At 39.5% G+C, this 121,896-nt stretch overlaps 3 protein-coding genes across 4 annotated transcripts; 2 read left to right on the forward strand and 1 right to left on the reverse strand.

Moving 5' to 3' along the window:
- The first annotated feature begins 16,550 nt into the window (after positions 1-16,550).
- On the forward strand, positions 16,551-78,229 carry LOC119745208. Its single transcript, XM_038221429.1, has 10 exons — positions 16,551-16,595; positions 20,763-20,877; positions 36,210-36,331; positions 63,699-63,764; positions 64,080-64,236; positions 68,395-68,484; positions 69,146-69,235; positions 69,807-72,412; positions 72,748-72,852; positions 76,568-78,229. The coding sequence occupies exons 1-10, from the start codon at positions 16,551-16,553 to the stop codon at positions 76,583-76,585; spliced, it is 3,414 nt and encodes a 1,137-aa protein (XP_038077357.1). The 3' UTR covers positions 76,586-78,229.
- A 268-nt stretch (positions 78,230-78,497) lies between these two features.
- LOC119718787 (WD repeat and HMG-box DNA-binding protein 1-like) lies at positions 78,498-100,612 on the reverse strand. 2 transcript variants are annotated; one of them, XM_038188210.1, is made up of 23 exons: positions 100,517-100,612; positions 98,298-98,515; positions 97,480-97,631; positions 96,986-97,094; positions 96,064-96,161; positions 95,649-95,697; positions 94,963-95,162; positions 94,355-94,496; positions 93,157-93,352; positions 92,276-92,436; positions 90,198-90,382; positions 89,268-89,349; positions 88,303-88,468; positions 87,685-87,805; positions 87,312-87,417; positions 86,816-86,992; positions 85,892-86,023; positions 84,510-84,742; positions 83,508-83,716; positions 82,316-82,459; positions 81,500-81,638; positions 80,387-80,522; positions 78,498-80,058 (listed from the first exon to the last, which is right to left on the reverse strand). In XM_038188210.1, the coding sequence occupies exons 2-23, from the start codon at positions 98,484-98,486 to the stop codon at positions 79,798-79,800; spliced, it is 3,387 nt and encodes a 1,128-aa protein (XP_038044138.1). In that variant the 5' UTR covers positions 98,487-98,515; positions 100,517-100,612; the 3' UTR covers positions 78,498-79,797. The 2 variants fall into 2 exon arrangements, with proteins under 2 accessions (XP_038044138.1, XP_038044137.1); XM_038188209.1 differs by having other exon boundaries at positions 100,448-100,612.
- Positions 100,613-108,700: 8,088 nt separating this feature from the next.
- On the forward strand, positions 108,701-113,756 carry LOC119744379 (suppressor of cytokine signaling 5-like). Its single transcript, XM_038220281.1, has 2 exons — positions 108,701-109,010; positions 111,156-113,756. Exon 2 carries the CDS (start codon positions 111,188-111,190, stop codon positions 113,009-113,011), a length of 1,824 nt encoding a protein of 607 aa, XP_038076209.1. The 5' UTR covers positions 108,701-109,010; positions 111,156-111,187; the 3' UTR covers positions 113,012-113,756.
- The last annotated feature ends 8,140 nt before the right edge of the window (positions 113,757-121,896 follow it).

Here is a 121,896-nt window from a genome sequence, read left to right on the forward strand (position 1 = left end):
AGGCGCGGATCCAGATGGGGGGGTTTGGTGGTAAAAAAAAAACACCCCCAGCTCTGTCATAAAAAAAAAAAAATTATCATACAAATTCCTAAAAAATAAGTCGAACCCCCCTGTGACACCCCCCAAAAATTATATGTCCGCCTGTTCAAAATACAGTACACCATTCTGTAATCTAGTGTTAATAATCGTCGAATTTGAACAGCGCCCCTATTGAAATATGGTACCAGGCCCCCCCCCCCCCCCCCCCCCCCCCCCCAGTTTTTGATTTTACGGAGGCCAAGTGTGCGGAGAAAAAAAAACCCTGTGTACATTTTCAGATTTTTGGGCTGATGAAACCCCCCCCCCCCCCCCTGCGAAAATTCCTGGATCGGCCCCTGCATTGTTCCCAGTGAGTTTACATAAACCAATATTTTGAATAAATAACCCGAGAAAATTTAATTCACTTTGAGCAGAACAAGGAAAACATTTATCTTAAATGGAAAATATCACACCTACACATGCAGAGGTATAAATTAAGTTTCCAGCATTAATTTCTAGGTCCTAGGAATACAGCGCATTTCATTAAGAAAGGTGTGTGGGTTAATTGAACGCTAGGCTGTGGCCATAACTCTAAAGCTCGTCGACACTGGCGCAACAATTGTGATAAATGACTAGAATTAGGTGTGTTCATTCATCTCACTCCCCAACCACTGCTGGGTAGGTGTAAGGTTATTGGGTTGGATACTTTTCAATTAATTAAGATTTCCTTGTCAGAATCAGGTGTCCTGAAAACAAACACAATCCCACACATAGAGTGATACAAGAGAGGATGTACAATGTGCATATATCTCACACGTATCTTGATGTTGGGATTGAAGAACCAGGAAAGCTTTGGGCTAATGCACAGATTGTGTAATTGGAAGTAATGGATCAGAGGGAGAAGTATTTCTACATGAGAAGTGGATTGTGGATAAAAACTGGATTACAAAAGAAAGTTGTTAATTGTAAGGAGGATAATGGATTGTACATTCATGAGTAGTAGATTACAGGAAAAATTGCAATTGAATTGAAAGTTGTTGATTTTACAGATGTACAGTTATTGTTTAACAGTAAATAATAACAAACAATAAAACAAATAAGCAATCAAAGAATGTATACCCTCAAAAAGAAATGTTTTTAGGACTTGCATTTTGTTTCAGAAAACCTGTGTGATAATAAAACTGCAGCACGGTACATGTAATACACGTTGCCTCAAATCCAAGTGACATGTTCATTTCCCGTCTTGTGACCCTAAGACCAAAAAAAAAAAATAGTTCTGCTTCCGATTACATCGCATTTGAAAATAGGGAAGGTAGGTAGGGAATTTTTTTTTGGGGGGGGGGGGGCAATTTTTTGTCTATGATCATATGGAGGTGTCTGCGTATAGTCAAGGGTAAAAGGTACATGTAGTAATTGATGGTTTTCGGTTTTTTTTCTCATTTTTTCCCCAAAAGAAATTAGGGTAGGGGCTGTCAAATATGGTAGGTAGGGTAAAGGGAAGCAGAAGTATTACTTTTTTTGGCCTAAAGTCGTCCTATGTTCACAACTTCACTGCTCCACCATGTGTCTGAGAAAATCTATTCCTGGATTCAAAGTTGCAGATACTTCAGATGTAGGTGACAACTTTGAAAGAATGGGTCATCATTGGTTGGTTGAATAGAAGCTCATCATATTGTGCACACTGTTCATAAGCCCATTGGAAGAACTTGAATATGCTGAGGTGTAAACATCACCTCTGAATGAACCTTGTCCGAGAAAAGTTGACTGCCCTGTATGTTGATAACAACATCAATAAATAATGTGTGTTGACTACTACAATGCACTGCCCTATGTCGATGATAATAGAAATCAGTGGTTTTCTGGTTTCTTGAGGGGTTGAAATTGGATTGTCAATAACACTAAGACCTTCAATCATTTATCAATTACATTATGTAAATGGTGTGGTCATAAGAGAGATTGATTCCATTTAGAAATACTAGTCATGTGTCATCTTTTCATCAGGTTATATACATTGTAACCTCATTTCCGGGAATTTGGTCAGTAATGCTGGAAATGTGCCATGTCTCAGCTCAGGTGAATACTACTTTTGAATTTTGGAAAGATGCTCAACAAGTGTTCATGATGATCTCAATAAAAGTAGGATCCTACTAATCTCAGATCAGTTGGCCAATCACATGTAGTTTGAGTGAGTTTTATTATGGGTAATTTTATGCTGTTGGTTTTGTCGAAAACCTGCAGAACAAGGATTACATGGAATGAGTGCAAAACCATTTCAGCAGTGAGATAGACAATGCAGCGTTGTAGCCGGGTCCATCACAAGTCTATCACTGGCAACACGGGATGAAAGAGAACAAAAGAATTGTCACAGTCCATTTGAATTGTACATGTACCGGTAACTTATGACTTGGCATTCAGGGATTTGAGATTAACATGTGAGGAATAGACTGAAAACATGACTGAGAAGTCGCTTGAACCGTTGAACTATTAAACAGCTTTAACCACTGATCTCATACAAAATTGATGTTGATGTTATTGTTTGTTTTTACTGGCACAATAAATGGATACTGTCAGCCACAATGCATTGTTTCCCATACTCCTATTTTTGACCCACTTTTCTGAGAATTACCAAGCCATTGTTTCCTCTTGTCATATGGTAATAGCTTTATGATAATGGGTGAGTTTATACAAGCTGTATCAGTCAGACGTGGTTTCTGGGTAATTACCAAGGTCCTATATGATTCATTAATTGGTTTCAGGTTCACTGCCCTGAAGAAAAGTGACCTACTCTAGTAATGACATGGTCAGGCATAATTCAGATCCTCAAGATGACGTTTTTTTTCTGTGGGTTTTCTAGGAACTCTTTGTCTGTGGGGTATGGCCGTCATCATAGTCTCTTTGTCTTTAAATTTGGTGGTTTATTGTTAAAAGTTAGGAATATTTGTAGGGTTTTTGGGAGAATCCACTCAGAGTGAAAGGGGAAAGTCTTTATGTAGCATAAGGCAAAGTTTGGAAAATATGTTGACATTAATTACATAGTATGCATCCATCATTTTGTAAATTTGGGATCCTCTGTTTATTCCTGTCCCTGTAACATCCGACATCCATTTTTTTATATTCTGATGCACTCCTTAACCCAGTTGTCCTCAAAGACTGGTCATGAACAACAAACTGTGCTGCAAACTGCTAACAAAAATGTGCATATTCATGAGAAAAAGTGTGATGTCAGTTCGGGCAGAAACCTCAATGTTACAGCTATTTCAGCACCAAAATATGCCTGAATTTGGGATATTTTGCTGTCGTAAATGTTCTTTTCTTTGGTGATTCGTTGCTGTGTCAGTACATGGCAGCAGGCATATGAGCAGAGTTTTCTCACAAATGTTTTCAATGTGCAAACTTTGGGTTCACCATTTGAACAGGAAACCCCTAAACTGAACCAGTGTCTTCCGGAAATGACATCACAGCAACAGCGCCCTCATTTGTCAGGAAAAGGCAGGAAATTATATGTTTTGAAAGAAGTTTCACTATTCCATAAAATTAACCAAAACAGGCATGTCAAATAGTTTTCATACATTTAACAGGAATGGAAAGTTGCACAAAATATGTTCCCAAGTCAAATTCACGCCATGGGCCCTTTAACTCAGTAGCCGCCTTTTCAGTCGTTTCTCCTAGGTACAATATCTGAAATCTGATGACCCTTGTTCCTACAATTGTCCAAGACATGTGTATGTTTAAAAATTACTTCCATGACTATTTGTATTGTTAAGATGTTCATTAATTAATATCACATTTATTCAAATTGACTAATCTGAATATCTTGGAAAAGTTGTATTTTTGCTGAAGATGAAAGAATCTAGAGCTTCCCTGGCACAGTGGTATATTTTTAATTATAGAACAATGCGGTGTAATTATTACCCGTCCAACTTGACATTGACCTTTGTATCACAGGCTGACTTGGACAAGTTTCAGGGGGAAAAATGCAATCGATAACTGGAAACAGTCCAACCGCATAATCATTACCACACGTCAGTACCACGCTGGCAAGGTTGCTCAATCATGGCCATTTGTTTATTGGCACAATAAATGATACTGTCAGTCACAATGCATTCAATTTCCCCAAAACTCCTATTTTTGACCCACTTTTCTAATTACCAAGCCATTGTTTCCTCTTTGCATACGGTAAGGCCCTTTGAGTTATTCATGCATCGATTTCCTTGACTGTGGAACACATTAAATGCATTGAAACATCTGACTGTGTATCCCATTTCTGGATTTTGCAGTCAGTTAAATGTTATTAACCTCAATATCAGCCCATATACCCCAGTAGATGCAGTGGAAATATTGGAGGGGAGGGGCCTGTTTCCTTCCCCCCCCCAACCTGCAAACCCATCCAAACTGCTACATTTATTGTAGGCCTATGTGAATGCAAACTCCAAGTGGGTTGATGCAGGAAGAGCAGTTTTGAAAAAAAGCACAGCTTTTATCATGAGTATTTTTTTTTTAATTTCAAACCATGACTACCGATAGCTATTTTATTATAAAGAATTGACTTTGTAACATATTGTGTATTAAAAATGTGCCAATTGTTAGTTGTTTTTTATTTTTTTTTATTTAGAAAAGCACTGTGATACTGTGCATTCTCCTTTATTAATAAAATTTCCCGTTTGGAATCAGATACATCCAAATTGAACCAAGCCCCAATTAAATACCTACGTCCTGTGTGAAGTGAGAGCACTGATTCTATATTGACACAAGACTGACCCATATATGATGTAAAGTTCATGCATAGCCCATACACACAAGTCATGCAGCAAATTCACTGTCTGCCAGCTTAATGTAGATTAATACTCAGTCCTACATGCTGCAATACACCCACCACCTGTCCACGGTAAACGAGTTAATAACCATAGAGTGCTATCAGACAGGGAACCGGTTGAGAATGTGTGTATCTTTATCGTACAGCACCTGGCACGTGTCGTCATTACAGATCATAAAAGATGAGAACAGGAAACCAAGTTGGTTGTCGTAACTGAAATAAATTGCTATGGAGCGTGTCCTTAGGGTCCCTTTGGCTGCTGCCGCTAGCAAACATTGCCAACGTCCCAACCAGGGCCCATGACTACTTGTCAGCTTTCCAGTGCTGTTTAATTGGTCCTCAACTAATTGTGGCTAGGTCACTTTGAAGTTGGGCCGACCGAAGATTTTGAGCACGTTGTCACTTCCGACTGTTTGCCATTTGTGTTAGTTGGTATCCTGGTTTTCATTTTGTAAATGACTGCTGTGTGATTTGGTTGTGCTTCAAGCTGCTCAGGTAACTGGCCTGAAGGGGTTTGGAAATTAGAATCGTGTCATGATTCATTTCTTGCCAAATGGAGCAATATCTGGTGGGAATATGAGGTGCTTTCAGCAGTGGCATCATACATGTGCCTGATATAACCAAGAAACTCATTTTCAAAAGCAGTGTTGGTGTGAGCATGTATGGATTAAAGCAGTGATTTTTAATCAACATTTGCCTTGGGCTTATGCACAAATAGATTTAGATTTTGGTTCCGTTTTGGTCTTCTTGGTCAAAACCCAATATTACAAATGCTGTACCTATGTTTACTTTTGATAGTTATCTTTCATATTTACTCAGATAAAATTTAAAGAAAAAAAAGAAACTTTGAGTGGACTAATTTGGATCTCTTATAAGTTATTTGATTTAAAGATGAATATTTTGTGCCTCCAATATCACATTTTCTGTACTGGGAGTCTCTGATATTCTGCATAATATCATAATTATTGTCTGCAATTATTGTCTGCTGTAGGAGTCAATGACCATGTGAAGGTATAAAACAATTCATGCTATTGGTAATCAAGGCCTGGCAAATTATTGCTTGTCATCAAATTTCATTACGTGATGCTTTTGAAGCGTGCCGTCTGCGCTTGTACTCTCTGTCCAATTCTTTAAATACGTTTTGCGTTATTCACATCATTTTTGTTGGCACAAAAACTGTCCAGTGTCATCAGGAGTGAGTGTGTTTCCAGGTTGTGCTGATTGAGTCCTCTGAGTGATTCAGAAGGATTGCTCCATCGGCTCGTTTGAAAGTCACAAAGGAACAGGAGTTGTAATTGTGTTTGAACCTTAGCTTGATTTACGGTTATTCCAGTAAAACATTCCTGAGATTTATAGGTTGAGGTGTGATGAAACGATGATTTGATTCAGTCAGCTTCACTTTGGCAATCTCCAAGATGCATTAAGCCTGACGTTTTCTTGCTCCATAGTTTGTAAATAGATGATGCATTACGGAAGATTGAGTCATTTGTTTCAATTTACGAAGTTGGGATCTATTCTCAGAGTTGTACTAGGAAGTTTGTTGGAGAGAAGATTGGTACTAAAGGAAAGTGAATTTGCTTGGGATGAGCATGTTGTCTTGGTTTGGCATGGGTCTGTTATGGATTTGGTAGAACAGTTGGGATGCCCTGGCCAACTGCGTTATGGGGAAGTTCTTTATTATTACGCAAATTAGGACCGAGTTATGGGGACTTTCTGCTGTCCCCACAGCATTTTCGGTCCCCACAAGTACCTCATACAGACGATGTGTATGTCCCAACAACTGTGGAACAAGACATGCTGAGTTTGCTTTGCCTAGGCTGGTTAAGGACATCATTGGTAAGGGTGGAAAATGATGACCTTTTAGATTTGGGTCCCATGAGATGAATCTTGTTGGCTTGGCTCTGTACTGTGTTGATTGGTTTGAAATATGAAATAAGATCATTGTGGATTAGGTTGAAACACACCTCCTTTGTCATCCCAACCTTTTACCATTGATCAGATTGTCCTTGTGTAGAGGCGTCCCTTTTCCCTTAATCACCTTTTTGCAAGTTGTTTTAAAGAGTTTGTTCAAAACGTGTTGTACATTCATTAACTTTGTATACGTACTGTTACCATTAATAGTAAGCAACATTACACATGTACTCATTATTTTATCTGGTTACATATAAAAAAAACCCAGACAATTTGTTAGTATCTTCATCAATTAAATGTACAATATTTGGCTATGATGAACTACATGTACCAGGTACATAGTCATACCGTGACCTACCGGTACATGTAGCATCCCACATTGATCTTTGTATACTCACACTGCATCCAGGTGTAATTTGTAGGTTTTATGAGATGAGAACTGTGTTGTGTTTGTATGGATCCTAGCTCTATGGTAAGCTTATGAAGGCAGGAGTGCACTCAAAATCATGTAGAGTAGGCAGTGCAACCAACTGAACAGCAAAGTACACATTGAAAACTGCTGTGGAGACTACTCAGTGTAGTAATGACTGTGAGTAAGGGCTCAGGAGCCACACAATTACTATCTACCCCTGATGCTAGCAGCCTGTTACATGTACCGTAGGCCTTCACCGCATGCATCCGCTCATCACAACTTTTAACATTGAACTCTTAACCAGCTGGCTTCTTTGCAACCTCATTCCCATGGTGTCGAGCAGTACGCTCCCTCCACTACCTACTCACTCACCCTGGCATTGGATCGTTTGCGTGTTGAAAAATCTTGCACATGTATGCAAATTAGGAATAGTCTGGGGCCTGGTTGTGCTCTAAATCAGTGTTTGTTTTTGTATACAGGGTATTGGTTAAAAACAGAATCAATTTGTTGCAACGTGAGATCAGGAAATACAATTTTCTTCAAAGTTTAAATGTTAGTCTTATCCAGCCAATGTGCAGTATCACATTACATATGATATTATTATAAGCAAAATGGAAAAGGGTCGTTTATGAGGTGGAGTGGACATAATAATTCACATTGAATGTGAAAATGCGTAACATATGTTTGAAATACTGAAAACACCAAGTACCGGTACTCGATATAAATCCATTATTTGCTATTGTATGGAATCAGAATACAGGAAGCAAGTTTACTACCAGGGGTGACTATTGGAAACGAGGTTGGAAATAAAATAACCCCTGGGAAGGAGGTTGGGCTAACGAGGTTGGAAATAAAATAACCCCTGGGAAGGAGGTTGGGCTGTTTGGGTGGTTACACCTCTATGTTCCGACACCCCTATGTTCCGACTGCACATATTCCTATTCCTAACCCTAACCCTAACCCTAACCCTAACCCTAACCGGGAGTAACACAATCTAGTTTGTCGGAACATAGGGGTGTCGGAACATAGAGCAGTCACCGTTTGGGTTCTGCACTCCGGTGAGTTCACTCAATTCATGCACTTGCAATTCATTTCCTGGGGCTTTGTTGAAAGTCAGGAAGCCTAGGGGAATCCGATGAAAGTATGCATTGTAAAAATGTCCAATTTGAGCAGTGCAAAGACATTGAGTTGAACTGTGGGTCTCAGTGAGAAAAGGCATGTTGTCAAGTTACATGGAAGAAAACAATCTGAAATCTGACTCTGCTGCATGTCATTATGCTAAATATTGGAAAAAAAATATGTGTGCTGTGATTGTGTTTTCTCATGCAGTAAATTGAAGCTGTCATATGGTTGCATAACTCATCTGTCATAGACTAGTCACTCAGTAATACAGGACAGGCAAAGGTATTGCCATTGAATCTACAGTTTATCCCTGCTTTTAAAAGTGCAATAAAAGAGTCTTAATTTTCTGTCTGTCTAACTTGGCTGCCTGATAATTTTGTCCTTTTCAAATGACCACACAGTCATCCTGACCTTTTGCGGTGTCTGTTTGGTTCGTCCTTGACTCACTGGACCCTTCATGGATGAGCGTTTACCAATCACCTTAGTGGAGAAAGCAATCGTCAAAATTGAGTCATTTCTGCCTTTGTGGTTTGAGTTCCCAGGTCCCTATAAATGCTGCAAAAGGTCACAAAGGTGAGGCTCCTTCAGTAGGAACACCTGCAACATGTTGGTTTGTCTCTGGCAAGTTATCACAATTCAGACCTTCAACTTTTATGGTTTTTAGTGAAATAGATCAATTGAGTCTGAGCAAACATTAAGTCAGAAATTAGTAAAAATTTGCTAGTCTAATATGATGCATTTAGGCATCCATTCGAGAATTAGTCATGATCCTAATGATGCTAATAATTCAAGATGCTTAATAATCCACTGGGAAATCTAGGTTCCTTGCAAAAATGCCTCCAGAGAGAGTGAGAGAAAGATAATCTAAGGAATTGTGTAACATTTCATGAATTTTAAATGAAGAAATGTTCAAATTATGCACTCTTTGTGTACATACATGTATTTAAGATCTGAAATATTGAGTCAGAGTCCAAGTGATAAGTAATCAAGTCCTACAGTCACAAGTCATGCGATGATTCTAGACACTCTGACCGCAGTTTGAACTCTGTGATTTCTCGCACTTCTAACTGATTGCTGACAGTTCAACAAACGACTCTTTGAAGTCAATACTTTATCAGTTGACATGGAACTCTAATCAAACCAGTGCTCAAAAATTGTTTTTCCTGAACAAATCAAAAATTTGGTTTCGAAAACAATTAGAGTTTGTTTTGCTGTGAGAAGCAATTTGCTGAATGTAATAAAAAGAAATAAAGAGAGACCTGGGATCCCGGGCATTGTTGGGTTGCTGAGACCTTTTCAGTTTATCACACCATCTAGCTATTATGAAAAGATAGCATAAAATTGAAGTGATTCTACTGAACATTCAAGGCCAGTCTGTATGTGTGAAATTGATGAACAGCCATCCTTGAAACTCCAGTAATCCTTACTGGATGGAATACAATGCAGACAGCAACACCTTCCTCACACCTCCCTGAATAATCGGTCACTAACCTCATCCACGGTCAAGCTAACAGCTGGTTACTTATTGGACAAGGTCGTAATTTGTGATAATATTCAACAACATTGTCTGGTTTTAAAATACCAACGAGCGCCTGTACTGTTCTCTTCTTTTGTTCTATCTTTTTCTTGACACGTCCCATAAGTTTTGTACATGTAAAGTACCGAGGACTTGGCTCAGGTCCTCATGGTTAATGTCATCTCAGGTAACCCTTTGTTCCAAGTCCTCTCATGGAAACTACCGAGGACTTGGCTCAGGTCCTCATCATTATTGTCATCTCAGGTAACCCTTTGTTCCAAGTCCTCTCATGGAAACTACCGAGGACTTGGCTCAGGTCCTCATGGTTATTGTCATCTCAGGTACCGGTAACCCTTTGTTCCAAGTCCTCTCATGGAAACTTTCGAGGACCTGGCTCAGGTCCTCATGGTTATTGTCATCTCAGGTAACCCTTTGTTCCAAGTCCTCTCATGAAAACTACCGAGGACTTCGCTCAGGTCCTCATGGTTATTGTCATCTCGGGTAACCCTTTGTTCCAAGTCCTCTCATGGAAACTACCGAGGACTTGGCTCAGGTCCTCATGGCCTTTATTGTCATCTCAGGTAATCCTTTGTTCCAAGTCCTCACATGAAAACTACCGAGGACTTGGCTCAGGTCTTCCTGGTTAATTTTTGTAAGTCACAGTCGTGAAGAATAACCTGTATGTATCATTCCATGTACACCTGTTTGTAGCATCTCCTATTCCCTCTCACATGTTGGGATTGTCTTTAGTCCCCAAGCCCCTGTATATCCTGCTTTAGAGTTTGTTTATACTGTCGATCCAGAGCCTCACACGCTATTATCACTGTCTTCATATGGTATGCTCTTGTGTGAACATCCAAGGGGAATTGAAAGAGCCAACTTGAAACCCAAAACTCAAAAGGTGAATTTGCAAAAAATCCCATCTACTGACAGTTGAGCTATCCTCTTTCATCCAGAGTTAGGCATAATCTCAATGCATCCTCTTAAATCCTTCCTTTTTATAAAAAAATCTCTTTTTTTGTTTTTTTCTATTAACCTTAATAATATGCCGTTCTTCCTGTGATGTTGATAATGTCTTTCCCTCAGATTCAAAAAGTCTGCATTCAGACAACAGTCTGAAAAATCTCATGCCTGAATATGGATTTGATGGTATTAACATTTCCATACAGTATATTCTCAGTATTACTGTGCATTTTAGACCAATCTGGGCATGCTAACAATTCTATCACGAAGGCCCCCTTGAGTGGCAAAATTAAGCCATGTGCTAGCTATAGTTCAGGTAATCCATCAAGGGGTAGTTGCTTTGTACAGGTGGAATGCACAATTGTTTCTCCATTGAAGGGGGCCTCATGTGTGTACAGTGAATTAACACTAGCCCGAATTCATCTATTCTCCCAGTTGAACATCGAAGTATTTGCTCTTTTTAAAATTATGTCCTCATACGCAAATGATTGATCGGGAAGGGGGGGGGGTCCCTCTCTCTCAAAGGCAGGTCTGTACATGTTTGCAAATACATCATGAGATGAATAGTTATACTAACCAAACGATGCACTGCGTACGTGCATAGCCACTCAACCACGCACACACTGTGAGACCTGAAGCAATTATTTATTTACTTTGTTGTCTTGGTGAATAATGAGTGATATGGCTCCCTGGTTACATGGATTGTACCGGTACATGCTTAGTTTAAGGGTTCAACATTTATTAATGTCTGGTGCACATGTACCATTGTACAATGTACATACATGTACATGTAGGTCAGTGAATGGTAATACCAAAAAATTGTGTTGTAATAAAAGGCAAGATTTTCAATTCAAACCTCCCTAATGATTTGTTAACAGATAAACACTGTCAATTCCATATGTAATGTTACATTTGTATGTACAAGGAACGAGTACCAAATGAGTGAAATGAATAATTATGTACACATTGACTTTCAAACGTTATCTGTACAAATGTGCACATGATGGTTGTAATGCTGGAGGTCATGCTCCGGTCACATTGAAGTCAACTAAGTTGAATGCTCTCTCATGGCATCACTGTCTTCCCACATTAGCCTTTCACAGCGAAAGATGAAATATTTCACTCTACAATAACTGTGACGTTCCCCTGAAGGATCACATAGCAAACCAAACTAATCTTCCATCAACAGTCTAATGTTCTTGATCATTCCCTGGGTGAAGCATGACTTGCTCTTATCAACTGGAAGGTCACATTGGTGATGAAAGGAAAGAGAAAAGTACAGAGACACTAATGTGAGTGGTTAAGTGCAGACTCAGTGATAGGGTAGCAGTAATGGGTTTGCAATTCTGTGGGGAAGCTTTTCTGCTGATTTCTTGCAGAGTCAAGATGATGTCGAGTGACTACATGTATGTAACGCATTCAAAATGTGAAAACAGACTTTACAGCATGTATTCACTGTTTTGTTGTAGTCTTTGTGTTGCTGGTGATAAAGTGACTGCCTATTGCATTGTAAATTGCAATTCCATTGCACTCTTATCACCAACATTGGCTGATTAGTTGTAGTTATTTTGCTGTGGTTGGACAGTGCCATAAGGGGAGATTGCAAAGTTGAACAGACAGTACATTTTGTAACTCCAGGTTCACATGGAGGTTATATAAGGTTTTACAGGGCATCTCATGTTCAGTTTTGCATTTTTCCCTAACTGGGGTCCCATTTGTAGGAGGGTATTTGGGCCTTACATTCTGGAGGGGGCACACAATGAGTTTCACTACAGTTTCAAACACCTCCCAATTCTGGGTGGGGGCACAGTCCTCGAGCAGAAAGGGGGGGGGGCTCTTGCCCCCCATGTAGTTCCCAGGCCTACTTTTACGCCTGACATCCCATTATCAATGCCCCACTCGCTTGGTGTGATAAGATCAAGAAGATTGGGAATTTATTAGAAAAGAAAAGTGTTGTGTTCCCAGGGGTATGATGAAATCCTCAATATTAGCCGATTACAAAGCTTCCCAGACCATCCTATTACTCTTACAAAATGTCATTGGAGGCACGCAACCCTGGGCACCCCCCCCCCCCTCCCCTTACCAATGTTCACCAGTGACGTCCACTCACGCTGATATTGCTCAGGTTGGGTTTTTCTAGACCCTGGGCAGTCCAGGGGCCTACCAACCATCTGATTGCAATTTAACAGACAGCGCTTTGTACTTCACTTGATTAGCAAAGCTTCAGCTCTTTAATATCGGGACCCATTACCCTTGAATAGTGGCTAATTCTACCGCATTGGCGTAATCTGCCCGTGGGACTGACGTCATTCCGTGACGCAGTCTGCTTCAGTTTAGCTAACCTACTTTTAGGGAGAATTCTTGTAACCTTGGTTTTTAAGAGTGATTACTTGAGAGTGCCTAGAGAGCTCATCACAACAGTTTGGACAGGGGCTCATTAAAAAACAAACCATTGATGAGCTGGAGTGACTTAAGTTGGTAAGAATATGAAAACAATTACAAATCTTGGCAACTTGCTGTCTATAAAGTGAAAGCTTGCAAAGAATGCCTGAAAATAAATTTGAAGAATGCAGAGATGAAATGAACAGACTGAAAAGATGAAAACAATTGACTGAAACTGGAGCAGACTTTGCTAAGCTGAAACATATTTCATGACATTCTTATACCGGTACTTACAGAATATACACATGTATGTCTCCGTGAAATGAATACAGACTGTAAAATGTGCTGAGGTTTAGCAGGGCCTTAAAATTGTATTTGAGCAGTCTCCCCTGTGAGTATTGTGATATCAGGTTGTACCAGTACATGTACCGGTAGTTTCAGTCATTTTTTTTAGAGAGTTTTTAACCTACAATGTGTACATACCGGTATGTATGCATTTGGGATACTGCGTTTCTGTTTCGCCACTTTTTGACCTGGGATTGTTCAGTACCATCCAAGTATGTACACACAATACATCATAGCCATTGTTAATTATTGAAGCGAGTAGACATTCATTTTGATGAAATTGGAGTCATGCTGCACTTTTTAAGGTCTTGGTCGATGCAAGTGGTAATGCCCTCATGGCTGTGGTAATGCCCTCATTAATTGTTCATTTAACACATTAGCTTTATGATTTAACATGGGTGAATGCATCATTTGTGTGCATTTTGCAGCCTATTACTCAGTTAATCAACACACCTACCTGCATGTAAAGGCTTTTTACATAGAGGGTTATTCTCACAATATTAAAGTGATTGAAATTGTATGAAGTCTTTCTGTTCAGTGCATTTTAATTGAGCTGAAGGCAACACCTCATATCTGTTCATATTGTTTTATGTTATGTGTTGTAGAGGTGACCTTTATCCTTGGTACTTCTTTGGGCTGTGTAGCTCAGGAGTGCTTGTGAGGTGCTTGCGAGGTGCTTGCGAAGTCTTTGCAAGGTGCTGTCAAGGTGCTTGCAAGGTGCTTGCTAGGTGCTTGCTAGATGCTTGCAATATGCTTGTGAAGTGCTTGTGAAGTGCTTGCGAGCTGCTTGGGAGGTGCTTGCAATATTCTTGCGAAGTGCTTGGGAGGTGCTTGTTTGGTGCTTGCAAGGTGCTTGTTACCGGTATGTGCTTGCGAGGTGCTTGTTAGGTGCTTGCGAGGTGCTTGTTAGGTGCTTGCTAGGTGCTTGCTAGGTACTTGTTAGGTGTTTGCGAGGTCTTTATAAGGTGCTTGCAAGGTGCTGCCTGGATGAAGTCTTCACTTGGGTTGACACTGTCTCTATTCAAAACCTTTGTCTTAACACGTTCATAATTTACAATGTACAGATATATTTTGTGTGTGCATGATTACTGAAAATTGTAAGAACTCCCCCTCCTGAAAAGCCCTATGTTCTATTGATGGCCAAGCATAGATTAAGATTACCGGTATTTGTTGCTAAGCACTGTAGTACCTGGAGTATAAGACAACTATTGAAATGCCTTTAATTTAAGAGAAACAAATACAATACAAGATTTGCTCCTGCTCCTCTGTCCCAAAGATTGTGTCCCTGTTATTGTTCAAAAAAATAACAAAATCCTAAAATTCTAAAGGTCACTTGTCAGTCTTGCTTTCTTTAAACAAACAGACTAAGACTAATTCATTTGTGTTCTGAGAATTCATCCAGCTACTCAGCAGCGATTTGTGTCTTACAATAAATTAGCCATGGGAGTGTTTGGTTAAGGCTGTGGTTTGACGTCATTGGAGGTATTGGGGGTCCTAGATGGATCTATGGGTTTATGATTGAACGTGGCCCTACACCAGGGATGAGATGATAAATGGACTGACCTGGGAATCTGGGTGGAGTGGAGGTCTTGTCAGGTGGAATTACTGGATGGATCATTAGTCTAACCTTCATCATTGGAGGGGGGAGGGTGAGATAGGGAGGGGGTAAGATGAAGCTAAGCTAATGTGAAGGCTGTGTGGTATACGGAGGACCATTAGAAGACACTTGGTGGCAGCATGCTGGTATTTCTATCCGCTTCATGCATCAGGGCTTTGTTGAGGGCTTTAATGGCTCTGTCTGTAAGAGCTTTAGACCATGTCACCTATGACATCATGCTGACAGGCAACAGACAGACAAAACAAACATCCCAGCATCTTTCTTATTTTATCTTTCTCTCAAGCAGTGAACATCAAGACACTCAAGAGATACACAAAAAAAGGAACAGTTTGGTGCAAAAGTCAAATCATCCAATTAATGTTATTGTTTGTTTCTTTTGTTTTTGTTAGTGATTTGGTCATTTTCAGTTCTCTTTTATGTCTTTATTATTTTATCATTTGAGAAAAGTGCAGTCAAGCCTGAATATTTTCACTGACAACCTTTAAATCGGACCTGTACAAAATAACGAATCACTAATCTGAGTCGGTGGCATCGTTCTGTGGTTTTGGAAAATGTGACCTCATTAATAAAATAAAATAAGACGTACCATAGTAGTCTGGCAAATGTTTAATATCAGCAACAACAGTGATCAATCTTTAGACCATAAAAATCCAGGTACCCGGTGCCGGTACATGCACTTTTGAACCAAACACAGACCATTGCATGATGCTTGTCCGGCTGGGAATTTGATCTCAGTTGAGTAGGCAATGAAAGATTCTGACCTTAGCGTGAACTTGAAGACAGGGAGCTTGGGCTGTGATGACTGATGAGGACATTTGGGATGTTAGAAAGTAATCTGTGATTGATGAGGTCTGTTTGTCTGTCTCTCTGCATGTCTGCCCTGGGCCTTTCACTAAGAGCAGATGTGTTATGGTGAATGGTGAATGTTAGTGTTAATGATTGGCCTATCACAAACCAAATGATCAAAATTTCAGTGGATGAAGAGAGTTCCATAAATGCAGGCGTAGATTGGTGATTGATATCATACAACAAATTATATATTATAACATGTACAAATGAAGCCATTCTCCAAAACCAGGGCCAAGTTCAGGCAAGGACCATTAGTGGACTAGTGGTTGATTTGTGACATACATGTAATCAGCCTGCGCACTAATAGCAACGTGCGAACGTCTCTAGTCAAATGCTGGCAAAATGTCATCGCAAAACATCTGGATCCTAGCTCCCTGCTGTACGTTATGAATGCACCCGGCTATCGGTTACCAGCAGTGTGACCAGCCGAGTAGGCTGGTTCCAAATAGTTGACTGGCGTAGTCAACCACCGTCGACTAGACAGAGTTCGGGCTAACTTTAGTCGAACTATGGTTAACCAATGGTCAACAATACTGTTAGTTCTTGCGTGAACTTGCCCCAGGCTATAAACCAATCCGGGCACGCCATTAATTCTATCACAATGGCCCACTTCAATGGCGAAAGCATTGTGAAAGCTCTTGCTCAAGTAATCCGTCATAGGGCAGTAGCTTTGCACAATAGCGTAAGCCATACCTTTGTACATCGAAGGGGGCCTCGTGTGAACAATGTACATTTGTACGTATGTGTGCACAATCATTCCAAATTTGATTATCATTTGGGCGATTCCATGGTAACTCGCGTTATATTCACAGAAGGATCGTCCTATCAAGTGCTGCTATTCTATAAAGTCTAAGCGTTTTGGGTGGATTTTTCTCACAGAAGATCCCTTGACATTATTAAGTGACTAAATGACAAAAAAGGCTAACAAAACAAAGTCATGTTGGTTTGGCAATAAGGCTTTTATCAGTAACTCACATTACACAAAAAGGATACGGCAAAAGTGTATATACCTTGCTTTTGAAAGTTTCCTCAAACTGCACTGATGGACAAATCTTTTTAGTGCCCTACATCATTAGGGTGTACAATGTAAGTCATTCTGCCATTACAATCATTAAAACATAATCAATCATAAAATCTCAAGGGGATATGTTTCGGTAACTCATGTTACAGTTTGTCCACCGACCTTTGGTGCACGTTAAAACTATAAGAAACTGATCAACAAAAAAACTCTTTTGGCACGAAATATGAACCGTTTTGTTTTCCTTAATAACAAAAACTCATAACAATACACTTGCATTTTGCATGTACATGTAACAACAAGGTATCAAAATGACTGCCTAAAATCCATAATTTTAGCCAATATACAAGTTTTATTAACAAAAAAATACATGAAACCATATTCCATCTTACTGCCACATCACTCAAAGTTCTTCTAGTGCTCTTTAGTTTAATTTGATACCACATTTGAGATTGTGATGGTTGTCCTGTTGAGGATTTCATAAATTTTTCACTTTCAGGCGTGTTCACTTTCCCATGCCCACTTTCCCACACACTTTCCCACACATGAATGTGTTGTTAAAGATGTGCACATAACAGACAGTACATGTATGTGTGTACATGTCAGTTTGGTATTACATTATACAAGAGCAAGTGGAACACAGAATAATGTACATGTAGTGCATCTGTGTCCCATATGCCACAAGGCTGAAAATCGAGTGGTATGTTGGACGCAGACGAACTACATTATTCCATGTTCCACAAGCACGAGTGGAACAACGAATTTATCTTCAAGCAAACTTGACGCAGAGTTATAAATGGATTGCGCACTGTGCGCTGTAAAATGTACATTGTACAGTGGTTTCCTATCACAAGTGTGTGCAGCAAGAATGGCGCGCATCTTAGAATAGTGCAATACGGGGAGGGAGGTATGGACCAGCTTCATGGGATAATGTAGCATGGTTTGTTGCCATAGATCAACCAATCAGCGTCGTGGATTCAAGCATTCTTGAAGATAATTACACACATCAGGTGTCATGGCTGTTACAAATACATCAATTTTATCTAAACAAATTTACTTGACTCAAGTTTGATCCTTATTGCATGACTCTCCTAGAAATAATATCAAATTTAGAAAAAAAGTGGTCGATGTTTTCTTGTAGAAAAATATCTTCGTTGAGAATATCATTTCAGAGCCTTGTAACGCCTATTTCATCCTGGCATGCCTGCTATCTAAATATGGTGACAGTCTCCCACAAAATGAGGATAAAGCTTCCAAAATCATGATTTACAAATTTTTGTCTTATTGGAGAGAGTACAAAAAGAGCTTTCAAATGGTATGTGAAAGTAATTGTTTCACTTTACTGCAGGTCTTACAAATCCTAGAGAAATAGGGCAGGTTTTAGGAATTCAGTTGAGAGAATTTTGTATTAGGGTTCAATTTACCTACAGACGTGCCCAGGTGACTTGATCCTCATTTTGTCAAAGCACACACACTGATATCCGATAATGCCACCCTGCCATAGGGTTTCAGGGTGTGAGGAGGTTTGTAGTGCTGGCTCATGCTTGATGGAAATGCGTGGGCGTCTAGCGAGTGGGTGTATTGACGCTGTCTGAGGGAGAAAGGGAAGAAAGGCAAATAGGAGACAGAGAGGGGAAAATAGAAGGGTTGGGATTTTATTGAAACCTGTCTGGCTGTTTCATCTCAAGATTACACACGTACCGGTAGGTATGGCGATACAAGTACATGTATGGCTTTGCAGGTTTGATATTTGACAGCAACTGATCTGTAGTTTTGATAGTAGGTATTTTTGGGATGGGTTGCCGATGGAATATAGAACGAGTGTGTTCAACATGAAGAGGTATTGGTGCGTTTGACTAGATGGCTGAAGATGGGCATGTGTAAGTACTGCATTCTATGTACTGTGTGCTATGGTTGTAGCCTAGGCTCTCAATGCACTGTGGTTGTACGCTGCATGTGGAGGAGACCATGGGATATATATTGCTTACATGTAGTTATCTTTAGATGGTAACTGGCAGTACTTGTACATATGTAGATATAAATTGTTATGCTACACTTGTACATAGCATATATGTAACAGTAGACATACAGTATACATGTACATGTAAAAAATGTACTCTATGTTTCTCCGTCATTTCATTTAATATCTGGATGTATTGACTGGCACATTCACCACTGAAATCAGGATGACTAGTGATTTTTCATAATGGATACTTGGCCTGCTATAATAATGTAACAATATGCCTGCCATTGTCATATGTAAAGAGTTTGTGACGTGTTGAATGAATGTTTAAGTTTATTTCATATAATTGAAAATGCAATGAAAATACTCAAATAAAAGCACTGGATCGATACAAATCTGTGTATTGTTGTTTTTCTTTGTGTCCTGTTAAAGAAAAGCTACATGTATACATGTATTGTACAGATATTGTGTCAAATACTAGCATGTACATGAAGTTTGTGGCTCCATTTTCTAAAGTCAGGTTTTATTTTTAAAATAAAGTCCATTAATATTTTTCACAACACTGTTTTTTTTAAACTAACCATGAAACCACAACTATACAAAAATGTTCAAACATAATGCTAACACCTGCCTTGATGAAATTACCAAACGGTAATAAAATTGCTACTTTCTAAGTGCCCAGGTACCAGTTAAAGACAAATATCAAGTAAACCTTGATACAGAGAGCCTCAGTCATTCCTTTTATCAGGCATCCCACTTAACTTTTCCTTTTTTCTCACTTCACCCTCATGCCATTCCAAAAAATAAAACCTAAAAAATGTGTATACATAAAGTCCTGTTCAGTTTGGATTTTTCTCTCTTTTTTCTTTCTTGGGGGGGGGGGGTACTTTCTTGTAGCATGCCTTTTTTGGAAGTGGATTGATAAAATGGTCTTCCATATTCCACAATAGCTTAGCACTAAAGGTTCCAGCTTAGAATATAATGCTGCTTTATGGAATTAAAATGTTGTCACTGTTCTGTACCTCTCCACCATTAACTTTGTTTTAAACAATTAAAACCCTTGACAACAATTCTCCCTCCCTGGCTAGTAAATTCAACAGAGCCATTTCTGCAGTGTAGTTTAGTGTTTCCTGCCTACATTGTGTATAAAGCAGAATTGACTGGCTGTGACTGTCTATGTAACTTGATTCAGCCTCCCCTTGACTTTAGGAGATTGATAAGCCAGCTGAACCTGTACCAGTTACTTGCTTTTGTCTGTTGATGGAATTTGACCAGTCACAGTGCCTACAAGAAATATTATCTGACTGTCTGTTAATAGCCCATTTACATGTACATAGTTATGGGAGGGGAAGTGGATGGAATATCTGACTGTCTGTGGCTGATTAAACAGTAGGAGGGTTATTAAGTTCCTGGAGTATCATCATTATCTGTCATCTTGAAATTATTGTGTCATTTTCTCCTAGAAGCATTCTATAAACTTGTGTCTAACCTCTTGATGGTTAAAACCATTTCAGATGGGCGTTCTAGAGTCACGCCATGTTATTCCTAACATGAAAATGAAGTTTGACATTTGAAACAATGAGGAGCAACTGCAAATGAATGATCAACTGTGGCAGTCATTCAGAATGACTCTGAGTCTAGTCAATGGACAATTAATACATAAAGTCACCCGTCTGAACTCTTATTTGGGTCAACCTGAGTTGCTTCTTACTTGAACCAGTTTCACTTTCCTGCGGGTTACACAATCAGTTAGCGACACCCAAGATTGTCTCATTCCGTCTCCTGTGACTGTAGCTTTTTTGTTCATGTCTTTTCTCTTTTTGTCATTGTAGAAGCTTCAGCTGGTTCGTAAGGTGGCCCTTCGACTTCTTCAAGTCCTGGGATTCTTACGACAGGAAAATGTCATTCATGCTGACCTCAAGCCTGAGAATATACTGTGCCGAACAGGTAAGTTGCTCTATACTTTGTAACACGTTTCTTGTAACGATGATGATTGTTCCCATAGGGAAAGCATATATTAATCAACACCAGTGTTTAAATAACCAACTCACAATGTAACCAATTTCAATAACTTTAGCTTCATCTACTACATGCACACTCCATCAAAGTCACAAAGAAAAGTGGTTGTTCCCCCCCCCCTTACTTTTAGAGAAAACGTTTCTGGTTGTTGACTGCCATTTTTCTGTGAGTTTGTTGCCCCTTCAACCTTTTTGAACTACATGTAAAAGGTTTTTCCTTAAATAGTCTTCAATTGACAGCCAGTATTGCTGTCCATTTGATTGAAGTGTCTGCCTTATATAGTTTAAGTCACTTGTTGACATCCAAATCTGAGAAATACTTACCACACATATTCAAGTGTTTGCCATTGTTCTAAATCCCCCCACAAATCCTAGATCCCTGTGCTAAGTGACTTGTATTTTTAGCTGACCTAGGAATGGGAAGCAAAATCTGTTTGAAAAGGGAATTCATGAAGTGAAAGATCAGACAAAAGTATATATTCAGTAAGTAGCGGATTTGGTCCTAAAGCATTATGTGAAGCAGGGTTAGTGATGGATTTTGGCTGAATTGGTCCAGTACTTAGTAAAAGACACTAGGGAGTTAGGGTTAAAGGGAATGGACATCATTGGCTTTTGCTGTAATTTTCAGAAATGAACTATTTGAGGGGTTAGTATAATAGATCAAATATTGTTACACTGACATGTTTGAAGTTTTGTGTTCGAAAATGCTGGAAAAACCAAGGAAAACACAAATGTTCAAGTAGTCTGGTTCCCTGACTCCACTAAAGATGAAACGGCGGAAAATTGTAAGGGAACCAGTCTAGCTGGCCTGTACCCGTTCATGAACATACCAATAGTAAACAGAATGTAGACTGAAAAACAAATGGTAAATTTGGAGCAATAGTTGAAAAATAGTTAGGTTTTTCCAATGGTGGTTGGCCGACCACCGTTGGAAATTTATACAAAAATACAACTTTTCTTGAAAATGACTTCACACCAGGTGCCATAATTTTACAGGATGCTTTAGACTGGCATTTACCAACATCCTAGTAAGGTATTTCGTAAAAATTTGGTAGTTTTGTTTTGCGATGTTTGCAAATGTTGTATATTCCCTTTAAAATCTAGTACATGTACAATGTATCTGGTAAAAAGGAGAAGAAAGGAGCTGGTTTGATACATGTACACACAGTACATGTATGTACTTACACTATACCTCTTTGTTAATTACATTGTACTTGAACTGGGGCATATGGTGGCTGAAAGTACCGGTAGCTAATAATATATGCATTCACATCTCAGTTTGTTCATATAGAGCATGTGATTGGTGCAAAGTCTGTAAGGGAGACTTGTATCCAATCACAATGCCTCTGCTGTAGTATTAGTATACAGTAACTGTTAAAGAGTGTTGCCCCTCACTGATGTAATTTCAGCAAGTACACTAGCAGTGCTTTCTGGGTGCTTGTAAGACAAAACTGCACAAGTGCACTCTTCATTAGGGCCAGACACGCATGCATGATATTAAAGTTTATGAATATTTATAAGTGAAAATTAGATGTCACTCTTAAGGCAAGATGGAGTACATGTACATGTCGTTCCTTCTGACCTTTTTCCTCAAGGCAGTGTAGCAGTCTCTAAAGGCATACTGTCACCAGACTTAAAACATAGCAAGTTACACATACTTAAGGATTTGGTTTCGCAAACAGATTACTGAGTGAGCTTTAAAGTTGCCATTCATTCGAACAATGAATAAAAAAGGACTTGGCATGTTATATGCTGCTTACAGTATTTGTTGTTTTTGTGACTCGCAGGTACAGTTTGACGAGAAAAGCAAAACAAAACAAACTTATAAGTTAAACAAATCAAGTCTCAACACATGTAGCAATTTTTTTTTACATAAAGGCTTACATGGATACATTGATTACCCTGAATTGTGCTGCACAAACATGCAATAAAAAAGGCAATGACAGACATCTTGCAAGTTTGACGTCCTCCAAAGTTTTCACAAGTTTGTATGTTACTGGGTAATTAAAAGTCAGGTTGGGGTACTGCACTTGTTTATGCCTGTCAGCACTACATGTAGGGGTGTTCTACCTCCATGGTGCGAGGAACTGCACGTAGTCCCTAGAGTTAGAGATATTACAATACAATGGAGTTATTAGCAGATTGTCATCTCATTAGTAGAGTGTGAAGTCAAGGGTGACCATCATATAAACATTAGAATTGTCTATGTCTCTGTCTTGATCAAATGACAGATGACAAATAGACCTAATACACTGCAGGTGTCTCAGAGGGCGTTCTTTGTTTGTAATTTTGTAATTTAGTAACATGAATGCACAAAAGGTTTCATCATGCCTATCCAGGCGATACAAAGCCATTGTCCTCTAACTCAACCTTAAGGTCTATTGTGAAAGACAATTCCAAACTTTTCAACTTTTGAATAATTCACGGTAGACAAGTAAGAGTGACATACTGAATTAGACAGGCTAAATTGAGCGCATTGACACTACATGAGATTGGTTTATTACACGTCTTTGTGTGGATTGCTTGAACGTGGACCTCTCTCACAAAGAGAGGACCTAGGGGGACTACTACATTTCTGAAAGCATTGCCATTGAATGTCATGCACTTGTGCCAAGATGCTACAAATTTGTGACAATTCAGATGAAGATCAATCCTGTGTATACATGTACAGCATTTATGAGCTTGAATGCTGTGCATGCACACAGTGTGTCACACACACAAAGCTCTCATGAATGATTCAAGGCATGCATGTAGGAACTTTTGCAATTACCCGGAAACGTATTGGACGCGTTCGTTTAGATCACCCGGGTCAACATGGGTTAGCCCTGTGCCGTTTAGTTAGCTCTGATGTCATTCTTGGGGGTCACTCTGGTCAGCCACCACAGACCCTGCTTGTGGAGCAGAGCCAGTGGTGGAAATTATGTCACACGCATGCATTGTTCATTCCAAGAAACACACAAATATGGCGGCCGGACAGCAGAAATCTCAAGTGGACTTAAAAAGTAACATTATTTGAAGTCAATAATGAAAGGTTTGCGGAAACACCATGTGGGATTAATTTCTCAACTAAGAGAATGGTTCTGAAAAGAACCAGAGGTATAAACTCGACGTTCCGGTCAGTATGCTCTGACCGTCTTCAGGAGAATGAGCTTGAATGCTGTGCATGCACACAGTGTGTCACACACACAAAGCTCTCCTGAAGATGGTCAGAGCATACTGACCGGAACGTCGAGTTTATACCTCTGGTTCTTTTCAGAACCATTCTCTTAGTTGAGAAATTATTCCCACATGGTGTTTCCGCAAACCTTTCATTATTTATTATCTCCACCATGCAAAGCCTCAAATCTTAATTATTTGAAGTCTGAAGGTAATCATTTATTGAGTTCATTGCGACTTTTGAGGCTATAGACCTAATTCCAACCCAACTTTTTTGAGTTTTGTAATTGACTGAAAAATCAATCCGAAAAGGGCATTTTTGTCAGTGGCTATGGCCATGACGGCCGTTGCTGTTGACGTTACGTGAGGGTCGTGATGGCCCGTGGGTGAGCGTTGGATTAGCCCGGCTGTTGTGGCTAACCTGTCTGCCTTTACCCGATTCGATCCAGGTGAGCTAAACGAACGCACAAAAAGTATGTCCACTGTGCTGAAACTTCAACAAGTTAGTTGTTATGCTCCCTTCTTAAGATTTTGAGTAATTTTGTTGCTTCAAATGAAAAAAAATGCACAAAATGCAAATAATCCTTAGACATGTACATGTACACGTACCTTTAAGAAGCGCCCTCTATTGTCCATCCATTGACTTCTTATTGTGTTGACAATTAACTACCGCATCTACAATTATACTCCGCTGTTATGCAGCTTGCTGCCTTTCTCAGCTGTTCATATGTTGCTGCATTTTGCCAAGTAACAGTACTGTGTACAAACAGGATTGGAGGGGGTTTGTAGCTCACATGATTACATTCCAGATAATATATTACATAGTAATTCCATCACTTATTGATAATAATGTGAGTTGGTCCTTTAGGTGATTGGAATGGAGCATCACATAGAAAAGGCCATTTAAAAAAAAAGATCAGCAACTTGCTTCAACCCATTTATCCCTGTACCCCCGCCCCCCACCCCTTGCCCAACCCCACATCACCCTGCCTGATTCTCCATGCAATGTAGTACTGGCCAAAGCCACCTGAGTACTGTTTTGATGAATTTCAGCATCAGGGAATAAATACAATGTTATGCAACGTAGTACTGGTACATGTGCTAATGGGTTCATCTTAACAGTTAGTCTATCAATGGCAAATTCAAGACATTTTCCCCTTCAACCGAAATTTGACTTGAACCTGTACATAATAAAATAAATGCACTGGTAATCCGGCCAATGTATTGTCTGTCAGTCTTTAGTAGTCCCCAGTCCAAACTAATTCAGACCAGCTTACCTGTAGGCTAAAAGAGTTCTAATCTTCTTTAAGATCACTTTGATTGACTGTTCCTTGAGTCTGTCAAGTCTTGTCCACTATCTGTTTGTCCTGAAGACATCTTCTGTCTTACCTCTTACCTAAAGACACCTAACGACACAGCCTGACCTGCAACCATCTAGGGAGTAAGCTGTACTTTTCTTGCCAGCGGCTATTTTTAAAGTCACTGCACTTTTTCTTCCCTTTAAAGGACATCCTGAGTTGCGCCAATAATAATCTGAACGCTTTTTCAAATTGCATTTCACAATTACCAATAAATCTTGACTCTTTGTGTTGCTCAACGGTTGGGCAACAAACCAGATCTGATGAGCAAGTCTGTCCGTAATTGCTGAAAACATTTGAAATTGGCCCATTAATGTCGGGCAAGAAGAGACAAAAACACAAACCCACTATAGTGTCTCTGTACTTTCAAGATGTTTAGCCTGCGTACTTTGGAGGTCATTGTACTTTTTGATGACTGTCTGATTTGAGCATCTATGCCTAGTCTAAGTGCAGGCCCCCCTCAGCGGATGTCAGATGATCAGTTACCGACCCTTCTTATTCTTGTCGATGGAACATGTCCTTCAGTGTTTTGCAATTTTAATAAGCACTTAAAGGCTCAACCAAGTTGAAGGAAGAATCTTTGATTTATTTATCTTTCGTGAATCAAGTTTATCAGCTTGGTTTGCACTTGACTTACCTGATAACCTCTCATCATCCATTCCCAATATTTTTGCCGTTCTGTGGTAGAAAACTAAGTCGACCTTTGGACAGATGATGGAAAGTATGAAGACAAAGTCTATAGGCTTCTAGATGTTCTCATTGATAATCATCGCGTGCTCTGTTCGATCCTTAAAGGCATTTGTCCTGACTTGATATATTCACTCCAAATGCCAAATACACAAGTTCTTGGATTTTTTTTTATTGCAGCAGACAATTATTTCACCTGTTCCTAGATATGTGCATTCTATAATGTTTTTATTATTTTATATCTCGTAATTAGTGAATTCTTCAAATGTTGCTCTACCACACAAGCATGAAAAAAGCCTGTGCAGAGAAGACAGTGAAGAAATGTGCCCTTCGTGTCAGCCAGTGGGCATTAAGTGCTCTTGTTGGTGAACTGAGCCAACTACATGTACATACATGTAGTGCAACTGACAGAGACTTTTGTGAAGTAACATGTAGCATGCAAAACAGTACCGGTATAAAAAACATAACCCCAAAAAATATCAGTCAATTATACCATAACAAATGTATAGTTATGGCCTGATTTGTCGGTAGGTCTAATTAGAAATGTTGTGATAACATTTGACAGATATGCAAGTGATCTTGACAATGTGTTCTAAAATTTAATATGCCAAGCATATTAACACCAATCCTCCAGAGGGTGTGTGAAAACTCATATTAAAAGTGGAGGATTCGGGACTGTTGGGGTAACTCTTTGGAGGGGAGGAGGGACATCAGTGATTCTGGTGGACATTTTAGTGGGGTAGTAATTAGGCAAAGCTTGTGAGATACTACTCTTATTTCTGGGCCGGGGGTGGGGGGGGGGGGGGGGGGGGGGGGGATAGGGGTCCTCAAATCAGCCGCAGGTGCACTTTTACTTGCAATTGATATTTTAGTTTTATACTCAAAATGTGTATTTGTGCGCTCTCTTTGGAAAAGAATTCTTTGGTTACGCGGGGATAGTTCAACAGGAAATATTTAGCAGATGCTTTACATGCACTACTTTATAGCCTATTTATTAGTTGCCACATCGCACGTCGCGGTATTGTTATTCTGGTCTGCACTGTTGAACATGTAGTGGGGGGGGGGGGGGGTTGCACGTCCTGGTCTAGTCTCCACATGATCTGTCCAAAAGATTAGGAAGGCAATGTAGTGATAGTGCTGTTAGGGTCCACTTTATGGTGTACGGTAGGCCTAAAGGTCCACTTTGTGGTAAAAACGACAACCGCCCCCCTTCCAGGCTGGCTACGGGCATATATTTTGATGTACTTTGATGGGTCTCATACGACACTTGTACGCGATAGGGAATACAGATAGTATCTAAATACAGAGGTGTCAGGAAGTAACTCATGCATGCAATATCTCATCTCTGCAAAGCGCTTGCAAGTTGCCTCAAGGTCGAATCTGAAGGACGACACACCCAAGTTTAATTTCCCCAATGGTACAAGCTGTGATCCATGCTGCACGCTGATTGTTGCCATGTCTAATCACCAATATTGATGTTTGGCAATAGCTTGTGTCTCTAATTCTGGTGACTCCTGCTTGAACAAGTGCATTTTTTTAGGGAGTGTGATCAAACAGTAAGAAATGTGAGAAAAAGCCATAGGCAGCTTCAGTTGCATGTGTTTTTATTACTTGATGAGACTTGTCTTAGCATTAATGCAGTAAAGTGTTCAGTTAGGCCACCTGCATCCTGCTGAACAAGGCAAGGCTAGGAAAGATGTTCTCTCAAGAGAGCTCACATTTTTTTTCAATTGATTCAGAACATGTAGGCCCTATCTGATGGCCAGATCATGGAGCTTCACACAACTCCATGGCCAGATTTAGCCCAGTCATTGACATAATGGGTAATCTTATATGATAGCACTGCCTGCATGGTTAAAACATTTTTTTACTCACTGTGTATAGGCCAGCCGTCTAGGCCACAACCTGTAGAAATCTGACAAGGTGTAATTGCATTGAGTTAGTGAGGAGTCAGCACAAGTATGAAACAACCACTGAGTACTATCATGTAACATGTACCGGTAGTATTCAAGATAGCCAAGATACATGTAAGGCTGTACATTTTCACAAAATTGCTGCTTACAGTTCTTACAGTACCGGTATGTACAGGCAGGGCAGTTTTGGGCGATACTGGGATATAAAAATGGGTTAGCATTGCAAATTTCTACAATTAGTTGACGAGATGACAGTAGATGACATGGTCTGAAGGGCTTTCATACTACGGATTATTTTGGTCACTTGTATTCATTTGTGACTTTATGTGAGCATTCTTCCATTATTCAAATACCGGTACGTACATGTACATGTAACCTGAAAGATTTCCATGTGAATGTTCTGTATGGAAATACATACGTACCACAAACACAAAGAAGTACATACATGTACCTCGCTGCAATACATTGGAACTAAATTGACTTTGAGTCAAACGAATTAGTCATTGTCACATGATCACGTCCATGTCACATGATAATGTTTATGTCACATAGTCAAGTCTATGCCACATGATCATATGAGACGTTAGTCAAGCGGCCAACGACCCAGCATTTATCTAACATGACCAGAAGCCATGAACATCAGACCAAACATCCAGCTACATCTAACCTGAAGCAACTTGAATCTGAATGGAGCTGGTTAGGATGCTAACTCACAAGTAGGCATGATCAGGCATGCCTCCTTACACCTGTCACTATGGGCCAATTAAAGATTGAGTTTAGAGAGAGATGGTGGGAGCAAATGTTCTCAAGTTGCTGAACGTGCCTACCGGTAGGTTAGCAATGATTGTGCTTGCTGATTTACTTTCCTTACTATGCTCTTGTTCCAAGTAGCCTACATACATATGCAGCTGCTTGATGCGGCCAGGGTTTTGGGTTGGTGTCTGGGGGTTTCGCAACACATCCAAATTAGATTGTTGTACAATTATTACTGAATTGCATGATTGAAAGCATCTCCAAATTTTGAAACAAATTTTCAGGTAAATGTACATTTGACCTTGGCAGAGAAGTAGGTCGATTTTTACATCTATTTTTGTTGTTGTAGAAATTACTAATAGTGCATTGGAAATGCTATTTTTAATTGGTTACCAGGGTAACCACTTGTTGAAAGCCTTGCCTAAATTTCATGGCCTATACATGTACATGATTTTGAGTCACCTGATTTTAAAGCAAAAATGCAAATTGTGGATCAATATCAAACTTTTATTCCTCTCAGAAAGCATTTAAATCCAGCCTAGAAAAACCTTCAATGAATTGAATTGCTACATGTAGAATTCTAATGTGATTGGGACTAGAATTTGCAAGGATCATGACACTTCTTACTGTCTGTATTTACATGATATGTCCAAGTATTATAACAGAAACTGACATCTCCTAAAGGGTTTCCTCAAGAGTCATGCAATGTCAGTCAGTCATTGAGAGAGAATATGAGACTTTCCTGACATGACACCTAGTCAACTAGAGTAGAGTTTTGTGCTTCATTTTCTACGTTATTACTGAAAAAAAGTAACGATGATAGCTGGTATTCCTGAGTGAGCGACTAAAAATGTGCTTGACTGGTTTTGAACAAAAATGTACATTTAAAACCGGCTGGGTGCATGGTCTCCATTACCGGCAACCAGAACCCTAGCCGGTTTTACATACCGGTACCTTACATATTTTATACCAACCAAGCACATACATGTGTATTTATTCCCATTCAAAAATACCTTTCGGTTAAAAAGTCAAAACAAGGCGAAGAGGATAAATTTTTAACAAGTTTGTTCAACCATGTTACTTTAATTTTTTGCTAAAAACCCATCTAGCTACCCGGTACAAGTATGTTTAAGGTACATGTACCAATATGGAGACGGGTGTGCGCATTGCGCATTTTGCCTACTGCGCAGAACATAGCAGTAAAGGTGCGCACCGGTCATGTGAATTTAGGTCTTTATGAGTTACGGACTCATGTACATTGTATTATTGCGCATGCCCAAGTGAAGACAATTAGCACAGTGACTGGTCACGTGTGAGGGTTCAACCAATACAAGGGTAAAAGAGACCAGGGGCATAGGAGTCAAAGTTGTATGTGACACCAAAAAAAAGTGTTTAAAACTGGTAAGTATTTAATTAACCGTTTAAAACCACACACGTGACGGGCTCACAACCAATAGGAATGGGTAAACTGTCTTGAGGTATTTATGAATTTTGATGTAAACAGTATTGCACTCCAGTTGCGCTTTTTATAAGGTTACCCCTAGTAGAGTACAGAAGTTATATAATTCCAGTAAGACCAATTCCCGTCCTCTAGCGACTTGGTAAAAAATATACATCGATAGCTCAGCTATAGCTGTCCTTTCCTTGTTTGACATATGAACTAATTAAACCTGGTCTGACATCTTTCCAGTCTCTAAAGATTTCATTAGATATCATCTTCAGCTACTGAAGAGAACTACTCTTTGAGCTGTTAAAGTGAACTCAAGGATATCTATTCCACTAGGGAGGATCCAGCATTCTAGATTTAATGAGAGACGCCTGATTGAGGACTTTCTCATTTGCAATGTAGATCATTTATGTTTGGTGGTCATGCCGCTCACTGCTTGGTCAGTGAACTGCAAGGTGGGTCATACATGTATACTGACCTTTAAAAACTGACCAGATGGGCAGATGTGGATTCTCTGCATGTACGCCCTCAACGTTGACTAGGAGATCATTTGGCAGACGCTTGAACACCAGTTAATATACCAAGAAGACACTTGAGGCAAGCCGGATGATGTGTTCGTGCCGGATGACGGTGCACCCACAAAGGTTTTGCGGTATTCAGAACGGATGACGGATAAACATGCAGGGAACGAGGCCAGCAAATATCTGTCTGAGATTCACTCGCAGTGAGCGAGGCCGGAAATATGAGGGTGCTGCCCAAGGGTAATGGCTTGCTGAATATTTATAGTAAAACACGATCCCAAATATATTTTGCAATAGCTATGGTGCTGAGTATAAACAGGACTTGTGTCAATTCCCCGTACAGAAACCCAGCTGAACTTGCTGTAATATCATTGTGCTAAGTTCAATACAATTATTCCCACAATACAGACAACAAATGAGGATCTGTGAATAATAGTAAAAATTGGGTTTGAGAAGTTTTGTCATTATAGAAAACTTACGAAACTAAGGCCAGGCATGACGTCTTGTACCTTGTCCTCTCCTTCTATTTATGCAGTTTATCAACTTGCTTTGATGGGAAATCTTCCTGCTCAGTTCTGATGTTTGACAGTCTCCAATGATTCATTAACCTTTGCAGGAAATCAGAAGATTCGTTTATTATTTTTATCCGAGATTTGAAAGAAAGTCTAGTTTCTTAATGATGGGGAGGGTCTGATGAAGGACAGACTTGTTAGCAAGTAATTGGATCACGTTCTATGTAGTCGACTATGAGTTCAATAGACTTTAGCGGACAGTGAACCTAGACGTTTTCTGAAGGATACGGCATTGAAACTTATGCTTCAGCAAATAAAGTGATGGAAAGTTTGTCATGTAAATATTAGCGTACATGACTTGACAGAGACAAGATTTGAAAGAATAACTTACTGTACAAGAAGGTTTGTTGGTCATAACCCATAAGCACATGTACTACATTGTATTACATTGTGTTTAGTCCATGATGAAACCATAAACTCATGTGGTGCTGGGCGGTATGGGGTGTATCAGGAGTATATTATAGAAAAATTGGAGGTTGTTGCCGGACTCAGACAATGGATTTAAACTCTTGCTTTTAAGAAGCAAGAGTTGGTAAATAATGCAAATACGAATAATTGCTGTAGGTTCTACATTTGCAGAGCAATAAGCTGTGCATGGAGACATATGACAGATCCTGTTATGATGAGAGTTCTTGAGTTGAACTACCAAACAGCAGTGTGTTTGAAATGAATATTTGTCTTAGACCTTTGCTGCCTCTTGGGTACTTACCCTGCTGTCATCTATGACTCCAACCCTCACTTGGGAAATGAAATGATAACAAATCATCTTGAGTTCCTGTCTTGCATCGCTATTCAGCCTTGGATTGGTTTAAATGAAATGCTGTCTCACAGAAAGTTGAAAGTGGCAGCTTCAAAAGATCAGGGACTAAGAGAATGGGTGATGGTTAAATGCTTGCTGGCTTCATATATGATGTGGGGTGAGGAAGGAGCAATCTTGGGCAATCTTGGGTTGTAGTCTTTTAAGTTGGCATGTTGTTTATGGAATACATGTATGAATGTTTATGATGTGTGTGTTTCCATGATCTTGGTTACTAGAGATTTTTGGGTTGATGTCTTGCTAAGACATTGACTCACATGGCAGTGTCTGTGATGCATGTATCAGAAACGTATTCCAGTCACATTGGATGGTTTGCTGTGAGTGAAAAGTTCTCTGTTCAGTTCAATGTAGTACATGTACCTCCCATGCATTTATTCATCACCAGATGCTTTGTACAAAAGATAACACCATTCAAATGGTTTGTATTTAACTTTCATTACTGGTCAACATCCATGACAACATTAAAGTCTTTTTAACATGTTGATCATTACTGGACTTAACTCGCCAATCATTTATTCTTATGTTTTACTTCTCCATATATGCAAACAAATGGAAAGACACAACAGCTCAAATGTGGCATCACAATTTCATTGTCTCTCTGAACACACTAAAATGTGCAATAAAGAATCTAATAAACGAAATATTCACAGAGGTGTGTGAGCCAAACAAAGTGCAATAGAGCCTAGTTCCGATGTAACCTCATCGTAACCAATAATCCAGCGGAATTGATTGAATTCTAAGATCCTGCAATTAAAGAACTTCATCTCAAAAAACCCCTTTTATGAGACCCAGGGTTGTATTTCAATAGCATCAGGGAACACAACCGGACTTGAAACCGTGCCGCTAGAGACAATTTAACACCTGAGAGAACACGTCGTTGATTGCCCGGTAGTTAGCACGCTGCTTTCCACTATCCAGACCATTCCAGACGATTGAACCCTCTTTTCATACTGTTACGCCAAGCGGTGACACTTTGTTTTTAATAATCCTGCTGAGTTCTGTGAGGGTATTCACCCTACTAGTGCACTAGACAGACACGCTCATCACAGAAGCCAAAGGCTCTAGCAATCTGTGGGAAACTTTCTGACATGAAGGATGTATAGAATCAGGACTATGTACTCAAGTCATTTGATTAAGTCACCACCAGAAATGAGGGTTCTCTGTATTTGGAAATTCAATCTGTCTGGCCTAGTCTGCCGGAGGCAGAGGAGTTCAAGAAAATTACCTGTCCCGCTGCTCAGGTATTTTAGTTGCAATCTAAATCAAATGTTTAAACTGTTAACTTCCCACCGGACTGGGAATTGTTTCTTTCCTTAGAGGTTCCTTTTGTACTTTCAAAAAGTAAGAAGTTTATTGTATTGAAGTTATGGTGCACACAGTCTCAAGTGGTCAACAGTGACCTTTCTATTCATGTGCTTTACTTATGATTGATGCTCTGAGAGGTGTATGTGATGGAAGTGGGATGGCAAGGAGGCATTAACCCCTCCCCCCATTTTGTTGAAGGGGTGAATTTTGCCCTCTTGTTTCTTACAAACTGACAAGTGTACCTAATGATGCACAGATTACATTTTGCAACAGCACCCCGAACACCAACCCCCCCCCCCCCCACCACACTTTCAAAAAAATATAATAAACACTGTGAGGGGGATCACTTGATGTTTAAGAATAGTGTGACACTTTGTATTCCTGAATAGAAACAAGTATCTTAGGAAAATTAATATTTTCTAAACTACCTTTTAGAAGCACTTTTGCTTAGGAACATCTTTATTTTACTAAAATTAAAACCCAGTTCCAATTTACAAATGTATAATCCTTGGTGCAGAAGTGTACGAGACAATCACACTGGGATTTAATTTATATGGAAATAACCATTATTGTGGTCATAACATCGATAATTAAGTCTTAGTCTCCCCCCCCCCCTTCCTCCCCCCTCAAGCAAAAATAAAATCCAGATTATAAATTTAAAACTGAGTATGTTTTTTTTATTCACCGAATCACTCCTTTCCTCTACTCCAGATTTCAATTTTGTAAAAGCTGTTGAAATGCCACTGCTTTCTCTTTATATGGTTGAATTTGTGCCTTTTGAATTGAATCGATATTGATTTATTACAGACAGTGGATGTGGTATCTGTAAAAGTGCACATCTGCAAGAATTATAATTGAATAGGTGAAGCTGAATGGTTGAGATCAATAAGATTTAGGGCATCTAACCCTGGTGTGATTTAGAAGTCACAATGGAATTAAAACGCTTGGTTGGTTTTCAATAGTTGCGACCAAACGTTGAAAAGAAATAAAATGAATATTCTGTGTCAAGTAAACATGTGCACTTACTTGCACATGTACTGCCAAGCGGTCGTTGAACCCTTCAGTTCAATGTTTTGAACTGAAGAGATTTTATTTTATCAAAAATAGAAAACCGATATGAAAATATATGTCTAATTTTATAGCACTTGATAAGAGAGGTCTGGGGTTCGAAGCCAGTCAGTGAACCCTGTATTGTGTGTTATAAAGGAGGGGGGGGGGGTATTGCTTTGTGGATACACGAATGGCAAAATATGACATCATTGACTTCTCCCTGATGCAACATTCCACCACACAAGTCATAACATAAAGAGCTCAAGTCTAACCCAGTCTGTAAAACTCACTGATATTCCTCCAAAATAACAAAGTCAGAAAAGGTAAACAACCAAACAAAAATCTGGGAACAAAGATAGTCCATAAATACTCTCTACATTCATTGACAAGGTTCACTGGCCGTCGGACTGCAATCCAGACTCACTACAGTCAAGTAATTCATTCTTCCACATGAGCAACCACCATATCTTACATTTAGACATTATTCTTGACGAAGCATAGCAGACTGATTAGAGCATGCAGCACAGTGGATGTTGGATCAAACAGACTCCCTAGCTAATTTGATATTAGTTGAAGTTGATTGCACAAGTGTGTATCCAGGTGCCTTATCATGGTTTGTCTGGATAGGCAGGTTCACTATCCTCTCTCTGTCTGGGCATGGAGGTTGGGCTAGTCTTTGTTCAGTGTCTGCAAGTCACTTGTCACTCTGATTGAATGCAATTATCATTCATTCCTTCTACCGTTTTGTTAAGTTTGTAGTACTCTTCAAAACTTGTTTATAAATAATTTAATGAAGCTTTAATAACAAAACCAGTTAGGCAAACTTGAGTTCAAACCAAACGTCACCAATTTGAGATTGAAAAGATGTTGCATCTGGAAGTCTCTTGAAAAGTCTTGAAAAGTCAATAATGCAACCCCCTGGAATAAGAAGATTGTTGAAGGCAAAGTTTTATGTAAATTGAACTTTAATTTAACATTAGAAAATGCCATTAATTAAAGAGCCTCAACTACATGTATGATCATACATGAACAGCACCCAAGCATAAAATAACATCCCCAACCCCTCTTGTTCTTGTTGTTAATTTCTGTACCTTTGGTAATCCTTAGTGAGCATACCGGGTATGATATATATGTGATATATAGAATACAAAGTCGGTCTCTTTGAATGAAAAAAAAAACACTTCAGAAGAATTTCCTATCAGCAGTAAGACTTGTTGCAACTTGTCCTTGGGCTATTAATAAACATCTACATGTACATACATGTAATATTCATCATTTTTATGTAGAAATAGTCCCTACGATGTTTAACAGTGGTCTTTTCAATTCCATCACAAGTCCAGTCAATAGTAAATCACAAGTCATTTCACAGTCCCATCACAAGTAACAGAGGATGAACAGTAACAAAGGAATGTCATTATTACAATACGTTTGAATACCTTGTGACTTGACTTATGACTGGATTACTTGTGATGGACTTGTGATGGACTCAACAACCACAGCACTGCTGTTAAATTCAAACGTTTATCAGGAATTCCCTTTCCAACACCCTCCAGACAACCCTCAGTCAGCTCCGCCTCCCCCTCCCCTACCCCATCCCCTACCCCATCCCCTACCCCATCCCCTACCCCATCCATTCTGATGAGATTGATATCTGACTGACACTATCATCTTTCTCGTCACAGAGGACTTGTCATCAGGTGTCAAGGTGATTGATTTTGGTAACGCTATCCACTGTGTCTATGATGAGCTGTCATTATACTATGATGATTTTGAGCTGCAGACGTTACTGTATCGGGCACCGGAGGTAAGTCAGAGAATTGATTTGGCCACTATCTCTAACTCCCTAACTCCCTCTAGCATTTTTGTCATGGGATCGTTCCTGAATCCTCTCAAATTCACCACTGTACAAGAAACCAACAGCTCATTCTTTGTATCGTAATAGAGCCTCAAATGACAATTCATGTAAAAGTGAGGAGCACCTTCTTCAATCCTACAAAATACCGACCACTTCAAAATCTCTCAGATGATTTTGAAGGATTTTTATTTGTAAGGGGTGTATCAGAGGCGGGAAGGGTTCTTTTGAGGCAGAGTTCATATGAGTTTTTCTCTAAATATTGTCTCAGGTGGTAAGAAGATATCGAAATAAAAAATAAAAAATTGATACAGAATTAAAGAATGAACCATCAATAAGTGAGGATGTAATGCTTTTGTCATTGCCTGGGCATGTTATGAATGTAATTGTTGGTGTTGGTTTGAATACTAATCAGCTACATGTACGTGGTAATGATTACTTCATGTAGTCCTAAGTGAAAACAAAATGTTTGAAGCAGTATAAACTGGGACATGTTCTCTGAGGAAGGTTAGTTTGCTATTATTATAGGATCTCATTTAAGATGACCGTAGGTACATGTTAACTTGTGTATGACGTTGTGTTTCCAACATTCAACATTCAATTTGGTCAAAGATGGAAAAGGAAAAAAGGAAGTCTTTCCTTGACTTAAACAATTCTTATTGAGACATCTCGACACCAGTTTTACACCTGAGTTATGATTTACTATAATTTTAATTGTTTAAAGTCTGAATGTTTCAATGTCATCAAAGCTCAAGTCATCTAGATATGTCAGTTGATAGTCAGGGTGGGTAGAGTTATCTCACGGAGGCAAATGAATCTCCTCTCGCCTCATTAAGCGCTGAGTTGCACGCTCCTTGCATTAAGTTGTGGCGTGAGGATTTATCCAATAACACAGGTGGTTGTGGATCAAGGGCAACTCCAAGGCAACATAGGGGGAATTTTGTATTGACTGTCAAGCTTGACAACATTGACCATGAGATGGTCTGAATATTAACCAATATCGCGCTCCAAATCGGTCAGTTGCGTAATCTAAGGTCGGGCCTCTGGACTGGATGGCTACTTGATTCAATTTACTGACGACCAGTAGCACGGTATTGAGTTTGTTTCTTGGATTAAGGAAGAAGGCAGTTGCTGAAAGCTTGTTTCATTTTCTAAGATTGTTCACTCAGGGCACCTGTACATCATGTACATGTAGCATGAGGCACCCCCTCCTAACCCTACTGTACCTCTGGGAAAATTACAGACAGACTAACTTATTTAAAGTATGCTGGAATTTTGTGCCGAGGAGATGTACATTGTCAATATTTGGTTTTGCCCTTCACTAATATAATTTTACGAGTACTGTGTGTACATGTACATGTGTGTACATGTACATGTATGTACATGTACAAATGCATACTCAGCGCAGTCCAACAGCTTGTTAGGAAAAATCCACAATGAACCCAAGACATCTTGCTTTCTAGTGAAGATGGTTTAACCACTCCACCAGCCAGCTTGCTGCAGTTGGCTGGTCGGATTGAATCTGATACAGCAGTGGGTGCTGCAATCAACTTGTTTTTGTTTTATTTTTGGTATTTTTTCAAATTCGGTTTTTGCAAAATTGCAGACCTTGAGATATAATGTACTGTTGCCACTTGGGTAGCAATTTCAGTAATTGTCTGTTTGTTGTTTAGTAAGTCTTGGTGTTCCCATGGTTTTATAGCCTTGGCAGTTAGCCAGCCACAATCATTCTGAATGCATCATATTATCACTCATTGATTGTCAACGGCGCCATGAGCAGACATCATCATTCACTTCAGATGAGTTTAATCAATTTGGCAGTCATATTTGTTGTTGTGTAACCATGGAACTTGGACCTTAGACATAGAGACATGAAGAATGAACATTTGTCATTCTGTGGAAGCTGACTTGATTACATTTAATATTTGTCCATTATGTATTTGATATCAGACTTCATGTACATGTAAGTGATATAGTACCTCTAGTTGAGAGGAAAACTGGACGACATTAACAGAAATGCTGTTGCCAAACACGTACCTGCAGAATTTTCTGGTAGTGCGTATGTGTAAAAGATATAGTCCATCATTTGTAATTTGCTCATTTTGTTCGTTTGAAGCAACAAAAGTGTTCAAAATCTAATGAAGGATACTGAACAACTAACCTGATGAACTTTCAGCTCAGCTCAGAAAAAACAGCATTCTAGGATCTCAATTTCAAATCAAAAGTTGCTGAATCATGTTTTGAATTGGGCCTGAATTCGTCTGAGACGCGTTCTCACTGAGCCGATTGCAGCTATACGCGATGTCGCGCACTGATCCGACGAATTATAGCAACCGCGCACGCGTGTGCGACGTGCCAATGCTTGCGCGCGCTTCGCCGAATAACAAAACGAACTACTCATTTAAATTTTCCTACGGTGCGTTCTTTCGTTGATTACTTCAAAATGACAGCTTGCCGGAAAGAGTAATTTCACAGGGAGTTTAGTCCCCTTACTATCTTTCAACCAAGTAAAATTTCAACAATAATTTGCCAGTTACTTTTCGGATGGCTGCAAATGATGGACTATAGCTTTAAGCAATTTAAGAAACAAGAGGTTAAGTGCAAAATTATATTGGCATTACGGCCTCCACACATACACATATACATGTACATTACGTGTTCTATGCTAAAAAGAAAGACTGGCACAGAACAAAATAGTAGTTTAATTTTGATCTCACAAAACAATCAATGGAAGGCGGTATTTAACTGCATAATTAACACACTTGTGATTGGAATCTCACTATTTTTGGCCTCGCACTGTCATCATTTGTTACACTGGACGCCTTTTATGTTTGCCGCTGCTTCAAAGATAGAAGAGAGCCGGCTTGGCATCTGTTGTATGGAATCCTTTGGATCAGGTTTTATTGGGTCAGAACCTGTCGATATTTTGCATATTGAACCAACTCTTCAAACAATTGCAGCTGATTCCACACATTTATTATGGAGATCTCCCCCAAATCCCCACAAAGTCAATAACAAATTACACCTCAAATTTGCTATTTTCTCCCCTGCATGCGATATAGGAATGTCATTAATCAACTTTCTGTCCACAAAATGCTGATCTAAGCTTTGATAAATTTGGACATTGCTGCCTGTGAACAGTGCGCATGATTTTTTGTCAGCATGCAAACTTCATATTTATCACCTTGGTAACCAGAGATTGTTGACATTGTATAGAAGCAGTTGTCATGTGGCATGGTCCTTTTTTTAGTGTTCAGGTGTAGTTTATTTAAATCATAACATCATTTTAACCTTGATCAGGCAGCAATCACTAGTTGCACTGAAGACAGGGAGATGTACTCAAGCAACATTTCCTTCCCCTTTGAAATGGTATTGATAGCTCAAAGACACACAATGTATCCGTGATCATCATTTATTGCCTTTACCAAGGCAATTTGGATCATGAATAGTGCAATGGGGGTTTGAATAGGGTTTCAACCCCAACAACACCCCACCCCATCCTACCATGCCCCCCACTACCCCTCCCCCCACTACCCCTCCCCTTGGTAAAGTAAAAAAGTCACCATTTTAATGAGATTTTAACATATACCCGGTACATGTAAGTTGACATTAGAAGCTTCCAAAACAGTGCCAACTACCGGCACTGCCAGATAAACTTTCACATTCCCGATCTTGTCACTGACATAATTGCATAATTTTGTATTACTCTCTGGCAGAGTACAATGCTTTTTTAAATTGGCCAATCCATCTGAATGCCTTTTGTATCCATAATTAATAGATATTGCCAAGAAATGACCAGCTTCCCAGAAATCAACCTTGAAACTTGTGCGCTCTCGATCCGTTCCAGTCATTAATTTTCACCCTAATTGAAAAATCTGCATTGTGTAATATTGGCACGTGCACAAGTTGGCTTAATTTTCACAGAACCATGACCTTGAATTCATGCATTGTGTACTCTCTAGGGCATTCATCGCTACAACGAAAATGGTAAATGCAGTTTCATCAAGGAAAGTCTTTGTCATACGATTGACATCATTTATTATCTCTAGCTTTCCCCACCCAACTCAAGGGCAAGGATGAAAGGAACTGAGAATGGATCATTTTATGGAGAAGAAGGTGCAGATCAACTTGTCGTGATTGAAGAGAGAGAGAGAGACAGAGAGACAGTACAGTCAAATGAAAGTACAGGCCCTGGGCTGAATAGCTTAATTGGTAGCGTGTACACGTATTGGTTTTTCAATTACATTCCGAATCAGTTGATTTTCTTTGCTCAACTACAGCAAACGACATTCAATGAATCGTGTCTTTTCCTCTTGCAGTTTACATAATGGTTTACTTTTCCAATTTTGTTCCAGACAGACCCGAGGTAGCAATAGGGCCTATGATCACTCTGCTAATAGTCCCTGTACCGCCCCAAACCACCCAAGCACTCAATGGTTTGATGGGTTCTTCTGTGAATAAATACAATGTCATACAAATGTACCTGTGCTAATAGGTTAAAAGGGCACAGTAATCGTAAAGCTCATATCACACAGTCGGGCCTGGACACAGATGCTTACAGTACCAGCATCACTGGTCAGTCATTATTCCGTGCCTGGCAGATGTTTATCGGTTCAAAAACCTTTCGTAAGCATTGTGACAAATTTATTGCTCTGACTTTTTTCCCAAGTTTGAACTTTGAAACCACTCGGCTTGCAGATGTCCATCAGGTCTGAATCCAGTGTCAGTATGAACAAATCTCTTGTGAATCCAACCAATTTAAGGGGATTTTTGTTTGGTCAAATTGCTTGAGCCACAGCTATTCATATCCACGGGCCAATTGATGATCCTTTGTCACCTGGGCATTGGCTGCAGGTGCTTCTTGGATAAAGTTGACTTCTTTGTCCCTCAGGCTGGAACTGTATCACCAGTAATTCCTTACAAAGATCTAGAAAAACTAGGAAGAATGGATGTCCAAGACCTGTCCAGCCGCCCTATAACACAGACAGATGCCACGGAGCAATACCTCTTTTTTCTGTTTATCTTTTTTTTTCAATTTCTCCTGGACTCATACAATCTCTGTGCTCCATCTCTCCCTTGTACAGATTTTGTTCTCTGTGGGTCATTATTTATCTTGATGTTGCGTGGTCGTGCGTCCTTTCTTTTCCATGCCAAGCTCTTCCTGAGAACCAGTAGACATGTCTGGACATGTCCACTTGGAATCGTTTCTCATGATTTTTTTTGGTTAGGGTCCTTTTTCTCTGTACAATCTGTCCTTGCTGTTGCCATCACCTGATGGGTCCTATGCATTATTAAATTGCCATTCTTAAGTGTCATCGTTAAGTCAAGCCATAGAGAGACAGATAAGAAGTGTGGATGGGTGGGGGGGGGGGGCATAGGATAGCTCACGTGAGGTTGAAGTCAGATGCTGTGATACAAGGGGTGAGAAGGGGTGGTGGTGCCATAGGCCAAGAGTTTGTTGGACCCATGCCAAAATGAGGTAATGATGACTGGCTGCGTTGCCATGGTAGTGATTTTGATAGAGCTCTGTAGTTTTTTGTGCTCAGTGGAAGAGAAATTATTCTAAGCAGATGACAACTGTTAAGAGGGTTGTTTAGTTGGGTTTTTTTTTTGGAATTGAGCCAAGTGATGTAGCGATGAGTCGGCAGATTTATGCTGAGTTCATTTTCTGGATGAATGGTTTCTCAGAAAGTGGAGGCAGAATGGAACGTTGTTAGATTAAAGGGAGGGTGGGGATAAATTGAGGAATTTATAAATAAGAAATTGGTGGGAAACGAGGGGAAGAAATCACTGAGATATACATGTAAGGGGAAAAGGAAGACTACATAGTACCTGATGGTTCAAAAGAGAACTAATTCAAATAATACAAGGTTAACCCATTAGCACCTGCTCTACAGTGTATTACATTGTGCTTATTCACTGAAGACTCAATCAAACCATAGAGTGCTGGGGCGGTTTTGGGCGCATCAGTGACTAGTGGGCCGGAAGACTTGTTCACGTGCAGTTGACATAAGCAGGTTTGTAAGTGAGGGCTGCACCCGAGCATGGCAGGGTAACAGAAATGGGGCTAAAGCCCCCTCAAGTGTCAGTTACTAGTCCAGCTTTCATCAATGAGGGCACTGTTTGGCATGGAGCTCATCAAGCAGTTTGATTGGTGGATGCAGCTACCTGTGGATTTGTGTGTATTGTTAATCTGTGTCACTTTATTTGGAATTTGGTGCTGATTGTTATAAAAATGAGTTGTCATATAGATCATAGCCAAATGGTGTTGACATTAATGGGCCATTGTTTGAAAGCCTGCATGCATGTATCATGTTTCATTTTTGCTGTTTTCATTTGTACAGAAAACGTTGCATTATTGTTGTCAAGGTCAGGTATCCAAACTTTGCCCTGAAAAGGCCTTGCAAAGTACTTGAATTTCCTCAGCCCATGTTTGTACCAACCCTGAGCTTGCCCCAAGTGGCATAAGGCAACAATTTGTCTTATAGTTAAAACCACACCACTGTTTGCCTGTGTGGTCCTCTTGATAGCCTTACTGCACGGTTACATTCGAATTAAACCAATGCTTGGTGATCCTAACTTGCGTCTGCTTTAGATGACCTGAGTAGACAAATTGGACACAATTTTTACTACAAAATCACTTTAGGGGTTGACATTGATTAGAAAGATAAATGTACAAGTTGTTATTGTATTTGTGACACGTTTTGAAAGTACCGGTATGCTTTCAATTTAATGCTTCCACTTTCGTGTAGTGAGTATGGGTTGAAAAAGTAGCCCTTGCTGCCCTCTATTGACTATAAAACAAAAGATCATGTGACTATTCATGGCAATGTACAAAAAATTGTATGTTACTGACCCTCAGAGAACGAACCAGAAGTAAAAATCAAGAGTGTACATGAATAATCAAAGTTGTGTGACCACATTGCGTGTGCTGACAAAAGGGGGCGCTTTTTAAACACATTTGAGAGCCCCGTCCGCTAAGCATAAATGGTATGCCTATTACGACTATTTTGATTCTGAATGTGCACAAATCCATAGCCTCTTTGCATGAGCATCAGGCGCCGTGAGCAATAAGTTACAATGTCTCTCCCAGTGGTCTCCCCCAACTCTCTCTTTCTGACCGTTGAGGGGGTACTTGTACACAGAAGCCCATATTGTATTGCTGCTAAGGCTAGCTTTATAATTCCTGAGCGATCTGGAACATTGTTTACAAGTTCAGCTTTGCCAAGCTTCGGTGAACTTTAAAGTGTCTGCGAGCAAGCCTGGTTTTGCCATCAGTCGCACTTCATGAAACAATTCCGTGTAAACATGTTATGATTTCATCTGGTTTGGTAAGGTTATTTTCATTACTTCTGTGTATCCAATTAGGAGCCCCAGTAGTCAGTGTAAAATACACAACATTCAGCGTCAAACTTGAAGTGCTCTAGAATCCATCCAACATATGGTGTTTTCATTCCGTAAGGCGCTGTTGCCAACAAATCCATTGAATCATACATGTAAAGTCTCTTGTCTAATGGGAAATAAATCCCACAGAAAGGGAAGATTTTTAAGTAGCAACTCTTGGTACTCCAGTGTGGAGTATCTATCGCCCTCTGTTGTTGCCAAGCTGTGACTGTCAGGCTTGAAGTAATGTGATGGCTGCGATGCGTATCCCTGGCAATCTGGGCCCTATTCCATAGTGTCACTTACAACACGAACCAGTCACAAGTAAAAGACATTGTACTTAGTGTGACATTTTGGCTGGTAACCTGTTTTTGCTCAACCACATGACAGTGCTTCAAAGCTCCATGAATTTGCCAGCAGAATATGATTCAGGTTTCGTTTGTGGATTGCTCCTATTGTGCACTGTCATGATTCAAGTTTCGATATGTTGACAAATGTGTAAGCCCAGGACACAATACTGGTAACCAAAAGTGGGACATGAGAGATCTGAAGCAAGATGAAAGCTTAGTTTTCTCTTAAATTGTTGGGAGAAACATCCTTTTAAGTGAAAAACAACATTGAAAAGATAATTAATAGGCCAAGTATTTTTCACTGCAAGGCAGATTATATTGGTATTTTGAACTGTTAACGTTAGTTACATGGTGTCCACTTTCCACTTGTGCATTCTGCTGCAAGTATCACACAAGGCAATTGTGGGCTTCTTGTAGTCTTGTCAAGGTATCCACTTCTTATTAAAATCAAATTGAGGAAAAAAGAAGTAGGTTTTTCACTAATAAGTGGACACTGTGACTAACGTTAAGTGCATACCGTAACTAACATTAAGTGGACGTAATAACTATCATTACCTATATTTAATTTTCTCCAAAACTGCAGGCAGCTTGATAATATCAATAACATTACTTGACAAGAACTGTTAATTTAGATGTTTCTATTGCCAAATGCTTTTGCTATTTTTTACTCTTTTAAACATTACTTCATGCCAGTTTAACGTTGGTTATGGCGTCCACTTAACGTAAGTAACGTTAACTGTCCAAAAATACCATTATCAGGCATGCAACTTTTCCTCGGATCAGCTGATTTCCTCGTTTTTCACTTCACACTTATGTAAACACTGTACAAAGTCTTGCAAAGATTGGAATTTCCTCGTCCAAGTCCAAGTTGCATGCCTGCATTATAATCTGCCTTGCAGTGAACAATATTGGGCCTATTATCTTTTCAATGTTGTTTTCCACTAAGACGGATGTTTCCCCCAACAATTGAAGAGAAATCTAACAGCATGCAGCTTTCATCTTGCTTCAGATTTTTTAATGTACGTTGCCAGTATTGTGTCCTTACACAAATGCATACGAACGCATTACCCATTGCATGTCACTCTCATTCTAACAGATTTTTTTTATATATTCATTATTCACAGTAACTTGCTGTACCGGAGTTCATTTTATCGTCTGTCAGTGAACTTTGATAGTTCATCAGACAAGTCTAGTTTGTCTGGTGAGCAGACATCTTCAAGTCTGTATGTTTGTGTAGATGACAGTCTCTTCTGTTACCCTGACTCAAATCTGGGACAACTTCTGTTTTAACCATTATAACAGCTAGACAGCCCAGACTTAGATTTAGACACTTTTATCCCCATGTATACTGTTTCAGGAGAGTGTTGACATTTTGCGGATTAAAAAGTACTTTGGTTTGGCTTATATTTTTCATGGTGATCAGAATCTCAGTAGGCCTGTATGTAATTGTGTTTTGAGCTTTCCGTGCGTACAGCTTAATCTCTTAAGTATGCTTCCTAATTTGCTTCATGTTACGAGAGAGGTTTGAATTTTGAATACTGTCTTTTATATGCAAGCCAGTTGGGAATTTGGTAAAACCTCTTTCACACAAGATCTGCTTTATTTCGCTGTGATTTCATATATGAGTGGACTGGTATTCCATGATTGGTAGGGATTAAGTGGGTACATGTATGAGTAAGTACTGGTATGAGTATTGGTCAGTACCCTCTGACCACCAACAATTACAATTCTACTGAATGATGCTGATTGGAGCATCACATCTAACCTGTAGTTTGTTCTATAACCTATTCTAATCTTTAAGAAAGCAACTTATTGGATCCAAGACATTATCAAGCAGTGTCTGCTGCTCTTGAGATCTTTACAATGAATAAGAGTTAACCTGATTAGGATTCAAACCCGGCCAATGAAATGGAAGGGGGGGGGGAAGGTATACTGCACCAACTTTCTATGTGTAGACTTTGTCTGCTCAATTATCTGACGCTCCCCCCCCCCTTGTTTTTGTTTTTTACATCCCTTTAGTGAAGGGAATGCAGAGCAAATTGAAGGCTCAGTTAGTTAGCTGCTCTGGTGATACTCTTGAAGTACCTCACGAAGTCTTTTTGAAATCACATTACGATTAAGTCAACCCCCCCCCCAAAAAAAAAACACCCCCAGAAAAACAATGAAGGAAAATAAAAACACCTCTTCCCCCCCCCCTTCTCCTTCCCCCCAAAAACAAAAACAAAAACGATTGGGCAGTAGCAATCAGTCAACTTAACCATGTTTTAATCTGTGTCTAATGACAAGGGCAAGGTCTCTGGGAATAGTTGGAAGAAAAACACACTCCCGTTTCCATCTGGCCCTCTAGAGTCATGTCAAACTAAATTATTCTGAAGATTAGAATGGAGTGGGATGTTTGAAACAATTAGGAGTGACTACACGCAAAAGATGTACTGAGCTGTTTGAATTGACTCTGGAGGCCAGTCAAAGGAACATTAAGGGTCACTTGTCTGTAACTAAAGTCTAAGTCGGACCAGGGACCCTTCCCCTTTAAAGTGCAAGTCCTCCTTAGGGTCCTTTGTACAGTTCAATTCAATTTCAATTTAAAAACATTAAATACGGTAGTATGCAGTAGGTATAGCCTAAAAAGTTGAAGCTTGTGGTGCATGTGCCCAACAAGACAAGATGAAACAAGACAAAACAAGACTGATTATGAAATTTAGTAGAAATCACAAGTAATTATATCGTTTTTAACATAATGTATCACGTAAGAGTGTTGTCTTAAACTGTGGAGTATTTCATTTGAAACACAAATGTGTTCATACATTGTAAACCTTTGCTTCTGCAGGCTGTTTGAAATGTCATTTCTTATTCATATTCATGTTAGCTCATTCATCAGTTCCCATTATATCTGGAGGGTATAAGTGGACGGCAATCATGTGGTACATTGTCATATGTTACTACCGTACATTACTCTGTTGTGATGCGGAAACATTAAGAGGCCGCTGGGAATATGATCATTTTCCACACACATTATGCCGCTAGGAAGTACATTCACTCATAGCATGCCAACCATGTTATGACTTGGGGATGTAGCATCTTGTGTTGATCGTGATTACGCACATGATTAGTAGATGAGTACGAATGGAGGTCACGGTCGTGCCTTGGGTCTTATTCTGAATGTACCGGTATGACTTGGTTGTGAGTGAATCACTAGAGAAATTAATTGACAGGGGTCTCATCTTGATGTATTGCTTGGGGTGATACATGTATATCACTAGTAATGTTTGGGGTGGTGTTGCAACATTATCATAGCCATTTGTACATGTACAATGTAGGTACTTTGTGGAATGGGCAAAAAATGAGATGCAGAAGTGTATCTGGGTTTAAGTCATCTACCGGTATGTATGAGGTGTACAGGGAGTAAAATGGTTACTTCTTTTGTGTTTCACAAAAAAAAGAATTTCAAAGGCAACCTTACACATATATGCCAACCAGATGATAATGCTTTTGTAGTTACACGTACAATGTAAAGGTATTGTCGTGCATTAAAAGTAACGGTAGATGGCGCATCTTAACTACATGTACTTACATGAGAGCTCCCTGTGCGGGACACGCTACCTCTGTGCACTGGCGCACAGATGCAGTCTGTTCAGGAATCCTACACGAGTTGTTGAGGGGATTTTGAATGGAGTCCAAGGCACAGTTACCATGCCAGTTATGATAATTAGAACACTGTGGACTCCACTCTTGATCAAGAGAGGGCGCTGTGGGACTTAGCAATCAAGGAATGTGAAGGACACATCTCTGGATCACACAATCTAATGGTCCTTCAATAGTGGAGCTCTTTCTTATTTCTACCATTAAGGGCGTAGTGTACATGTACACATGTAGGCACAGAGTCTAGGGTGATGAAAGTCAAACAAAACAGCAGTGAATCCCATTAATTTATGTTTGTAGTCTTTTCCATTACCCTATTTCAACAATATTGGAGTAAATTTACATCTTTTGATTCATCTTTAAATATTCAAGTAAAGTGTCCTCAATGTACAAGTTTTCACTATGCATTCTTAATGTAGCTTTGAGCCTGAACCCCTATAGTAGCTGGCCACACTGAGAAGGTTCATGTGCTTTACCTTGACAGTGTACATGTGACCTGGTTTATTCATATCTACATGTACATATTGCTGAATTATTCAGCCTTTATCTATTGAAATATCACTGTCATCTTTTGAGGTCTGACTGCTCAAATCTCTCTGACAAGATTCTTTGTATACGAAACCCTAATGATGTATGTATTGACTTGGGGATTACCACAGCAAGCTAGACTCATAGTAAGTCACACTACGCTAACAATGTGACTAAACCATGATGAACCGAGTCACACCTGCCACAGAGAGACAATCATGTACCTCCATAGTCATGACCAATGTTCCCTCTACCTCCATCACCGTACCTCATCCATTTGGGCAAGTTTTTGGCCACACACTCAGACAAGTCTTAACATGCCTGTCCAAAATGCTGCTCTCAGTCCTCGAAAATTGCCACTTTTAAAGGCCCTTAACGTGACTAACTCGGGGCCAATTGTGCTTCTTAGAAGCGTGTGGTTATTCTATGATAGCAGAAATCCAGTTTTCCTTTATGTTTAGTTGAGTACGGTATATCAGGTGTTGCCTTCAGTTGGGGCATCATGTGATTAAGATTGTCATCATTGCATCATCAAGAATTCTTCAATATAATAACTGTGAGGTTACTGGCTATCTGGGTCAGTGAGTGACAAACAATGCCAGGGGAATTACCCTGGGTTGATTCATAGTGTATCAATAATTAATTGGTTTGACACCTGTAACATTCTATTTTGGTGCTGAAAAAGCATAAGGGAGCCCGCAGGCTCTCTCCAGGCAGAATTTTCCAGATGTTTGGCTTATTGTGCAAATTCTTATTTAATATGAGGGATTTTAGATATTCAAAATCTGCAGTAGACCTTCTAAGAGGAGCGTTGTTTTGCTAGAATACGCATGAGTGAGCCTTTTGTGCGTTCAGTGTTACTGAATTAAAATAACAATAGGATTTACACATATAAAAGCATAAGGTCTATAAAATGCCTTTTCAATTTATTTTTTAAAAGCTGCCGTTATGTTTGGCTTTCATGAAAATTTGTCTAGGCCTAATATCTGAATTATCTCTTAAACAAAAAACAAATGCCAAAAGTTGCAAACAGCATGTTTGCATCTTACAAAACCTGACCTATATTTCTACTTAGAGTTCAACTGTAGGTATTTTTCACCCTACCACAAACCTATCAAGGCATGCATTGTATCGATTCTCCCCCTCTCTCTTTTTTCTACTTCGTCTGTAAAAACTAATAAAAACGATTTTCCGTGTTTGTGCGTTCGTGACATTGGTCCCCTTGCCGCATGAAGGACAGTTGTCTGGCTGTATAGAAGCATCTGTCTCTGACAATAAAAACGTTTTGAACCACAAAATGCCTAATTCGTTCAAGATCAGAAAAAAAAAATTATGGCGGTCTAATAAAGCATTTTTTCTAGAAAGGGCACAATAGAACACTTAGCGAGACAAATAGGAGATGTGGCGACGCGGAGGCTTGGTTGGTATTGTATCGAACGACGGCATCATCCGGGATTCTCCCGGACAGGGTCAAGTACATCGAGGCCTTGATGACTGCACTGGACCAAGATGAACTTGTTAATTGTTAATTTGTCATGTATGGCCGTGACTGGTCACGTTCGCTTTCCGTCATGCTGTACATGATGTATTCATTTCTAGGGGAATTGTTTGCGTATGGTTTGTAAAGGAGCCGGGGTTTTATTAATTGTAAAGGATTGTTTTCACAACTTGATTGCCAACATGTCAATTACTTGAACAGTTTAAAGAGCCACATAGGTTTCAACCTTAATAAACCAACCATTTTGAAGAATTTGATGAAATTAACATTGTTACCAAATTCTATTAATGCCAACCACCAGTCTGGTACCTGAACTCACATTGACATAAAGACAAGCTCAGTATTAACACAAGTCTGGTGCCAGGTCCAGACACCTGCAAAAAACCCAAGTAACAACAATCAAACCAATTTGGTTTTACAAAACCATAATTGACCTTTGCCCTTAGCTGTAAGAATTCATACGTGTACCTGGCAACTAGCCATACATGTACTCCCTGGGAATTCTTGCTCTTAAAAAGTGCATGTCTCATCTGCACATAAATTCCACTGTCGTCAAAAGCATTCGTCAAACAAATGTGATTTACTACTTCTGTGTTCACTTAAAACCTTAAATAAGAGTGCACCACGGGTTTCTTCTTTTATCTCTGTCTTTCTTAAATTTAACCTGTACTTTACCATCAGTGCTTCATTTCAACATGTTGAGACTTGTCTGGCTGTGCATATCAAGTTCAAACCCTTTCATCTCAAGGGATTCGTACTTGTTCCCGTTTTGGCCAATTCTTCATCCCAGGATCTTGCCTTGGCTCAACAAATGCCTTATTAGGCCACTGTTTAGATATTTCCTTTCATGCATTTCAGCAGCGCTGATTGTGATAAGATCAAAAGGTTACAAGATGGAAATAGCTGTTGTACTAAGGTTTACATTTGTTGTTCATCGTCAAAGCCCATGCATACGTTGTGTTTAGAGCCCAGCACTAATTAGCACACCAGAAAGTCCTACCTGTAACGCATTGACACATTTCATTGTTGTCTGGAATCTTTCTCATCCGTGGGGGAATTTTTCCAGATTTTAGGAAAGCCTAAATGAGAAGTTTGCATGACTGTATTTTTTTCTTTTGGGGTCGAAAGTTTGTTTAAAAGAATTGCAGCACAGTTTTCTTGGCATATATATAAATGTACCGTGAGTAGACCCTGTGTTGCTATGGGGCTATGCCAATATTTTTTTGTGGATTTGTTTATTTTCTTCAAATCTCACCCCTGTTTATCAAGTCATTCAATCCCTTGTGGTTGGAACCTCGCGTCAGATTTGGCCCAGCCAATCTTGGGTTTTATCTTCTTAAATCTCAACCAAATAACTAGATTAGTGGTGAGTTGGAGAGAAACTGCCAGAGTAATTGGCATCAGTGATCGTCCCATTTCATGCATATTCATGAGCTAATATGCTGATTTCATTGGTCAATAAAGTCTGTTGTAAAGAAATGCATTCACATTGAATCAGTGTTTGTATTCTAAGCAAGTTGTAATGCAAATTTCACACAAACATAAAAATTGACGTTTTCTGATCATCTGCATTAAAATACTGTTGGCTTGTAACTTGAATGACCTTGTTTTTCTTATTGACCTCCGAATGTTTAGGGCCCCCCCCCCCCACCACATCCATCTCTGTCTAATCCCATGCTGACCCCGAGGCTATCATCCTGTATCTTATCTAGGTCATTCAACAGCCAATAGAATCATTGTAGTTCCAATAATTTGTATCCTGATCCCTAATTCTTCTACCCCCTCCCTCTACCAAACAACCATCCCTGACCGAATCCATGGCAACCCCCAGCGTACCATCCACTACAATATCTAGGTCAACCATGGGTCAACCACCAGCCGATAGTATCATTGTAATTTCATCAATTGATTCGCTATCATGACCCCAGTTTGGTGTACCCCCACTCCCCCACCAACCACCCCTCCCGGTCTGATTCCATACTGACCCCCAGTCTATCATTCTGTATACATACATTTAATATCTAGGGCATCAAGCCGATAGTATCATTGTAATTTCATCGATTCGCTATCATTACCTGACACATCCGCAGGGCTTGGCAGCTACTGCCACTACTAGCCCGGAGTAAACCAACTCCATTTCCGCACCAGATCGTCTGACTTTATCACTTCAGAAAAAAAGAACACTTGAGCGGGGTGACAATATGTATTGAAAGCATCTGTCGAAAACCACGTTCCTTCCATCAAGGAGGGATGGTTGGCATGGTAACAGGAAGCGAAACTACAGAGATGTGAGAAACGTGCCTGCGCTGTTTAAGCCAATTAAACAATCCAGGTAAGGTTTAGTTGGCCATAAAAACTGTGGCCACTGGCTGTTTGGCAATAGTGATATGATATGGAGGATGGACCTGCCAGCAATTGAATGGATCAAATGAAAATTGTGCCACCACTACATTTAGCTGGCTGTAAAGAGGATTTACACATATAGATTTACACATTTTTTTTTTGTAATCAAAAAAATTACAAGGGAAAGTGACTAGTTGCATTATAATAGTGTAAAAAGTTGAGCACAGAAAAAAGCAGGATTGAACCTGCCTGCACCCTCTGGAATACTGTACCGGTGCTAGAGCCAGCCCTGCCTTGGCAGTTCCCTGTTTTGTATTAATTTGGCATAAGCCCGTTGCATATTTGAGTCTGTACTGACCCCCACCATTTGTATTCATGTTTCTTTTTCGAAGCCACAAGGAAAACCTGAACAATTGCAGAATTACCAATATTGAAATTAATCAATAATGAAAACTCTCTTATTAATCATCACTTTAGAATCGTAATTGTTTTTATAGTTTCTACATGATAATGTGAATCATGCAAGCCAAAATGTTCTCATTTGCCATTCAGTACATGTATCTCAGCAAAGAAGCAATCTGACTTATTTCAACAAAAAGAGTCAAATAGACCTTCCAATGCCCAAAGCCTCAGTTAAATGACATTTGATTTATAATTCTTTAGTTTCATTTTATGCATTTGTTGTATTTATTCAGCTTGGTTGTTGAGATATTTAAGAACTCTGTACAGGCTTGGCAAGTGCAATGGAAATAGCAATACCGGTACTTGAGCTGCTGTGTGCATTTTACAGATACCGATAATTACTCTTTTGAAGACTATGTAGGCCAATGATAGTTGCAGGGCATTCAGCCTTGGAGCTGTGTCCTATATCTGCCTTTTGATCAGTTCATGGCCTAATCAAAACATTGCTCTAAATGATTCTACAACTCCCTCTGGAAGAAAACCAACACAACACCCCCGGTGGATATTCAATAGCAGTAGGGAATATTATGCTGACCTGGGAATATCTCTCAGGTCAGTTCCCAGGGTAGTGTTTGAGGCTCAGAGGTAGGGAGAGTAAGGGACCTTTCTATATGCAGATGAGACTTAATCTGTGGCCGGAGACTCTCCAGCCAGCTGACCAATTACAACTGGGCGGCCAGGTTGGACGGAGAAATCACATGATGTAGCATGTAAGGCATTGGAGGGTTGGGAAGGTTATGGGACCTTTCTATATGCAGATATACCAGTGGCATGAGTCTCTCAGGCCAACCAGCTGACCAATTAATAAACGGCCGAACCTCGACCAAGTAATCACATCAGGTCATCTGGACCAAACTGCCTTGAGCCAGCTGCAGTGATTTGAATACATTGAATAACATAAACCAAACTGTGCCCCCATTCTATGTGGCCCCACTCTATGTGCTAATCACAGTATGGTTGTAGGCAATGCTCAAAGTTGAACCATTCTCCGTCTGACAAACATTCTTGTACATGTATGTTATAAAAATTTTAAAAAATAATAATTTCTTTGTTTGCACTTCAGGTATGAAAATTCAACACTCTGTGTAGTCAGCACGGCACTTGTTAGAAGTAATAAATAAATCAGTGAAGCTTGTAAAATGTTGATTAGAGATCGCCAGGAATGTTCTGAGAAACTTCATGATGTTTCTTGCAAGTTAAGACTTGCAGGACAACATCCTACATGTCACACCTGCTGGTCTGCATATTTCATTAGTCTTGAGATTGCAGCTTTTCATCTTTCTTCACAATTACAAGGTGTCTGTTTTGTTTCCATTTATATGTTGATCAAGACAAGCATGCAATCTGTCAGTTTGTGTTAGACCGTTGCATCTTCTCGGAACCAATATTACAGTTTACTACAGGGATCGTTTGAATACTGTGAAAATAATTTGCATACAATTATGAGCGTGCTCAAGTTGTCCAAATTGAAGCTCAAAATGAGAAGTAAAACAAAAAGAGACAGGTCAGTTGTTACAAAAATCAGTGATTCAACACAGATGAAAAGGAACTCTTTCCCCACTAGCCCCAACTTCAAGCAGAACATACTGTTAGAGTTATTATGCTCAGCAAAGTACAGCCAGTAACTAGTCACAAGCAGTATATTACATGAAGACTTTGGCATTTAAGCTGCTAAGCAGAATGTTTCTGTGCTTAGTATTTTGTTGTTTTGTTTAGCAGTTCCATAAAATAGTGCCCAGATTTGCTGAGTGATTAGAGCATAGATCCTGTAGGCCCTACAAATACTGGTAGTTCTACCGGTAGTAACCCGCTCAAAATGCTATAGCCCCCTCAACACCAACCAGTGTGTACCGTACTTGCTTGGGCTGTGCATGACTTAGCTACTGACCTGAAGATGCCAATGTTCATTCAAAATTCCAATCTCTCACTAATAAGTAGTTCTTGAGAAACTCGATAGTGCACTCAAAAGTCTGTTTTGATCCAGAGAAACTTGATCTGAGCATAGAGAGTATAAATATAGATGGGTCTATTGACAAGACTATTAAAGGGTACACGCTTACCGCTTAAACTACTCGATCTATAAGCAAAGTACATGTACATGCACATATGGATGAGAGTAATCCCCATAGCACTTCCAGAACTAAGCAGAAGTACATGTATGTACATACATACATGTACGGTACATGTACCGACATGGAGGTCCCATCAGTAGTAAATGATTGCAATATCTGCATTGAAGGTTTAGATAAAATTATTTTAAAAGTGGGGGATGAGATTATGATGTATATCATTGTGTGGATTTGAGTTTAAAAAACAAACGATAAGTACCGGTAAATAAGAATTTTTTTTTTTTTCTGTAATCTTTTTATTTTGGGGGATTTATTTGATGAAACTGTTTTTACTCGGGGCCAGGTCAATGTTTTCTGACTGACTGAGTTACTGACTGACTGAGTTACTGAGTATACATTTGTAAATAATATCATTAACTAAGCTTGAACCTCCTTGAATAGACAAGTCCAGTCTTGTTTCACTCAATAACCACAAGGAATTCCTTGAGTCAGTGCAAAAAAAACAACAAATCGACTGAATCAGCTTCCTTTGTTTGCTTGAAAACTAAAGGAAAGCTAACTGTTCTTAAAAAGAATCTATCTACGCATTCAGTATGTCATTGCCTTTGGTCCTCTCTGAGACATCAGCCTCAAGACAGGTACTACATTCAACCAAATGATGGCATCATGTAAGAGACCCTCAAACATTTCTGACTTTTCATCTTCGGCTAATAACCGGTTCTCCTCAAGGAAAAAAAAAATATTGGAGGGTCCTCCAGTGCTATGGCTGTTTGAATTGGGGAAACTTGATCCATTTGTGAGAGGGTATAAATTAAAGATGTCTTGCTTGAGGGGATGGAGACTTGGCAAAATACTCCTCAAAGACTGAGAGTGACAGATTGCATCTGTGAGTAGAAACTCAACCCAAGATTGTTATGAGACACTTCAATTTACGGATGCAGTACCTAACCCCACTCGTAGTTGCTTGTTATCATACTTTGCTGGTTCTCCTCCCAAATTTTTCTTAAGTGTTCATCAAAGTTCAGTATCCCAGGGTCAAGGAGTTCAAATCTCTCCAGCGTGGACTCCGTGTATGAACAATGGATGCCGCTTTGTGAACACCCACGAAAGCTCTGTGTACTGTACTGTACATGCGGATTGCATCTGTGTATGATTGAATGCATTCATGTCTCTACTTATGCTCTGTGGCTATGTTCAGAAAGCATTTTAGCTCAAACGGTAAAAGTTAAAATGGTTGCTCACCACGGCAGGGCGGTTGTAAAACTAAATCGTACCGAGTGTTCAGACACCGCTTTAAGTTTAAAAACGAGTTCAACTCGAAGTGGTTTATTCAGTTTCTGAGGTGACGTAGAACTTCCACCTCGTCTCAAACCGCACGCTGTATAGAGCCTTCACTTCGTTTGTTTGACCAGTTGGCTACACATGGCCTCGAGCCTCTCACTGTCGCCGTGGTTGACATCGTAGCCCTAGCGGTGAACATTGCAGTCCACCGCGGCCATACGCACTGATACCAATGGATACACTAGACTGTACAGACTGTGTTGGATGGTTCCCTTTGTGATTAAAATGTCCACTTTATGTAGTATCATCCTTAAATTTGTTTTCCTTTAAGTGCATGTACTGCATTTTTGTTTTAATTTTAGGGGCTATTTTTCATAGCTCTAGTGGTGCAAAAAGACATATTTCTGATGGAAAAACTTGATGTTCGAAACCAGTGTTCGAAACCACAAGAACCGAGATTTGCACAGTATGTTAAAACTGGCATGTACATGTACCGCAGTACCGGTACATGCCAGTCACCTGCTAAAACCTGTGATATATGTGCTACAAACCATTAACCAATTGGCACCATGGTTTTTCTGGTATTAGAACATATTAGAATTTTATGATAATTACTCTCCAGTTAGCAGTATTCGCATTGATATCTGCAGGTCTGTAAATGGTGTGTGCGAGCACGATGAGAAACTTGGGCCATGTCGTCAGAGAACTTGCGAATTGTAGAGATTGGACTTGAAATTGGATTTTTCATGATGGCGGGCGGTAGGAGAATTTGAAGATTCACGGGTGCTGCATATTTTTGCCCACCTTCTAGCCCTGTGTACAGTACGCTGTTCGTAACAACAAAACATACCATAGAAAAGGCATTTCATAACCTGGGGGTCAACTGTGCTGGGTGAAACAGGAAGTTTTTTGGCTAAAACTGTTCAGACACCGTACTAGAAGATAAAACTGTTCGGGGTTAGCACTAAACCCACCCTTCGAGGTGTTTTCACTCCCCGTTAGCGACGAGATAAAACCGGTTTGGAGTAACTTTAAAACCATTCAGACACCGTTTTAGCAGATAGTTAAGTTACACCAAATCAAGTTCAACTAGTTAAAGCGAATTTAAAACAGGGTCTGAATGTAGCCTACGAGTCCATAAAGTCAGGGGCTACGGTAATTTGATGGGCTTGCTTATCAAAAACTTACTGAATCTGGTGTTGGATCTGGTGCTAGCTAGTTTTGCTTAAGTTTCTTAATTTGGTCTAGTAATCTAATCTCTGTAAAATTACTGACTTGTTTTTAAATGACAGCATGTTGAGCGAAATAATTTCACAAGGTGAATTGTAGCAGTCCCAGTTTAAAGTCTTTGTAAAGTTTTTGTCAGTACGTCAGTAGGTGGGTCTTTTCCCAGGTAATTCCAAAGGCTCCGTCAGGACTCCAAATCAAATAATTCATGATTACTTTCCTTCCAGAAGTGCCCAGTATGTATACCCAAGTGACCTCCCTGTGTCAATTTAAAGCCATCTGCACTTTTCTGGTCACTCTCCGAATGTGAACTTACATTTTTCAGAGTACATTCACCAGCACAGGTAGAGGTAGGTAGAATCATCGTGTCATGCAAGTGTTTAATTTTTAAACCACCTAGAAACAACCTTTTGGCCGGCAAGTTGGCAAAGATTCGAGTCGCTTTTCTTGGATTTTGTCCAACTTTCTTGCGTAGGAGCCATTTTTTGAACGGTCCAGTCTTGTCTTTGTGTGCGCCATTTCTCTCCCTCTCATGTGTCTCTATTTCACGAGAATTGTATTTCTATTTTTCGGGGAAGCATCTCGTATTCCCCTCTCTTGTCCTTTTCTTGTTCCTTCCTCCGCGGTGCGTGACTGCCTCCCCTCCAACCCTAGAGACCTTGCTTCCTCTACCCATCTCCTCTATCTAGCTTCATCCGTTGGAGAGAGGAACATGTCCTAACATGTCCACTCACTCACTCAATGTGAGGCAAGAAAACATTCTGACCTGCCGATAGTAACCAGGATAAAAGGAAGAGGATCGGCAAATCTAGGTCATAGATCGCTGGTTATAGATTGGAAAATAATGCATTGGCCTGTTAGATTTGGTGGATGATAAGATTTGTTATAAACAGAATGATATAGACTTTCTGTCAGTTGATTTGGTTTACTGAAGCATTTATAGCATCTGTAATTACAATTGATATGATTAGACTTGCTTCAGTTTGAAATGGATTTCTGCCATTTGTTGCCAGGGATTTGACATTTTGCATCAATTTGACAATCTTCATCGCCTAAGGTGTTCTTTGAGATTAACATTTGGCACGACATTGCTAACCCCAAAAAGTGAAAAAGTTCCATTTGGTCTTGGGTATCAATATTGTACAAGTATCGTGTCTTTTAAGTGGGATGTACAGAACAACAAATACTTTCTGATTCAATTATTTGTTATTTTTACTAGAAATGCTTTATTACAAGACTGAAAGCCTATCAAAGTAAAGGTCTACATAAATATGTAGGGGGACAAAAACAACAGAGAAGAAAAAAACAAAAAAGAAATGAAAAAGGAACGATTCACCAAATCAGAATATAAGGATCTAATTGTTTCCTGGTGTTCTGAAAAAAAAAAGTTCTTTACCCAAACTCGAAGCTAAAGCAAATACACTACAGGCATCCAGTTAAAACATGCTGTTCTACCTTCTTTTACCATTTGTATGGCAGAAAATAGCCAAAAAGCTGTAAGGTTTTCGCCAAACATTGTCACGTTTCATTGCATCACCTTTGAAATCTCATATTGATGAGAAAAATGATTTCTGCGTCTTGGGAGACTGGAACAGAATCTCATAAATGTAATACTTAGGAGTATCCCCTTGCACATGGCAACAAGATTTCTATCTGTCGCAACTCCTGTGGGATTCTTGCTCTACAGGAAACGTTCCTTCGCATTCTGATATAAGATTTATCGGATGAATTCATCTTGGAGAGGATTGGTCTGTCTGACAATGATGCAAGGACGATGATTGTCGCAACTAAATGCCAAGGAAATTGAAATGGCAAACCATCAGGCACAGCCTTCTATTTCTTTTGTCTTGATGCTGATGCCATTCCCAAGAGACTCTTTAACTGACTGGCTATGAGAAGCAGAAATTTCTTACAAAGGCAACAATACCAATAGGAAGATACAAAATATCACTCCTGTAATTTCTGATAATTGCATTAACTTTTGATCTTAACACACAAAAACATTTCACACCTGAAAATTTTTACTGAGAACTCCTGTCTTCATCTGCAGGATGACCTAAATGTTGATCCGATTTGGGGTCATCCATACATCTTCAATGTAATGGATTAGTATATTATTTATTTATTCATTTATTTGTTGTGTTTTTTTAAGATCAAAAGAGAATGCAGTCATTGGATAAATTGTCATTTATGACTAGAAAGCTGCTAGACTATCGAAATGTTGGCATACTAATAATAAGGCATCCTCACTGTGATTGTACTTAATAATAAGCTTGAGAATACGGTATCCAGCATAAAAATCCAGTCTTTAGCCATGTTAGCATTGGACTTAAAGAAATTTGTAAAAGTCACCGTGAGCGATTGTTGACATTCCGTTGTAGATATTTTACCATGCGCCTGCACTTTTTATTTAATTTTGGCCTGTGGAAAGCGATCATTCGTTGTGTAAATTCTACCATAATTTGCTCCTCGGATTCTTATGAAGGGGCTCTGCTATTGACCTTTTAATCTAAAACTAAGTGTGGTTGTGGAAAAATGTACCAAGTAATATTGCTGAACACAGCAACAATATGGTGGAATCTCACACACAGTATGTGGGCCCACATGTGTGAATTACGGTACAGAGGCAGTTTAGGTGACCAATACGGACTGCACGTGATCAGTGCAACGCCCAGCTTTGCATAGCGGTGGCTGTCTGCATGTGACTTTTCACTGATTTTAAACAAACAGTGCAATTCTTTCGCGACCCAGTTGGCCCTGTAAAAGTTGCCACTTGTGTACCATAAAACTTACAATTGACAGTAGACAATTGACAATTTAGAAAGTTTACGATCTGTCTGCGCTGGACTCAATTTGGTTTAAAAGTTAACAACAGTCTTTTTTAAGTTGACAAAAGTCTCCAATAGTTTTATCCAAAAAGTCTAATGGGAACAGTGGTTTAGTAAGCTTGTATGACCAACTGGTCACTTCATCTCACGCCTTAGGCTAGTTTAGTTCTGACCATTATCAGGAGAAACCACTGGTTTGTCTCAAATGATAAGATGACCGGGAGATATTTCAGGTGTCATTACTGCAATGCCTCCTCAGATACCGATCTGTCATCCTACAAAGCCTCAAATCACTGGAGTATGATGTCCCTATTGATGGAATCTAGAAATAGATGCTGCAATGGGATCTACTAAGACAATTGCTCAAGGGCAGATTTCAGCACTTGTTTTTAATTTGGCCAACATTACGGAGAATCATTCCTAACGTGTACCAGTATTTCTTGTATCACTGTAGACATTCATACCATTGGGGAAATCACATGTAAATGTCAAACTACATCCCGTTGCTATCGGTATGTTTCCTTGCTTCATGTTATGTTGCTGTGTGTTGCACAGTTTTTGCTGGACCAGCACCCGATTTCATGAAACTCATCGTAACTTACGATGCATCTCAGTGTTGCAATGCGTCGTATCCCTATGATGCGTCGCAGCTGCGACTCATCCTGCGGTTCATTTCACCAAACGCGTCGTAAATGCGATGCTTCATAGGCTTATTTATAGCAAAACATGGTGACCTTGTGTATTTATTTTTCAATGTACAGTAAATAGTCGTCTAATATTTAGCAAAGATTTGTCGGATCTCCTCTCTAAAAGTGTTTGAAACATAAAACAAAATGGCAGACGTACATGTATGATGCAGTTTTAAAGGAACCCAACCTCGCGGTGGACTGTATAGCTACTTTGAAATTTCAACTACATTATTCCAGGCTAATTCATATTACTTTGTTGCATGTTCCATTTACAACTTCACACACATTGTCTCGGTATTATGTAGTCTCATTTATGTTATTTATATGGCATGAAAATGGGCAAGATGACACTTCTTATTTTGCGATGACCATTAGACGTGTTTAAGTCATTGTCAAGGAACTTACAACGTTTTCAACACATAATAAGTTTTGTAAAATTGATCATACAAGTAACAACACATTGCAAGTTGTGATGTGTTACGCGTCGCAACTGGAGTTATGATGCGTCGTAGCGCTTTGTGAAATTGGGGTGCTGAAGGACCAACCAATTATGACTGACTGAGTCACTGACTGAGTCACTGACTGACTGATTGATTGACTGAGACACTGACTGACTGACTCCCCCACTCCCCGAGTCACTGACTGACTGACTGACTCCCCAAGTCACTGACTAACGGAGTCACTGACTAACGAAGTCACTGACTGAGTCTCTAATTGACTGAGTCACCGAGTCACTGCAGACTGGCTGAGTCACTGACTGACTGAGTTACTGAGTATAAATAATGTCCTAGACTCTGAGACTTCCAGGTCTGGCTCAACTAGGCTAGCCTATTCTTGTTTGACCATTACCCTGATCAGCTGGTTGTGTAACTGTATCCTACCATCCAATTTAGCTTCAGAAGGCAAGCACTTCTCGCTGGCAAGGATGAACTCTTTCACAAAGTCCACGGATGGTTTCAAGTGTTGAAATGTTGGAGGGTCAAATCTCACGTGGCTTGGCAAGAAGGTGTGGAGAGAATGTCAGTAGTGCATAGGATAGGAATGGGCCTGTTCTAATGTGACATGAGATGCAGCAAGTCCCAGGTGGATCTTGGGACTTGATTTGCTCATTTGTACTTCTCTTCATGAATATTTATGACTTGGCCTAATTCTTTTGTCTGAAGAAAGTTGATTAAGAGATGAATTATGTGGATTTTTTTTTTTTTTACAATAAAAAATTGACATGAAAACGTATTTTTGAGCAGGCATGAACTTCAGTAAAGCTGGATGTGGATTTGAGAAATCCTGCTATTTTGAATTGGACTACCGGTAAAAAAAAAAAAAGATATCACAGAGACGATTCTAAAAACTGAGTTTTGCAGTGACTTTTGACTGTAGAAAATTTTACCGAAACCATGGCTTAAGTACTGGTACATGTAATCATCATCATCAGACGTCGTAGGCTACTGCCCGTTGACGCAACAACCGTCCACTTCTTCTGAGTTTTGTGGCTGGAGCAGGGGTAATTTTGCATCGGTGCAGTGCTGCAGCAGTTAGTTCAGCCAAGCTAAGGCCACTCCACTTGGTGAGGCCGTCGATCCAACAGATTTCAAGTCTGCCGACACAGCGGTGGTATCCAAGTGGGGTTCCATCAAGCACTGCCGATGCAAGACCACCCTGTCGTACTGCATGACCAAGCTCAGCAGCTTTCTGTTCTTGGATTGTGTCGGCAGTGAGACACCATCTGTCGCCGATCAGTGTTTTGAGACTCTCATTTGAGACAAAGTCTGACCAGCGGATTCCAAGTAATCGAGCTGGGCATTAGCTTGTGTCCTCACGATCTGCCGTCCTATGTCCTAGGTCGTCATAACTTGTGGAACGTTATTTGCCAATATTATTGAACAGTAAATAATGTCTTGTCGTTAAGTATATTAAAATATTTAATGATGTCCACAATACCTTCAATAACTTTCCTTAAATAAATGTACACAACTGAAGCGCATTGTGAGAAGAAATGATTCCAGAAATGCCGGCCAGATAACAAGTTTGCCTGACGAAAAACTGTTCCTGGAAGTTTTTTAATGCCGATGGCAAATCTATTTTTGGAGCTGACCCTCTTGATGAGAATCCTCAATAAGAAACAATAAAAAAAAAAGTTTCTGGTCAATTCAAGTCAGAGTCATCATCCAGCCCCCATCATCAAAGTTCTGTCTCCAAATAATCCCTAAAGCATGGATACACATCCATTTCTCTCTTTGTACACCATTTCCTCCTAAGGCAATTGATGACAGTCTAACCAAGAATCATCCCTGAGATCATAATTTACCCTATTAAGCCACCTGTTTAAGAGACATTCGGTCTTCATGGGATCCTGTAAGTCTTTCTAAAAGCTATAAATGGCAATCTTGAGAAATGGGAAAACTTAAACCACAGAGCAGGTGCATCATTGCATGATGTAATACAGGCCATTTGATTTTATGAGGTTCATGAGATGTAGGTCATTATGTCTGGTTAGACATGTACATGCATGTAGAAGACATTGGTTTTGTTCATGGAACCAGTACTTTTAGCAGCCAAACTTGTACTTTGGGGGTTGGCCATGTGCTTTCAACTCAGTGTTATGATGAGGGCAATTGACCTCGCACATATGGTAGTTAAGAAAACCTAAACATATTTCTACAAGGTAAATCAGGAAAATGTTATCAGGTGATATTATAATGAAATGTAAATTGTGCATCCCACAGTTACCCATCCCATCCCATCCCAGACCAACCCATCATCATCCCTTCCAGTCTCTCAAGTGCCCCTTTTGAAGAAATCTGTGCGAATAATAATATATCTCCTTTTTTTGGGGGGGGGGGGAGTGTTAACTTTCACAGAAGAAATGTTCTGAGCACTGTACCATCCATGTTCTTGATGAGAGCTTGTAAGAAAACAAGCATTCTCAGGTTAGGGCCTAAACCATGACGTCATACTTACTCATTGTTTGACAGTGATACATGAACTGATACATTGTCTTGATGTGATTGTTTTCTGTGCGCAGGTTGTGTATGGTCTTCCATTTGGTCCAGAGATTGACATGTGGTCTGTTGGATGCATCTTGGCTGAGGTAACAAATAATAATTAAAAAAAGACGACTCATGAGATTTGACATTCTGTTGTGAATTATGCTGTGATGAAGAAATTCTAGGGCAAATGTAACAGTGCTGTAAATTGTATACAGCCCAAAACATGTTGGTTGTATTAAGGCCAGTTCACCAGTTTCATGTGAATGTGATTGCGAAGAGAATCTGGCGTCACACAACATTCACTATACAAAATTCACCGGAGTTGAAATACATCTATGTTCACCTTTTACGAATTCAAGCACGCATGCTTAAGGAATACTTCAATTTCTCATTTGACTTCTTGCCTTTCTCCTTAGTTATATCTCGGAGAGCCTCTATTCTTTGCTGTCACCAAAGAAGAGCTTCTACAGAAGATGGTAGCTGTCCTTGGCCCACTTCCTGTCCAAATCTTCCAAAGAGGAAAGTTCTTCTCAGAGTTTGAGTGCTTCATTGGCAAGTCACATACTCAGCTGGGTAAGAATATTTGGAGACATGGTCCTCTGTGTTGTAATCAAGACCATGTCAGCGGAATGTTTCTGATAGCGGAGAGGCTCGGTCCATACATGTCTTTAGCAGGGTATAGAAAAGTCAAGGAATGGGGAGGAGGTTGCAGATGTCCTCCCTGTCTTCCACTGTTTTTGCTGCTGCCTATGACTCCATTTCCAGGTTCCCAAACACACTGAAATATTGAAGGTTGTGTAGCAGGAATCAAGCCTTTATCACTTGGGTTGTGCTGCCTGAGTACTTTGAATGAGTAGCAATATGAGTGTTGAACTCAAAACTGATAAAGATATACAAGATGAGTACAAATACCTGGTAGTTGTACACGGATTTCTGCTTAAGTTCCTATCCAAGTCCTTTTGCAGATTCTTGAACTTTTCAGCATACCTTTTTTTCCAGAAAACTCAAATTGTTTGCCCAACCTGTCTAGTTCGTCAGGTTTAATTCCTACTATTGTACCAGCTTACATATGTCAATGTAATGTTGGACTCAGAAAAGGACTGTAGATATTGTGTTTTATTCAAATATTTTTGGTAGCTGTATGACATGTGTGCAAAAGTACATACCTCCCAAGGAAAATGACAAAAATGTTGATACTAAAGGACACTGGAGTGCTCTTGTTGTTCTGGGCCAATCTGTTGTCTCTATCTCATACGCTACTGCTTTGTACTCATTTCAGTCATTGTGATGGATCACAATTCATCACAAAGCAATCACAAGTCAATCTTAAGTCATTGAGTTCCAAGTCAACTCACAAGCCATTCAAACTAAAGTGTGACAAGACATTCCTTTGTTTTTGTGCATTTCCTGTTAAATGTGACTGGACTTGTGAATTGACGTGTGATGGTAATTGTTATCTATAGTAAGTAAGTCGTCTTCCACACTGACTTGTTGTGCACATGATGTGTTCTTCCTTGGACCCTACAAGTATGAGTCGTTCACAGAGCATACATGTACATCTAGAGTTCCTGTGTGGAGTCCATATTACATGTACATGTAAAAACCTATATCTGGCTATGTTGCCTTGTCAAAGTACCATAATTACAAACTTGGTAAACTGCATGCCTTTCATTCCTCAGAAGCCAAAGAATGCTTTACACATTAAAAAACCACATAACCATCACCGTTGTAGACTCCCATTTCCACTGCCTGAAGCTAAAATTAAAAAATAATGGTCCAAATTATGCGCTACTTACAAAATGTACATTTATAACTGCAGGTATTTGTACAACTACCGGAACATGTATAATAGCAGCAACTACCTGGAAATATTCTGGGCTTGAAGTCACAAGAGAAATTATTATTACTGGATGGAAACAAAGATTAAGTTTGATAAAAAATAACATTTTTGCATAGTGCTTTGCATTTGACCCTTAAATAGAAAATTTGGGAAAATTGAAAAACCTAAGTTTAATTTAAAACTTAAATTTTAACTTAAATTGAATGAGAAATATTGATAAAAGTAAATTGATATCCATACTTAAAATCAACTTTTCACTTTCAGGGTAAATAAAATCCCCCATTTTATGAAAATTAGAGAGCTCAGTACTTAAAAAGCTTCCTTAAATCATCCCTTGTTGCACTTCCCCTAATTTGTAAAATTCATTGTCCCTCATCTTAAGATGCTCCAAATTTACTTTCCATCATCGTCCAAACAACCACACCTGAGCCCCCTGCGTTCGTTAAGCATCGACAGCCCGCTAACACCGCTGGACATAAATTTGTAAGAGGAGAATCCCTGTTTAATGGGAAACGTAATCACTCAGTGCCATCCCACTATCATGATGATATACAGCAGCCTATTTGCAATAATCAGTTTACTGACAGAAATAGCGGATGTCCTAGTTTCCTCTATGACATGATTAATCTGAGTCTCCTGCTCCCAGCCAGCTATGTGGATAGAGCTTTCATAACACACCATGCTGTCATCAACTTAATTGCATTTTTCAGATGATAATATGAAGTTTAAGGGGTCACTCTAAGTGTGCACAGGTACCCATGTGCTCCATGCACAAGCACCCCCTCAGTGGTAAGAAAGGGAGAGTTGGGAGAGACCACTGGAAGAGTCATTAGAAGACACTCACACAAAAGACGCTATGACTTTGAGTATATTCCAAACAAAATTAGTTGTGTGTGTGCGAACCAGTACTTACACACAGTGTGTCCCATCCATGGATCTTTCAAAAGGGATGAAAATATGTCTTGTCTTGTTCTGGCACAAAACCCATATACTATCTAGTTGCCACAAGTACAAGACTCCAATGTCAGTCACACACTCTTGATTTGAGATGTGACACTCTTTCTGCCTTTAGCTTAGCAGACACTAGTAACCCACAAAACTATCGTGCAATTGATACCGCATATTACTAGTTCCTGGCTGAGCTTAGGGGCACTAGGTCCTGAAATCCCCGAAAATTTCATGTTTTGGCTTGTTTACTTATCCTATTTCAAACATGTGGTTGAAAGTAAACCAACCTAATGTCTTATCGTTCCCGAGAAAAGACGAAAAATCCCCTGTTGTTTACATCGGACACGACGGAGTACAGATACGTTTTTCGTGTCGTTCTCATACAGTGTACGATATGTACATGTACGTTGTGTGTCTCGGGAACAGCGGTGACCAATCACCAATGCAAAAAATGTGGTTTCTTCAACGTCCACAAAAGGCGAACACTTTACGAATGAAATCACAACTAGCATCCAAACAGCTCGAATTTATGGGGTCGCAAAAGTGGACCCCGAAATTCGTTCTCGCACGCATAATACAGGAATAACACAAAAACGCCCAGTTTTGAAAGGAAAGTTGTGTGGATGTTTATATCCTACTTTTAAATGTTATTTCCGATAAACATCATCTCGTTCAAAGCGCGTTTTGTAGCACAATTGGGCTGTTCTGGACCTAGTGTCCCTTTAAGCTTAGCAGGTCAAGCAGTAATCTGTGCTTAGCAGCCTCATGCAACTAGGCCCTGGATTGACCACATGTTGACCCTATCCAGGTCAGCCTAGCTTCGTAAGCCCTGTCTGCATACCTAGACATTTCTGGTGTAATTAGGGTTGGGAGTTGCTCCAGACATTTATGTCCACCTTCCTGTTTGATAAACTACCACTAATGGAGCTACTAAATATCCCTATGGAAATACTGGACTGAATACTGCCATCTGGCTAGTGTCTGGTTCAGAGAGAAATGGTTTTATGTTTATTTGCCCTCTGAATAAGGTTGTGATGTTCAGGCCTTCCACTCTAGGAATGACACACGCAATGATTCAGATCTCTTCATGTAAAAGTCATGCACATTTTGTTGGCCATAGTTCTGCAGTTTTTGGTTGACATCATCTGGTGGAGTATTGTTTGATGATTTTTAGGGGTTGTGAGAAACGACACACTGATTAAAATTGTGTTCCCCATGCTATTTCCGAGTTTGAAAGATAAATTCCTTTTCTAAATTGCTATTCTAGCAATACAACAGTTATTCACTTTTAATTGACCTCGACTGAAAACAAATTGACCCAATGTTTAGTTACTGAATTATTATATTGCAATTTTGAATTTATATTGGCTGCCAGACAAGAATTCCATTTCTGCAGGGTAGCTGGTTCCTGCCCCACAATCAGTATCAATAATGTATGGACTGGGAGCCAGTCTACTCGCAAAGTGATCTATTTGTACCCCAAACAAAAATCTCTTTTTCAAAGGGTTGTAGACATCAAAAAAAGGGGGGAGGAGGTTTTTTGGTTGGAACAAAACATACAACCTGAACATTTATTTATAGAAAAAAAAAAGAATTTGTTGAAGAAAAAGGGGAACGCAACTTTAATAAAGTCTCAAAGAACTATGTACATGTAGTGAAACCACATGGGAAGACACAGGGCTTGAAAGTTGAGTGGTTGGGTACAGGATTCCATTGGTCAGGGGTTCCAATCCCCACAAAGTCATTTTCCTTCATCAACCACAAATTAAACATTAATTTCCATTTACTATTATTGAAACAGTCATTTTGATTTCAAACTGGAGTTCTCTTTTATGAGCCATTAGTCACATTTGCTCAAACTGAATAATGCTGTGTTGATTGTTGGCTAAGACAGTTGGCAGTTTGATTGAATTTGTTTTCTTGTTTTTTACCCCGTTTGACAGAGACGCAGGGCAAGCTATTCCGCAGGCTAGGGGAGCTACGGGATTACAACTTTGGTAGTTTCATTCTCTCTATCCTGCAATACAACCCAAGTAAGTCCTATCCTAAACCTTATTGTTTGGTGAATGCACACCAAGCATACACCTGTACAGTCAAACCACCTTGAGATGCCGGCTCTCGTTAAAGTATCCACTATGAGCAAATATCCTAATTCTGCAATAATTTGTGATAATAGGATTTTTTTTAATTCATTGAAATAGAAGTTTGACCAGGAGTGTGCTCCGAATGATGAATTCTAAGAAAATTTGGCTTTGCAGTGCAACCCTTCATGCAAGTTGTATCCACCATCTTGAATCTTAATCTGAAAAGGGATGAAGGATACCTATACGTTCATTGAGAACAGTTTCTAGCAAACTTTCCAAATGCTGTTTGTCCTATGTTATACAGGCATGATGATTTATTCATTGGAAAAATGTCATTTTTTAGATCGGATCATATCTAGGTGTCTCTGAAGAGGATAATTGGTTTTAATATTTGATGAAGATTCAAGGCTTAGTAACTGTCTCATCTCCAGAGCATTGATATGAATGTGAACTCAATTCAGTATTTGTCCAGGGTATCACAAATTAAAAGTCCTTCAGATTCAACATGATGGATAAGCAGCATCCAGCAGATCATAATGGTTAATGATCCACACAACCCGCCCTGACTAATGATCTGTAATTGCTGGAGTTTTGTTGTCATTAATCCTAGGTGAGCGAATCTCCATAAGTGATGCCTTTCTTCATCCATTTCTTGCCCCAGAAGTTGCTGGCAGATTTCTTGTACCTCCCAGCTCCAATGGTAAACACCAGCTGTCACTGATGGTTGTAGTTGAATCAATCACAGGTCCTCACAAGTCCCCACAAGTCCCAACAAAGTCCCCACAAAGTCCCCACAAAGTCAGTCACAAGCCAATCCCATGGCATTCTTCTGTTATTGTCCATGCTGTGTTACTTGCTACCAGACTTGTGAATTGATTTCTGATTTACTTGTGAACGGACGACTTAAGTTGTGATGGACTCAACGTCAACGCAAACGCTTGTATAGCTGTAATGGCTGTAATGCCTGACCTACTCTTTGTATGGACCCATGCTATGGTGCTGATAACCCATAAGCACCTTTACGACATTGTACCGGGTATTTATACCTTAATGAATCAAAACCATATATCACCGATAGTGATAATACAGTGTCTAATGGATTAAGCAAAAAGATCGGATTTGGAAAGGATTGTTTTGCGGCGTTAAAGTGTCCAATGTGTTGCATTTAACAGAGTTTGAAAATGACGTTTTTGTTGGAATTGATCTTCACATCAAATGCAATTATTCAAGTATCATACATCAATCCCCATTTTTCTTTTCTTCATTTGTAGCTGGCACATCCATGTATAACAGAATCAACATTCCAGCGAGCATCTACTCATTATCCCCAGTAATCTCCTCAGAAATATCTGCCGATCATCTCAACAGTGTTGATCTGCTTCGACACGGTACGGCCTCAATCCAGCCAGAGCCGGTTCAAGCCAAGAGACCAAGACGTGCGGTGGCTGAAGTGGCACCGTTTACTCCCAAACAGGATATTGATGTATCAGATAGTCGGAGTGTCAGGGAACCAGTGAATGATGCAGTACCAATCAATGCACAACAAACAGTCTGTGATATCACATTGAAGGAGGAAGCACAAAGCCTCAACACTGACTTCATGGGCATGCATAATATTGCCACAGTTGCTCATAGTACTGCCTCTAGCATTCCAGAAACAATTCTGTCTTATCAAGCATCCACCAAATCAGTGAAAGAGATAAATCAAGCGCAGTACAGTGTAAGTACAGCACAGCAAGAATTAAAGGAATGCACAGTCAAGCTAGAACTACTGGAACATCTAAGACATTCAGCATGTTACAATGCTGCAAAGAATGAATCGGCTGATTGTAATAGGACTGAAGACACAAACGAAACAGGATCTAGTTGTGTTACAAATGACAGACCATTACCCAACAAGACAAACTCCAATATGGAACTTGAAGTGACCTCCAAGGAAACATTGAGAGAATCTCCTTCCTTGAGTAGCCTCAGTAACCCTGCATCCACCAGTAAAGAAATCTGTATTGGTCACGTGGCAAGTCACATTGGAAAGACAATAGAGGCAAAGTACCAGCAGCATGAGGAGCTCCCTCAAAGTCCTGCGATGACCAGGTATAAGCATCTTGAGAAGATGAAGATGGATACTGTGAGAGGAGACTTGGAGAAATCATTTGAGCGGACCGAAGACAGTGGCAAGTGGTATCGAAAGTCATTTACAGAGAAACCACCCAAAAGCAACAAGACTGAATCACCTGTTAAAAACACTACCCATCAGAAAACACCAAGAAATTCTAAGAGGATCCTTTCTTCCAATCCATCTCATCCACAAGATGAAGTCAGCGATGGCTTGATTTTATTGACTCCCTTGAGCTCTTTACAGACACCAGAGTCTTCAAAACAACAGGTGAAGAAAGATCTTGATGAATCTACTCCCAAAGGGAAACCAAGATTGTCAAGGAGGCGCTTGCAGGATGAGTCACCTCATGAAAGCACAACACCAAACAGAGAGAAGCTAATGACATGCATTGAAGCAAAGAAGACAAGCCCAGACAACAAGGTTTCATTGTTAAAGAAATCCAAGCAACTGTCAGAAACTAAGCTACTTCCCGAGTCAGTGTTAAATGTGAGTGACAAGCTTAAAGATCTTCAGAGTACAGCAACAAGGGGAGAAGAACAATCCAGTTTTGCAAATACAACTGACAATCAAATGAAAAGTGTTTCTCAAACTTCCCGATCTAGAAGGAAACTGGACAGAACTAATAAAAGCCCAAGATGTGTAGAGATAACCCCAAGCTCTAAAGATGAGCCAAATCTCTGCACAGAACTCATAGGAATCACCTCTGCCACTGATAGGAAAACCACACATAGCAGTGCAACTAAAACCTTGAGATTAACCAGTCCATCATCAAGTGCTGCATTGACTCCACGATCTGCTGTCAGAAAGAGTAAGACTCAGGCCAAGGAAAGAATCAAAGCAAAGCGAAGTCTGGCAGAACCAATCCGATGGTGGGAGTTGAATCCACGGACAAAGAGAAAAGGAGGCGGTCAGGAGGTTGTAGAGAATAAGACAACAGTCTCTGAGGTCATGCCGCAGAGAGAAGTAGAGACTGGCAACGATGACAGGAAAGATGTATCTCAGATTAAAGATGAGAAGGAAAGTCCATCAGTCAGCCAACCTACCAACATTCCTTCATCTTATAAGAAGCCAGGGAACTACACAAGTCAGACTCTCATTGGAAAACTTGCAGATTCTGAAAAGAAATCACTAGCAGAAGATGTGTTCAAGTTTGAGAGTTCACCCCATTCATCCAGATCTGTGCCACTTGCATCATCATCACAGTCCAAGAAACTGAGCCAATCTGTTATGAATGTTGGATTGAAATCTAGAAGAACCAAACAAGATTTTGGGAAGCAGGGTTTGACAAAATTACAGAAACACCCACATGACGATGAGAAAAATGTGTCAGAGGCAAAAGCGTTACAGAAACCAAGGATGTTAAACAGGAGGAAATCAGGTTTCATGAGGAATATGATCAAATCACAGGCTAATCTAAGATCAAACCGCCAAGAAGTTTCTTCCAAACCTACAGTCAAATCAAAACGTGACTTGGTCAGTAGAATGCAAACTTCTAGTAGTGAGAGACGTTTTGGGCTCACTCAGGGTGCTCATGAGATCTCAGTGGTGGACAGTCCAAGATCTGGTCGTAAGAGGAAGAGGAAATTGGAGCATTCACTTGATAGCAGTGAGGAGGGGATGGATACAAGGAACATTCAGAAAGAATCGCCGGATGAAGAAATCAGTGTTGGAATCATGCCATCAAGCCAGATTGACTCGTGTATTGAATTGAGAAACATCAGAGTGAAAGGGGAAGTCACTGCAAGCTGTCTGCAAGAGGTGAGTGAGAATCAGACATTACCACTTGAAAAAAAAATGATAACATTCATATCTTCAATACTAGTTCCATTAAAAAAAAATCAAATCAGTTTTTGCTGATGTTTCTTTGTATTCAGTTAATAGTCACACACAAAAAAAAAAATTCATCTATTTTGGAGCCTGGAGTGCCATGATGCCAATTCTGTTCGAAAGAAGTCGGTCTTCAAAACTTACTCACATTGGCTTAGAACTAAAATGCGTCAGGATAGGCATGTGGATGATGACTGTTGTCACTCATGTGTCAGGAATTTTTCCAGATCTTCATATGAGATTCATTCATGAATGTTTTCTTGCAGGAGTCATATCAGCAAATTAGCCTAAGCCCTGGGAAGGAGTCTGAGATGGATGCTACTAGTCCAGCATGTTCACCATCACTCCGATCAAACTCAGACAATGATGATGTAAGAATCTATCTCCCACTCTGTATATCACCCTGTCCCCCTCTATGTGTGTCTACCTGTCTGTCTGATCAAGCTCAGTGATGATGTCAGAATCTATCTCTTACTCTGTGTATCACCCTGTCCCCCTCTATGTGTGTCTACCTATCTGTCTGATCAAGCACAGTGATGATGTCAGAATCTATCTCCCACTCTGTGTATCACCCTGTCCCCCTCTATGTGTGTCTACCTATCTGTCTGATCAAGCACAGTGATGATGTCAGAATCTATCTCCCACTCTGTATATCACCCTGTCCCCCTCTATGTGTGTCTACCTGTCTGTCTGATCAAGCTCAGTGATGATGTCAGAATCTATCTCTTACTCTGTGTATCACCCTGTCCCCCTCTATGTGTGTCTACCTGTCTGTCTGATCAAGCTCAGTGATGATGTCAGAATCTATCTCTTACTCTGTGTATCACCCTGTCCCCCTCTATGTGTGTCTACCTATCTGTCTGATCAAGCACAGTGATGATGTCAGAATCTATCTCCCACTCTGTATATCACCCTGTCCCCCTCTATGTGTGTCTACCTGTCTGTCTGATCAAGCTCAGTGATGATGTCAGAATCTATCTCTTACTCTGTGTATCACCCTGTCCCCCTCTATGTGTGTCTACCTGTCTGTCTGATCAAGCTCAGTGATGATGTCAGAATCTATCTCTTACTCTGTGTATCACCCTGTCCCCCTCTATGTGTGTCTACCTATCTGTCTGATCAAGCACAGTGATGATGTCAGAATCTATCTCCCACTCTGTGTATCACCCTGTCCCCCTCTATGTGTGTCTACCTATCTGTCTGATCAAGCACAGTGATGATGTCAGAATCTATCTCTTACTCTGTGTATCACCCTGTCCCCCTCTATGTGTGTCTACCTATCTGTCTGATCAAGCACAGTGATGATGTCAGAATCTATCTCCCACTCTGTGTATCACCCTGTCCCCCTCTATGTGTGTCTACCTATCTGTCTGATCAAGCACAGTGATGATGTCGGAATCTATCTCCCACTCTGTGTATCACCCTGTCCCCCTCTATGTGTGTCTACCTATCTGTCTGATCAAGCACAGTGATGATGTCAGAATCTATCTCTTACTCTGTGTATCACCCTGTCCCCCTCTATGTGTGTCTACCTGTCTGTCTGATCAAGCACAGTGATGATGTCAGAATCTATCTCTTACTCTGTGTATCACCCTGTCCCCCTCTATGTGTGTCTACCTATCTGTCTGATCAAGCACATTGATGATGTCAGAATCTATCTCTTACTCTGTGTATCACCCTGTCCCCCTCTATGTGTGTCTACCTATCTGTCTGATCAAGCACAGTGATGATGTCAGAATCTATCTCTTACTCTGTGTATCACCCTGTCTCCCTCTATGTGTGTCTACCTATCTGTCTGATCAAGCACAGTGATGATGTCAGAATCTATCTCTTACTCTGTGTATCACCCTGTCCCCCTCTATGTGTGTCTACCTATCTGTCTGATCAAGCACAGTGATGATGTCAGAATCTATCTCTTACTCTGTGTATCACCCTGTTCCCCTCTATGTGTGTCTACCTGTCTGTCTGATCAAGCACAGTGATGATGTCAGAATCTATCTCTTACTCTGTGTATCACCCTGTTCCCCTCTATGTGTGTCTACCTGTCTGTCTGATCAAGCTCAGTGATGATGTCAGAATCTATCTCTTACTCTGTGTATCACCCTGTTCCCCTCTATGTGTGTCTACCTGTCTGTCTGATCAAGCACAGTGATGATGTCAGAATCTATCTCTTACTCTGTGTATCACCCTGTCCCCCTCTATGTGTGTCTACCTATCTGTCTGATCAAGCACAGTGATGATGTCAGAATCTATCTCTTACTCTGTGTATCACCCTGTTCCCCTCTATGTGTGTCTACCTGTCTGTCTGATCAAGCTCAGTGATGATGTCAGAATCTATCTCTTACTCTGTATATCACCCTGTCTCCCTCTTTGTGTGTCTACCTGTCTGTCTGATCACAGTGATGGTGTAAGAATCTATCTCTTACCGGCACTCTGTGTATCACCCTGTTCCCCTCTATGTGTGCCTACCTGTCTGTCTGATCAAGCTCAGTGATGATGTCAGAATCTATCTCTTACTCTGTGTATTACCCTGTCCCCCTCTATGTGTGTCTACCTGTCTGTCTGATCAAGCGCAGTGATGATGTCAGAATCTATCTCTTACTCTGTGTATCACCCTGTTCCCCTCTATGTGTGTCTATTTGTATGCTGTCCGTCCTTTGCTGTGTTTGTACATCTTCTTGAGTTCATCTGGTGCACAACAAAGTGGCAAGTTTCCACTCACCACGAAGTAACGGATCATGCACAGATACGGTACTTCATGGTGTGACCCACAATTTTATTAGCTTCATATTTGTCTCACAATTCCTGCGGTTATCCACAGCCCATTTTTCCAGAATATAAACATTTCTTTTGATTTGAGCATATTATCCCTGACAAAAGGACTAAATGTACATGTGGATAATATCCCCTGAGATATTTAATATGGAATTCACCAGTTTACTACGTGTTTATCTGTCAAAAAGCTTCTCAGACATCCAGGCTTAAGGGTTGTAGAACAGCTTTTCTTGACCTGTTTGAGTCAAAAGTTGATTTACTGAACTTTTTCTGACTTTTTTCAAACTATTCACTATAATTTATGTGAAGGTTGTGACACATCTTCTTTGTCTTTATACCAAACTTCCTGTTGGGTGTGGTAGCCTGCCTCACTTTATGATTTAGAAAACATTAAAGTAGATGACGAAAACTCATCTAAGGTTTAAGAAAATCACAATGAGCCTGGGAAAAATATGTACAAAGGCGATTGTACAAAAACAGATTTAGAAAAATATCTATAAAAAAGTCAGCGTTCCATTTCTCCACAGCGTTTAATTGCAATAAGTAGAACACAGAAGTGTGTCAGGTGTTAAGCGTCAGTGACACGCAACATGCACCTCTGAAGTCATTCCCAGACCAGACTGTTTAGAAATGGAGTAAACACTGTCTAAATATCCCGGCAGTCCAATAGAACTATGCTGACCAGAGACAGTCTTAAATCTATGCCTCTGTCATCACAAGAACGTGACGACCAATAAATAAAAAGTAAGATGTGTTTGGTCTGTGCTCACACTGAGAAGTTAGATTAGAAGTGGATCGTGATAGTTCTATGTCATAATTGACATTCTTTGGATTTTAAGGTTGATATGAGGTGATCATGATTTGCATATCATTTGCATATCATGGATAACTCCTCCCTCATTAAGATTGGAAACTCCATCCATTGCTGTGATTTTAACAATCTTGATTCCATGATAAGATATTGGTTTGTCTCTCTGTGAAATTTCTTGGATTTTATATCATGGCTTATAATTCACTTGAGTAAATGTTCCTGTTTATAAAATACCTTGTTGGAGGGCAAAACCCATTCTTGAATATTCATCACCCCAACACATATTCCATCTGATGAAGTGTAAGCAGGTGGTCTTGGGTTCAACTCTCACCCCAGTAAAACTTGTTACAGTTTTTGTGAGCATTCTGAAAGCTCTAAGCATTCAATACTTTTGATTTACATTGGTGCAGATCAAATCAATGAAAATACCATGACATTTAATGATATACATGTACATTGATGATTGGAATCTTTTCACTGATTTTTCTTTCTGTACACAGGAGGTGCTTCTACTGTGAATATAGCAATGGCAGCCATACAGAGGATGATGAGTAGACTTGAACTCCATGTCATCATTGGAGCTCCATTGGAGACTGAAACATCCACCAGATTTGAGGATCTTTGGAGACCAATTTCGTGGACTCGCAATAAGCAGACAATTATGCTTAGCAAAGTTATGTGCTGAGAACCAGCTATATTCAATGTTAGATACATGTGACGTGTTGGCTGGTAACCCAAGTTGCTTAGCAACCATTTGTCTGTGCATAGCAGCTTAATGAAATGGACCTCTTGTGTGTTTGTGCCTGAAATTTGTATACATTTACATAAATTATGTGTAAAGCAGTTTTTATTTGTAAATATGATTTTAATACATTCCATGCATCTGATGCAGTTCTGACTTTGTCCATGATTTTGATATTGTAATATTTCAACATCAGTTTTGTGTAAACCACATTTTTTTGAATTTTTTAAATCATCAGTGAAACTGCAACAATAATGCCGATTGCATTACATAAGCCGACAATCCCATGTTTTTTTTTCCTCAGAAATAAAAGGTGCTCGCACTTCTGTTTTATCTGAAAAGCTTTCCTTATACTTGATTGGATTTTAATTGAATTAACCGCATGCAATTATTGCAATAGGGTGATTTCCTAAAGGAAGCAGGTCCTTGTTCAATGGTCTCTGGGGCAGTAAGCACTTCAACAAACGGTACATCAGCAGAGCTTCCTGTGGAAGTGTTCAGTCAGTCAAGTGGAGAAAGTAGTTTTGTTTGTTTGTTTTTAAATCTTTGAATGCATAAATTCCGTTGGCCATATACACATTGCCTTTTAGCCCTTACCACTCCATTTGCATGTCTTGCGACAACATTTTCTAGTATAGGAATTCTGGTGAACACAGTTGACTGGGTTTTTGTCTCCAGCTTTACACCTTTAGATTTCATGGAGAGCTGCATGTATATGCGGAAATGTTCAGAGAAATAATCATCAGTCATAAGCATGTAACCTTTTGGCAGGTAACCTGGTTTTGTTTGGCAACTGATTTCTGTATATGCAAATTTGTATGCTTAGCATCTCCATGAAACTAGCTCTGGACAAATAGACAGCAGCTGGCCCGTCGTCAAGGAGAGGGCCCTGGTGGGGCCGGGCCCCCCTTGGTGAGCAATTGCCCCCCCCCCCCCCCCCCCCCCCGGCAAAAGCCGTACATGTGTATTTTTGTATTTGTACGGTAGTGGGCCCACCTCGTTGGTACTTTGGGCCCCCCCCCCCCCTGATGCTCAGGGCTGGCGACGGGCCTTGCCAGCAGACATTAAGACCAGTATGTATGACAAGAAATCATATATGCCTCAAGTTACAGTAACTTTAACAACCCATCTTCCCTTCCAAGAAAAAAATCAAACCATTGTGTTAGTGTATGACTGTTTGTATATACATTTGTAAATGCAAATAGGACTTTACTGTAAAGTTGTTTCTGGGACAGGGTTTATGGTCAGAACAGATGTGCTTCTGCTAGTCTGGGGTTGGAAGCGTTGGATTGGTCGTGATAGGTATTTTTATTTGTCCAACTGACAGATATGAATAAGCAGATTTAACAGACAAAATGTGTGGATGTCACTTGTATAATGCAGCTTATTATGCAATAAATATCTTGCACGAGGTGCCGACTATTAGCATTGCCCTGTTTGTTTGTGTTGGATTTATTCAATTGTTATAGATACAAAAGTTAACAAAACTCAGTAAATTCCTCTTGAGATACCTGAGCATTTGTTTCTACTGCCATCTTCATTCACAATCTTGCCACGTATCATAGTTTCAATACACTTTATCTTGGTAATCATGTACTTTTCATGCATGGTTCATGTTATTAAGAACAGATCTTTCATTATTTAAAACCAAATTAAGACAAGAAAATTGTTCAGTGGATACGCTGCTGTAAATTTTAACATTGTTTAATAGAAATACTAGGTATAGTGGTCTAAGCTGAAAGAATACCAGTTATCACCCTTTCGTGTATAGGAATATCATCCTTTTTGTTAAAACATTTTGACTAATACAGTAAAATATATATTACAATGTCCCCCAAAACTTCTCATAAATCTAATTGGTTCAGTAACCAACATAACACAAAATATTGTTTGAAACCCCATCCAAATCCAACTCCTTGGCCAATGTCATGACTCTGCTAACAATTTCATTCTGCATTTATGACATCATTGAGTTCACAGTGCAAACATCTGTGCTTAAAATGGAGAACGTTTGTGTTGGCCTGTAAGCGCAAAATCTCTATTTACAGTATGTGAGCATGTGCATCGGCTAAACTTTGCTAGTAAATGAAATATGCTAATTGTTGGCATAGACCATAGTAAGCTGGAATTTTTCTTACAGTAAGCAGATTTCTGAAATTGGCCCCACTCTTGCTTGAATTTGACGTAGCACTTCAAAGCTCATCCATCATTACCGGTACTCAGGATTCAAGGCCCTATTTTATCAAGTACCATTCCTCCCTTTGTGTGTAAGTCAGTCTCAGTTTAAAAATAGCTAGAGTAAAACCTAATCATTTTTACACTTTGAAAGTTAATCACAAGTAAATCACAACTTCCATCGCAAGGAAAGTGGATGAACGAAGGCAAATCAATGCTGTGCTCATTCAATAGCTTGTGACTTGACTTGTGATGGACTTTCATTTGGAGGACTCGTAAGGACTGGTCAACACTTGGAATTGTGTTCTGCACACAGCAATGTCTAGTCAGTCCCTGATAGATTGATTTCAAGTTGCGTTCCCCCTGCTCTTCAACAAACTCAATTGTTTTCAAGTAATAAATTTTCAAAAAGTCTCAGTTTTTGCTTCCTTTTTGGACATCTGCAAACCTCTGGGAAAAAAGTTTTTGTTTTGGGCACAAACAGATATCCGCTTTGCGAGCAGACTGGTCCCGGTCCGTAAATTATAGATACTGATTGTGAGGCGGGAACCATGCTCCCCCGCGATAAAGGGAATTTTTGTCTTTCAGACAACAATTCGAAATTGTAAAGTAATAATTCAATATAAACGAACATGGGCTGATCTTTTTGGTTGATGTTCCATTCAAAAGTGAATTACTTTTGCATTTCTAAAAAAATGGCAGTTTAGAAAAGGAATCTTTTTTTCGGATTGAAACTCAAAAATGGTACGGGAAACATATCTTTCAATGATTCTGTGATCAGTCATGACTATTCCTTTCCTTTCTCCAAGTCATCTAATCTTTCTTGAATGCAAATCCTGCCAACTTAGAATTTGTTGATGATAGTAGTGGCCTCTTGACAATGCTACTGTCTTGACCTTTAACCTTGATTTGACCTTTAACCCTTTTCTCTGACCCCTGTGTTACTTCCCCATCATGAGGTAGTTTTCGTTTCTTCCCCTCCGTCAGTTCTGTTGTTTCTTGGGCAGCGTTTTCCTTTGGGTCTGTGTCGGCTTCCAAGGACTGAACAGACCGTTTGGCTTTAGCTCCCCAATCCTGTCAACCAAGCAAACACAGGAATACAGAAAGAATTAGGATAGTCCGTTCTTTATGGTTTGGTCAACGTGAGGCACTGTGTGATCCTGACAGCAATATTGAGGGGGGGGGGGGGGGGGTTGATTGCTTATGGTCGGTCTATGGGTTCAACTAGTGTATGGTATACTACTATTTGTGCACATTCCAATACAACTTTGTTGCACACACTGTGTGACATTAGTGTCAGGAATTACAGTGAATTCTTGAGACAATGCTACGTCTATTATCAGCATGTTCCTACATAGTTATAATTGTCAGAGATCTAGATAAACAATTCGGGTAGCCATACCTTCTTTTCCTCTGCTGGGAGTGACCGCCATTTCTGCGTTGCCAGCTTGATGAGATCAGACTCAGACAACTCGGGAGTTTCTTCAGCGAGACTGGCTTGATTCTCTGTCAGCCAATAGGAGAATGCCGATGGTGGTCTGGGGTGAGAAATGTATTAAGTAAAGATAAAATGTGGTGTCTAATCAAAGTAAAGACCAGCAACTCTTTGCTGTGATGTTGTCTATGGTGTTTTGTTTACCGAGGGGGGGGGGGGGAGGAGGGGGCAAATATCACCCACAGCATTTTAGGCATTTTGAATCCTGAAGTCCAGTGCATGTGTTATTTACAGAGCCCTATTCAATCAAACTATGGCCTACTCTATCGTGTCAACAGTCTTATTGGTCAAAATCTCAAGTACATAATTTGCACAGAAGCCACTTCCTATAGATGCCTACCACTGGCTGTGGTCAAGAAATTCCAACGTGTCTTACGAGTGGCTAACAGTTTTTTGATAGAAAAAAACCCACAAAACACCAGTTATCAATTTGAGTTGCTATTTTCTCGAGAGTTCCCAGCATTTTTTTTTCAAACAAAGTTCCCCAAGTTTTCCCTGATATTTTCCTGAGAAATTTCCAAAATTTCATGAGAAATATTCCCACTTTAACAAGGTTGCTTGGACGTCAAGAGGTGGTTGCAGCAAAGCAAATAAGATACTGATAATACACAAGCAACACGCGCTGGCCTCCCTTCTCCCTGTAGGCCTTATAGCAATCATTTCAGTCAGTCAATGGACACAACCTGCACATGGCACAAGATTCACAATACGCCAAACAGGTAAAAACCTGTCCCTTCTGGGTCACTGTCTAATTCCCCGAACTCTCCCTGATTTGAACTGTTTTTCCAAATTCCCTGAGTTTCCCCGACTTTAAAAATGGAAACTCATTTTCCAGGTTTGGCCTGATTTCCAGAGTAGCTGGTAACCCTGTATTGTCTGTCAGTCATGTCTAGTGTACCTGCTCACAGAATGCGTTTCCTATCTTTAAAACTTCTAGTCTCGGCATCTCAGAGATGAGCCTTTCTAAGTACTTTCTGTCTTCTTTCTGACTTACACCCTCAACACACAAACTGGACTCACTTGTTGACTGGCATGGTCTGTTCTGTTCCTTCCTTATTGCTCTCATCTTTCTCCTTCTGTCTTGGAGACTTCATGTTGCCAAACAGAGTGGACTGGGTCTTGCCTTTCTTCTGCTTTGGCTCTGAGGGTTTTTCAGGCGCTGCATGTAAAAATCATCAAATTTAAGGAATTTCAAGAAATTAGGGGTGAAAGCAGTACACTGTCCACTACATTTTTAAATCATGATGTTATGAGCTAACCATGTACCACATTTCGGAGTTGACCTGCGAATTTAAAAATTATATAAATTGGCCCAAAGATTTCTGCATCTGTGTGCATTATGGCATCATTTAGAAGTTTTCTCTTGTCATAAAAAATATCTGAAAACAAATCTGAATGATACACTGCTTAAAATTAATTTATTGTTAAAAAATGTGCACATTTGACAGGTAGTCAAAATACAAATTGTGAAAAATGATGCATAAAAGATATGGCAGATATGTTATGTAACACTCAGTTCAGTCTGCCGTTCCAAAGTCGCGCTGAACCAATAGTATTGGTTGACTTTTATGGATTTTTGTTTCAAACAAATTGTATGTACATTCATTTTCCATACCAGAGTCATTCTGAATAACTGCATGCAACAGTCCATTTTGCCACTCATCACTCCAGTTTGAGATGTCAAATGTTTCATGTAACTTATTCAAATTCGGTACAATTTGGTTCAGGGCGACTCTGCAATGCTGGTGTTAATGGCATTGCCCCAAATTTTGAAGAAATAAAACTGTCCAAATGAGTCCGAACTAATATGATCCTTGTCAATGAAATTCAACTTACGACTTTTGGCTTTGAGTTTGGTCAGTTTCTTCATACTATCAAAGACACTACTTCCTTTGCTAGCAACCTGAGATTCAGAACTACTTCTCTTGAAGGGATTCTTTCGGGTCTGGCTGCTGGGTAAAGCTGAAGTTATTACACCATCTGGGAGATAAAATGTCAAGATCATTGATTTTATTTCAGGGAATCACCATATTATCTCTCAAAGATTGCAGGTCCTGTTGGGTGAGTTGTGTACATTATGCTTGTTAAACAAGCAAAGTCATGTTGCTGTTTGAGAGCTTAAAGCTTAGCTCATATACTTCAAGTGGAAGCAAAGTAAACTTCATGACTTCCAAACTCATAGTTTCATCATGACATTCATCATTACATTAACAATTTGCTTTAATCTAAAATTGGGAAAATGAATGGACTAGCTTTAAAGCTACAGTCCATCATTTGTAATTTGTGCATTTTGTTCGTTTAAAGCAACAAAAGAGTTCAAAATCTAATGAAGGATACTGAGCAACTAACCTGATGAAGTTTCAGCTAAGCTTCAGCTGTACATTCCGAGAAAAACAGCATTCTAAGATCTCAATTTCAAATCAAAAGTTACTGAATCATGTTTGGAATTGTTTTGAATTGCAGCTATACGCGACGTCGCGCACTGATCCGACGAATTATAACAACCGCGCGCGCGTGTGCGTCGTTCCAATACTTGTGCGCGCTGCGCTGAATAACAAAACGAACTACTAATTTAAATTTTCCTACGGTGCTTCTTAAGAATCACCGTTGGAAATGCCTTCTTTCGTTGATTACTTCAAAATTACAGCTTCCCAGAAAGAATAATTTCACAGGGAGTTTAGTTCCCTTACTAACTTTCAACCAAGTTTGTTTTTCAACAATAATTACGCCAGTTACTTTTCGGATGGCTGCAAATGATGGACTCTAGCTTTAAGTCTCACTTCAAACTGTAGGCTAAATGCCAGTGTTTGCTAAACATTACTTATGTTTATCACAAGTGTGCTTCACCACAATAGCTTAAAGGGCAACAATTATGAACACTTGTCTTAAAATACAGATCAAATGTTTAATTTGCATTTTGAATGATACAGGGACCTGTTTAAATGACTGATTTAATAGAAACTGCTCTGCAATCAACAGTGTCAGCTAACCGCTCTGTGTGGATTCAGGCCGGTATCAAATCATGTACCTTTCTTAGGTTTGATGAGGATCGTCGGCACTTTCCTTGATTTCATCTCTGGCATTCCATCATCATCATCATCACATTCATCATCTTCCATCGCTACCTCTTCTTCTTGTGCCTCCTCATTGTCATCCTCATCATCTTGTCTTGAGGCCTGGTGGGTGGGAGCCTTGGATCGAGACAGTGTAGACCATTCCGTTGAGCTGCTACTCCTCCTGAAGAAAGTGGGTTGTAAGGACTCATGTTGTGATGCAGTCTTACTTTAGAACTTATGATCACTATGGCTTGCCCAATCAATATTAACAGTGATTGAAACATTCCAGGTCAAGGGCATTTTGGTGACTTTTTGGTTTTTATGCTATAAATTTCCATATTCATGAGCAAAAGTGTGATGTCATTTCAGGCAGAAACTACAATGTCACAGCTAGTTCAGCACCACAATTTGCCAGAATTTTGGATATTTTGCTGTTGTTAATTTTCTTTTCTTTGGTGATTCGTTGTTTCAGTACATGACAGTAAGCCAAAAAGCAAAGTTTTCTCACAATTGTTTTCAATAAGTAAATTTTGGGTTGGCAATTTGAACAGAAAACCCCTAAAGTGAAAAGTGTCTTCCTGAAATGACATCACAGCAACAGCGCCCTCATTTGTCAGGAAAAGCATGGAAAAATGCTTAATGTTTAAAACATATGGTTTTCCTACATTTAAGAGTAGAAAGGTGCACAAAATATGTCCCCAAGTAAGATTCATGTCTTGGGCCCTCTAATTTCTTCATTCTCTGATATGTCATGATTTCTATTCAACAAAGTTTCTACTGCTTTGAGTTCTGCACAAAATGAACTAAATCTTATTGCATTTTCACTGAAGAAAAGTAAAGAAATTAAAAGTAACTATGCTGAAAAGGACAACGTTTGAACTAGACTGCAACCAAACACACAAACTTCTGGCTGGACATCCTGAGCCATAAAGTTAAACATCCAAAAGTGATAACAGAGATCAACTTGGTCTTACTTTGTAGTGGTGGCATTCGAATAATACCCATCATGCTCCTCTTCTTCCTGCTCTGTTTCCATGGCAGCCATTTCTTCTTCCATCATTTGCTGCGCTAGCTGATTAAGTCGTTCAGCTAATGCCATTCTACGTGACCTACTGGCATATTTGATTGCCAAGGTAACCGCATGCTGTGATGTCATGAGTTGACAGATCTCAGAGGCTCGGTATTCTCTGTCAGTACGACATGCCAACTGATGGGAGCAATGAATTAGTACAAAAAGTAAGCAGAGAATCACCAGCTTCAGTTAAAAATATATTCAACATTGGAATTGTTGACCATCTTGTTCTATCCTATCTTAAAGCAGTAACTTTATGCAATGAAAAGAATGAAACTTTTCAATTTTGCATGAAATGGCCAACACTGTCAATGGCACATCAATAGACAGGTATTTGTTTGACAAGCAAAGTATTACAAATTGGTTGTCCTTTGTTCTTTGTACAATTTCCAGGGCAGAATTTAATGCCATTTTGAGGTATTCACTCATGCTACTTGGGTCATTCCATAAATTTGGGGTCCACTTTTTCCCTGCCCCTGTTACATCTGACATGTACGATGTTTGAAATTCTGGATGCACTCCTTAATACATTTCCCCTCTAAGAGTGATTATGTAAGGCAAACTACATACCAAACAAATGAGAATAGTGTGCACTCATTTTGAAGGATTCTTGAGCAGCAAATTACAAAGTTCAAAGGTAACAGGGACAGGAAATATGTCACACTTTGGGCCCCTAAGTTACAGAATGACTCACTTAGAATGAGAAAAGGGGTTAAGAGTGTAATTTTCTGGAGCTTATATCTTAGACATTACTTAGGCTTGAAGGCTCAAATATGACGCAAGTTCCACAGATAGAATAAACAAACATATTTTTGAATGTCATCATAGTTTGATCCTTATGCTTGGACTCTCACGTATCAATTTGATTCTAAGACCATTAAGAACTATCAGAACCAGGCTACATTGAAATTATCTGGCCATGGCTTGCAATTTCCAATGAGCCTCTTCCTACAGACCCATGTGTTACTGCTGGGCATAGCCGAGTAATTCGGATGTAGCCTAATGCCATAGCTAGGGCTCAATTCAATGGGAGACTTCTGAGACATTTGTGGAAGCAAACACACCTGTCCTTTTTGCATTGTTTGCATCATATTGAGCATGAGCGTTTAAACACGACGTAATCAATTGAAAAGGACCGGTATGTTTGCTGCCACCATCGTCTCAAAAGTCTCCCATTGTGTATTGTATTTAACCCTTACCCTAATTGTTGGGATTTTCTTAGTTTTGTTTCACATGAGTATCAAGTCCATTGTTTTCTTTATTGTCAATAGCAATCCTGCTTACCGCAAACAGTTTCATGATGTTCTCCTGTTTCTCTCTGTCGGTCTGTGCCTGACTCATCTCATCAATCTCATAGCCTTGTGATGCACCGTACTCGATGTGTTTACTCAAGGCATCGGCTCTCCAGTATGCTTCCTGAAAAGCAAGTCATTCAAATAATTATCACATATTCTTCAAGCACTTTAGAGTATGTAATACCCCTGATTGTCAGGCATATAATCTTTCTTGACTTCTTGGCAGTTTACAAAGGCAGGCAAGCGGAATTGGACTGGTGCATGAACTCAAGAGGGCAGTATACAACTAACTCAGAACAGAAATAGGAGGGCTCTTTATGTTAATGGCATGAACAAACCAATGGATCGATCCATTCAGCCCCGCCCCATGTTTTGCCCCATCACAGAGGTGATACATGTCTGATATGCGTGCACATGTATATGACATGTGCAGCTGGAACATGCAATGAGACACTGGAGAGGCTGTTCACATGTTGCTGCTCACGTGTGCAGTGGGTGGGGCTTACTGGATACGTCTATTTGCATCACGGTCAAACCCTGCTCCCATCAGTTGCAAATGCAGAAGATCAACTAAAAATCTAACAATCAAAACTTGATGAACAGGAGGAAGTTCAAAAGTTTTTTTCTCTAACTTCCCAACGGAGGCTAGAGTGTGTCCTTCAAATGTCAATAATATTCCCTGACCCTTAATCTTCCGAAATCCTCCAGGAGTTTTGCAGAACTGCAGAAGGTAGAGCCCATCCAATGCAACAGTACATGCAGTTTGATTCTCTTCAGGAATTCATTTATTTGCAACAATTTTCCGTTTTCCACCTACGTTTCCAACCGTTCATTATGCCTTTTTCTTTTCATTTCCATTTTTCGTTATGACGCCTCTATGTAAAACGGTCCTGTCATGTAAATCTCTACTGACCTCCATAATACCCTTCTCTGTATCCAGATCACATAGAGGTACTTGGAATGGTAGGACCATGATGGAAGGTCTAGGCAGAGTTGGTGGGAAGGCTGCTCCCTTACACTGGATGCATCGTAGCTGCTGTGGGCTCTCATTCAAACCAACCACCCAGAAATGGTCTGATCGACTCTTGCTCTGCAAACAGAACAAAATCATTTATTTATTACATGGAAATTGTGTTTTAGTATACATACTCCATAAAAAACCTGGACAGCTAACAGAAGTGGCCTGATCTAAATTGGAGTAAAATGGTTGGGAAAAAATTGCTAAAATTTTGTCAACTTTTCATTGCTTTTGATCGAAAAGGTATTTATGAATGGGGGATAATTGTGTGATTGAGCAGTTGTAAACATGATGCTTAAAACCAGGTAGAGGCCAATAATCTACAATTTGAAAACTCTCCACTCCTCAAACAATGAACAAGCAGTCAGACAATTCATACATGATCACTTACATGATTTTTAGTATTAGAAATCTGTATCCATGACAACAGAGATCGATTTAGAAGTCTAACTACTCCCTCTGAGTCCACCGTGCATGGTGTCCCTTCAGCTGAGAAACTGTTGTTAAGAAAAAAAAGGAGAAATAAAAGTTTACCAAGATTGACAGATGTATTAAGTTCTGGTCATTTTTTTGTACAATCTTCCCTTAAAATAATGCACCAATTACACCAAGTCTTATGAAGCATCTAGGGTCTAACATATATTATATATACTTTCCAAGTTTAAAACCTCCACAGTTCATTGCAATTTAGGGCAGGCTGTCTTATTCAACCAGCTCCTATAATACTTCAATTAATTTATTATTTCCAGAAGCCTACTACTCACCCCAGCCAGGCTAGCGTAGCCTTTGGACTCACTGGTAACCTATCACCTGAAACGACACAGCGTTTCCTCTTCCCACCAATGTGTAGTAATTGCACTCCTAGACACTGCTCGCCTGGTACACCTGAACAGGGAACCAGTCATATTATCGCATGATAACTGATGCAATACTGAAAATGCATTGGACTATTGATTGTGCACAAGTACATCCACAATGGTGAAATAGACAGATACGACAGATGCTTAAATACCATAGCAACTGTACTATGTGTGGCTGGCAACCACATGTAGAAGCTGAATATTAAACTGAAAATAAGTTCTGTATAATCGGGGAAATTTTTGTTTGGGAAAATTAGGTTTAACTTGAAGCGACTTCTAAATGTCCCTTCAAGGTTTTCTGCAAGTGTCTTCTGTACTCTGGAGCTCTTGTGTGTGGTCATGACAGAGTGTGCAATCTACTGTTACTGCTTTGTCTTCCTCCAATCCATTGCGTGACAACTTCTAAAATAAAAGTGGCTTTTCCATCCAGCACAATGGTGCAAGCTATTTAAGGTTTCAACAACTATCTGAAACCACTTGAGGTTTTTCCAACTCTTGCACAGAACAACGTGGATGTATTACCAGTTCCAGCATGGTACACAATGATGAGTTGGTTGCCGTGACCAGCTAAGCAGACTACCGGGCCAGGAATGGCAAGTATCTCTCTCTGCATACCACCGATGCTAAACAGACGAACTAAACGTTTGTCAGTTGCTACAGCTAGCCATCCACGACCAAGGGTTAGGCACTGAATAATTAAAGAAATAGAAAGAGCAAAAAATAATGTTTGCTTATAGACCTGAATGAATCAGGGCACTGTAATGAGGGGTTATAAACAGGCCTGAATGTTATTGACGCAAACGTTATTGACCTAAGTTCACTCATTGCTTCATTTAAAAAAACACTTGTACAATCTTTAATTTCATGAATGAAATAAAGTTACTTAATTACTTCAATAAATGGAATTTGTCTTGTGTTGGTACCCAGAAAATGGCATCAGAATAAGGCCAACTGAAGTCAGCAACAAATGTAAATTTGCAGTGACACCGTGTGAAAGAAAATACCTGTTTGTGAGTTTCTGTGGTTCTGACAAGAACCAATAGGAACTAAGCATTTTGGAGAGTAAGCTTTGCCCGTCATCTGGAGACTATCAGGGAGTGTGTCAAGGGCTAGACGTGATTAGCAAGTGTGCTATTTTCTAGCGCTTTTTACCCATTGTAGATTTGTTGTCAATTTTCTATGAATTGTTTGTGTGAATCCTATTTTGTTGCATCCCTTGGGTAATAAACCAAACCAAACCAAACTAGAAGTGAGGTTTATGACGGAGGATTGGAAGTGGTGAAGCATGTAGGTGTATATTGATCTTGAAGAATGAGGACAATTGCTGTGTGTAACTGCAACTTAGACACTTTGCTTCAAAACAGGTACAACAAAATCAAAGTAAAGAGATATTCCCCTTGTACTGAAGTGGCATCTGATGTCAAAAATCGATGTGAACAAGTGATGGAGTCGACAGATTAGTTCTAGATCAGATGTAACTGGTTTACCTTGATATTTTCTCCCTTTGGCAATGATGTCGTCCATTCCTTCTGATTGTCCCAGGAGGCGAAGTGATAACAAACTAATTGGCTGGTAAACAAAAATAAACAAGTCACTTTTAATACATCCTTGAAAATCATGAATTATTCTAAGACAGCGAGGCCAGTGGGTTTTTGCTCCAGGGCACCATACACACTCACCTCGCAATAACACCATACACACATATGAAAACAGTGAACCTGCAATACATATTTACATTCATGTAAAGCACTAGCATGGTGATCATGATGGAGCAGCCCATGCACAGTGATCCCACACTCACACCAGCTGTACACTTGGATTTTAAGCTATCATTCACCACACAATGTGATATGACTCAAATGAAAAGTGCCTTTGCGGTACATAGTGCTGTGGCCTCGTGGTTAAGGGCACTGGATTCGTGGTCTGCGGGTAAAGCTGCAGGTTGTGGGTTCGAGTCCAGCTTGGAGTCATGGTGCGTGTGCCCTTGGGCAAGGCACTTTGTCACTCATTGCTTCTCTCCACCCAGGAGTAAATGGGTACCTGTGAGGGCAGAGATGGTTATTGTGATTGAATTAGCTTCCTTGGGCCTAACAGGCTGCATGGAGCTGTATACTCCCCAGGGAGCTGAGATGGTATTTGGAATGTTTCATGGGCCCAATGAGCAGGGGTAATAATGATGGAGCGCCTTGAGCACCAGTCCTGGTGGATACGTGCACTTTATAAATACCCACTATTATTATTATTATTATAGACAACATGATTTCTACAAACTCTAAATGCAGTGGGTAAATTTCCAATATAAGTCAGTCTCAAGTTAAATAGCCAACTTCATTAAGTACTGGTAAATTTCACAGCTGATGCTAAATTCCCAAGCAAATGCTTTTTGTTTCAAAACATGACCCCTTAGATCATCTTACCTGGGTACATCTCCGTTGGTCTCACTTCCTAACAGTACAGCTTCAGCTGAGAGATCCGCCATTGTGCGATTCAGCTGGTTGTCAAAATGCATAGCATGATGAACGGACGTGTCATGAAATTCAACATCAATAGAAGATTCATCTTCAGTGTCATAGCAACGGATGATTCCAATGGAATTCCACTTCTATAAATTAAAACAGAAAAAAAAATCTGCAAAATGTATTTGAACTTATGATCGCTACTTGTTTTGCCGAGTTCAATGCTTTTAGATACTGACCATTCCAGCAAACAAAAACACCAAACCATTACTGATTATAAACTTCACTCACGCTCAGTTTAAATGTGCACACTCACTTCACTTTCAACCAGTACATTAGGTCAGCTGTGTATGAAATGGCTATGTCAATGGCTATGTCAATGGCTATGTCTATAATGGTCAGCATGTTTCCATGTAGCTGTAACTGGTGGAGACCTAGACAATAGCTAGACAAGTGACTTAACAAAATGTGTGTGCACATCAGATTTAGGAGCTGCAAGTGTGGTATTACCCCAGGATAGTCTTCTAATTCTGGTTGCCAGATAAGTTTACAGGACTATTTGGGGTTTTTTTTATTTCAAGAAGTAGAGTACTCAAAATCTATTAGGTTTTATCTGATTATTACACTTTTGGAGAAAAAGTGACAGCCCACGCTTAATTCAACTCTACTTTCATCATTTGTGAGGATGAGACTGAACTCGGAGCAGGTTGTAGTGAAGAAAATTGAAGAAAAAAGGGAAAAAAACGCAAATTTATTGATATTTGTAACCTATGAGATGTCTGCTACACAAATTTTAAGAAATAGTATAAAAATTGAGGAATAAAAGTGTTTTTAAGGAAAATTATCAGGCATCTTTCATTTTCACGACTACAATAACTAGAAACTTTAAAAAACCCTTTTCTCAGTAGTTTACTTTTTTGACATGTTAGTAAATGCTTACTTTAAGCAGCCACAACTTATCAATGAAACGTCAGATTGAAGTGCAACAAACAGTATTGTAAGGAGATTTTGATTCTCTTTCCTAATACCTGCAAACCTCATCTCAATCTCTGCCCAGTTCTGTCTCACTTTGCCAGAATGCCTCATATTTGACAATCGACATTTATTCGACAAGACAGTACTATTTTCACATTCTCATACATTTAAAACTACAGCAGTGTTCTGGATTTAATTTGGAGCTAATATGCCTTGTTATTTGAGCTATTATTCAAAAATGTCCATTCTTTGATCATAAAAACATGCCAAATTGAGTAATTTCTTGAGTAACATCTTGAGACTAGTTATCACTCCAAGCAATGTGTTTTCAGGTAATTGCAAATAACATGTGTGCTTATAGTAGCAAGTGAAAATGATAAGACAGCCAAAAGCTATAAGCACTTACCATGAATCTACTGGCTAGGTGTACTGGGGTAGCAGCAGGAATAAATGGTTTCTGTAGGGGTGTGGGTTTAGGCCCTTCAGCAATAAGCACTTACCATGAATCTACTGGCTAGGTGTACTGGGGTAGCAGCAGGAATAAATGGTTTCTGTAGGGGTGTGGGTTTAGGCCCTTCAGCAATAAGCACTTACCATGAATCTACTGGCTAGGTGTACTGGGGTAGCAGCAGGAATAAATGGTTTCTGTAGGGGTGTGGGTTTAGGCCCTTCAGCAATAAGCACTTACCATGAATCTACTGGCTAGGTGGCCTGGGGTAGCAGCAGGAATAAATGGTTTCTGTAGGGGTGTGGGTTTAGGCCCTTCAGCAATAAGCACTTACCATGAATCTACTGGCTAGGTGTACTGGGGTAGCAGCTGGAATATATGGTTTCTGTAGGGGTGAGGGTTTAGGCCCTTCAGCAATAAGCACTTACCATGAATCTACTGGCTAGGTGTACTGGGGTAGCAGCAGGAATAAATGGTTTCTGTAGGGGTGTGGGTTTAGGCCCTTCAGCAATAAGCACTTACCATGAATCTACTGGCTAGGTGTACTGGGGTAGCAGCAGGAATAAATGGTTTCTGTAGGGGTGTGGGTTTAGGCCCTTCAGCAATAAGCACTTACCATGAATCTACTGGCTAGGTGTACTGGGGTAGCAGCAGGAATAAATGGTTTCTGTAGGGGTGTGGGTTTAGGCCCTTCATAAGTAGTTGGCTGTGGTACCATGGTATCCATGGTACCTGACATGACACTAGCACCATCATCACCAGCACGAGAACTGCCATCTAGTAAGGAAACACACAAATTCAGCAATACAAGGACATCAATATTAGGTTTTGCCCTTCACCAACGTATAAACACTGTATACTCAGTGTGTTACCTTCCGAGTGAAAGTTGGAAAAATCACTCGGGTGGGACTCGAACCAACGACCTCCTGCTTTCTAGTGCAGACGTCTTACAACTTGCCCACCGAGCTTACGGGATCGGTTGGCTGGTTCGAATCTGATGTACATAGCAGCGGGTACTGCATTTAACTATTCATGAAATGGAATTTTTGCGTCGGGGTGATGTAAATCAATATTAGGTTTTGCCCTTCACCGACGTATAAACACTGTATACTCAGTGTGTTACCTCCCGAGTGAAAGTTGGAAAAAATCACTCGGGTGGGACTCGAACCCACGACCTCCTGCTTTCTAGTGCAGACGTCTTACCACTCGACCACTGAGCTTACGGCATCAGTTGGCTGGTTCTTATGAATAGTTAAATGCAGTACCCGCTGCTATGTACATCAGATTCGAACCAGCCAGCCAATCCCGTAAGCTCGGTGGTCTTAACTTTTGTGTTTGAGCGGAGAAAGTTTATCCTCCAATTTGAAGTATTTCATGCTTCATGTTAGTAATTGTGGAGATTGAGTTGCTGTGCAAGACACCCAAACCACTGCTAGGAAGTGATGTACAAATACAATATTACAAATGACTCAACACAAACAGTGTGCATTTTCTAACCCATTGAATTGTCGTCATCTTGTATCTGCATGATACGTTTATGTTGCGTCGCTGGCATGACATCATCACCATCCTCTCCCTCATTGGTTGGTTTACCCGCAGCGTTCTCAACTTCTGCTTGAGTGACAGCATCAAGAAAATCTTCATCTACTGCATCGTCGTCAAACAAATCAGCAGACTGCTTGAAGACTTGAACCTGGTTGGAAAAAAAACCAAGAATATGAGCCTGAGTGATTTGTTTCTAACTTTCACCGGTAACACACTGAGTATACAGTGATTCAACGTCGGAGAAGGGCAATATCTAATACAGTGTATTGATTTACATCACACCGACGCAAATTCCATCTTATGAATAGTTTCACTGCAGTACCCGCTGCTACATCAGATTCGAACCAGCCAACTGATCTGCAAGCTCGTTGGTTGTAAGACGTCTGCACTAGAAAGCAGGAGGTTGTTGGTTCAAGTCCCACCCGTGTGAATTTTTCAATTTTTCACTCGGGAGGTAACACACTGAGTATACAGTGTTTTAACGTTGGAGAAGGGCAAAACCCAATATTGATTTACATCACCCCGATGCAAATTCCATCTTATGAATAAGAATACGAGCATCAAAGTACTCACATGAAGTTAGAATTCCAAATCAGTGTATGAGATTGGACTTTTGGACCTTACTGCACCGCCCACAAGGTACATCTTTCAAATCAGACATTCAGATAAATTGTGATACAGAAGATTACAGGTTTATATAATTACTAATATTACAGGCATGCAACTGGGAATTTAGAAAAAATACGAGGAAATTCCAAACCACACATGACTTTGTACAGTGTTTTTCAATTTGTAATGGCATTCACGATAGGTAAAAAACGAGGAAATCAGCAGATCCAAGGAAAAGTTGCATGCCTATAATAAGTGTTTCAATTTAATGGCCATCAAAAATGTTTAAGAATAGAGGAATCTGTTTTCTGCCAGACTAAGAACTTGTCAACATTGACGCATCTCCAGGTTTCAACATCTTGCTTGCATTGTTTTGTCCTTTTTGGCCTGAATTGATTTAATCCACTGACACATGATCATGACTGTTTTGGTGAGGTTACCGGTGAGGCATTTTTCCTGTCCACGTTTACATGATCTAGCACACCCACTTGTCCAAAGACAGCAGTACAAGCAATTTCATTATGAGTTTTGGTTAGGATACCTGTGTTGTAGTTTTTCTGTCTGGGGGTATCACATTATCTAGCACACCCACTTGTCCCATGACGTCAGTATACGCAATTTCGTTCCCGTTGGCAGGATGCCAAGCCATGCCGCATATGGCTAGACCTTTGTTGTGCTTGGTTCTGAAAGAGAGAAATAAAAATATCCGGAGTTCTTTAAAAAGATAAAACTCTTCACAGCCTTGTTTTCAGGTGTCTTAGAAGAAAAACACACTTCTTTCACCAAAGCTGACACTCAAATACTATCTGCCATCACTTAAACAAATGTTAAGTAATCAATTACGGCTTAAGAACACAAGCACACATCTCTGCCTGCTAGTACTAACAAAAAATATACCTATTCTTATCTCCTACTCATGAAAAAATGCCATATACTCAATTTTATATCAATCACTTATGAACTGACTTGTGATTTGACTTGTGATTGGCTACTTAGTACTTCTTGTGGGTATGCATGTGAATATTTAGTTTATTGGAAAATGGCAATTTCGCCTTGTGGTTTTCACGTCCAAGGTTTGAGACACACCACCAAATAGCCAATTTTAACGCTGTGAAACAAATACGGGTCAAGACTTCAGCCTACACCTACCTATCTATGCACTCTCTTGTATTGACGTCCCATATACAGATATGTCCATCAGTGTTAGCTGAAGCCATGAAGTGCCCACAAGGTGACCACGCAGTGACTGAGATGAAACCAGTAACGTCTTGAGGTGTCAGTGTGAAGGCCAAGTCCCAGGAATCTCGCTCATAGATGTGGATTTCTTTCTCTACAGGAACGGCCAGGAACTGACATAAAAAAGACACGGCAAGCCTAGTAAAGCTGGTCCCAGAGTGCACACAATTCTATTCAATTGATTGAGAATGTCTATTCACTGAGAGTTGTTCCATGCATTTGGCCTACACAAAGGGCCAGATTTAGCCCATTCATTGTGTTATAGGGTAGTAATATTTCTAATGTTTAGGCCAAGGTGAGACTGAAGTGAGGTACATAGAGGCCTATAGGCTTGCCCTTCTGGGACCAAACAAACATTGGTGTAAACACCCTGTGTTGGAATGTTAAATGTACTGAGTTCTTACTACGAGACTCCAATCCTGTCAACTCCCCAAACAACCAAAACACAACCATCAACACTCTCAATTTACTAATCTTCAACAGCATGCAAAAACTTGGCCATATGATGTATTTTCTAAGCTGTCATCTGTCTGCTCTCCTTTGTCTCTCGGATGCATCTATGACGTTCCAAATAGATCCAACTTAACAGTGAAACTCACCTTTCCAACCTGTGGTTTCCATGACAACCTACACAGTGTTTTTGATAGGCTGGAAAGAGACAAGGTACAAGATTGATGTTACTTTATATTGCCTCCAAAGTATAGATATTTAGCCATTCATTCTTGTGATATGAAAAACAAGTTCTTGCACTCTTTAATGAAAGCTTACTTAAAAACAAGATTTTGGTAAACGGTGTTCTCCTCAGAAAAGGTGTCACATTTCCCGGGTAAATACTTCATCTATGACGACAACAACTGCACAATACCATCTTTTGTATCCTGAAGTATTCATCTTTTTAACAATTTTGGAACAAGTACATCTTACACCTGGAACATTCGCGATTTACATGCCAACGGGTATTAATGCCCGTTATCACGCGTCTAACCAATTAAAGCAAGTCCACTCATACCATACCTGACATCACTGCATTTAGGAATGAGTGAGACTGATTTCTCCCAGGACTGGTCTGCAATGCTCCAAATCTTGAGCGTTCCATCACAACTTGAAGATGCCTGGACAGAACAAAATTTAAAAAAAACCCAGATTTTGATGCAATGCAACATTTCTGCAACATAACAGTCTCTGTTTTACAAACGGATGATTTTTTTTCAGATTTAGGGATGATGCTACTACAAAGAACAGTTCAGTGGAAAGTATTTGAGAAGGAACCAATCAACCATTATGCAATTGTTGCAATACTGGAAACACTTTGAAATAAACATGGCTGAATCCTAGACATCTCCAAAATAAAAGATAAAACCAAAAAACTTGCATATGAGACAGTGATGAATGTGCTACAAGAAACCAGTTCAAAAGTGAGCAGGATTTGGTCCTATGTTCATTTTTTCCTACCATTATGATAAGGCTATTAAATGAGCAAGTCACATTAAAGCACACTGAAAGTGTCATATTTATTTGTAATATTTTCCAAGCACAACTTGGACGAGTCCACGTCTATCCAAGTATTGAACAACAGGTCCATAATATCTCAAAGGACTAACTCGGCTCTTTTTCTATATTTTACACTACACAGTTAAAACCATGTCAGTTTGAACTATGTATTAAAAAAAAATCTTAAGGGCAATTCCATGGTTACTAACGTTACATTTTTGATGTACTTTTGTGTTTCCTTGGGCTGTAATTACCTTACTGACAAGGTTTAATAACTGTTATCCCCATGGTAGATAGAGTAGACCTAGACCTACCTAAGCACCAAAGATGACATCCAGAAAAATGTGTTACGTATGATAAACAAGACACACAAAATTGGTTACTCACGTTACGAAATGTAACGTGAGTAACCGTGGAATTGCCCTTAAATACAAATATTACATACAATGTACTCATGTTTGGGATCGATGGCCACACTGAGAACTGGTGCATTGTGACCATGAAAGGACTTCTGATTACTGCCTTCAATGTCAACATACTTCAAGGTGAAATCACTGCAACAAAATGGAGAAAAACAAGGTTGTAATAGCTGTTGATTCTCTACGAAACCCTAAACAAAACTTAGGAGTAATATTCTGCTATTTTAAGGGTAACTTTTAGTATTTTCATGCAAAATTGCAAATAAGTCAACAGACCTGCAGGCCAGGACATCAGATCGTCGGTTGCACCACGAAGTGACGTATTGTGTGCACAAAGGCCATAGAGGATACGTCACTTCGTGGTGCACTGAAATTGAGATAGGGTGTACAACCCGTTAATCAATTTATAATATTATATCCATACTTTTAGGTGTAAATCAAAACATTCCATTGGAATAGACAATTCCCTCTACAAGACCTGCCCAACACACACAAAAAATGTTTTTTTTCCTGAGTTTACCTGGCACCTGCGAGTAATTTCTCTCCATCCTCACTCAGACAGAAGTGAGTAACAGGAGCAGTGAATCGGGTCACAATCCCATCCGCGCTTCCCTCTGGAAATGTATGAGCCTGGATTGTGTTGGCTTCTGAGGCAGTGTACAGTCTGTTGTTCTGTAGACAAAATCAACAACAAAACAAAACAAAACAAACCAAAAATCTAAATGTTAGACTTTTATAAGATGGAATTTGCTTGCCAGGATCAGCGGGCTGGCAAGCTTGGTAGTGGAGTGGTAAGTCATCTGCACTATTAAGTAGGAGGTCATGGGTTCAAGTCCCACCCAAGTAAGCTTGTGAATTATTTTTCGCAAACCCTCAGACAACACTAAGTATACAGTGTTACATCAGCAAAGGTCAAAACCCAACATAAAATTTAAATGTAAATTTGTAAGACATCAAACAGCACAAGCCACAAATGGATTGTATCCTGAATTTGGTTCTCAATGCCTCTTGAAGCATTGGCACAAATTTGTTGATATTACCCCAGACTCACATGCTGCGATGATTCTTCACCAAACTAGAAACAAAGCCAATGTGATTTTGACTCAATATGTAAAGACAAAGAACTGAATTATGATTGGAATGAAAGGGTTTTCCAAATGTCACTGTCTCTTTGTGATTGTAGCTCCCTAGGTACTCCTGCTCAAAGATTTGGGTATTTTCATTTGGTTGAGAAATCTATGACTTCTTAATTACTCTAAAGCCATAGACCAAGCTCAAGTGGGAGCAGAAGTTCAAAAATCTCTTAAGAATGTCCTCCATCTCTTTGTATGTAGATACCTTCATTGCAATAGCATAAGCAGCATCACCGACGTTAATAGATTCAGGATCGTCATCATCCATACTCTTCCATATTCGGACGTCACCATCACTCCCACATGTCAAGATATGATTCCCCGTCTCTTCATAACAGACATCTGTTTGTCCCTCACTATGACCCATCCGCATCTCTTGTTTGTTCAGCGGCATCTTGACAAAAGGCTGGAGGAAAAACTAGCCTAAAAAAGAGAAGCAATTACAAAGTGAAAGTTTTCCTTTCTTGTCTGACAAGGACAGAAAAATGTAACACTGTGGAGAACAAATTGTAGGGGACAAAATCTGTTTGTTGTACCTTTATTGGTCGAGAATGCATACATGCATTGTTTACAATGGTTTACCTCGTATACAATGCGCATTGCACGCCCAATCTAGAGCCTCCACGTGGGCTCGTGACTGAGAACTGCATGCAACGCGCAACGGCTCAGTCTCATGTATCAGCAGGAAAGCCTGTAGTTATCAAGGGTTACCACACTAATTTCTTGGATGATAGTAGGCACGAGTTCCATTTATCGTTTTGATTTACATGTATTGGCACGACATAACAAAACAATTTTTGACTGCTGTGATGTGGGATTAGTCCGAAAATTTGGGACTCTCAATACTGTGTATGAGAGTCCCAAAACTTAAGGTATCCATATCGTGCAAAACTTTGTGCTGCATGATAAAACCAGTGTGAATCAAATTTGCAAGCTTCTTACTCACTACAGTTTCTTCAATAATCCCTGAAACTTCTGCCTAGCAAAGTTGCTGTTGTGAGCATTGCATCACCAAAATTTCAGCTTTTAATTCTAATTTTGCAGAGAGTTATCAAAATCCATACGTGAGACATCACATTGATGTGTACTGCAATGCATTGTGCAAAAAGACTCCTCAGCTATAACATTTTCATCTTGTAGATAAAACAGCGCCCTCTTGTTGATCTGAGTGAATGCAAAATGTTTATTTTTTAGCAGAGGGCGCTATGTTCATTTGGCCATTGATTAAAAATTAAGTAAGCTGCATGGCTCTTCCTACACCTACCCAGAATACATTGGGAATCACACACCCATTTCCAGAGCATGGAGATTGACGTGGGTGGTTTTTGAACTGCCAAAACCTTGCCTTAAAATTGGATTTAAGGTCTCAAATTTTGCAGGTGACATGCTTGCAACTATAGCATTTTGATGTATGTGTTGTGTGGGCATTAATTAGCCAAATGGTGAGTAAAAAAACGTCAGTAGTAATTTTGCACGTTTTTATGCACTCACAGTCCCAGTCTGATGTGGGATATGCCGTTTATATACCCCCTGGGGGGGGGGGGGAGGGCAAAGCACCCTCGGTTCATCTGTGCGTGCTGTGTGCTATGCACCCGTCGGGTGTTAAAAAATTACACATCCCACATCACAGCAGTCAACCATTATTAATCTCTGGTGAACGTATACTGTACTGTACAGTATACGTTCACCAGAGATTACATGTAGCTGTGTACAAAGTTTATACTAGGATTGTAAGGCCCCCAAAAAAGGGAAAGACATAGGCCTACACGTATGTCACTTTTCATCAATCGATATTCAAACGCCAAAAGTTACTTTCTATGACTATGGTTCTTTCATCTATTTTCCCTTCTCGACTCTCACTCTCTACCCATCTCCAATCCTCTTTTCTTTATTTACCAATTACCTACTTCACTGGGATTTGAACCCGCAATCTTGATATTTAACCACACCAGCCTTATCCGCTACACTAGTCAAATGATCGTTCCCAGTATCAGTAAGGGGCTAGCTGAAAAGGAATGCCATGTAAATCCGAAGCAGAACTAGACTAGGCCTAGTAGTATCCAAATCTAGTATAAGTAGTAAAGTAGTATCCAGAGGGCACTTAGTATTACATAATTAGTTATGCACAAGGCGTAGTTAGGCTGAATATTTTGTAACAATACTCGTTACAAAACAACTAGGGCCTATTTCTCAATCCCTAAAAAAAATCCCCGCGCATGCTACTTAGTACTACTACTAAGTACTAGTGCTAGTGCTAGTCAGTGCATTGACAATACATTGTCATGCCAGCGCCAGGCCCAGGCCCCCCTCCCTGTCATTCACGGTCATTGTCATGACTCAAGCTGTCATAATTACCTTAGTTGCTCCGAATTAATTAATGTCAATGAAATAGCCTGACATCTGCGACTCAGTACTGAATTTTACCGTTTCTTGAAGTGTACACCAAGAGTAGGCCTATAGATTCCGTCCAGATTTCCCGCGAAATCAAAACAATGGCGCGCCAAAGTTGTAAAAGCCTCAGCGATAGAGGGCGCGCTGTGCCATGATAGTCAAGATGTTCGATAGCGCATCCCAATCTACCTGGAACGGTTGCGGCAAAGTTCCTTAAGTCCCGGGTTAACAATCCCGGGACATACCGTTATTTCGTTTTACCGTTTTGGATTTCCTCAAAAACAAAGACAGTAAACGCACCGTTGACCGTTTTTTCGTTTGACAGTTTTGTAAAACGGTCAAACGGTATTAGGTCACAAAAAACAATGACCTTTTTGTTGTTTTTCTTAATTGTTGAAAGCGATAAATGGTTAGTTGCTTCATTTCAGAGTGTTGTTTTACAAGAACATGACAATGAAAAACGGTCAATAGTCCTGTCGACCATTTTTTGATTTAGGTTCGGCAATTAAGCAATACACCTTAATGTTAATGCGTCCTCATGGGATCGAGTCATTGCCTGGGACCCAAATTACCCTCCTCACATTTCGTTCTCACGACATAGTTTTCGAACTGGCTATTGAAGAGCCGCGCCGAACTCCAATTTCCTTCAAATATCTGCAACTTCTTCAAACGTATTACCATCCTGTATCCATTGTAAAAAGTAACGTCCTCCCTTGAAGTTTTCCAGCGCCATTTTTGCTTGCAACTCTTAAGCCCCACCAACTGAATCGCGTGAGAAAGGGGTCAGGGTCACGCCAGGAATCATCACACCACGCATTATGCCGAGGTAACACTTTTTCATGTAAAGCATGTTCCCCCCCCCCCACCCCCCTTGCCCAGCACCACAAAATGCACCACGGACTGTTCACTATGACACTGAAATAAAAAAAACAGTCTGTATTCAATACTGACCGTTTTGCTGTTTTTCAAAGTTATTTGTGTAAAACTGTAAAACAAAAATCATTGATCGTTATGCTGTAATGAATTTTATTAAACTTATAAAACAGAGAAACCGTATTTATCTTAATACCGTTTGACCGTTTTACAAAACTGTAAAACGATAAAACGGTCAATGGTTTGTTTACTGTTTTTGTTTTGAGGAAATGCAAAACGGTAAAACGAAATAACGGTATGTCCCGGGATTGTTAACCCCTTACAATCTAACATTTTCCGTAACATCTGACTTTGCCCTATTTTGCTAAAAAATGCAAGGTTAACCCCTAACAATTCGATTTTTTTCATAATCATCAAATTTTGCCCAATTTTACAAATAAAAGCAAGGATAACCCCTTACATCTGAAATTTTCCAGAAACATCTGATTTTGCCCTAATTTGGCAAGGTTAACCCTTTACAATTTTTGATTTTTCATTCAAATTTGATTTTGCCCAATTTTGCTAAAAATGCAAGGTTAACCCCTTACGATCTGAACTTTTCCAGAAACCTGTGATTTTGCCCTATTTTGCGTAAAAAAATGCAAAGTTAACCCCTTACAATATGAAATTTTCCATAAACACCTGATTTTGCCCTATTTTGCTATAAAAAAAAAAATTGGTGAACCTCTTACAATTTGAAATTTTTCATAAACTTCTAATTTTGCCGAATTTGAAATTTTTCATAAACATCTAATTTTGCCAAATTTCACTAAAAAAAAGTAAGGATTTTTTTCCCCCAGAAACATCTGGTTTTGCCTAATTTTGCTAAACTATGCAAGGTTCACCCCTTATAATTTGAAATTTGTTATAAAAATCTCATTTTGCCCAATTTTGCTAAAATGTTGCTTTTAATCGGCAATTTTCCTGAAACATAAGATTTTGCCCTAATTTGGCAAAGGTTAACCCCTAACAATTTTTGATTTTTCATACAAATCTGATTTTGCCCAATTTTGCTAAAAATGCAAGGTTAACCCCTTACAATCTAAAATTTTTCATAAACACCTGATTTTGCCCTATTTTGCTAAAAATGCAAGGTTAACCCCTAACAATTAGAAATTTTTCATAAACATTAAAATTTGCCCAATTTTACTACAAAAGCAAGGTTAGCCCCTTACAATTTGAAATATTTCATAAATATCTAATTTTGCCCAATGTTATTCAAAAAGCAAGGTTAACCCCTTACATCTGAAATTTTTCAGAAACATCTGATTTTGCCCAATTTTGCTAAAAATGCAAGGTTAACCCCTTACAATTTGATTTTTTTCATAAAAATCTGATATTGCCCAGTTTTGCTAAAACTGCCAAGTTAATTAATCCCTTACAATCTGCAATTTTCCAGAAACATCTGATTTTGCCCTATTTTGCTAAAAAAAAATGCAAGGTTAACCCCTGACAATTTAAAAATTTTCATACAAATCTGATTTTGCCCAATTTTGCTAAAAATGCAAAGTTAACCCCTCACAACCTGAAATTTTTCATAAACACCTGATTTTTCCCTATTTTGCTAAAAAAATGCAAGGTTAACCCCTGACAATTTGAAATTTTTCATAAACATTTAAATTTGTCCAATTTCACTAAAAAAGCAAGGTTAACCCCTTACTATTTGAAATTTTTCATTCACATCTTATTTTGCCAAATATCACTAAAAAAGCAAGGTTAACCCCTTACAATCTGAAATTTTCCAGAAAGATCTGATTTTGCCAAATTTCGCTAAAAATTCAAGGTTCACCCCTTACAATTTGAGATTGTTCATATAAATCTGATATTGCCCAGTTATGCAAAAAATGCCAAGTTAACCCCTTACAATCTGCAATTTTCAAGAAACATCTGATTTTTCCAAATTTCTCTTAACAAATGCAGGGTTCACCCCTTACAAATTGAATTTTTTTATCAACATCTAACTTTGCCAAATTTCACTAAAAAAGCAAGGTTAACCCCTTTCAATCTGCAATTTTCCAGAAACATCTGATTTTACCCTAATTTGGCAAGGTTAACCCCTTACAATGTTTGATTTTTCATACAAATCTGATTTTGCCCAATTTTGCTTTAAAAAATGCAAAGTTAACCCCTTACAATCTGAAATTTTCCATAAACACCTGATTTTGCCCAATTTCGCTAAAAAATGCAAGGTTAACCCCTGACAATTTGAAATTTTTCATAAACATTTAAATGTTTCCAATTTTACTAAAAAAGCAAGGTTAACCCCTTACATTCTGAAATTTTCCATAAACACCTGATTTTGCCTAATTTCGCTAAAAAATGCAAGGTTAACCCCTGACAATTTGAAATTTTTCATAAACATTTAAATTTTTCCAATTTTACTAAAAAAGCAAGGTTAACCCCTTACATTCTGAAATTTTCCAGAAAGATCTGATTTTGCCCAATTTCGCTAAAATATGCAAGGTTCACCCCTTACAATTTGAAATGTTTCATAAACATCTAACCCCATACAATCTGCAATTTTCCAGAAACATCTGATTTTTCCAAATTTTGCAAAAAAATGTAAGGTTAACCCCTTGCAAACTGTTAAATCAATACATGAAGTGTCCCATTTGACTTTTTAAAACAAATTATATTTACAGTTTTTAGGGTAAAGGAATTTTCTCTTTTTCCTTTCTCTTTTGTTGTTGCTATATTTTGCGAATTAACTCATTCGTATGGAATGCTCATAGTCAATCAAAGAATATTTCACACATAGGGGCCTAAATTATATTTTTTAATTTAATAGAGGCGCAATGATCGTGCTATCATATACCATTCTATTACTATTGCGAATTACTGTATTGTTTGGAATGCTCATAATTAAAGACACGTTATTTGAAAGATGTATAAATAATATTTATATTACAATGTACATCTTTATTTTTTTTCCCGGTAGAATTTATGGCGTTTCTTACGTCAATTGGCAATCGCGTCACTATATAATGATAGTCCAATTGATCAAACGAAACTCCGTTTCGATTATAGTCAATTATGAAATATTCATTGATTTATGACATACACCTTTGTTTCAATTTTGATACTACCCGTAGACCTGCCGAGCAGCTGTAGATATCAAACTAAACCAAAGTATAAAAGATAGAGGGTATAACAAAATCAAAAAGTTATGTGCTAGTCAAGCTTTCAGGGATCGGTCTGAGCCATAACAATGCCCCAGCCGATCCCTTAGTTCTCTTCCGGGGTCTCGGCGTCCCCGACCAATACACACTTCCTTCCCTATCCATCCATATAACCCCGGAGGGCCAGGCACCATGTAAAAGCAAAGAGCTAAGGGAGGAACAGGGCGGCCCCTAAGCCCTGATCCTCCGAGTGGACCACATGCCCTGAACCTGTACGAAGGCGCCAACCTGGAACTCGCGGACAGTACCAGCAGCAGTGCTTACCGATTAAGCTAAGGTACTGTTGGTACTTCACGACGGGAAATTAAATCTCTTATAGTAAATGATTGAACTCATACGTTAAAATCCAAAAAGACACCAGCGGGATTCGAACCCGGGACCCCGCTAACCGTGGACGACGAATCGTAACCACTCGGCCATTTCGTTACCTTAGAATTTTCCTTAAACTGAGAAAAGTTGTCTTTATAGGTGAGCAAACGCGCCAGGAAGATTACTGGGTCCATTTGCTTTACCTTAATGGGTAAAAACAAGTCGATATAATGAGCCCAGTGTGTTTGGTTTGTTAGGAAGCTGCATACCACAGCCTAATGTGCAAAACAGTTGTGTGCTAGGCGGATCATTACGCAACAATGAACACCGCAATTGTGTATTTTCAACAGGCAGAGGCGTAGATTTCTACTCTTTGTATCTGGGCACATATAGATTCGCACCTCCCACTTCAGCTATTTCGACTTTCTTAAAAAGAAAAATAGAGACTGTCAGCGAATCTCCGGGAGTTGAAATAAGGATCGTCCCCTCGATAGACCTCAGACTCAGTAAAGTTCAACATTGGGCTCTTTTTCAACAGCTGTTTTTGCGGAAACTTTACATTTGGATTTTTTTAGAAGCATCTGATTTTGCCTAATTTTAGTAAAATATACAAGGTTCACCCTTACAATCTGCAATTTTCCAGAAACATCTGATTGTGCCCTATTTTGCTAAAAAAGAAAATGCAAGGTTAACCCCTTACAATTTGATTTTTTTCATAAACATCTAATTTTTCCCAATCTTATTCAAAAAGAAAGTTAACCCCTTACAGTCTGCAACTTTCCAGAAACATCTGATTTTTCCCCCCAATTTCGCTTAAAAAATGCAAGGTCATCCCCTTATCATTTGAAATTTTTCATAAACATCTACCTTTGCCAAATTTCACTAAAAAAGCAAGGTTAATCCCTTACATCTGGACGAAACAGATTTTTGGGTTATTGCGTTTAAATGGTGAAATTCTTTTAACGGAGTAATTTCAGTATTTTTTTTTTCATCTAAAAAGTAACTTATGAAATTAGCTATCTAGTCATATTATTATGTTTGGTGCTACATATTTTTTTTTTAATATGATTTTTTTGGGGGGGGGGATGGGTTCCGCTTATTTCGACTCACCCTGTATAACCAAGCAATCGAACTGATAAAATGAGAGAGAACCTTAAGAAATATTAAAAGACATTAAAATACAGAACCAACAAAAAAGATCCTATGTAACATGACACGTGATGTTTCCCTTTACCGTCCCAATTAATGTCTACAAGATTATTTTGATAACTCTTAACCATCTCTTTTGCTCATGTGTTTACACAGTTTCATTATGGGGTTCAGTTGTTTCGTGGATCAAGGACAAAACCAAATTTACCATTACCCTAGATAATGAAATGTGTTTGATTGGCAAAGCTGACTTTGAGTACAAAGTTATCAACTTAATTTTATTAATTTGCCGTTTCCATATTTATAAAATGAAAATGATTGAGAAAGTGCCCTCTTTCCTAGTTCTAAAAAAGATTTGAAGAACTACTACTCCGTGGAAAAATATATGTATACTTGTAATGATAATGTTGGGAAATTTTACTGTAAATGGGATTCCTTTTCTGCACTTTTCCAAGAGTAATTGTTTGAATTGCCATGTTTTGGGTTTGTATGAACTCCTATTTAAATGTGCTTATGTTAAAATATGATTTGTTATTGTTGAAAAATAAAGAGTTATCCCCCGGGATAAAAAAAGAAAGAAATATTTTGATTGATTTTATTTTGGTAAGATTTATAACTTTTTAACATTTCATTTGCCAATTTCGAATAGGCCTTTGTGTATGTAAGAAAAATACATGAACGATCAGCTGCCTACAATATTGATTAATTAATGAATCAATCAAAACTGTATCCTTATTTGTATACTTTATCAAAATCGAATGTAGAATATGCGAATTTGAATTATAACAAATGAAAAAGAGTACAAAATCGATTTTCAACGAATTGGATTGCACATTCGTAACAATCGGCAACGCATCCGTCAAACCGAAAACCTAATCATGTATTTGTATTCCCTTAAATGAAACGTTATGCACATTCATTCATTTGATTGATGCAAAATGAAATCGAATGCTAGTTATTGCGAAAATGAAACCCGGATATACGTCGTTCTCAAACTCGGCGCCAAATTGAATTTATGTTTTACAAATTCAAACGCACATTTGCCAAAATTGTCCCGGAAAACCTATAGTTACCGACCCCTCCAAAAAAGAGAGGAGAGGATCCAGGGCGTGTGTTTGGGGGAACCATCTCTGTCAAATTTTTTTTTTAAACAAATCATAGAACTTCATTAAAAAATAATGCAAACCCCCCTCTCTCTGACACCCCAAAAAGTGTACTAAAATACCGACTGAGCCAGCTTGGTTATGGGGTATTTGTACACTATTCTGCATAGTGTTAATCACTAATCGTAGGATTTGAACAGCGCCCCCTTTGAAAGTATAGTACGAGCCCAGCCCCCCCCCCCACCCCACCTATTGATTTCACGAGGCCAAGTGTCCGGACCAAAAAAAAAACTGTCTACATGCAAAGATTCCTGGACCGCCGCCCCCACCCCCCCCCCCCCCCCCCCCCACAAAAAAAACCCTGTTGCGAACGAAACAAATTAATTTGTTTTCTCATGAATTAATATTACACTTTTTGCCCCCCCCCCCCCACACCCGCCACAAATCGTGGATACTTGAGTGTTCACGGGCCGGGGAATTCCCTTTTTTTCCGGAGGCGGGCGAGGAGTTGAAGGGGCCAGGAGCTCGGGCGGTGGTCGGTTATGGTGGAAGAGCCGAATGGAAACGCCTCTTATATATTCTGAGTCCTCACAATGTGGCAATAAAATAAAAACAAACTGTTTATAAGAACAAGACTGAGTTTTCGAATTACGAGTGAATTCACGTGCGATAGATTGTCATTCTGTCATCCTTCTTTTCTTTTGATCAACATATACCTGGTTAAATCAGCCGTTCCATTTACACAATTACAACCATGTCTTCGTGTATAATCATTTTTTTGGGGGTAATGTAATTAATTGTTAATTAATAGTATACATAAGACGTACATTATGTAGCATGATCAGCGCTCCTAGTGTACTGTGGTGTCCAGCAACCCCTTCCCCTAGCTTGGAATTTCCACGGCCGGGTAATTTGTGGATTTTGGTCATCCCTACCCCCCCCCCCCTCCCTGGCATAGATTTACGCCAATGCACACATCCCCAGCGAACACAGTTTAACAAACAAACAACCCAAGAGAGACCTAATATTAATTCTAACTATCTTCCCTGTTCGAATGAAATAATCCAGTGTATTGCAATACTTTAATTTTACATAACGATTTCATAGTGCGCCCGAAGTGAACCGAAACTGTGAAGATTATAGCTCCATGATGTAGTGAAAGGCCAGGTGGTACCGCCGTTTTGTAGAGCTTCACAGTCATCATACATAGCAGCCTTGAAATTGAAAATAAATAGTACAGGATGCACAACAAAATGTCCCAACATACATGTAAACAATCGATAGATCAGACCACTGTAATATCAAGACAAACTTTAATTGCCATTTGCAAATTAAGCAAAGTAAACGGTACAGATAATTATCAATACCATCAGGCCTAGTCTCTGTGTATACAGTTAGGAAAAGGAAAGAAAAACCCTTACTGGAAAAATAACAGCGCTTTCATTGTGTTATGTACGCAGCGCACACACAACGCTTCGGTGTCATTTGGGTTAATTATTTATGTGACGTCATTACTTCCGATTTCTCAACGGCAGTGACCGCATGCAATAAACTTTGCATAGGTCGATATCTCGTACAAGTACACAGTACATGCAGTACACGCAGTCTATGTTACAGGTTAAGCTCGGATCGTACATGTACATGTACGCACACGTAGCATAATGTGGCTGCGCTCTTTAAACTGCTTGTTTTAAAATCAGCTGGTGGAGACTAATTCCATCATTTGATGGATCTTTCAGCGATGGTGGAAGGTAGAGCCATGTCTCTAGTCCTGTATTCATGAGTTTGGATTCATCCAGGCGACTGTGAGTAGACGGAAATTCAACTTGTTTTGCGTGGAGTTTTCGTTTGGAAAAGCCACTTGAGTACACATTGGTAAGTGTACGTACAGTCAGTCACGTCAGTAGAGACCTGTGGTTTGTGTGTGTTGGGTGATGTCTGAGGTTCTGTGGTCTTGTGTTAATAATGAGGTAATGTGGTTTTGTTGGTCCATGGGTTGATCCTCCATGGTCCTACAGGTGTGATGGTACCGGTTAGTGCCAGCTCCATGGTGCCAGTGATACCATGGAGTAAGGTACTGCCTACTGGACTCTGCATAAAAAGCGTTACCAAAAAAAGTATGAATGATTTGTTGTGTGATGGTGATAGGTACCAACACTAAGGATGTGACGATTACACATTTAAACGTTCATACAAAAACAACTCTAATTTCTAAATTCATTTTACAAATTTTCCAGAAGCGTTTAAACAAAACCTGAATTATGATTATAAAGAAGGGACCTCTGTTTACCCTTCACATAGTTTTCCTTTGAGTAAAAGTAAGATCTAGGCTAGTCCGAGTAACTTGGACCCAACTTATCGCCTTTTTTAACATTTGGACATGGTCTGGCGATAGTGGGGTCCAAGCTAATACCGTGTCCTGGACAACATCATCATGTCACTGTCCCAAAAACCAACATTTTCCAAAAAAACCCATCAGATTTCACCTTCAAAACGGCCTCCAAATGACTAGATATGCCACCTGAGGTACAAGTAGACATCGATAATTAAGATGGTTGTACTGAAGTTTACTTACGATCCGGAAAAAAGTGAAATTTTCCGTTCATTTCGAAGAGCTCCCCTCGCGATCTTGAACACGTTAAATTTCCGATCGTGTTTAATGTTTGAACGACGCGATTTCTTCTACATGCCCAGCGTACATTCGATGGTCCCCGTATCCCGAGTGCGATTCCGTTACCGTTACAATTTTATGACTTGCCATAGACTTTGCACAGCACACAATCACCAAAGTGGCATGATGTCCAGTAGTGACATACAATGTGTGTAAATTGTCCTCGATAAGCCCCATAAATGTGGCTCATACATGTATTACTGGACATGCAAAGTTTTGTAAAAAAGTCTGTTGTATTTCCTGTATTTGAAATCTAAACTTTGTTTTTTTCACTTGATAATGATATCCGATTTGGCTACTTACGTGGGAATAGCCTGAGAAAATTGAATGTTATTCCTCTAGATATCTAGTTATCCTGCAATAATACTGCAGTATTTTTCACGAGGTCATTGGTCATGGACCTTTGACCAATTTTTCCTGGTTGTTAACCAGGAAAGTAGCTTCAGTAGTGAAAATCAAGTGAAAAACAAGGGTAGATTTCAAAGTCGGGAAACACAGCTTTTCAGGAAATTAAACATGCATTGGTGTGTGACTGTGGCTCACAATACGGAGGAAGTCCAGTCAAATTTGAGCCACATACATGTAAAGGGGCCACCTATCCAAACAAGTCGAGGTACATGTATGTAATCGGATAATTTGCCAACTGTACAACTATTCAGATTCTTTTAATGTAATGTTGTCTGCGGGTAGAACTTGGGCATGAATAAAAGTGTCTGTACATCATTGTACGGTACCTGGGTATCATGTAAGGGTTAATTCTTCATGGAAAGGACATTAAGCTGGAGGTTCTCATAAGAAATCTTCACAAACAGAAAAAGACTTGGTGTGTTGCTTTGAGTTTCAGATTTAAATTCGAAGAAACTGTGACTTGTTTTGCATAATTTTAATTCTTATGTTTATGTACAAAAATGTACATTGTAAATTGTCTGCATCAATGTTTGTCTACGTCATGCCCTATTTTAATAATAATTTGTGTTTTCGTCAGATACATGTATTGGCAAGCCAACAACTTTTGCCAATTCCCAACTGGCCAAGGTGAATGATGTTTTATAATGAAAGTCTCAAGTAAAGGGTATTGATGTACAGTAGGCTAATTATAGGCAGAACTTGGTCCATGGAGTCTATGGAGAGACTTAAAATTTGCAAATTTCTAAGCATAGCCTACCTTTTACTTTGTGTATTGCTCACAAATGACACTCTCTTTGATTCGATCAACAATCATTGTAAAAAGTTTAGTTGTGTACAAAGTGTATCGTACAGCATCATAACCCAGGAAGTTCACTCACAGGGTGATCCAGGAAATGTGTGGTTTGTTTTCAAAAGAATTTTCTTGTCTCCTTCATTTTCAGCTTGCTGACGTTGACTTTATTACTTTGTCATCATGGCGACCAAGAAGAAGGGTTTACACGGTGCCAAGCGACGATCCAACTCATCTCCTGAGTTACACCTTCAAGTTGATGATAGAGCAGCATTGGAAGATGGACTTGGTCAAATTAGGAAAAAAGTGGACAGTGTCTGCAGTGGTGAAGAAGGTGCTAAATCTTTGCAGGGGACATTGAGGAGATCTGAGTGTGATAGCTCAGTAACTTGTGCAGATGCCTCTGAACTAGTCTGCAAAATGTCTGGTTTAGCAGCTGCTGCAACTGAGCGTGATGTTGAACAACCATGCAGTACATGTGGGCAGACAGCATCTGGGAGGGTAGCCAAGACCATGGAACCAGCAGTAAGGCCCAAAATTCGTAACTTTAAGTCAAGAATGGGAAAAGTCAAGAATTCACAGGAAGAGAGACGGCCTCCAGCAGATCGGGTCATTATGACAGTTGATGACAACATGGACAGTGTACACTCATCTAGCTCAGAGATGGAAGAAACGGGAGGACTGGCCCCAAAACAATCCAAGAGGCAAGGCTTTGGTCGTGTTGCCAGTGCACTTGTTGCGAAGTTCCGCCTCAAAACACACAGACATCAACGTAGAGGTTCCACAAGTGACTCTGACTCCTCATCAAGTGCCAATGAGATTAAGATTGAATCTCCTCGTCCTCGGTCTAAATCATTCAGTGGTCGTATTATGCGCAAGTTTGGCTCAAAGGATAAGGCAGGCATTGGGAGAGACTCACCTCGCCGTGATATGACGAGGAGAAAAGCACAATCCCACGCTAGTCGCATCCAGTCTTGTATTGGAGTTGTCTTCACAGGAAAGGCAGCAGCAAAACAGAAGGGAAAGGCCTCAAAGAATGAGAATGATGCTCAGAGACCACGGCGATATACTCCAGTCATCAATCTAGATGAGTTCAACCCTGATGATTATCCCATAGAAAGTGAGGATGACATTCAGAGAGTCTTACGAGAACAAGAGATCCGTGACGGTGTGGATCCACCCCCAGGATATCAGCCACATTTCTTTGCTGAGGCTGAAACCCATCCTGAACCATCTACAAAAGTTACTGATGCAGAGAAACCCTATCATCATACGAGTAAACTAACAGAAACGCCATCTTGGAATGGGTGTAGTGCCGTGGCCGCAGCAGCAACTCCTGTAGTACAAGGACCCAGTCACACCACAGCAAACATCTACGATCAGTATGGTTCCCTGACACCAGAAGGGAACTACATCCCCAGGACAGTACATACACAGATTGACTACATGCACTGTCTGGTACCAGACCAGAAGAGTATAATGGGAAGCTCTTTCTACTGGGGTAAAATTGACCGCTTTGAAGCAGATCTACTCTTAGAGAACAAACCAGAGGGGACATTCTTGTTACGTGACAGTGCACATGATGAGTTTGTTTTCTCTGTGAGTTTCCGTCGTTACGGACGCACCCTCCATGCTAGAATCGAACAATGGAAACACAAATTTAGTTTTGATGCTCATGACCCGGGAGTATATTCCTCACACACAATCTGTGGTCTACTCAAACACTACAAGGACCCTAACTTCTGCATGTTCTTTGAACCAATGCTGACTATCCCACTACCAAGACCGAATCCACCTTCACTACAAGAACTTGCAAGAGCAACAATCTGTTCGCACACAACATACGATGGCATCACCCACATGGCATTACCGCGTACCCTGAAGGAGTATGCGAGAGAGTACCATTATAAGCAGAGGGTTCGTATGAGAAGGTTTGAGGTGCCTGAAATGCCAGTAGTGGCTGAACAGAGAGTGGGGGTTATTACCAAGACCTGTATATCCCGGTAAATAGGAAAGTCTGTCATTTTAAAACAAGACTACAAAGTACAATCCCAGCAAACTCATTCTATTACACAGAAACTGGTACCGGTAAACAACTCAATGTTTCAAGCAGAAGTAACGTTATCTTTTCTTATAATATTAATCTTGTCCTGTGTGTATGGATAAAATTTGTCAAATTTGTTATGCCTCTCAATTCTCGAAAAAGTGTCGGCCCAATTGGGGATTTTAGAGGTTTGATTTCTAATTAAAAATATTAAATGTACTGAAACATTAACATGATCTTACAGCACCACTGGACTTTTGTTTTGGTTTGTAATGAAGTAAGAGGTATACTCGGATTAAACAGTGTGTGCACAACAACTTGTTTGTAGAAAAATACAATAAAGGCTGTCGGCAACAGTTCCATTGATTTTGTTTTTGACAAAATAACTGGCGTTTGACTCAAGTGCCAATATTGCTTATAAATGTTAGCACACATCTCTATCCCTGTCTTTGGTATACATACCGGTTCATTGGGATACAGTTTCAAAGTCATGGTTCAGTGAACATTGTGGCACATACGACACAGCACAATAATGCCATTGGCGACTGTTCTTTTCAATGCTGAATATTTTGTACTGTAGGTATTTAACAATACAAGTGAATCATTGTGGAAAGCAGTGTAAATGAAATGAACGGGTATAAATTGCAACATTTACTGTGGTGGAAATACATGCATCCATGAATTAAAGTTGAAATTCTGAAAAGAGAAGACAGTTGGTTTTACTTTTGAATAGCCCTGTTCATGGGTGATATAGACTTGCATTCAAATACATGTAAACAGTGGGTAAGAACATACAAGTCCACACAAGGTGTATTTGAAAGAAACCATATCAATTATTGCAACTACCGGTACATATTATGTACGCCTGAAATAAAATTTGTATACTAGTACATGTCTTTTAAAATACATGTAATCTTGCATTTCTGTAATACAAGAAAATAATCAACATGTGTGTTGTAAATATATGAACATGTACATGTACAGTGTCATGCTGTGTACATTTTACTTTATCTTCAAGCAAACTTGAATCCTCGATCCTGATTGGTCGATCCATGGCAACAAGCTGTGCTACATATAACCATACCGCACGGCCACGGACCATACCGCACTCCGCGTATTGCGCTATTCTAAGCCTACGTGACGCGATTAGTGCTGCACAATTCACTGTGAATTCAAAAGTTGCGCGTAGGTTACAGCATGCGTGTTCCAACTTTACTGTGCGTCAAGTTTGCTTGAAGATAAATTCGTTATCGCACTTGCGCTTGTGGAACACGGAAAATGAAGTGCGTCTGTGTCCCACATACTTCAGCCTCGTGGTATGTGGGACACAGACGCACTACATTATTTCGTGTTCCACTCGTGCTCGCAAGATAACTAAAAGTGTCCATATGGACAGCACAACTACAGTATGTCATACATGTACATGTACATGTATACCTACAATCAATGATGCCCTTGCCTTGATGCATGTATTCAGGATTACCTTCATGCGGATCAATTGGCATCTACATTGTATATGTAGACTTCATGGACACACAATTCTGAAGCATACACATGACATGTACACGTACATGTACATGTCCTGTAGACCTGTACTGTTTTGGGACACCTGGCAGACTTATTCAAGTTTATGGCCTTGTAGTTTTGTGGCTGGCCTAGAGTTCCCAAAGCACTTTGGTCCAAGACACAGACTATTCTGTAGCATTCTTGTTGTAATGTTTGCAACCTCTATAGATGTGATATACAAAGTACATGGACTTGCACAAGTCTATGGCCTTGGTGTAGGAAAGTGTCTGGCCCAGGCAGTTGACCATGGCCTGAACAAAGGCACAGACCGTGTATAGACTATAGTACATGTACATGTTGGCTGTTGGTTATTTTGCCCTTCATTTAAGTACATGTATGGGTGCATCTAACAACTACTGCTACATGTGTATATTTGTTGCAGATTATTTTGTCCCTTTACCAGAGTTTCTATTATACACGTACAAAGTGTTATTTGTAATCTATAGGTACATGTACATAATTAAAGAGGATATTTTGTGAACCTCATGGCAAACAATGTCAGAAATTTAACTTCATTCATGTACAAATGTGTGCGAACACAGAACATTCATGTGCCTATATGCAATGATTTAAATTTCCATGAATTCTAGCATATAGTCGGAAATGACTGCTAGTTGAAAAAATAACTACTGATTTAAAGAATTAGAGAATATTTTATTTGTAATTCATATTTGACTTATTCTGACTAGTTTTGCACATGTACGGCAACCGGGTCTGTATCCTCCATGGTTTGGCAGTGTTTGGGATGCATCTGTGCGTTAAAGTGTTGAGAGTTTCCACCAAATTGCACTAAGTCACGAGCAAAGTTTGAACCATTTTGAGTAGGTCAGGCATGTATAATGTGCTGCCTTCTTAGTAGCCTGTGACACTGTGAATAGACATCTTGTTGTTTAACTTGTACGTACACCTTGCTTGTTTCATTCGCAATGAACAAGGGCATTATATTGTGAGATAAACATTATCGTCAGTTTAACAGACCACACTTTGTCAAGCCAGCTGCATACCATTATACAGAGGCCAAGGCATGACTAAGGCCAAATTTTGCAGTTTGAATCGTACATGATTTTCAGTTTGTTTCCTGCTCTTTACCAAAGGTTGAGGAAATCGACCCCGGCAAGTTAACCAGACTTGCTGTACAAATTTCTTCACGTACTGTACTTTCCTCTTCTGCAGTCAGCGTTTCCGTTTGAATAACCTACACCAAAACATGTCCAGACTTGCCCAGATTTGGGGGACGCGGTGCCAACTGGCGTTTTGTCATTTTGTTTGCATTTTCATTTTTGGGGTGTTTAGCTGATCGCTCAGTGTGATTTTTGGTGTTCCAGACTAGAAGTAGAACACATGGGCCATCATCAACCTTTGGTCAGATAAAGAGAGCAGAGATAGGATATTTGTATTGGGGGTTTATGTCCACACCAACGTGGCAAGCTAAAACCCGCCCCTATTCATACAGTGGGAAAAACCCAAATTGCACAACCATTTCCTATTCCATTATCTTTATTGTTGGACTATAAATAGATATACACTTTGAATTGTTATTGGCACTGGGTCTGTGCCTAGTAGGCTGTGTAAATTCCAGGGGGGATTTGAGGAATTCATTTATAAGAAAATGGATTGTTAGGGCTATCTTTTGTGGTGGCTTGTAATTTGTATATATTGTACAATTATATAAATATTAATTTATATATAATGTTTCAGTTATAAATTTCAGAATCTTGCATGCATGCTTTTACTGAAAATATCTGAATTTATTTGTGAAAAATTGTTTGCATCAAATTGCATGTGCTTATATGGCAGGTATGCTCTGAAATTATATGTAGTTGAAGCGAAGTTTTTCTTTGTTTTACATAAAGTCCATGCTTTTATACAACTTGATTTGCTTACTTATAATTCCATTATGTGACTCTAACTTTTTAAAATTCTTTCTCTATGCTCATGTAGCTGTGTTCTTTTTATTTTGAATTCATGACTACTCTAGGATGAAGACAACTCATTTTTGTAAGGAAATAACACTCATATGAGACTGGCATTCCAGAGTGGCGTCAAACCAAAAAGCATTAGGAGTTACCGGTACTCGTCAATCCAAATATATTCGGTTTTAGATGGGCAGACCTTATGTCCACTAGACCCCAAGAGTCGCTCCTAGTGAATGCAGCAGTCACAATGTGGATGACACGTGCATGTACGTGTAGTTGTTTTGCTGAAATGTCAAACTTCTAGTTTTGCGCAGATGTACCGGTAGCTGTGGAACACAAGTCTGAACCTTGCCTTGTAACACACATTTGGCACAGGTCCAGTAGCAGGTGCATTAGTGCAATAATACTGGAACTTTAGATTTGGTTGAAAGTTGGTTCATGTCTAACATTCTTCCTGTTGACATCAGTATCATGTGTTGGAATATTAACTGCACAATAATGGCATGGAACAAGCTTAACCTGAGACTCAATCCAACAAAGTGCTGCTTCTGAGTTCAGAAGATCTTAAACAAATCTACGAATATATGTAATTGGAATCAAAAGGGACTGCCAATATTTTCATTCTATTCATAGGATGCCAAACTGAGTGAAAGAACAAATGAACAGCTGAGAACGACATTTTTCATGCAATTGAAAAATAAAATTCAATCTCTTGAAACTAATTTTGTGAGAATTGATGTTGTTTAAGAAGCACAGCATCTGAAGCCTGTTGTAAAGTCAGATTTGCATCAACAATTTCATTCTTTACTTTTGCAAACAACCCAAACCTGAAGGTGCAAAATGTTCTTATCTTAAATGCTATTGCATACAGCAGGAAGTAATATAGATATGCCAAGTTCAATTGTACATGTACATGTAGGTTATCTGTAACCATGAATTGGTTTTGGAATGCGGATGGGTTTGATATCGTTTGTGTGGTTTTCAAAGAAATCATCCTCATGAACTGGCCGTTCATTCAGCAATTGGCATTTATTATATTTTCGCAATATATTTAGAAAATTATTTTTTTTTCTTTTCACAGCTATTAATTTCAATGTGTATTGTGCCTAAACCTATGCAAAAAGTCACATATTGAAATTTGCACCATTTATGTATACTTCAGCAATTCAAAGTGCTTTGATGTTTTTTGTTTATGAGGACGCATACATGTAGTTGAGAAATCCATGCAATTTGAATAAACTGTCACTAATCTGAAACTGAAAGACAAATTGTTTCCTGTGGACTTATTCCATGTCTATATTTAATTATGGAACAGTTCCTAGTTAATTGCATCTATGATGTCATACTGTAGCATGATTGACAAATTAGCACTAAAAAAGGAACAATATTATAGGGGCCTAAACCAATCAATCCCCAATCATGTCGGACAGGAAGTGGTCAGTCAGTTTTATTTCATTTCTATCTGTATAAACCTTGGTTGCTCTCGTTTTCACAATATAAGTACCAAGTCACTCTCATTACTCATGATGTTTTTGTTCCAAATATAGGTCTTTAATTCTACATATCATGATTCAATCATTTATATTGCTGACTACATGCAAGACGTATATTCAAGAAATGATTATACAAAAAACATGTTTACTAAATTAAAATAATGTGTCGCCAAAGATTCACGAAACGTCAACTTGAGATGAAAATGATTCCTATAGCCTAAAACAAGCGTTACATTCAAGCCTTTCATGAACAAAACAAAAAGAATTTGGAGGAAAAAACCATGTCACGTATATAATCCTGATCAAACATGTTGAATTTACCCAGTTGTCAAAGGAAATTTCTTAAAATTTCACATTTGTTTTTCTTTTTTGAAGACACGTTCACACAGGTACAATTGCCAAACAGATGGAATTCACTGAAGGTTTTGCACACCGAATTCCCTACCATGTTTCTTCCTTGGAATGCAATCATGCCAAATTCCATTGAGTGGTGACAAATTCAACAGGTTTCTCCCTCCGTGGGGAATTAAATTGTTCAAACAGTGCCAAATATGTGCAGACTGCCTCCTAGGTGTTGCCAAGCAATCTGTCAACTTAATTCCCAGTACATTGTACATGTATTCTGTCTTTTCTTTTTGTTCTCTTTCTTTTAAGGGGGAGGGGGATTCTCGGAGGTTGTATCTTGAGTAGTCTATTTATGGACTCTCTGTGTTTTATTGAAGTTTATTTGTTTTCTGTACATACATTTGCATGCTAGGCTGGGGTTAAAAACACCTGCAAACAAACAAAAACAACCAGGAAAAGTAGGGTTTGAATACAAATGTGATCATTATTACAGTCCTTCACACTTAATGATTTTAATCCATAAATTCCTGCAATGTCTCAGGAAATTTTGATGGCAGATTTTGTTTTACCCAAATGGAAATTGTTTTAGCTCCATTCCATTTATAAAATAAAAAGTGAGGTCTAAGTAAGGAGTTGACCACAACATGCAGCATCTCATGCGACAATACATGTAGGTTAGTGCTAAAAAGGTTGGTGTGTGACACAAAAACCAAGGTAATTTCTAAGAATGTCCCAATCAAATAAAGCCATCTCAATGACAACCCAGCCATCTACAAGAATCAATTGCCTGCAATGTCCACCTAATTGTCTTTCAATGCATTTTTACTAATTTAGTGCAAAAATCAATTGAACCTGGCATTCATTTCCCAGAAAATGTGACAAATTGAAGCTTGCTTCTCTAGATTAACACATTTTCAGACCGTCTCTATTACATACCCTGCGGATTCGGGGCGGAAATTGAAAAAAAGTACTTCAAGCGTGAATCTCCATGGAGAGATGAAGTTTCCAAATTGGAGGTTTGAGATGTAGAGCAACAGATGGGTTTGATTCTGTTCTGAGAAGAAAAACTCATTCCCTAATCAACAAAAGGCACAAGTGTACCACAGACTGTAGGTCATAGGTCAATCAAGAAATGTCACATTTCACCTTTCATATTTCCTTTCATTTTATTGGAAAAAGTCCAAAGAATTGTCCACTTAAAAAGTTTTGTTATGCAAATCATGATTCTGATGTGTTACAATAATCAACACATTTTTAACAGATAACTGAATGTTATGTGTATAAATACAACATTGTTGGTTCAATATTGAGGCACCTGCACTATTACAGTATAGTGAAAGGGTGTTCAAGATTTCCAATGTGAACTGAGTGACATTTTGAAGTAAAAAGTCTTTTTAAATGTTATTTTTCTTATGCTGTTTTAAGGACACTGATAATTTTGTATTTAGTACTTTATCACAACACAAATTAACCCAACCTCCCTGAATGCCTTCATAATCATTAAAGAAATTGAAAATACATGTACATGTACAAGAACATGCACATAAGCGATTCATTCTGAAAAATAAGAAATGTATCTAAATGGTACAGGATGGTATTTTAGATTTTACAGATTATCACTACATTGTGAGGGTTAGGATAGGTACGTTGCATCATGAAATGACTAATCATTCATAGACTTTGTATTTACTGCCATGTTTGGCAACTACACATGAAATGTGAGTCTGTGGTGTGACCCTTAATGTAAGCGTCCTTGGTGTGTCCTGGGTGTATCAAGGGTGTGGCAGATACAAGAGGTTTGGTGGGGCCACACCCTTCACTCAGTCTACTTACATCCCGGCTTTACTTTACAAAACACAGCTGCATTCAGAAATATATCTCCAGGGTATTTCTATTGACGTACATCAGAGATCTTGAATCTGCATAACAGAAAAGAAACAATACAGATTAAATAAAAATAAACAAAAACAATTATTGCTTTCTTGTCTCACACAGCAAATCCGACACTTAAGCCCTGGTATTATGCAACTGCTGGAACAAAGAAATAAATAAAGTCTTTTCCACATATGGAATTTAGAGTAGTCTAAGCTTGTCTGAGACAGGTATCATAACCTTGGAATCCAGCTACACATCGAAGTGCTTTGAATGTCAGACTTGGGCAGACAAATACCAAACAAAACATGCATGAATACACCAGAGTATTCAGTATGAAATGGCCAAACCAGACATTGTTTGATTTGCTAGCAAGAATGCCAGGTGGAAATGTCTGAACTTCAACCCTGAAAAGGGCCTGAGGGAGAAAATAGCAATTCCTGAGATTAGTGCATTTACAGCTTGCTGTTATGGTTGAAAGAAATTGGTTTAAAGTGGTGAAGAAATATCTGCCCCAAGAAATGTTTCCAATCTAGGCCTACTTCAGAAAAAAACCAAAAGAAATATAACTGATTTTATTAGCAAGGGTTGATTATTTTTGAAACAAGCAAAGAATCTGATATCAAAATGTTAAACCTGTGACTCCCAAAAGGCTGTCTAATGGCAAACTATTGCCTATATATTTGAGATATTAATTGTTGAACTTGCTACATCAGATTGGAACCAGCCAGCCAACCTCAGCAAGCTTGGAGGTTGAGTGGTAAGACATGCGCTTGTACTAAAGCAGGGAGTTGCACGTGGGTTCTAGTCCCACCTGAGCAAGCATGTGATTTCCTTTTCTATAGTAAGCTCTTGGACGGCACTGAATATACATGACAGACATTATCATAACATCAGTGAAGGGCAAAACGTAATACAGGGATGAAAATGCTGTCTAGACTTTTTACATATATCCATAGAAGCCCATACTATATAAATTGACCCTTAAAACTGCCAAAGCTGACATAATCTTACAGTACAGAATTGTCCTGACACAGTGGAATAGCCCCTTGAATTACCAGTCATATTTTTGACCAACCAGGTGCTACAGATATCTCTGTTACTTCTCCTACTAGATCTGATGCACTCAGAAGCAAGGAAACAAATTGAATTGATAAACAGCCTGCTGTCGGGGAGGAAACACAAGGGTCTTACAGAAAATTGATTCCATCCTTTGGTTCTAAAGTTAGACTTCCTGAACCCAGCGTGCTAGTCTACATGACGTGAGGGCTATATCCTTTTCTTTTTCCCGCTTTGGGGGTTCTAGACGTTCACTGTTCCTCTTTTGGCTCACAGTCGGTGCCACATCTGCACAGTGTTGATAACATACCAATGATCCTTACTCCACCCTGGTCCTCTCCCGCCCAGTTTTAATTTAATGATAGGGGGCAAGAGGTTGTCTTTGACTGAAAGAGTTGAAAAAGAAAAGTGTTTGCCGTTCAGATTCAATGGCTGATATTGTTTATGAAATGTGTCTTGGTTGACACCTGTCCAATTTTATCATCTGCTTAAAGGGGGTCCGTCTTAATGACAATGTCTTAGGTTGAGGTCATACAAAACGGATTGCACTTTATTGGATGGAGTTACAGTAAACACCTGCCCCTCACCCCTAGAAAG

This window comes from Patiria miniata, unplaced genomic scaffold, assembly GCF_015706575.1.
Source record: "Patiria miniata isolate m_02_andy unplaced genomic scaffold, ASM1570657v1 HiC_scaffold_7, whole genome shotgun sequence".
NCBI lineage: Eukaryota > Metazoa > Echinodermata > Asteroidea > Valvatida > Asterinidae > Patiria > Patiria miniata.

Excerpts from the sequence above, each read along its gene's own strand:
- LOC119745208 (XM_038221429.1), top strand. The coding sequence starts at position 16,551 with ATGGCCCACTTCAATGGCGAAAGCATTGTGAAAGCTCTTGCTCAA. Across the intron at positions 20,878-36,209 it reads GAATATACTGTGCCGAACAG|AGGACTTGTCATCAGGTGTC; the intron begins GTAAGTTGCTCT and ends TTCTCGTCACAG. Across the intron at positions 36,332-63,698 it reads TACTGTATCGGGCACCGGAG|GTTGTGTATGGTCTTCCATT; the intron begins GTAAGTCAGAGA and ends TTCTGTGCGCAG.
- LOC119718787 (XM_038188210.1), bottom strand. The coding sequence starts at position 98,486 with ATGCCGCTGAACAAACAAGAGATGCGGATGGGTCATAGTGAGGGACAA. Across the intron at positions 82,460-83,507 it reads CCTCATCAAACCTAAGAAAG|ATGGTGTAATAACTTCAGCT; the intron begins GTACATGATTTG and ends TTTATCTCCCAG. Across the intron at positions 80,523-81,499 it reads CAGACCATGCCAGTCAACAA|ACCACCATCGGCATTCTCCT; the intron begins GTGAGTCCAGTT and ends TTCTCACCCCAG.
- LOC119744379 (XM_038220281.1), top strand. The coding sequence starts at position 111,188 with ATGGCGACCAAGAAGAAGGGTTTACACGGTGCCAAGCGACGATCCAAC.